Source organism: Cryptomeria japonica, chromosome 5 (assembly GCF_030272615.1).
Source record: "Cryptomeria japonica chromosome 5, Sugi_1.0, whole genome shotgun sequence".
NCBI lineage: Eukaryota > Viridiplantae > Streptophyta > Pinopsida > Cupressales > Cupressaceae > Cryptomeria > Cryptomeria japonica.
In genome coordinates this window covers 79490236-79634414 of record NC_081409.1, presented here as the reverse complement: position 1 = coordinate 79634414, position 144179 = coordinate 79490236, and the positions used below count along the sequence as shown (strand labels likewise).

The window sequence follows — 144179 nt, the reverse complement described above, 5'->3', positions numbered from 1 at the left end:
TAACTTTCAATATATTTGTGAGTCTTTGAGATAAAAAAATATTTGGGTTATAGTGGTTGATAGGAATTTTGGTACATAGAAAGAATCTTTGTGTTCCTAAGTGTGCTAACTCCCATCCCTAATTCATTTTCAGAAAAAGGGAAGTAACGGAACACTTTGTTTTTTCATGGACACTTTACTTCCTAAGTAAATTAGTTAATATTACTGTAGGTTTCAAGTTATTTAGAGCTTGGAAATCTATTCTTAAAAGAGAATTAGATATAACCGGTTCTAAAAGAAGAGGACTAAGTTGTTATTGTACCTTGGATTAGTGTAAAGTTAGCAGGTAGGAAAAATAGAAAGCAATTGTAGTAGAAAGGGGGAGCCTTCCCTTATAATTAGGAGGGGTTATATCTTCCCTTATAAGAGATATCGTCATGTGTGTTGTCATGAAACACACATTTTGTGAACCTTCACTAGTTTAAAAAAATTTCACCCAATGGTCATTTTTATCACTATGCCTACTTTAAAATATCAAATCATGGTAGATATATTATTTTTCTATAATATATTGATGACATGCTTGATGAAAACAATTAGGGAACCTTTATCCCATGAGATCAAGTGTCTAAAACCTCCTTGGTTCCCTGATTATTTTCTCATTTCAAATTCCATTTTTGGTCATGGTTTTTTTCTTGTAGTTCCTTAGTGTGTTGCATGTCCTAGGTAAAAAATTGATCGTTGTCTCCATAATTGGCCATGATTAAAACACTAGGATAGGGCTACAATACATGGGAGGAACTACATTGCCTAGCATGGACTCTAGTGTTAGAACAAGACTGCAATGTACAAGATTGGGACTCCAACACTAGACTTGTACACTTAATAACTCATGCTAATACCTTTTGTAGGGACTAGTGTCCTCTAGTGTTATGGTTCCATTTTTTTGTCATGTAGTTATGTCTTTTGATCATTTCTTAAGGAAACTTTGTATGCAAAACTTGTTCTTTTTGGCTTAGAGAGTCTTTCCATGATGTTTTGTCATCAACAAGTGTTATAAATTAAGTATTATAGCACCACTTTTATTTAGGATACACATTGTTTCTTGGATTTGAACCACAAGTTGGTGGAGGGTTTGTACTTCCTAATAAGGTAACCCCTTGTGAAGATTTTTCCTTGTTTTTAAATGTTGTTTAATGTTGTTGTTGAGTATATTAGAGGTGTTTGTAACCACATCCTACTCTTTATTTCAAAATTTTATGGTTGTATCATCTAGTGGAGGTGTCTTAGCTCTTGTCATTTCATCATCTATGTGAGTTTTCATGGGTGTTGTAAGGGTTCTTAAGTATGTATTGGGGTAGATTCAAGTTTGCTGATTACCTCCTCCTACCCTAGTGTTATGTTGTGATAAATTGTGATTGTAGGTTAGTATCCAATCATCGTTTGAGTGTCACATGCCCTCTTGTTGGTTCATCATAGTGGTTTCATCTTGCAATTGGTAAGTCTTTTGTTGATGTCACCTTTCTTGTAGAAATGGTGGTTTTTTGTGTTATTAGTTCCCTTTTGTCATGTTTAACATGACACTTGTGTGCACATTGTTATGCAAGTGTGAAACGTCACATCTGTGCCTTAGTTTTTGTAAGATGGTTATTTAATTAATTTTTTCCTAGATGTGATGTCATGGGGCATGACACTAATCATGGATTATAAAACATTTTCTTCATTAAAATGTATTTTTTAGTTTCCATACACAAACCTAGCTGCGTTGATGTTGTGTTCAATTGTCTATTCTCTCTTTGTTTTTTTAACTCTATTTCCCAATGAATTAGACATTGGTCTTTATTGGTTTGATGTTATACATTTAAATCTATGCAATATCCCTATTCTTGTTAATTATCATCTATGAGAGTTATCCAGAATTGCATAACATCAAAAAACTTGAATACATGCATGTTTGCACCTTATCATTGTGTAGGAGATGATAAACGAAAAGACCTTAGGGGATTTTAACTACTAATATTTATAGATACAATTAAAAGGTATGTGATTAGCTCTACAAGTATTAATACAATAATCTTGCTTGACCCAGTGACAAAAATTAAAAGTTGAATATACAACTCAGTTAAAGTATTTTTTGTTGTCTATTTTATTTTATTTCAATACCTACTAAGATATACCCCTATGAATACCTTTTTGAATCTAATCTAAGATCAAACCATAAGAGATACAACTCACTTTTGAAATTGACATCTAATTAACCTATTTATTGATTATTCTCAGTTTCCCTTCTTAATGATAAAACCTTGGCCTTTAAAATGTATAAAAGAGATCTAAGATTTGGGAGTTTTGTATTAGGACCAAGTGTAAAGCGGAAAAATCGAACCCTGGTCGTCCTCCCCTCCCCAACTCCGAGGAGAGAGAAGGGAGAGTCACTAGGGTTGATGGTTTTCACTTAGGAGAGACTTTACATTCAAAAGAGGGGTTGAAACCCACAAGATCCAATCCCACGCAATGCAAGATTGGATTCTATATGAGTTTCAAGGGTTAAGACATCAAGGATACCCTCTTTTGTAAAGAAATGTAGATAGAAAGATTGAACTAGGAATGCATGTAGAAGCAAGAAAGATTCACTTATAAATAGAGATAGGGATATGATATGAAGCTACAGACCTGGAATTAGCAGTAAAATGTTGAGACGGCGATGTCCTGCAAATTTGAGCAAAAGTTGACGGGACGATGGCGCCCGGCATGCACACGGTCCTCCGAAAAATCCGTGAAACGAAGGGGGATCTGTTCGTCTCTGCACAAGGGTTCCAGATCTTCAATTTCAGCCGCGTACCTGCAACCTACACACAAAAAAGCGAAGACGATTGGGGGGTTAGGGATTAGGGGTTTGCCCTTAGGTCAAACCCCGGTTTTGGAATTAACCAAGAAATGAGAAATGTTGTAAATGTAAATGACTGTAATGTAAAACAAGTACTAGTACCTTGTTGTAAGGATGTTTGTATCCTTATATGTGAAGGTATAGATGTTGTTGTTTGTTGTATGTTGTATGTTGTAGTATGTGATCTCCTCTTCAATGGTTGAATCCTTGTCTTGAATGCAACACCTAGCCTTGAATGGAGACTTAGAATGATCAATTGCTTGAAGGAATGCTTGAATGCTTGAATGTTTGAATATCGTTTCCACGTCTTGTACACATATCTCCTTCCTCCTCAAATGGGAGAGGAAATGTAGTTTATATACTTGCCAATTAGGGTTAAAAGACTGATTTTCCTGACCTTAGGCCGACCAGGAAATGTTATTTTCCAAATTGCAAACAAAAAGGCCTGAAGTCCCATAGGAGACCAGGCCCAAAATAGGGCCAGGGACCAGGGCGCTGGGCGCCATGGTCCTGGGGGACCAGGGCGCTGGGCGCCATGGTCCTGGGGGACCAGGGCGCTAGGCGCTCTGGTCCCACCTCCCGGGATAGCAGGGTGCAAGGAGAGATCAGGCAGGGTGCTGGAAAAATGCAGTTTTTGGTGTCATGAACAAGTTTCGGGGTCTCCATTCAGGTTTAGTGTTGCGTCGCCATCGTGAAGACCCAAATGCAGTCGAAATTGCAAGTGTCGCAATTTTAGGATGCTACACCAAGAAAAATGACACTATTACTAAGGAGAATCATGTTGTTGTAAGTTGGTGGGTTTCCAACTCCAAAGGAATCATTGGGTTTAGATTGATTGAAGGAATTTACTAACTTGGTAGAACCCAAAATTTATTATTGTTTTTCCTTCAAGGTCCATTTGGCTTCAAGGATTTCCTCATTGTAAGAGGTTGCAACTTATCATGTGTACAAGTATAAAGAACATTTTAATGAGCTTGTGAAAAAAAATGAAGAATATGAAAAAGTAATCAAGGGTTTAGAATCAAAGGATTGCATTGTTGTTACTAAAACCCAAGTTTCTTCACTTCCCAAAAGTCCTTTAGATCCCCATTTACAATTAAACTAACCTCTCCTACGTCAATTATAAGAGGAAAACAATGAAATGTGGGATATACAAATCGATGCCAAGGTTTAATGGGTATAATGTGCATGAGGGGGATGCATATGTCTCTAATTTTTTGAATTTTTGTGGACAAGTATCAATTTAGAGATGAGGGAATATGGATGAATTTTTTTGTTGGATACTTCTTGTGAGAAAGAGAGAGCCAAGGATTACCTCTTACGGTTTCTATTCCTCTTGTTGCAAATGATGAGAAAATATAGGGTTTGATTGATCGACAAGACTAGAAGCATAAATGAACTTGAAATTGCATAAACTTGTAGATCTTAAATTGAGATACTCAAAGCATGAAAGGGGGAGGATTCTAGATGTGAACTTGATGTTGCAAAATGAGGCAAAATGACCAGGACCAAGGTGCCACGCCACTACCCCTAAGAATCTGACAGAGAGTTGCAACTGAAAGGCTAAAATCTGAAGGTCCTAAGGTTGCAACCTATCAAAATTCACCTAAAAGTGGAGGGACCATGGTACCATGCCACTATCTTGGGTAGGACTAGGGTGCCATGCCCCTATCCTTAATAGTTTTCTACACTTTTGAGACATCTGGGTGGTGTTGATGTTTTTTCCTAATCCAAAACTACCTTCAGGTACCTGTTCCTGCACCTGCAACTGAAAAGGGAAGGTTTGGGCGGCTATATATGATTTTGCCTAAGTCAAACCCCTATTTTGGTGATTTCCACCTCCACAAATAGCTGATAATATACTGAAAATGTGTGTGCTAGAACCTTGTGTGTATGCAAGATCCTAAAATGAAAGAAACTAGAGCTACCCTACACATGAGAGTAAACCCTAAAAGTAAATGTGAATGTAATTGACAATGCTTCAAACCAAATATGCTAAATAATCTAAATCGTGAATGTAAATATGCAAATTGATGTAAAAAAGCTCATACAAAGACATGAAAATAACATGAAATCATACCAATACCCAAGGGAGAGATATTGTCACTAGATCTCCTATTACTCTTCAATGTCTTCAAGGCTCCTAATTGATGATGATTGCTTGATGAAATATTGTGGAATGTTGTTGAAGACTCCACATAGGCTTCTCTTTCACTACATAGAAGGCTCCTTGTGCTCCAAAAACCTTCTCTTAGATTATCAGATCCAATAGATAGAAATTTTTGTGTTCCCTTCAAATGAAGAAAGAGAGCTCATATGTATGAAACCTTGGATCTTAATTTTGACTTAATTTTGCCTTTACTCTGACCTAGGAATTGAATTTACCGCCAATATTTTGGGGTTAAATATTATAATATTATAGAATTGTGCTCCCAAAAGTTCGGGAAAAAAGTCGAGGACCATGTGCACTCCCGCCATGGTCCGACCAACTTTTCACCAAATTTTCAGGGTTGCTAGATATGATGATATTAGAGCGAATCCCAACGTTATAGCTAATTTCGAGGTGTTTTGATATGCTAAATTGGGCCTTAAAGGTCGAAATAGGACATAATTAGGGTTTATGATTAAATGATTTATTGGAGGAACAAAATAAAAAGGGGCACACTTAGGGTAAAGGGCCCAATTTTATGATGTATCAAGTGATGAAATAAGACTTTAGATTTAATTTAATTAATTAATTAAATGCTTAAAGGGAAATAATAATGCAAGATGCAAACACACTAAGATGGGTGCTAAACTAAGTGTGAAATTGTACAACCCTAGCAAGGGTGTACAATTTATGACACTACATTTAGCCCCCACTTTAGTGGTCATATGACACTATGTGCATATGAAAGCTAAAGTAAAGAAAAGTAAACATTCGTGAAAAAAGGATATATCCACAAGTTTTCAGATGAAGCCCCCAGTGGTATCTGTGGTACACAATTAGGATTCGCACCCTACAAAAACACATGTTAGATAAAATCACAAAATCACCTAAATGCTTACTAAGGAAGGTGATGAAAATTCGAGGGTAGCTATATGCCCCCACTGTTTCAGCTTGCTAATTCTAGTGAGTTGAAAAAGGGTATCATGTTTACCACATCGAATTGTGAAAGAAGATTGATGACAAATTCTCACAAGAAGATTTGATATAATATCAAAAATTAATGGAGAATCATTTGGTAAGAAAGAGAACTAAGCCTCAATTCAAACAAAACAAAGAGTGTGAGGATTTGAGATCTCTCTAACACAAGATGAAAGATTTAAATGGAAACAAATGAAAAGAAAAGGAAGAAGAGACAGAAAGCATGAATACACACTTTGGTGATCCATGAAAGAGAAAATGAACCATGGACATCTCGCCCCTAAAACTAGGTGATCCATGGAGAGAAGGACATGGAAAACTATCCCCCAGAGTATGTCTAGGTGATCCATGTAAGGGAGGAGAGTGAGAACACCGTTATTTCCACTCAACCTTGTGCATGTGTGTGTAAGGAGAACAAGGATACCTACCTTCGACACCAAGAAGATATCCATTATGCAACATTGTCATAAATCCAAGCAAGAGAGGGAATACTCTTCAAGCAAGGATAAGATAGTTCAAAAGAGATATCTTTCTATATAAGTGTAAAGGAGATCCTTGGAGGAGAAGAGATCTTTGTTCAAAAAAACATATACCTTCACGAGGAGTTGTCTTAGACAAATATAATATCTTCTATAATGAATGAATGCAAGAGTTTTGAAAAGAGCAGAGGATTGAGATGACATCAAAGAGATATTATTTATAACAACACTCTTATAAATGAAGGCAAGAGATCCTCATCAGGGATATGCACATGCATAAAATAGAAGGGTTTATTATAAAAGATACTACTCAATAAAGAAAATAAATTAATTAATGATGAAAAACTTCCAACACCAAGGAGGAGGTCCCAATTAAGGATATGTACTTAATATCCCCATTATGTATTCTTGTTCCAATATGAGAGAAGGAATTCAAATATGAATACACCTCTATGATCAATAAGAAGTCCTTATAGAAGACACTACTTCACAAAGGGGAAATTTAAATCTCAAGGAGGAGAGATATTTGAAATAACTCTTGCCCCCATATATATACGGAGAAGAGATGGCATAGAAATAGGCTATTATGTTTCTTCCAAAAGAATGATTTCACGTGAAATTGTACCATCATGAATGACAATGAGCCCCCAGTAAGTGAGCTACCAATATCACATAATGATGAGAAACATAATAGCCATTAATGTTATTTAAAGACATGATAGATTGAATGAGGTATTTGAATATGACATGTTAAATGCTCTATTATAAGTGAGATTAAAAACATGTATAAGATGATGAATGTTAAAAATTCTTTATAAAGAGAGAAGTTTATAGGAGAAGAATAGGCCACTAAGTCATACTTTTATTGCACACAAGAAACCTTGGGAGAGGGATAAGTGTAATTCATCAAAGCCTTATTCCTAGAAGAAGGGATTTTAGAATGAGTAGAAGATAAAATCTCATAAGTGGGATTAGAAATCCCTTGAGGAGATTCATAAAGAGATTTGTTCATCACCAAGATTTCCTTATGAGGGGGATGAATGTTGAAAGAAGTAGGAGATGATTTAGTTGAGGTGAGGTTATCATCACTACTAAATATAGCATTCACGTTGAGAGATGGTCTTTTAGATTCTTTGGTGCGCTTAGAAGGATTATATCCAAGTCCAAATGAAGCTTCATGTGTATTATGTTCTAAAGGAACTTTAATTCCTTGTTTATTTATGCCACAACCATTTCCATCATAGACACTCTTAGCTAAAATGTGAAAACCAGGACCATAAAGGGATGCCAAATCAGAAAGACGTGGTGATACCCCATAGGTCTCAGTGCTATATGAGTTAGAGGAAGGATCTAAAGAATTATTTGAATTAGAAGCAGCCACAAAGTTTTTACTTAGTTGCTTAGACAAGGTGGGTTTCTCTTTGGGTTTCTCTTTAGATTTCTCCTTCTCAGTCTTAGATTCTTTCCAAGATACTCTATACTCTCCTATAAAAGTAGGGGTAAAGTCTAGAGATCCCCAATCATCATCTGAGAGAACTCCTTCAGGATAAAATATATCCTTGGGAGAAGATTCCAATTGAGTAGAAGAATCAGGAGTACTACAAGGAACAACATCATTAAAGGAAATAGATGTATTTTAAGAAGTAGAAGGATTGGAAGAAGAATGTGAAGTAGTTAAACAAGAAGATCTAGATTTTAATGGTTCTTGAGGTTTGGCAGCTAACAAGGTGTATGTCGTATTGTTATAAATGAATTTGACTTGCCTATGCAAAGTTGAGGGGACAGCTTGCATGCTATGAATCCAAGGTCTCCCTAATAGAAGTTTATATTTCAAATTACCAGGCATAACATGAATAGGTGTAGGTAACACAACAGTACCTACCCTAACAGGCAAGGTTATGACACCTAGACATTGTTTAGCGATATTATCAAAGCCTCGAATAGAAAGAGAAGAAGGTTCGATGAGAGAATGATCCACATTAATCTTATCTAATAAGTCTACACCACAAACATTAAGTCCAAACCCATTGTCGACAAGGGTTTGTCTTATAGCATAATCATTGATAATAACCTTAATCATAAGAGGATCATATTTTGGATTTCACGAGAAGGTAACTCATCTTGTGTGAATACAATTTGAGCTTTGAGTGTGTTTGTAGTATCAATCAAAGAAGCCATGTTATTAGGTGTCACTATATGTGGGACATCTAAGTTTTTCAAAGCATCTTGTAACATCCCATGATAAGAAGGTGAAGTTTGAACCAAATCCCAAATAGAAATATTGACAGGAGTAACTTTAAGTTGTTCAATGAGATCATACTCCTTAATAAGGGTTGATATACGAGGTGCTTGAGGAAGAATAGGTTGAGGATCAGGAAGAGAAGTTGGGATAACTGAAGGAGGACTAGGTTGCCTATTGTTTCTTGTGGTGTAAGTATGAGCAACCGTATTATAACTCTCTCTAGTGATTTTCTTAGCATATTCATAAGGGCTCTTAGTAGGATAACCTCCTTGCACAGTAAGAATAGGTTTCTTAGGAGTACAAAAAGAATCATTAGCATAACCACCTTGAACCACTAAGATAGGCTTATGTTGAGAACTTTGAGAAGGACAAGCACCTTGAACTGTGAAGAGGGGTTTATTAGGTGTTTCATTCACATGTATCAAATTGATTGAGGATGGTTTAGGAATATAAAAGGTGTGAATAAAAATGAACAAGATTGTCGGAAGAATTGTTGATAGTCTCTCTGTGCACTAAGATATTATCACGGATAAGATCAATTTTAGGAGGGAGACTAGAAGTAGGCATTGATGTTTTAGGAAAGGTCATATCATCCTCTATCACCAAAGGATCTACATGGGGAATAAACTCTCTGGGAGAAGGATCAACATTACTCTTTAAAGTCTCACCTTTGAGAGGGAGATCTTTGAAAAAGATGTTAACCATCTTATCTTGAACTAGGGTATCCTTATGAGTAGAACCAAGTTAAGGAGAGGGAGATGATTTACCTTTAGGGAGAATGATTGAGATTCATGGAAGGTGAGATGCTATCAAGAGAGTTATCAATCATGATTGTATCGCCTTTGGATAGGGTTCTCTCATTAGGGAGAGAATAATCAACACCTTCTTCTAATGGTTCATCCCAAATTGTGAGGTCATTAGGAAAAGCATTAGAAATATCTTGCACAAAGACGTCCTTATTGCTATTGCCAATTTTTGAGAAGGGATAGCATTGTTCATTAATTCTTCATCCTTTGGAAGGAGAGAATCGCTACATGTATTTAAATGATCCTCTTTCCTCAAAATGTCTTCAATAGGATCTTTAGGGGAGAGGTCATTAAGGAAATTTATTATGATTTCATCTTCTTTCTCTAAGGAATCTTTAGGGGGAGGGCAAACTTTAGGAGAAGGGAAAGCATTTCTCATTAATGCATTATCTCTAGTGGGAATTTTGTTGGAATCAAAAGAGGAAATTCCCTCACTAGGAAAATTAGGGAGAATAGTATCTTCTTGCACAAAATGAACCTTATTAGGGGAGTATTATTTAGAAGGGATATGAACATCTTTCTCCAAAGATTCATGCTTAGGAAGGAGATCTTTGGAAGAAGTGCTCCTAACCTCTTGTTGTACTAACATTCCCCCATTGATAAGACCAAATTTAGGAGAAGATAAGCTAATGTCCATAAATACCTTTTCACTTAGAGAGGCATCATGTAGGGAAGGTAAGGTAACATTAAGAAAGGTTTTTATGATATCATCCTCTTCCTCTAGGATAGCTAGGCGGGAAGGGCACTTTTTAGGAGAATTGTCAAGATCACTCTTCAAATCTTCATCCTTAGAGCATGGGAGAGTTTTGAAGAGATTGGTAACAACTCTTTTAGGCACTAAAATTTTGTCATAGATAGGAGGAGGTTCTTTAAGAGATGGAAAAATTGAAATAAGGGAAGCTAACCCATTATCACATTTATGAAATGAATGCATCATGACAACAATTTTCCTCTTTCAAATGACAACATATGCAAAATAGAAGGAAATGTTCAATTTTAACCAATGCAAGCACTCTAAATGTTGATTTAGAAAATTAAATTTATGAGTTAAATGTGTTCCTAAATCAGATCTGAAATTAAAGATCCAAATTAATCTATTCACAAGTTCAATTTTAAATTGAAAAAATTAGAGTTTTAGCAAAATTAACCTCTATTTTTTTAAAATTTGCAAGAGATTGAAACTTGTAAATGTAAATTTGAATTGGAAATAGCAAGAACACTCAAATTTAAGAACATAAATCATAATTAAAAAAGGTTGGATTCATGTCGGGTTCACCAAAATGTGGAGGCGAGAAAAGCGAGACCGAGTGACTAGGACCTAATCCTACTTTTGCCAACACATTGGGAATACAAAAGAACCTAGGGAGATATCTCACTTTGGATACTTCTTGTGAGAAAGAGAGAGTCAAAGATTACCTCTTAGGGTTTCTATTTCTCTTTTTGCAAATGATGACAAAAACTAGGGTTTTATTGATCGACTAGACTAGAATCATAAATGAACTTGAAATTGCACAAACTTGTAGATCTAAAACTAAGCTGTGAAAAGAATAAAAGGGGGAGGATTATATATTTGTACTTGATTCTATAAACTAAGCCAAACTAGCCAAGACCAGGGTGCCACGCCACTATCCTTCAGAATCTGACAGAGAGCTGCAACTGAAAGGCTAAAATATGAAGGTCCTAAGGCTGCAACCTGTCAAAATTCACCTGAAAGTTGAGGGACCATGGTGCCATGCCACTGTCCTAGGTAGGACTAGAGTACCACACACCTGTCCTTGATATTTTTTTGCACTTTTGAGACTTCCGGGTGGTGTTGATGTTTTTTCCTGATCCAAAACTACCTTCAAGTACCTGTTGTTTCACCTGCAATTGAAAAGGGAAGGTTTGGGTGGATATATAATATTTTGCCTTAGTCAAACCCTCGTGTTGGTGATATCCACCTCCACAAATAGTCGATAATGTACTGAAAATGTGTGTGCTAGAACCTTGTGTGTATGCAAGATCCTAAAATGAAAGAAACTAGAACTACCCTACACATGAGAATAAACCCCGAATGTAAATGTGAATGTAAATGATAATGCTTCAAACCAAATATGCTAAATAATATAAATCATGAATTTAAATATACAAATTTATGTAAATTAGCTAATATAAAGACATGAAAATAACATGAAATCATACCAATCCTCAAGGGAGAGATATTGCCACTAGATCTCCTATTACTCTTTAATGCCTTCAAGGCTCCTAATTGATGATGAATGCTTGATAAAATGTTGTTGAATGTTGTTGAAGAATCCACATAGGCTTCTCTTTCACTACATAGAAGGCTCCTTGTGCTCCAAAAACCTTCTCTTAGATTCTCAGATCAGATAGATAGATAGTTCTTCATTCCCTTCAAATGAAGAAAGAGAGCTCTTATGTATGAAACCCTAGATCTTAATTTCGACTTAATTCCGCCTTTAGGCTGACCTAGGAATTGAATTTCCTATCAATATTTTGGGGTTAAGTATTATAATATCATATAATTATGCTCCCAAAATTTCAGGAAAAAAGTCGAGGACCATGTGCACTCCCACCACGGTCTGACCAACTTTTCACCAAATTTTCAAGGTCGTTAGATATGATGATATTAGAGTGAATCCCAATGTTATAGCTGATTTTGAGGTGTTTTGATGTGCAAAATCGGGCCTTAAAGGTTGAAATAGGACATAATTAGGGTTTATGATTAAATGATTTATTGGAGGAATGAAATAAAAAGGGGCACACTTAGGATAAAGCGCCCAATTTTATGATGTATTAAGTGATGAAATAGGACTTTAAATTTAATTTAATTAATTAATTAAATGCTTAAAGGGAAATAATAATGCAAGATGCAAACACACTAAGGCAAGTGCTAAAATAAGTGTGAAATTGTACAACCCTAGCAAGGGTGTACAATTTACGACATTGCAGTCACTAAAATAGAAAGGCACGTAAATGGTGTAATTATCTAAAGCATTACTTTGCCTCTTGAAATGATTTGTAGGTTGCATTTAAAGAAGAGTTTTCATTGATTATTGAGCCTATTCTTCTTGTTCAAGAAATGGAAAATATCGAGAGATAAGATGGAAAGTTAAGCATGGACCTCAAACACATATTTTCTTTTCCCTTTTCTAGATTCCAAAAGGTTTTAGATCTAACACAAAACTTGCATTGACATGTTCTTTTAATCCTATCAAGTTGGTTTGTGTTCAGCATGCGAAGATTTCAAATCCATGAATATGCAACTGTTGGCAATTGACACTCATCTGGTTTAGTTGTGTTGTCATTGATGGCAACACACATCATTTTGGGTTGGGCACTTAGCTGGTACTCACTGATATTCAAGATTCGGAAAGCATTCAAGTCATTTGGCAGATAAGAGAAATCGGCAAACTAGGAACTGGTATATAAGGTCGACATAGGAGATTGATCTGGCAAGTCTACATGGCAACAATCAGCAGCATCGGTCACAAAGTTTAATGTATTTATTTTTTTGTCTAAGTGACATGTAAATAAATTATAATTTCATTGTAAGCGGACATAAGGCATTCATGTTTATGTTTGGGAAGGGTATTTAAGTTAGTCCAATTAGGTTATTTTAGATATACATACAGAGAGAAGGAATATGTAGTGGTGTGATATTGTGCGAGCAATGATTGACTAAATGTGAATATAATATTATGTAGTTAGTCTTGGTTATTGGTTTAGAGGTTTGGGATGCGAAGTAAGTTACTAGTAAAGGAAGACGTGGTGAAAATTGGTACAGACAGTGCTTGAACCGGAACTCATCCAACATAGTAGATGCATTCTCTGAGTTCAGCATTTTGTTTTTAAAACAGTATTTGGTGTTTGTAGTCAATTAGGCTCCTTTTGTGTTGAGCACTGCACTCTAGGTTGTTGGCCTTCCTGCATGTGCAGGCCCCTATTGTAATATTTATTCATTTGGCCAGTGGATAGATATTGTGGGTCACCAATCCCACCGTGGTTTTTCCACATATAAATCTTTGTGTTATGGTGTATGTTCTTGTGGTTGCATCATTTCTACTTACTATTATATTCTTTTATGGTTACCGGTTACTAAAATACTTTATTAATAAGGTTAAAATTGACTTCACTAGTAGAACACTGATTCACCCCCCCCCTCAGTGTTCTTGGATTCCAACAATTGGTATCAGAGCCTAGTACCTTGGAGTAAGTCTAACAACTTAAGGAAGATCCTGAATCCGAAATCCATGGAGATGAGTATGGAGAAACAAATGGAAGTAGCACTTGAATATTATGATGTTGAAATGATGAAGAACTTGAAGTTGCAAGATGATTTGAACTCTGGAAAGGAAATCATTCTTATCCTATAGGAGAGATTGTCATATGCTCAAGCTATAAGTAATGAACTTTTACAAAATCAAGATGATGAAGAAAAGAATGCCCTTAAAGAACAATGTTAGAAGATGAGTCAGGAGAATACTATCATGAAGAATGAAATGCAAGCCCTAACTATGAGGATGTCCAAGGAGATTGAATACCGAAAGAAGAGTGCAGAAAATCTTGGCATATCTCTAAAAGACAGATCTGAGGAATGCATTAGGCTAGCACATGAGAGTGATATGTTGAGAACTGAGCTAGTGCAAACCCAGAATAATGAGCAGAAGTTTGAAAGATTGATAACAGTCCTAAGGGGAGATCTGGATACTGCAAATGAATACAAAGACAAGTTTAAGGATAGTTCTACAAAGCTTGATGAGCTATTGAAGGATCAAAGGCACAAGGGAGACACTAGAGGTTTTGGATTTGAGCATGGAGAAAGCTCTAGTACTACAAATGAAGTTGAAGCAACCGATCAGAAGGAGAACCCACCTGTCAACCGGAACCAAAAATCACTAGTAAGGCAACCCAATGCACATAAATTCAATGGTAGATGTTTTATTTGCAATAAATTTGGTCATACGGCAAGACATTGTAGAAATAGAGAAAAACGGGACAATAATGCAATTCATTATCAGTGTTTAAATTATAAGAAATATGGTCATAGGACAAAAGATTGTAGAATGAATGTGAACTGCCATGCATGTGGAAAGTTTAGACATATGGCTAATCAATGCAGATCAAGCAATGATCAAGGATACAGTAAAGCAATTCAGAAAAATAAGGTCACTTGCTATGCATGCAACAAAATAGGACATATTGCTAAATTTTGCAGAAGCAAGAACAATCCAGTGGGAAATGATGAGAAAGGAAAATAGAAGGTTGATGATATCCAGAAGGAGCATGAGAATAAATGGGTTAGGAAATATGAAGATCAACTGGTAGAGACAAACAACCCGGTTACTCAAACAGCAAAGCAGAATGTTCCTGCACCGGTAGGAAACTCATCCGATAACTAAGGCAGTAGCCTTAGGGGAGGCAAATTAATGATATATCTTGCATTACCCCCAATAGTGGTCTAAAAGCTTGTTTCAAATCATGGAGAAGTCAGACTAAAGTTTTTCCAGTACTGAGATTATGGATTTTGAATCCAATATGATAAGCCAGCACGCATTTATGTCAATGTGAAATTAGGGTTTTTGCAGAATAAGAGGGAAATGCTAGTTCATTTCTAATCACAAAGCATTCAAAGAAAATCAAAGCAAGTTTAATGTGATTCAAGGTGATCAAGAGCATTTTCAAAAGAATTTTCATGCATTTAGAGCAAATTTTCAAGAACTTTCACCGACAAATGATGTGAGGTATTTTATCAATTTCTATGCTATCTTTTGTTTGCAATGGCTTCTAGATCCACTCCCGCTCCGATAGATTTCGACAGTTATGATAATGGTTGATTATTTCTTTGCGTAGTCACATACCTAGTTACAGTTAGCCAGTCCTTTAGCCATTCATATGTAATATCCAACCTACACAACCGCAGCAATAGATCATTCCATTACAACGGTCAATAAGTCAGAACCAACAGTGGATAATTGGTCCACAAAAGTGGATAATCCAATTCGAATAGCAAATAATCCAAGGGGAGATGAATAGACAAATTGAAAGATGGATCTTGAGATGAATAGATAGATCTTGAGATGAATCTTTAGATGGATAGATGGATCTTGAGATGAATAGACGGATCATGATGGACGGGAAAGAGATCACAACCTCAGCAAGGGCGGGAATGAATACAAATCGAAGGAAGCAGCACACCAAAGGATCAATGGATGAAAAGATGAATACAGAGACAACCAACCAGCCAACGAAGCAAAGGAAGGATTGAGGGATGGAAGCAAAGCAATACCGATCGAAGGTTATGCAAGGAATGAAACAACGGGATCAGGAAGGAGTGAAAGCAACGATCGAACGAGTGAAGGATCGATAGGAAAGATTGAAGGACAAGGGACCCCTAGACACGACCCGCCCCCACACACCATAGGGCAGATTTGAAGGATCCAAGCTAGGAAAATAGAAAGGAGCCAAAAGATGGAAAGAAAAGTTTGGATGCCCCTATTTTTGTTGACATCAAGGATCATCCATGCCCAATTTTTAAGAAATGCTTTCAGATTGCGAAGGTTGATGATTCAGTCGATGTGTTTTCTAGGGTTCCAGATGAAGTTTTGCATATTGAAGATGTTCATGCATATATCCACTACACTCTGGGGGATTTAGGTTGTGTTTAAATCAAAACAATGTACATGAAAAATCTGCTGGACAGGAAGGGATTGATGAAACCGGAATTCCAAATTCTAAAGGATCAGGGTTTCATAAACATTTTGGAGATGTCAGAATTTGAAGATGAAATGATCTAATATGTGTTGAGACGTGTCCACGAGGAATTCTTGTGGCTAGATTGACCTTACAAAATCACCAAGGAGACTATTTGTGCAATCACCAGTTTACCCCAGACTGGTTAGACTCCCATAAAGAAGAAAATATCTAACAATGAGGTGGATAAGTTAACTGGTGCAACTTTCAACAATCGGTCAATGAGGATAAGCACTACTAGAGACAAAGTTGTTCAATTTGCAAGTATGATCATCGATTACAAGGTAACCCAATTAAACCGATTGAACTATGTTTCTAGTTCATGCATTTATTGTTCTCATAAGATGGTCAAAGAAAATGATAGGTATGATCTTTGTCAATGGATGTGTGAAGAGCTAATTTTAAACCTAGGGAAGATTAAGGGCAAGAAGAAAGGTGTTTTCCAGTATGGCAACCTTGTTGTTTTCTTGATGCTTTTCTTTCTGAATGAGTTACCGGGATCCGATAAAACACAATGCGCATTTGATATGCCAGTAGGGAAACAAATAAAAGATGCTATAAGAGGTTTGGGATAGGACAAGGAAAGAGACTCCATTTTATGGGGTTGTTTCAAATCTTTTCAAAAGACAATGAGGAAGAGAGAGAGAGTGTGCCTAAGCATATTGTTGATAAGTACTCTACAAAAATCTACTTTGTAGTGAAGAAGGATGAAACATTGATGGAGGCAGTGCAACCACGAAAGGTCTGGATCACTGAGATGGGCTATGAGGTTGATGCTGAGATCTTGGACTTATATGTGAAGACTCTTATTGATGCCCTAGTTGATGAAGTTGAGAAAACCTTTAGGACAGAAAAGCAAAAGGAATCTGAAGTTCCAATAGGTTTTAGCAATAAGAAGAGGGGAGGAAAAATCAAGAAGGTTGGGGAAGTTGTAGAGAAAATGTCCTCTGAAATCAAACAAATCATTGGACTAGCAGAAGGGTCATCTTCGGGAGGAGTTCAGACTCCACCGACAGCAATAGACGGCAAGGGTGTATTGAAGAGGAAGAAACTAGAAACTTATATTGCCCCTATTCAATATGGTTCTGATACTGATGTTGTGCCCTCAAAGATTCCCAAGACTTACATTAGGATACAAAGGAAGAAGCCTGAGGAAGGAAACAAACAGAAAGTGAAGGTCACTCCTCTGGCAGCCCCAAAGAAAATTTTGAAGGAGAGGAAACCCACAGAGAAGAGGAAACTGGTTAAAGAGTCTACTTCTACTCTCGGCAAGAAGAAGAAATCGGATATAGATATGGATCTCGGATCTGGTAAGAGTATTGAGGTCATTCCTCCTCTCTCAGTTGTTGAATTGATAGATCAAATAACTAAAGATGAAATTTTGAGTAATATCTAGAATTACTATGTACATATGTATGATAAGGAACAAATAGAGATTGAGGAAGCAGTTTTGTTGTACTTAGATATATATAAGAAGGCATCACTTGAGATTGAAAAACAAATATCGATAGATTTGTACAATAATCTAGATGCTAGGAGATTGTATGCAGTTGAAGAGGATAAATATATAAAGATTTAGGAGTTATTGATTGTTTGTGGTGCAATAACTGATGAGGAGTTGCAGCAATGTCTGGAATATGCAAATAAAACAATATTCTGGAGCAGACACCAGCATGTGAGTCTAATGGTAGGTAGATTAAATTAAATAATTAAGGAAACCCATGAGGCATGGGTAAAATTATTTATAGATAAACCCGATTTCTTTACTCCACTGATATTCCCTCCTAAGCGTGGTATTCAAGATATCTTAGTTGATGGTAAAGGGAAAGGTATATTAGGTTTGGATTCACCAGTTTTGGAACAAAAACTAATAGAGGATATTCATCTGGCAGTATCACTTGTACATAATGTAGAGAAATTGGTAGATAACACTGAAGTTGTGCATGATAAGAAGGATACACCAGAACAAAACATTCCAGATGTAGAGGTTATTGATGTGGATACAGATAATAAACAAGTTGAGGATATTGAACCTCCAACAACAAATACACATACATAAGAGGTTAAGGTTGAGCAGGTTACAGCACCAAGTGGTGAAGCCACCGGTGCCAATCAGCAAGTTGGAGAGTCTAGTAATTCATTGTTGGCACTTGGTTCATCCGGTCAAGATCATTTTGGACACTGGAATATTAAGCAACTAAGCAGTTTTGAATTGATGTATGTTGCAGCTCATAAGTTAAGGAAGGAACAGAAGACAAGCAAGTCATCGAGCAAACCATTCTGGTTCTGTAGCACCTAGTTCCAGGATACATTAGTCCGGTAGCTAGCCCCTCTAGTAAGCTTAAGAGTTTGACTGAACACATTGCAAAAGAGTTTCAAACTCTTCAACAGATATCAAACCCGCAGTTAATAGAGAGGTACAATGTAGCTAGGAAGGTCACTTGTGACAATATGATCATATCAAACAAGGTGAAGATGACAGAGAAACTAACAAAGACTAATGAGGCTCTTAATCAGTGAAATTGTATATATAGGTCTTGTACTAACACCGACAAACTTACAGTTGGCCTGGAAGTAAAAATAAAAGCGAAAAAGGCCCAGTTGGAACTTCTGGCTAACAATTTTGATGGTACTCAGTCATTGACCAGCACTATTGATGGTCAAATTTTGGTTACAGAATCTAAGATATCAGCCTTGGAGAAATATATGGACAAGTTAATGAGGCGAGCTAGGGAATTGAGAGGATTGGTAAGTCCCCAGTTGAACACTTTGTTACTTCATAAGCGGGAAAATTTAGAATTTATGAATAAACCCACACCGGCAGACCTAACTGAAGAAGAACGTCATGCATACATTCTTAATGGGTTTGTATCTATTTTGGGAACATTGGAAACTGGTTGGGATACTTACTTAGGATTTTTGAAGGTTGCTTACCCAGATATATTCAAGTACATCTAGATCCGGTAAACATATTTTGATTTAATTCTTTCATTCATTTGCCTCACCTTTGTCATTGATGTCAAAGGGGGAGTGGTTGTTGTTAAAAATGTTAAGGGACATAAGAAGTAATGTATAGCTTAGGGGGAGCAGGGTCAGTTTTGGGAGGAATCGGTACAGCACTTCAGCGATCCATTTTTTTCACATGACTGTTGCCATCAATGTCAAAGGGGGAGATTGTTGGCAATTGACACACATCCGGTTTAGTTGTGTTGTCATTGATGGCAACACACATTATTTTGGGTTGGACACTTAACGGGTACTCACTGGTATTCATGATTCGGCAACCGGCATTCAAGTCATCTGGTAGACAAGGGAAATCGGCAAACTAGGAACCGGTATATGAGGTCGGCATAGGAGATTGATCCGGCAGGTCTACATGGCAACAATCGGCGACATCGGTCATGAAGTTTAATGTATTTATTTTTGTCTAAAATGACATGTAAATAAACTATAATATCATTGTAAGCCGACATAAGGAATTCATGTTTATGTTTAGGAAGGGTATTTAAGTCAGTCCGGTTAAGTTGTTTTGGATATACATATAGAGAGAAGGAATATATTATAGTGGTGTGATATTGTGTGAGTAATGTTGATCGACTGAATGTGAATATAATATCCTATAGTGGGTCTTGGTTATTGATTTAGAGGTTTGGGATGCGAAGTAAGTTATTGGTAAAAGAGGACACAATGAAAACTGGTATAGACAGTGCTTGAACCGAAACCCATCCAACATAGCAAATGCATTCTTTGAGTTCAAAATTTTGTTTGTAAAACAGTATTTGGTGTTTGTAGTCAGTGAGGTTCCTTTTGTGTTGAGCAATGCGCTCTAGGTTGTTGGCCTTCTTGCATGTACAGGCCCCTATTGTAATATTTATTCATTTGGCTAGTGGATAGATATGTGGGTCACCAATCCCACCGTGGTTTTTCCTCTTTGAGGTTTTCCACGTATAAATCTTTGTGTTATGGTGTATGTTCTTGTGGTTGCATCATTTCTACTTAGTGTTATATTCTTTTATGGTTACCGGTTACCGAAATACTTTGTTAATAAGGTTAAAATTGACCACTCCCCCCCCCCCACCCCCCACTCTCAGTGTTCTTGGATTCCAATAGCAACAAGCTTACTTATGTATTGATTCCAAGGAAAAAACAAGGATAGATTACATTGTGAAATTGCTATCCTCAAATGCAAGTGTTGTTAGTAATGAACAAATGGTTATTCCTATTATCCGATCAAATAAAGCATCTAAGGAAAGTGTAGCATTAGATGTTGATTGTGTCCATGTGCAGATAGATTAAGGTGTTGGTGCGTGATGTGGCAATAGTACAAATGATAATGATAGTGTTTGCACCAACTTTTAGCTAGATCGGTCATCTACGAGAGATTGTAGTAGAGAAATAAATAATGAGTTTTAATTTGAAGCGAAATTATGAGCTTTTTGTTTATTGTAGCGATGTGGAAAAGGAAGAAGTTGGTGGTGTTCAATGTGAGGACTTTGCATTTGATGAATGTGAAGTTGATCATATGGAAGCATATGAGAACCTATTTTTGTGATGAAAAACTTGCAGCCTCCCTCATACTAAGTGAATTTCAAATGATTCATTAGATAATGTCGATATAGTGAATGTGGAGGAAGAAATGAGCCACGAGTTGAATTTTAGAACCATATTTAACACAGCAGATTGCCAAGATGTGTCTACAATGGTCAGGAAATTTGAGGAATGTTGTTCTTCACATGAGGTGTCTCATAGTTCTAAATTATATGCTGATGATAATGATAAAGAGTTGGCTCGGTTGTATGACCCATACATGAAATGCATTAGCATATTTGATAGTAAGGTATATTGGCCACCTACCATCGAATAGTTTGCTATGATTAATGTCGACTACAAAATTTTCCTTTATAATGAAGATGCAACTTCTTGTATTGTGTATGATAGTGTGCTTGAGTTTGAATGCTTCACTTGGGCATAGCTATGGTTTATATTAATGTTGAGCAGAAACAAAGATATTTATGTGAAGAATAGCTAATTTTAAGATGCCAAAGCTCCAAAAATTTAGTTTGATGTGCATGAATTTCCCTATGCAAGTCATCAAGATAATATGACATATTTCTCATTACGGTGTGAGTTACAAACATTTTCTTTTTACTTTAATTCAATAGAAGAGGTCAACATGTATGAAAATATTTTTAATTCCTTTTGGAGCTAACATAGTTTTTCAAGTTATACTATCGGCTGCTAGAAATATAAATGATGCAATACAAGCTACTTCACTGGACTCTTCTGTGTGATTCTCTTGCAATAGAAAAGTTGATGAAATATTATCCCAACTAAATATTATCCCAATTTTAGAAAATTTATTTCCAAAACTATTAATCACACACTGCAGGTAGGGATGGGACTTGATATGAAGAGTTTTGCAGAATGATATAATTGTTTCCTACAAAGGTTTCAGATTTCATGAAGGTTGCACATTTCATTAATAACCATATAATTTTGACAAGAATGAATAAGGCAAATAGAATTTATTTACTAGAGTTTGGAAAAATGTTCAATTTTAAAATTGCAAATACAAGATATAGACATAAATCTGACCTTTTTATGGTAGAATTAATCTTGCTCAAAACTGTCATCTAGCGGTAGAAATTCAGGGATACAGCAGAAGTAGACCAAGCAAATATGCTCAGCATTTATATAAGATCAGCAGTATTGCTATATCCACTTTCTAACTGTTCACGACATACCCACTATCAATCAAGGACAAAATCAACTCCCAACTCTCAGACAGTATGCTCAGAAAATTACATTGAAATGTAGAAAGTAATATGCAGAATCAGCAGAAACAATAGAATAAATGATGAAGATTGGCGACGTACAAGTATACATTCACCTCTGCATAATTCCACCCCATAGGAGCTCAAGTCGACTTCAAAACTACCCACGATTTGACTTTTTCTTTCCAGGAACACAACTAGGGTTAGAGGCCCATGATAAAGGTTGTTCTTCATGCCACACAAATCCTCAAAATGCAATTCGACCCTCACGCCACTCTTCTTCTTCAAATTCTATCGGCTTCATTCAATAATATTTAACGCAAATATATTCAATGATAATTGAGGTTCGATTTATTACGTTAAACCTTACATATTAAATCTAGAAAATGTAAGTCAATTTTGAGTTTTTAATACTTTTAAATCTAAAATATAAACTTAATGTGTGTAAAATAAACCATTCGTCTTACTTGAAACTGTAATCATAAATTTATAATTACTATCTCCCATTAAATCATAGAGTTCTCAGCCTCCCTTTCATACTTTCTTAAAATATGGTGTCTATAAATGAAAAGATAAACAAATAATTTTATTTGCCAAAAAATTGGGTTCCAGCATCACTTGAAAGCTTCTATAGAAATTAAGTCCTATAATTTGTATTAAATTGATCTTAGACAAAGTTCTACAATAACAAACAAATAAGTGTCACCACTTTCTTTATATTTGTTGTAGTTCTTAATTAATATAATTTTAATTATTGCTAAAATTATATTATTTTAATAAATTTTTATCTTTTTTTCTAAAAAAAATAAAAATTTATATTATTTTCATTATATTTATAAAATATTAATTATAGTTTTTTAATTTGATAAAATAATATTAATAATTATAATATAAACATTATAATAAATTTGGAATCTTCTTCACACATGTTCTTACATTGTGATTATGCTTATGAATGTTGCCAGTGGTTGTTTGAGAAGTTAAATACATCCTTTGTTATTGGTAAGGATCTCATCTCCCATTTTAGATCTTGGCCCTTTATGTTTGCCTCGTCTTTTTATGCATGCCTTTGGATCATATCTCCATCTATTGTGATTTGGAATGTTTGCTAGAGAGAAACAACAAGATATTTAAAAAAATGGGGTCTCCTGTGTCTGAGGTTCTATTAAAAATTGAGTCTTCAATCTATGAGGTTGCTTTGTCATTTATTTATAAGAATTTGGAAAATCTTACTTCTTTTTCGCACTGGGATAGTAGAGTTACTAGAGTTTGGAAGATGTTGTCAGTTTTACCCTCTCATGGTTCAATTTTTTAAAAAAATGATGCAATAGGTAAGAGATGCTCTGCTAGATGGAAACCTCCTCCGCAGGGGCACTTTAAACTGAATTTTGATGGGGCCTCTCATGGTAACCCTGGGTCGGTTGGGGTAGGCATGGTAATTTATGATCACAATGCAAATGTTATTTGAGCTAAGTGTCATGCTATTGGTTTTAAAACTAGCAATTATGCGGAATTTCATGCTTTGTCTTTTGGATTGGATATGGCAATCTCTTTGGGAATTAAGGACTTAATAATTGAAGGTGATTCTATGGTGATTATTCAATGTGTTATGAAAAAGAAATCGAATTGTTGGAATTTGCAGTATATACTTGATCCCATTTTACAAAAATTAGAATTGTTTGAATCTTTCTTGGTATCCCATTGTGACAGAGAAGTTAATAAGATTGTAGATTATTTGGCAAATTTAGCCATTGATAGCAATGCTAATCAGCGAGAGGTAGGTTTTGAGGAAATTCCTTCTAGGGTATGGGAAGGTTTGCAGCAATAGTTATATGATTTTCTTAAGTAATATTGATGTAAAATTTTATGATGATAATTATTCCCGCTTTCCCCTTTCATTTCAAGTAATCATGTTCGTTGTCTGGAGGCGAATTTGAGCTCATGGTATTTGATACAGTAGTGTTTTTCCAAAAGTTTTTTGATACTTTCTTTTTTGGCAGGAAGGTTTTTGGCTCATGGGATTTGGCACAGGGCTTTGGAAAATTTTGTCTTCTTCCATTGATAGCAATTGTGGAGTCTACATTTGAAAATTATTCGATGGATTTTTTTGGCAAATTGTCATATGGACTCTATGCAAAACTGATATTATATGTGTTGTGACCGCATTTTGTATGTGGTTTTGGGCAGGGTGCATAAACTGATCCGCTAGATACTATAGGTTTATTTTATGAGCTGTGATCGGAGGTTTTCTTCCCAGGGTTCTTTCCTCCGGTATGCTCTTTGAATCCTGTGTAAAAAATAAAAAAATATTAATAAAAAAGTTTAGTGGAATAATCCACTTTTATATATATATATATATATATATATATATAATTTTCTTAAAAACATAATCTTAATCAAATTAAAAAATTGATATAATTATAATTATACTAATAATATTGATTTAAACTTAATTATTAATTATTAGTTTAAGATTATATAATTATGAAATTGTATAATAAAAGTGAAAATATGCATTGTTAAATGATTAAATGAAAAACATTTAAATGTATGCGAATCTTGCAATGAATTCATCTGAAAATGAATTAAGTTTTCATCTAATTTTACATAATCCATTTGACTATTAGTGTATACATTTGGATTTGATTGTGTGAGATTTTTTGCATCAATGTTTTGGATCTCCAAAAAGTTGATGCAAAAACTCTCATGCAATCAAATCCAAAAGCATACACTAATAATATTTTAAAGAAATAATAAATCAAGCATAATCAAATCACTCCCTCAATCCTCATTTTATAACCTTTCCTAAAACTTTTGGAAAGAATTCATTTTAATAATAAAGTGAGCTATTATAAACCACCACTATATAAAGCCACTTATAAAAAATAGTTGAGGAAGTATTAAATGACCCTTTTAAATAATTAAAACTTGTTGTCTTATAATTTATTTAGTTTTTTAAAGACTTAATTTTAATCAATTAATTATTTTGAGGGTCAAACAGAAAGGAAACATTACAATTAATCGTCAAGTTTATTTGTGTGAAGAGAAGGACACATTTGTTGCAAAGTGTGTGATTGAAGTAATTTTATATTGAGGGAGACAAATTTCTTCAACTAGATGACATATATTAGAGGTAAACAAATGCATCAATTCATGCATGGCTTAGTGTCATGAATCTTCAAGCAAGATTCAACTTACAATTGTATTTCTAAGTTTACTTGCACCTTCAAAATTCTCATGTTTCCATGTCATTGGTTGCAAGTGGTTGTCATGTATAATTTGTCTTGTTGTCTATATATGTATTGTGTCTTGTATGTGTTGTGTCAATTCTTATGCCTTGTCTTTTGGCAACCATGTCTTTTGTATACCATAGTGAAGTGTAAGTCAGTCATGCTTGTCCCTTTTTAATCCTTTTTTTATCTGCTTAAAGATTGTTGGATTCTCGCCATGCTTGCAAGAAACAAAAGTCCCCAATAAAACATTACTATGACTCAATTTCACTATCAAAATTTTTCTTAAGTCCCCTCCCTTTTTGTGTGTGTTGACTATACTTGGCCACCATTTATAACCAATATGGGAAGTTTTCAATGGGTCTCCCTTAATTAAAATTGCTTATAGCATTCACTATTTTCCAATTTTCTTATATTGTGTTGCAAGTGCCAACTTTTCAAGAAATGTTTAAGTGTTTGTGTTGCAATCCGAAATGTTTTTTTCTATGCTAGGTGTCAAAGATGTCAAAGTTTACCTTCCGGGCATGCTTCTCCACTTCCCTTGCTTCCTCTCAATATGTGAAACTTTACTACCTTGTCATTCCTTTCTAATAAGACTCATTTCCCACCCTCAATCTTAAACATTCTTCGTTTCTCATCCTTTTTGAACTCCCCCATTCAAATTTTCCTCCTCCACCCCCAAATGGTATGAAGCATCTATCAACCCCAACCTCCAAAATGCAAAACTCTCATGCTTTTTTATACCAACTCCTACCTATCATATGAATGATCCAAAAAGCTATTGATTCAAATAGTAAGGCTCTACAATTGTCATAAGTGATTGATAAGTGTCCACGGGTCATTTTTTTTCAAAAGAGTGCAATTTAATGGGAACAAGAATGACACATACAACACCCTAATTTATTATTGTGACTAGAATTCCATGACCTAATTGTTGAACACTTTGGGATGCTAAGAGAGGGGATGAATCAACATATATTAAAATTTAACCATTCATTTATCATCCATTCCAATTATCGTATGTGCAAAAGTAAAAAACAAAAAACAAAAGATCAATCACACAAGGACACCAAGATTGTAAGTGGAAAACCCAGTATGGGAAAACCATGGTGAAAACTATCTCACTATATGAAAACGGATTACAAAGTTTTAGGCTCTAGGCCAAGGAAGCTCACTACTCTTGAGTTGGACTTGTAGGCTAAGGTGCACAACCTTAAGACAAGATACAATAGATCTTATTACAAAGAGTGATTATTGTTGAATTGAGTAGAAGTGCATCCTCTGAACTGTTGATTACAGTTCATTGTTCTAAACATTTGAAACTAACTTCATTGCTACTCATCTATAATTGGGCACCTTCATACTTACACCATACATCATATACAACTTCTCATACAACACATATGACTCACACAATCCTCCAAAAGATCTCATCCTTTATACATCATTCACAACAAAAAGATACATCAAGTAGGTCGGCCTAATTAGATGTAATGTGTAGAGTATAAACCATCAGCCCCACAAACTTTCTCCAAAGAAATGCGGAAGGAAAACAAGATGTGTGGAGTATCACACCATGTTGACACACCATCCTAACAATCCTAAATCATCACCTTCAACTACACACACAACCGCATGACCAAAAAACACTCAATTTGGCTCTAGAGGATATAATTGATGATGCAACTCAGTCAGACATACTCAAAATATGAACGAAATTGAGTTGAGACCAAGTGGTCTCCCAATCTTCTTTTGCAGAGGTTAAAATGTTGTACTAACTTTCAATCTTCAAAAGAATATCCTCTACCTCACTACAGTTATTTGGAACCTTAACTGCTTGATCCAACTTCTGAGAGTCTTTAAGAAGTCTCACCATGCTAGTGAGCTGCAAGTCTACAATGTCTCTCTGATGACCGAATTGTTTCTTAATTTTATCCTTTTGATCAATCAATACTACATGTACAAGTTTTAAATCTGAATCCTTCCATTACTATTCGCATCCTTCTTGAAGTCTATAGTATTGGATAATTATTCACATCCTTCTTGAAGTCTATAGTATTGGATAATTATACAATTTGTGATTCTATAATATCTATCCGTCCCTTAATATCCTTTGTAGATTCAACCCACCAGTGACAAAACTATATGTCATCAATACATCCTTTACACTCTTCTCAAAAAATTTAATAATTTCTTGTAGCCTGATATGTGGAACTGTACACCTATCCCCTAACCCTTCTAATCTCTTATTTTCCATCTTCTTCTCTACATCCTTCAAAACATTGGCTTCCAATTTGCAAGCATGTTCCTTAAAACCATTAAGCAACAACTGTAGCTACTCCTTACTAGATAGTCTCATCCAAAACTACTTCTAGAAGTCCTTCATGAAGGACTTTCATTGCACCATCAACTTTTTACTCATCAGTCTTCTTCTCTGAATCATCTCCAATACTGCTATCACTGGGAACACCAACTTTAGTCACCATCGCACTAGTACTAGTATTTGTCTTCTCTGCATGAGAAGATACATTCTTCTTCAGTTCTTTTTCTACCTCTTTTATTTGTCTGACCAACCTCTAGTAGTCATCTGGATCCTCACCCATGAGGAGTTTGACTCCCTTTTTCTAAACCTTGTGTTAAGATTTTGGATGATCTTCCCCCTGTTGTCTCGAGATAAGGGACTACATACCATATCTAATGTACAAGTTCGGATATTGGACTTCTTCCTTACAACATCCTTTCTTCTTTCAGTCGAGGCCTCCAACAACTCCACTAGTAGTTTATCATCAATGGGTGAACTCACAATAATGGTTCCCACTTTTTTGCCACTTTTGACACTGAGATGAATATTTTTAAAATAATCTTCAACTTCCGAGAACTATAACTTTTAAACTATTAAAAATTTGAAGATGATGTAAATTAGTGATTTGTAGCATTTTCTTTTTAGATTTTATATATATATATATATATATATATATATATATATATATATATATATATATATATATATATATATATATATATATATATATATATTTCAAATTTTTTTGAAGGATTTTTTAAAAAAATTTCCATCTCCCTCGAAAAGTATTTTTTTACAACAAACTACGTTTTTTAAGAGTGATGTGCCTCCCGAAATGCATAATTTTTTTTCTATAAATGCTAAAAACTCAATTCTTTCGAATTTTGGTTTGTGACATCAATATCCAGGGCTTGCAATTGGTTTGATAGTGATATGTTCAATATTTTTCATTTTATAAAGTTTTGAAGTCCGACTAGTAATAATTCAGACATAGGTTTAAGTTTGAACACATAACTTGTTCTATATATATCGAAATTCAATTTTATTTTTTTTGTTAGAAAGAAGACATCAATATTTGGGGCTTAGATATTTTTCAGATTTTTTTTGAATTATTTTCCTATTTTTCCCAATGCATTGAACAGAGAAGTTCATGTTCGGTGAAAAACCAACATTCCATAAAATTAAAAAAACAAGAACATAATAAATTCAAAATGTAATAAAATTATACTCGTTGGAAAGCTTGCTCCGACTACCATCTAATATTTTTGGGTTATCAAGATTATTTCATTTGTGCCTTGAACTAGAGGTCCGAAGTCAGAAATTCCTCAGAACTCTAAAAATATTTGGGAGAAACCTCTAACAAGAGGGTTCGAATGAACACGGGTTCGAGCGAAGGGGGGTCCATTCGAACCATAAGGGGTTCGAGTGGACCCCCCTTTGCTCGAACCCACATGCTAAATTTTGACACACACTTTTTCGTAACGGTCGGGTTCGAACCAACCCGACCTTTTCTAACTGTCGGCGTTTGTTCGAACCCTAGTCGACGCAATTTTTTTTTTGTACATTTAAGTAGAGTCGTATAAATATACATAATTTTTTTCATTTTTTAACACAAATGATTACAATAATTCGCATTTTTGGATGAAAGAAGACATTTGAAAATTATTTTGTGGGCAATAATTTGAAGATATTTGAAGGTTTTTTTAAAAGCATGGGGAACAAGAAGAGAAGGCAAAATAAGACTTCAAGGAATTATTCTCCCGAAATGGAACAAAGATATAGAGAACAAAGAAGACAAAGATATCATGATGCAACTATGTATTTTTATTTTTATTTTTATTTCTATTTAATTTTATATATATTACGTACCAAAAATAGTGTTTATTTGTTAGTATTAATTAGTTCAATATTTTTTATCTAATATTTTTAATGAAAATTAATTTAAAAAATATTAATTTAATTAATTTAATTTATATAATAATTCTATCTTAATTAATTATAAATGATTTTATTTTTATTAAATTAATTGGAAATAGTAGGATCAAAAATAATCTCGTTTTAATTGGAAAGCATAATTAATTTGAAATAATATGTGTATTTGCAAATTTCAAATTCCATTAACTTGCTTGTTATGTAATTGAGTTTTTCTCTTGTATAATTAAGTCCATTTATAATAGATAAGACCTATTAAGTCATAAAATTAATAAGACCTATTATGTCATAATTTAGGTTCTAACTTATATTGAATATTTAAGACATGTACTTAATTTCATGTGATAGGTCCTTTAATATCACATAATATATCTGTCTTAAGGGGATTCAAGTATATTAATGTGAATTTTTTTACATACGTGGTCATATTAATTAATAATAAGGCCTATTATGTGATAAATTAGGACTTATTACATTGATTATAGGTCTTCAACGTGACATAAATTTAGAACCTATTATGTCATATTTTAGGTTCTATTTATACGACTTCACGTATGCAAAAACATTTCACATTATACTCAAGAGTCCCCTTAAGATAGGTATATTATGCAAATCATATTAGGACAGGTATTACATGTGATATTAGGAGGTCTATTGTGCAATAATAGGTCTTAAATACACATTTGACATTATAGTCCACCTATTATGACATAATTTTTAAACATCTTACTAAATGTCTTGAAAATTTGGTTTCAAATTAAACTTGGAATTTCGTTGCATTAAAAATATTCTCTGTCATCTTAAATTATGTGCAGAACGGGCTCGAGAAGAAGGGAATTCTGAAGCGAGATTCGAGGCAAACGAACCTGTTGAAGAACACAATATAGTTGATGTATAGAGGGAGGAGCTTGTCCAAGTTGAGCCAATGGAGGTTGAAGGAGAGAAGTCGGGCTCCTTACCTCATACCACTGGTATGGATGAGCATATTGTGGATCTAGCTAAACAGGTGAGGAGAAATATTTCTTATAAAAATTTAGATCATTTACTTCAAATGGATGTGGATGAGTTGAAACGTCTCAGTGAAGAACCTAGACATACTAAAACGAGGTCAATGAATAAAAATGCAAAAGAAATAATGTCTCATTTCAACAATCTTGATACTACACTAGAAAAAGCTCAATTGATATCAATTGTAAAGACGTAAATCGAGCTAACTTCAAATAATAGCCGAAATACTCTTTATTCTTAAATAAACTTATAAATCACTTAATAAATCTATTTCATTCCATTTTTCCATCCATAGCTTTATTTGATCATTCCATTTAGATCGTAATACACACGAAATTTCTATAAAAGATAATATTCTTTATTCAATAAATTGATAAAAGTTGTATTTCAATCATACAATACTTAGGCATTTCAAGATGCCGTAAGTTCAATAACAAAATAATACAAAGTAAAGGGTGAGATGTGTCCATTGATCTGCAACCCAAGCTGTCACCAATGCAATCTTTAGCATGAAGACAAGAACAAGATTCAAGCACTTTTTCCGCCCGACCTTGAAGCTTACGCTTCCCCGAAATTCTTGGTCAATCAAGAATACACGACCCTGCATGAACTGCTTAGCAAACGTAATTCGAAGGGCAAGATGGAATCTGGTGTGTGCCTAGATGATACAAGCATTTTCATTTTTCTAATTCTTTTAAGAAACAAGCATCCATTATCAATCTAGGATATGGTAGAGAGGATAAAATAAAAGAATTCCATTATTTCAATGGTTAATTCAATTTGATTACTCGGTTGAGTATAATGCCATGCACAGCAAAAATAGATAGTTGCAAAAGCAACTATACTCTCTATAATCCACATTCGGGACCCATCCTAGAAGGTAACTTTCCACAAGCACAAGTCTATCTAGCTTTGTTCACATAAATTCATACAAAAGACAATATTTCGCCTTTTATTTCTAGCTTCCTATTTATTGCAAGATAAAAATACTATGCTAAGAAGACAATCTTTTGTTTGAATAGAAATAAATCTTTAATTTAAATCCAATCCTATCTGATAGGAAACAATCTTTTATGGATAATCAAATATACATCTAAAAGAAGACAATCTTTCCCTTCTATCTTTCAAGCAATTTAAAGACAAGATTAAAATTATTAAGAAGGTGTAACACATGTATGTATCTTACATATAAAATTGAATAAAATGAGTACACATTCTTTTATTCAATTATCAAAACATAGCATACTCATTAACATGCATTCCATTTCTTATGGTTTAAAATTCTAAGTTTATCTCATCTAAACTCTCTCTATCTTTCCAAGTGTCGTGGTTCATTTACCGCTTTTCTCAAAACCTCATATTTAGTTTAATACTAATATGTGACCTTTCATGATTTTAAACTTAACACACCGACTTCACTAATTTGCCATAACAACAATCTAATATGATACAAGTTCATAAAACGCCTATCTATAAGGCTTTTCAAATGAGGCACTTGATAACCATCTTTACTTTTCATGCAAAATTCCAAAGTGTAAGTCTTTCCTTGTGATATCAAAATAAATTCATTATTTAATAAGTCGTTATCCTATTATTTTTTCTTCTTTGTGGTTCAATCTCATAGTTTCTCTCTCTAACCTCTTACTTATTCTTAGAGGATTGGATAATCTCATTTATGAGAGTTTTACTAAGTTTATCTACAACCTTTGAGAAATTATTTCACCATTGTATCTCTATTTACATGAACGTAATTTTTGAACAATTAACAACGATTCCTTTTTCGACTCTAACTCTTCCATTAGTATATTGCATAGGTCTAAAACTAGATCATCCTTTAGAGAGTATGTAAAGCAACCTATATGCAATTCCTACTACTTTTTAACATCTTCCATACGTTTTCTTAGTTATTTTATCATATATACCTCATCATACATTTCTCCATAAGACTATTCAAAAGCGAGTTCAAATGATTTTGTTCTAATCATGGCTTGACTCAATCAAACTTCATTCTAATAAACATTATATAACTTCATGACTCACTTACTATCCTTGCATAATGACCAAAGAATTAAGGTAGATCCTACCTCCTTATGCTCTTGTTACTGGCTTGAGGTGATGGATTTGCTTCCTTCTTCACATTTGCCTTCTTTCTTTCAAGATGGTGCACAACCTCTTTGATGCTCTCCATCTGTTGATTCCTCCATTAACTCTATCCTTCCTTTCTATCTTTTATTTCTAAACTTTACTCTGAAATTTGACTCTAAATCTAAGATGATCATGATTGATCTTTTACGATTCGATAGAAAACTATTATAAATCTCACTACTTTTCTCTTCTTCATCCCATTCTCTAATCCTCGATTGCATCTTCTTCTTTTTCCCCTTCCATCTCCCTTCTATCAAACTATTCTTACTCTCTATCAATCTATTCTAACTCTCTATCGAGCTATTCTTACTCTCCCTTCAAGAAATTTGCTCTTCTAATCTCGTGTGAGAAAAGATTGTAAATGTGAGAGTGTGCCTACGTCTATTTATTCAAATTTGCTGCTAAGTTTTCTGCTATCCTTTGGGTTATAAACCGTTTTCTATCTACACGTGGAGTATCCTTTAATAGGACCAGGTCGTGGTTTGCAGCATAATGAAAAGGGAGGAGGAATGGTAATCGATGTGTATCCTTTTTAAAACAACTTACTTAATTTACCTCCCACCACATTCGACCTGCAACGTGGAGTTTGTTTTAGCATTTGCGAGGAGGGTTTTATGCAACGTGGAGATTGGTTTACACATTGCTTTATGTTTGATAGTGGAAGTGGTGGTAGGCGGTGGTCTCTCCTTAAACTACGCCTTCTAAACAACCTTGCCTCCACGTTAACCTGTGTTTAAAGCTCTGTTAGCAGCCACCAAGGATGGAGGAGACTACCATGCATGGAGGAAGACTACCTTGTGTTTAAAACTTTGCTAGCAATCACCGAGGGTGGAGGGGGTTCTACGTCCAATACGGTTATCATGGTTGAGGAGTCTACACTGACCAAGTCGGCCACCGTGGGTGGAGGGAGTTTGTTAAAACACCGACCAAGGCGGCTCTTGCATTTGTTTTAAATGGTCTACCTCCTTTATAACCCGCCACCTTTCATTAATATGTTTAATATATATTACAATACGGTATGTTTTATTAATATGTTTAATAAAGGAATATGTAATATGGTTTATTTTATAATTTATTTTATAATGACTCTTTTTTTTTTTATTAATATAAAACATTAGACGTTGTTTTTAATTAACCCTTTCTTTGATAAGGAAATATATATATATATCGGATTTTTAATTCCATAAATATGATACATTATTCAATTTTTACAAATAGATGAGATTATTATTATTTAGACAAATTTTGAATGAATCGACAAAAGAAATTTGATGAAGTCAAACTTCACGATAATAGGTTATTGATATATGTACATAATTGAATAAATTTCTTATATGTATATATTGGACTATTATTCATTTTTACAAGATTAAACTCGTAAGTACAATTTTCATACATTTATACTTATCTGAACAAGAAAGACCTAAAAACCTAGGGTCGATATTCTTTTTCGAATCATCTACACATTTATCTCTTTTAACCATAAAACATACTATTTCACAATTACTCAGACAACTTATGTTTATTTCAAACACTACTCACATCATGCAATTAATGCACCTATATAAACATTTAAATGAATCTACTATTCATTCAAATTTCATCATTTCAGTTTGAACAAACACTCAATAAGATCATTTAAATCATCCACACTTTCAAGATGCAAATTATAAATCCTAATGTGGTGTGTGAAAGATTCCATCTATCCTAACGAAATACAAGAGCTAAGGCAACTCTACTTGAACCATGTTCTCGCCTTCATCATTGTTCACCTGTTCTTGCATTCACTTTGCACTCAATCGCTCATTAGCAATGACGATCCCAATTTACAATAAAAATTATTACTGATCATTCAATTGTACATAAATCATATCAGTACATTCGATATCCTTTTTTATTTCATTATCAGTTCTATTTTCATTTCACATTATTTTCCTAATTAAATAATTATGGAAAAATAGGGTTCGTGACATCCTTCCCCTCTTAAAAGAGACATCGTCTCGATGTCTTATTATTCTATCACTAAGCACATACTTTCTCAATATTATAAACGTTAACCATTCATCATGATCTCAATCAAATATAGCAATAATAGTATCATCTATACTATCCAAATTTACAACATGCAAATCAAAATCAGAGTATTCAAGTATTCTATGCATCAAGCAAATACTACTCTTAGAAAACAAAAGATGAATATGTTAGTCAATCATCGCATCATCCTTCCAAATAGCACTATCATCAGAATATCAGTCCACTGGATCCAATACTGAGTGAAATCTCTGCTAAGTAGTCTTAACGCTACTTCGATCAAGAATTTGGATGTGCTCCACTAGCATCATTCCTGGATCCTGTATCCATAAGCAATTGGATTCATACTTCCGGTACATCGAAGGGTCCCACATATCTTGGTACCAACTTTGATGATTTCCTCAATAAAATAAAGCTCTTATGAGGCTTCTCTCTCAAAAGAATTTCTTCTTCAGTAACAATTATCTGAGAGTCTTGTTTCTATTATCATATCTTTTCTTGTCTGTCGACTATCTCTTCCAATATATTCTTGATCAATTTCATTTTCTCATTTGTTTCTTTTAAGCATATTAAAACCAATGATGATCCTATCTTTATTCTATCCCAACTGACAAATGTTTGTCATTTCTATCATAAACATCATAATGGGTACCATTTCTTAAAAGCATATGAAAAGATTTTGTTGTATGCCAACTCAGTTCAAAGGCAAATATTTCTTCCATTCGTATTTCTAATTCATGAGATACATCAAAATGGTTTTTCCACAACCTGATTAACTCTTTCTATTTTTTTATTTTTTTATTTTTTTATTTTTTTTTTTTCCATTCGGTCATCTACGTAAAGATGTCATGCCGATTTAATTTAGTTCCAAAGATATATTCAATATTGTCTAATTCCAAAATGTCATCCAAACATTCCTATTTGATATTTCTATTTTTGAAACTCTATGCAATTGATAAGTCGAATAAATAAATTTCTTCACAAGATTCAATGATTCATCTTTAGATATATCCAAGTACGAAATATGCAATTTCTGTCAATCCGTTGACACTATCCAACTATAATATCATGCTTGTTCTTACTCAAAAGCAATTCTTGAATAAATTTCATATTGATTTTCAACCACCTATACTTAGGTTTGATATAAAAGTCCTATTATACGATCTTGCTCAACTTTCGATTGCTAAACATTATGCCACATACTTAACTATCTTTTCCAAGTTCTTAGGTTCATCACATCTTTATCAACAATCTCTAGATTAACTAGATATTTCCAAATGTTCTAAATAAGATGCAATTTTTATTTCCTCAAGTTCTGCCTCTAAGTGAGTACATCCTTCATTGACGTTCTTAAATACCCTCAAGTTCTTTTCTCAATCTATCAAATCTATGATCCAAATTATCTACTTTCAAAACCTCAAAAAAAAATTTCTTCCAAGTGATTCTGCATCTATTGCTATCTCAAGTTTGACTTTATAGTAGACATGGTAGGTAAAATTTCCTTGATCTATGAGAACCCATCATTTGACTTCCTTTTATTTCCAACTATTCCAACCAACTCAATTGGCTTCATGCCTCGAACTTTTATCAATCCATAAGATTTTTGAATTACTATGTATGCTCTTAATCAACAAACAACAAGGTAACCATGATGGCAAAAAATTTCCTAACATCATAACATATGTTAGCACAACCTTATACTCATTAATCTCAAATGTGTTTTTATGCTAAAGGCCATATATTCTTGAATGTTTAAGACTCCCAAAACCTATTTTAGCAAAAAGCATCTTTCATGGTCACATGATCTCGAAGGTAAAAACTAAGTAAGATCTCATATAATTGATGAACTAATTTGAATTTGTCTATCTACTAAATATGTATATAAAATTTATTTTCCTTTGCAAGGTCTATTCTCTTATTCCACACGTTGAATTTACTCAAACAAACATTACACAACACATAGTATTATTGCCCTAACTGACATAATACCTATGTTTGGTACACTCTCTGCTCTTACTCTCTTGAACATACCATCAGGTTTTCACTATGATCATGATAAGGACGAAATGCAATATGCAACCTGTAGTCACATAAATTTGTCCACTTAATTAAATGAATATTTAGTATTTATTTGATTATTTAACCATCAATTAATGAATTAATTAAATTAATATTTAATTAATTCATCTTAACCCTCTTCTCCTATTAATTAAATAAATTATTCAATTTATTTGATTTAATTCACTTAACCAAATTCAGACCATTAATTAAATAAATAAATCATATTTGTTTAATTAAATCTTCTCTCACATTTAAATAAATTAATATTTATTTAAATCCCCCAAAATCCCACCTCTCACATTTAAATAAATTAACATTTATTTAAATCACCTTTATCCTCTACCCACTTGTATTTTCCTACAAATGCAAGTTGCACAATTATTTTAAATAAATAATTTATTTAAATCACCTTTATCCTCCACCCACTTGTATTTTCCTACAAAAGCAAGTTGCACAATTATTTTAAATAAATAATTTATTTAAATCACCTTTATCCTCCACCCACTTGTATTTTCCTACAAAAGCAAGTTGCACAACTATTTTAAATAAATTATTTATTTAAAATCCTATTTATCCTCACCCACTTAAAACCTTTAATGGTTTCCCTTAAAGTATTCAAACTTGATGGCTTTAAAGTCTTCAAACTTGATGGCTTCCTTCTATAGTCTTCTTAAGACTTTAATGGTTTTCCTTAAAGTCTTCAAGCCTTTAATGGTTTCCCTCAAAGTCTTCAAGCATTTTAATGCTTTATCTTCATTTTTCTCATTTAAATAAATTAATATTTATTTGAATATTTATCCAAATGCAAATTACACCATTTAATTGAAATAAATGATTTTATTTTAATTGAAAATACCAAAATTTCTCCCACTTGCATTTTCCTACAAAATCCACTTGCATGCCTAAACCCCTTCTAGAATTTTCTAATCACTTCTAAATAACCTAACCCCTTCTCTAAACTTTGTCACATTCCTAAGCAAAAGGGAAGTCACTTCTCAAACCCTCAAAGTCTTTGATAACCATTAAAGGCTTTCAACCTTCAACCACTAAATGGCTCAAAGTCTTTGATAACCATTGAAGGCTTTCAACCTTCAACCACTAAATGGCTCAAAGTCTTTGATAACCATTGAAGGCTTTCAACCTTCAACCACTTAATCCCCAAAGTCTCCAATAACAATTAATGGTTACCTCAAACCCTCCCACATGGTTAAAACATTTGTTTTGACTCAACCTCTACCCAACCCAAAGGTCTCATCAGGCCATTAATGCTTTGACCATGATTATCTCTTAAACATTTGCACAAAGGTTTATCCTTGGATTAACTCTTAATCCAGTGGGTAATCTTAATTTGGACTTGACCCTTAGCCTCTAGATAACCATGAGGTCTTCTCAGGCCTTTAATGCCTCCAATCTCTTCTCTCAACCCAATCCTATGTTGACACGTGTCACCATTTTATTGGTGCCAATTGTGCACATGGATCCCCAACTTTCAAACTTGGCCCTTGATTAAACCATTCAATCTTAACCCTTCATTTCCCTATTTCTTCTATAAATAGAACCCTTCTCCTCAAGCAAAAAAGAGAAGCATTAGAGTATTGTTGTTATACTTGCATTAGCATAGAGCTTTCTCATAGCATCACTATCTACACTTGCATAGCATTTGCTTATCATATTCAACTAACTTGAATCTCCATATGGCATCCATGGCTAGTGCTAAAAGCTGAGAGCTACACTCATTTGGGACTTGGAGAGGAGAGGAACAAGGGAGGAGCAACTATGAGCATCTTGATTAGCTATTTTATTCTATGTTTATATGCTTTCTATTTCATGCTTAATATCTCTCTTGATATGCCTGTTTAGGATAATCTTTTGTTGCTAACACTAATGTTTGTTTCTTGTGCTCTTGTGTGTGTTGCCATCAAACAGATTTTCTAATCCTTTTTGCAGAGCATCACAACCAAAAGACAATTAGTCCAAAAACCAATGATCAAATAATTCATCAATAACCCAATAAAGCATCAAACTGAATACATAACAAATGTACTGTGTATCTAGGACTAATCACATATGAAGGGGTGTTACAACCTCTTGGGGTATCTTTTCTAGACTGTGCAACATAGTACCTATAATTTCATGTTTGAAGACAAGGACACAAAACTAGAATACATAGTCCTAAGTAGATTTCATCATATCATCCATAATTCCTATCCATAAAGTACCTACCTCGTACACTATAGACATAGAATAATACCTTTCGCAAGAGATAAGTTAGAATTATTATCAGTCAAACATCTCAAGCATATAGGTTCTAATAACAACTATCATTTATCAATTAAATCTCAACCACAACTTACTATATAAGCACCCAACTCTTACTCAATAACTATCTTCCAACGAATGTGTCCATTAAGTATGTCATTCTAGGAGATACTCTTTCTCCATCTATCTGGACACCATGTTGATTTCGCAAAAAAAAACTTTACTTATCGATTGTTCATAAATCATATCTCCCAAACTTATATCTCTTCCCATGGAGTCAATGGGGTACATCCTTTCGATTCATCTGAACTAAATATAGTCGACTCGGTAGGGAGGTTTTCATATAGATATTCTTTGTCTATCTCCTCAGTAAAATAGTCCATGTATTCTTGTCTCCCAAGGAAATGGTAGATGAAATTCTCATCACCCTACTCAGCTTAGTTAACTATTTCTTCTTTCTTGATTTAGGAGTTGTTTCCTTTCTTCTTTCGTCCTAGAAGTAACAACTGCCTTCTTCGACCTTATAATTCTCATCTTGATTATTTTGAATACATTTCATAGTAGGAGGGAAAATTTTCTTCCTTAATCAACCATCCTCCTTCTCATAGGTTGTTGTCATCAATTAACCTTGAAAAGGCTCTATGCTCCTTTATTTGCAAATTTCATGTGTTAGATATCCAATAGCAAGTTTGTCAAGCACATGACTTCATTCACGAAGTGGACACATAGGCCCTAGAGTTATAAACCGCGCGCTCTGATACCAAAATGTAAAGACGTAAATCAAGCTAACTTCAAATAATAGCCGAAATACTCTTTATTCTTAAATAAACTTATAAATTAGTTAATAAATCTATTTCATTCCATTTTTCCATCCATAGCTTTATTTGATCATTCCATTTAGATCGTAATACACACGAAATTTCTATAAAAGATAATATTCTTTATTCAATAAATCGATAAAAGTTGTATTTCGATCATACAATACTTAGGCATTTCAAGTTGCCGTAAGTTCAATAACAAAATAATACAAAGTAAAGGGTGAGATGCGTCCGTTGATCTGCAACCCAAGCTGTCGCCAATGCAATCTTTAGCATGAAGACAAGAACAAGATTCAAGTGCTTTTTCCGCCCGACCTTGAAGCTTACGCTTCCCTGGAATTCTTGGTCGATCAAGAATACACGACCCTGCACGAATTGCTTAGCAAAAGTAATTCGAAAGGCAAGATGGAATTTGGGGTGTGCCTAAATGATACAAGCATTTTCATTTTTCTAATTCTTTTAACAAACAAGCATTCATTATCAATCTAGGATATGGTAGAGGGGATAAAATAAAAGAATTCCATTATTTCAATGGTTAATTCAATTTGATTACTCGGTCGAGTATAATGCCATGCACAGCAAAAATAGATAGTTGGAAAAGCAACTATACTCTCTATAATCCACATTCGGCACCCATCCTGGAAGGTAACTTTCCACAAGCACAAGTCTATCTAGTTTTGTTCACATAAATTCATACAGAAGACAATCTTTCGCCTTTTATTTCTAGCTTCCTATTTCTTGCAAGATAAAAATACTATGCTAAGAAGACAATCTTTTGTTTGAATAGAAATAAATCTTTAATTTAAATCCAATCCTATCTGACAGGAAACAATCTTTTATGGATAATCAAATATACATCTAAAAGAAGACAATCTTTCCCTTCTATCTTTCAAGCAATTTAAAGACAAGATTAAAATTATTAAGAAGGTGTAACACATGTATGTATCTTACATATAAAATTGAATAAAATGAGTACACATTCTTTTATTCAATTATCAAAACATAGCATACTCATTAACATGCATTCCATTTCTTATGGCTTAGAATTCTAAGTTTATCTCATCTAAACTCTCTCTATCTTTCCAAGTGTCGTGGTTCATTTACCGCTTTTCTCAAAACCTCATATTTAGTTTAATACTAATACGTGACCTTTCATGATTTTAAACTTAACACACCGACTTCACTAATTTTCCATAACGACAATCTAATATGATACAAGTTCATAAAACGCCTATCTATAAGGCTTTTCAAATGAGGCACTTGATAACCATCTTTACTTTTCATGCAAAATTCCAAAGTGTAAGTCTTTCCTTGTGATATCAAAATAACTTCATTATTTAATAGGTCATTATCCTATTATTTTATCTTCTTCGTGGTTCAACCTCATAGTTTCTCTCTCTAACCTCTTACTTATTCTTAGAGGATTGGATAATCTCATTTATGAGAGTTTTACTAAGTTTATCTACAACCTTTGAGAAATTATTTCACCATTGTATCTCTATTTACATGAACGTAATTTTTGAACAATTAACAACAATTCCTTTTTCGACTCTAACTCTTCCATTAGTATATTGCATAGGTCTAAAACTAGATCATCCTTTAGAGAGTATGTAAAGCAACCTATATGCAATTCCTACTACTTTTTAACATCTTCCATACGTGTTCTTAGTTATTTTATCATATATACCTCATCATACATTTCTCCATAAGACTATTCAAAAGCGAGTTCAAACGATTTTATTCTAATCATGGCTTGACTCAATCAAACTTCATTCTAAAAAACATTATATAACTTCACGACTCACTTACTATCCTTGCATAATGACCAAAGAATTAAGGTAGATCCTACCTCCTTATGCTCTTGTTACTGGCTTGAGGTGATGGATTTGCTTCCTTCTTCACATTTGCCTTCTTTCTTTCAAGATGGTGCACAACCTCTTTGATGCTCTCCATCTGTTGATTCCTCCATTAACTCTATCCTTCCTTTCTATCTTTTATTTCTAAACTTTACTCTAAAATTCGACTCTAAATCTGAGATGATCATGATTGATCTTTTACGATTTGATTGAAAACTATTCTAAATCTCACTACTTTTCTCTTCTTCATCCCATTCTCTAATCCTCGATTGCATCTTCTTCTTTTTCCCCTTCCATCTCCCTTCTATCAAACTATTCTTACTCTCTATCAATCTATTCTAACTCTCTATCGAGCTATTCCTACTCTCCCTTCAAGAAATTTGCTCTTCTAATCTCGTGTGAGAAAAGATTGTAAATGTGAGAGTGTGCCTACGTCTATTTATTCAAATTTGCCGCTAAGTTTTCTGCTATCCTTTGGGTTATAAACCGTTTTCTATCTGCACGTGGAGTATCCTTTAATAGGACCAGGTCGTGGTTTGCAGCATAATAAAAAGGGAGGAGGAATGGTAATCGACGTGTATCCTTTTTAAAACAACTTACTTAATTTACCTCTTACTTAATTTACCTCCCACCACATTCGACCTGCAACGTAGAGTTTGTTTTAGCATTTGCGAGGAGGGTTTTATGCAACGTGGAGATTGGTTTACACGTTGCTTTATGTTTGATAGTGGAAGTGGTGGTAGGTGGTGGTCTCTCCTTAAACTACGCCTTCTAAACAACCTTGCCTCCACGTTAACCTGTGTTTAAAGCTCTGTTAGCAGCCACCGAGGATGGAGGAGACTACCATGCATGGAGGAAGACTACCTTGCGTTTAAAACTTTGCTAGCAATCACCGAGGGTGGAGGGGGTTCTACGTCCAATACGGCTATCATGGTGGAGGAGTCTACACTAACCAAGTCGGCCACCGTGGGTGGAGGGAGTTTGTTAAAACACCGACCAAGGCAGCTCTTGCATTTGTTTTAAACGGTCGACCTCCTTTATAACCCGCCACCTTTCATTAATATGTTTAATATATATTACAATACGGTATGTTTTATTAACATGTTTAATAGAGGAATATGTAATATGGTTTATTTTATAATTTATTTTATAATGACTCTTTTTTTTTTTATTAATATAAAACACTAGACGTTGTTTTTAATTAACCCTTTCTTTGATAAGGAAATATATATATATATATATATATATATATATATATATCGGATTTTTAATTCCATAAATACGATACATTATTCAATTTTTACAAATAAATGAGATTATTATTATTTAGACAAATTTCGAATGAATCGACAAAAGAAATTTGACGAAGTCAAACTTCACGATAATAGGTTATTGATATATGTACATAATTGAATAAATTTCTCATATGTATATATTGGACTCTTATTCATTTTTACAATATTAAACTCGTAAGTACAATTTTCATACATTTATACTTATCTGAACAAGAAAGACCTAAAAACCTAGGGTCGATATTCTTTTTCGAATCATCTACACATTTATCTCTTTTAACCATAAAACATACTATTTCACAATTACTCAGACAACTTATGTTTATTTCAAACACTACTCACATCATGCAATTAATGCACCTATATAAACATTTAAATGAATCTACTATTCATTCAAATTTCATCATTTCAGTTTGAACAAACACTCAATAAGATCATTTAAATCATCCACACTTTCAAGATGCAAATTATAAATCCTAATGTGGTGTGTGAAAGATTCCATCTATCCTAATGAAATACAAGAGATAAGGCAACTCTACCTGAACCATGTTCTCGCCTTCATCATTGTTCACCTGTTCCTGCATTCACTTTGCACTCAATCGCTCATTAGCAATGACGATCCCAATTTACAATAAAAATTATTATTGATCATTCAATTGTACATAAATCATATCAGTACATTCGATATCCTTTTTTATTTCATTATCAGTTCTATTTTCATTTCACATTATTTTCCTAATTAAATAATTATGGAAAAATAGGGTTCGTGACATCAACTGTACTTACTCATGAAGACTTAATAGATCCACTGAAATTGTTGGGTATAGATACAACAAGTCAAAAGAGGAAAACTTCTCAGCTACAAAAATCTATTGTTGATAATGTTAAGAAACGTTTGGTGAACATTGGTAAAAAATCTCGAACAGTAGATAAGACCATTTCAAGAAGAGTGATGTTGACATCTTTAGTAAATAAAAGATTGCCTCAAAAAAGACAAATCTCTTCACTGTCATCTGATTTTGGTTTTAGTAGAAGGACAATATCAAAATATGTTAAAAGGAGAAAGAGTTTGGATGATACTACCTCAAAAGGGAATTGGGCAATTATGTGTAGATCTCCTCGTTCTAATAGAATTGAAGATGTTGTTAGGAACTTTGTGACAAGTTTTGGAATGATAATACTCATCCTTCATCAAACAGTAGAGATGTTATCAAGCCAAAGATTGGTCCTGATCGTTATGATCTCCATGTAAAACATTGGATATACACAAGAAAACATGAATTGTATGTGTTGTTTACTAAAACAAACCCTCATATAAAGATTGGACAAACCATGTTTTAACGGTTAAGACCATATTATGTGAAGTTAAACAAAGTTTTTGAAACTTGTTTTTTTCGTTATCACATCGAATTTGATCTGTACTATCAGGTGTTTCGAAAGATTAGAGAAGATAGTGATGGTTATGAAAATGCTCCTCCTAAATGAACAAGTCAATTCATAGCATCCATCTTATGTGATAAATCAGATGATAATGCAACCGGTCAAATAAATTGCATAAGAGGAATTTGTGGAACATGCGGGGACTTGGCTAAATTGCCTTTGAGAGATGAAGATACTGACATGAGAAAGATGGTAAATTGCAAAAGTTACAAGTACAAAAAATTAGAAACAAAATTTGGAAAGGAATCTACAAGGTTAGATTATGTAGAAGAGGAAATACCTATTGGAACATTTATGGAAAATTTTCGTAAGTTGATAAAATCGTACATATGCCATGGTTTTTTTGCCAAGTGGCATGCAGAACAATTTAAAAGATTAAGAGACACTTTCCCACTCGGAACTATTCTATCCGTAGTGGACTTCGCAGAAAATTACTCTTTTGCACATCAAAAAGAGATTCAATCAGAGTATTACTTTTCAAAGCAAATCACTATTTTGGTGCATGTGTGTTATCAACATGCACAGATGAATTTGGATGGTGTTGATAGTACATTTGAAAATCATGTCATTAAGAAAGAGTACCACTTCTATATCAGTGATGATAAGGAGCATGACACACTTTTTGTACAACATTGCTTTAAGAATTTTTTTGAATATTTGAAAGAGAGGCATAACAATAGTTATAAACATTTTGTTTGGTCTGATGGATGTGCGGCATAATTCAAATCTTCGAGGCCATTTTATGCACTATGTAGATATCATCAAAATGACAAAATACCACATGTTTGGATTTTTTTTTAGAGTGGTCATGGAAAGGGTGAACATGATGGTGCAGGAGCTTGTATCAAACGTGCTCTAAGAAAGCATCAAATAAATTACACAGGAGATCTATAGACGATGCACATGATGTTGTTGAATGGTGTAAGAAACACTTTGAGCAACCTAATTATCCTGGTGAATCATCATCGAGAACATACAAACCCATTCCATATAGAGTGGTTTGGGAGATAACCGGTACGTGTTCTCTTTTAGTGTTTTATTTTAATTTTTTTAATTTTTTTAAAAATGTTCCTAGTTCAAATGTTTCAATTTATCAACTTGATCTACATGTACATGTTCGTGCACACATGTACATTTTGCAAATGTGGATATAAGATCAATGCATGGATGCAAGAGCGTGGAGAGGATGAGATCTTTGCATTGTGTCATGAGTACAGATAATCGCCCATGGACATTATACACTAGGGATTATTCATGTTTTTGTTTTGATTGCATTTTGGAAAACTATGTTGATTGCAAGAACCAAGAGCTTGGATATGTTAGTGAATGGAAATTGGTGCCACTAGCTGTTTCTGACACATACGAGGATTCAAATGAGGACGAAAAATTTGAAGACATTCCTTTGATTTCTGGTGATTATGATCATATTTCGGGATTGATTAAAAAAGGTACATATGACGTATATATATATATATATATATATATATATATATATATATATATATATATATATATATATATATATATATATATATATATATATATATATATATATATATATATATATATATTTCCTTAAAAAATGTTGCGTACATGTAAATATTTCCTTTAAGATGACATGTTTAGAATTTATTTAACTTGTTTCAAATTGCAGGAGATATTTTTGTAGTCATAGCAGAAGATGGAAATATAGAAGGTGTTAGTTATTATTTATTGTGTTGCACAGAAGAGAGAAAGATGTTATCAAAATCTGAAATGAGTGATGGAATGTCATTTCCCACAGGTTTGAACTGATTTGAATATGTATGTACAAATCGCTTACGTGCAATTTTTTAATTTCTCATGTTTCTTATATACATGTACATGTAGGCTCAGTTGTAGTGCAAGGGACATATTTCAAACAAGTTAAAATTGTTCAACATGGGATTCATTTCACTGAATACCAAATTGACAACAAGGTATACCAGTATAGTAACTTGGTCATTGTTGTTGGCTTAATTATTCAAGCAATTCCACGTCGCAAGCGGTCTCAAAAGTGGAGACTAGATAGTGAAGATCATGACAAAATATTAAGTGTTATTGAAGAGCGTTCTGAAGCACTTGATGTGGTATGAACTATATATATTTAGTAATCCAAAGTACATGTGGTTCAACCCATGAATTGAATTAATACTTGATAAATTAGAACTTAACTTGTTTTGAAACTTGGATAAATATTTTCAGATCTATAATATATATATGGCTTACATGTGGACCATATATTTTTTAAGTTTAAATACATGAAATTTTCAATTATATCAAATTAGGATGTATGAAGTTAATTTGTATGTATGTTAAAAATAATATTTGCGTGCATGTATGTAAAGTAAATTCCAGGACATGTGGATGAGTTGAAAATGTGTTAAAAGGCAGGCGATGTATGTAGTTAATTAGGATGTGTATAGTAGATATCTAATTCTAAATTCATGTATATAGTACTGTATCTAATTCTAAATGCATGTAATTTATAAGTTTTTTAAATAATTTAATTAAAAATGTATATTTAAATTAGAATGTATGTACATGTGTAAAATTGATATATGGAATTAGGACATACATGTGTAATATAATTGAAGAGCCCGGTCTAAATCACTAAGTGATGTGTTGTGAACTATTTAACTTGTATACATACCTAGAAGTACATACCATCTGAACTATTTAGTACATGGTATTAAGTTTAGTTTGTTCATTTGATATTAATTAACAAGTGTGATTTTTATATTGTTCATGGCTTGCACAGTGGAGTAAAATTAATGCATATCTACTGTATAGTTTGAACATGTTCTTTTAAATTAATGCATATCTACTATATACATACATTACATGTAGTAAAATTTAAAAATTATAAACATATCAATCTATTTTTAATCTATCTACATGTACACATGTAAATTCAGTCACATATATATAAATTTGAAACTTTTAGAGAACATGTGCATTCTTGATCATATATATTTAAAGTGTACATAAGTATTTCTAACATGCACGTGCATTCAATCATATATATAATTATCTGAATACAAATGATGCGATATATTTAATCCAGGATCAAATGCACAAACTATACATGTATATATAAAGTATAATCTAACCATATATGCACATGATATATATAATCCAGTCCATCGAACATAAAGTACATATAATCTAACGTGTACATGTGCATGAAATATATAATCTAACATGTACATGTGCATGAAATATATAATCTGATCAAACACAAATTGTATAAAGTATAATCTAGTCTAAACTTCATACGTGCATGAAATATATAATCTAATCAAACACAAACTAGGTATAAAGTATAATCTAGTCTAAACTTCATATATGCATGAAATATATAATCTAATCAAACACAAACCAGGTATAAAGTATAATCTAGTCTAAACTTCATACATGCATGAAATATATGTAATCTGATCAAACACAAACCAGGTATAAAGTATAATCTAGTCTAAACTTCATACATGCATGAAATATATAATCTGATCAAACACAAACCAGGTATAAAGTATAATCTAGTCTAAACTTCATGTACATGCATGAATATATATAATATGAAAGTCTATAAAAAAGATAAACAAATGAGCTATAAAGTCCAGCCAATCAACATGGATCATGTCAACCACGAATAGAGCGACCATCTGAGAGAGAGTCCTGGTGAGAGTCTAGATGTCCAATAGACCCTTGCAAAAGTAGAATTTATTTAAATATTAAATATAGATCTCTCTAGACACATGTACATCAAATCCGAGTAGAGTTAAATAAAAATTTAAATATAAATTGTAATGCATGTATACATACATGTACATATATACAAAAAACCATAACTAACATGTCCACTAACAGCATCGAAAGAATCTCTCTTATGCACACGCTCAGAGCTCAAGGTAGGAGTGACATGAGCTAACTGTTATACATGTGTGTGTGTGTGTGTGTGTGTGTGTGTGTGTGTGTGTGTGTGTGTGTGTGTGTGTGTGTGTGTGTGTGTGTGTGTGTGTGTTTGTTTAAGGATTAGTCTAGGATCAATTTAAATGATACAAATTAACTTAGAACTAAATTATTTATTAAATGATCTATATATAGATTTATCCTACATTACAACATGTATACATATCTTCTAAAAATTTAAACGCACATGTATGTACATACCTATGTATCAGGAGTAGGCTATATAGTCTGATCATGTCCTATGATCATATCAACCACATCACTCGTGCCTGCGTATCTCTCTCTGGTTGTACATATGACTGAGGAGTGTAAGGGGATAACTAGATGACTAGGCATCGTGGATGAAGTGTCTGACTGTAGTAGCATATCCATAAACCCAGTATGGCTCAAACCTCACAGTTGCTCCTCAAATGAATCCAAGCCCTCATCTATGATATGGACCTGATCAGCTCGTATCTCCTCCTCAAATGAATCCAAGCCCTCATCTGTGATATGGACCTGATCAGCTCATATCTCCTCCTCAAATGAATCCAATTCCTCATCTGTGATATGGACCTGATCAGCTCGTATCTCCTCCTCTGCAGCAACAGAGTCGTTTGTAGGTGGGGCAGTGCCTGGAGCATGCGTAGAGTGATGAGAATGCTATTACTGCCTCGGGGTATGCATCGATGCAGCGGTAGCCTGCCCATCTCTGAGAATATCCTCTCTAACATTGGCCAATGGTATCCCAAGTCGAGATGAAATAAAACAGTAAGAATGTAGTAGGTCCTCGGCTAAATACTGCGACATCTGTACATGTCTACTACCTCCGACTATAGCTGCTACCTCATCTGGGGAGGGGATTCCAACAGTAATATACTAATCATCTAAATCTGAAGTCACCCCGTGACTAGAAGATGCATGATCTATGGATGATCTCGAATGTGGTCGGCTCATCATATATCTGCCCATCCTGTCAGATGATATGGTGGCTGCTACTGATGCAATTTGTCCAATCCTATCAATTGCTTCTCTCTGCGAAGCAATCACAACGTGGTCTGCTATGGGGGGCCAAGGCTGGGACTACTGCAGGAAATCTCTGGCCAACAAGGTCCCTGTGTCTAAGCGGAGCTCTATCACGCCTATGATATGCATCTCTATCAGCAATCCTGCCCCTCCCCTGTCCATAATATGTTGGAATATCAAGGTAGTTTGGTTTCATCTGACAATGAACCTCAGCAAATACCTGTTGTGCAAAGTATAATGGTATTTGGTCGTTATTAGGATAACGACCATGGGCAGCTAAGAAGCGTGAGAAAATCAATGATGCAACCCGTGGGTCAATACATCTCATGACCTAATATCCTCTCACCTTACTCTTCTCCTGATACTGTGGAAAGCATCTCTCCTTGATGGTCTCCTTCGAGACTACCCTCATCACATCAGCAAAAGAATCAGGACCCCTCACCTCACTCCTCAACTGTCTAAAAATATCCTCTATAACCTCAGGTGAGAATGAGGTGTGAGAAACTAAGCGGTCCCTCAATGTCTGCAAACTATCAAAAATGGATGTGCATGTACTCTTGTATGCGCCATCAGTACGGGGGTCATCTAATATGACCCTCAACCTATGCAACTCACGATCACTGTACTGGAAAATAGTAGCAATTTCGAGCAAGGGGGGATCCTCATGTGGAGGATCAACATCATCAATGTGTGGCTCCTGATCAGGAGCCTGTGCAGGTGGATCCTGATCATGAGCCTGTGAAGGTATATCCTGGGACACCATCTATCTAGGTATATGTCATAAAGTTAAAATAAATACGTAAGCACACACACACATGAAGTGCATTCAATTTAAAACATTAAAAATTAAAATCAGTTAAATTGCAGAGAGAGAGAGAGAGAGAGATCATTTTCATGAGAGAGAGAGAGAGAGAGAGAGAACATATATTTCAGATATATATATATATATATATATATATATATATATATATATATATAATCAAAAATTTAAATCTTCAAGAATACATCAAAAATTTAAATATTTCAGAGAGAGAGAGAGATAACATATATTTCACAGAGAGATAACATATATTTCAGAGAGATAGAGAGATAACAAATATTTAAATCTTGAATACATAAAAAATTCAAGAACATGATATATATATATATAAAAATTATAAGGACCAATAACAAAAAAAATTAGACCTATATTTTATTGTAACATATAAATAATTGTAGAGAGAGAGAGAGATCATTTTCATAACAGAGAGAGAGAGAGATAACATATATTTCAGAGAGAGATAACATATATATAATTTTTATAAGTCAATAACAAAAAAAAAATAGTTCTATATTTTATTGTAATGTATAAATATTTGTGTGCATATCAAAATTAATTTTTTTGTTTGAAACTAAAACATGGGCATTGATCTACAAAATGGAATGCAACTTCTCTAAAAATTTTGACAAATTGTTTGTTATTGAACTCCATATCTCAAAAAAATAGAGGTCATTGTATTTTTGTATTGGGCATATGATTATAAAATTATTAAATCTGTAATATGTTATCCTAAGGGGAATGTCATATGTACAATAGGATGTTATAAGGGCTCATATGTGGTCCAAAGGGGTCACGCAGGTGTTAACGCATGCGTGACCCCTTAGGACCACATATGACCCCTTAGAACACTATGTGATGGACTAAGGGGTATGTCGTTCATACTAGGATTTTATAAGGGGTCATATGCGGTTCTAAGGGGTCACACATGTGTTAGTTCTAAGGGGTCACGCATGTGTTATAACACGTGTGACCCCTTACGACCACATATGACCCCTTAGGAAACTATGTGATCCGAAAGGGAATGTCATATGTACACTAGGATGTTATAAGGGGTCATATGTGGTCATAAGGGGTCACGCATGTGTTAACGCATGTGTGACCCCTTAGGACCACATATGACCCCTTAGGACACTATGAGATGGACCAAGGGGTCATATGCGATTCTAAGGAGTCACGTGCATGTGTTAGAACACATGCATGACCCCTTAGGACCACATATATGTGATCCTAAGGGGAATGTCGTATGTACAATAGGATGTTATAAGGGGTCATATGTGGTCCTAAGGGGTCACGCATGTGTTCCTTAGGACACTATGAGATGGACTAAGGGGTCATATGCAGTTCTAAGGGGTCACGTGCATGTGTTAGAACACATGCACATGACCCCTTAGGACCACATATATGTGATCCTAAGGGGAATGTCGTATGTACAATAGGATGTTATAAGGGGTCATATGTGGTCCTAAGGGGTCACGCATGTGTGACCCCTTAGGACCACATATGACCCCTTAGGATACTATGTGATGGACTAATGGCTATGTTGTTCACACTAGGATTTTATAAGGGGTTATATGTGGTTCTAAGGGGTCACACGTGTGACCCTTAGGACCACATATGACCCCTTAGGACACTATGTGATCCTAAGGGGAATGTCATATGTACACTAGGATGTCCTAAGGGGTCATATGTGGTCCTAAGGGGTCACGCATGTGTTAACACATGCGTGACCCCTTAGGACCACATATGACCCCTTAGGACACTATGTGATGGACTAAGGGGTCATATGCGGTTCTAAGGGGTCACGCATGTGTGTTAGAACACATGTGTGACCCCTTAGGACCACATATATGTGATCCTAAGGGGAATGTCGTATGTTCACTAGGATGTTATAAGGAGTCATATGTGGTCCTAAGGGGTCATGCATGTGTTAATGCATGTGTGACCCCTTAGGACCACATATGACCCCTTAGAACACTATGTGATGGACTAAGGGGTCATATGCGGTCCTAAGGGATCACACATGTGTGTTAGAACACATGTGTGACCCCTTAGGATCACATAAGGGGAATGTTGTATGTTCACTAGGATGTGATAAGGGGTCATATGTGGTCTTAAGGGGTCATGCATGTGTTAACGCATGCGTGACCACTTAGGACCACATATGACCCCTTAGGACACTATGTGATGGACTAAGGGGTATGTCGTTCACACTAGGATTTTATAAGGGGTCATATGCGGTTCTAAGGGGTCACGCATGTGTTAGAACACATGTGTGACCCATAGGACTACATATGACCCCTTAGGACACTATGTGATCCTAAAGGGAAGGTCGTATGTACACTATGATGTTATAAGGGGTCATATGTGGTCCTAAGGGGTCACACATGTGCGTGACCCCTTAGGACCACATATGACCTCTTAGGACACTATGTAATGGACTAAGGGGTATGTCGTACACACTAGCCTTTTATAAGGGGTCACATGCAGTCCTAAGGACACATGTGTGACCATGCGTGACCCCTTAGGGTCCACTATGTGATCCTCTATGGTCCTAAGGGAACATATAGTGTCATTAGGGGCATATGTGGTATTAAGGGGTCGTAAGGGGTCAAGTTGTATGTGTAATAGGATGTGAAAATGGGTCACATTGTAGAGAATTTATTTTGTCTAATTTGTTTAAATTTGTTATCTAAATTTTCTAATGTTTTTTTAAATTAAAATTTATTAATTTTTCTAACATTTAATTTATTATATTTAGATTTGTGACATTTTTCTAATTTTCTTTTTTTGCTAATGTTTTTCTAAGTTCTAATTTACTACGTTAGTTTTCTAAGTTTTTCATAACAATTTTTTAAAATGTTGAAAAAAAATACATATACAATTATGTAATTTTAAAAACAAATTGACAAATTTCAATCAAAACATTAAATTATCAAACATTTTTCTAAAATAATGAAAAATAATAAATTATCAAACATTTTTCTAAAATGCTGAAAAACAATAAATATACAATTATTTAATTTTAAAAAAAATTAACAAACAAATTATTTATTAATTATTGAATAAATTTAATAAAAAAATACATTATTAAACAAGAAAAAAGGTTATTTTGTGCACCTGAAATAATGTAGGTCAAAAGTTGAAATGTGAGACATGCTAGCTATTGCAGATAGAGCACGGTGACGTGATGCTGACAACGGGTTCGATCTAACCCCCACTGGACAGAAAAAGACAAGTTGGAAAATGACAGTTTAACTGTCGTAGTCTTATGCAAGTTTGAAAAAACCAATTACAAATTGGGTTCGAGCGAAGGGGGGGTTCGATCGAACCCCTTAAAATATTAATTTTTAAAGGGTTCGAACGAACCCAAAATCCACTTGTGGTTTGAGCGAACCCACATCCGATGGCGGGTTCACTCGAACCCTGAGGGGAGCTCACTCAAACCACCCTACTTCGTTCGAACCCCCCCAAAAATAATTTCCCAACTTTCGCCAATTTCCTTCGTTGACGAAAATGGGAACCATTAATGTGGGATTACCCCAATATCAATAACGTTCTTGTTGAAAGTGATCAAGTATCACACAATGGCCTTCTCTATTGTCACCTTATTTGTCGAAGGGGAATCCTTATACAATCCTATAGACACCTTCAAAGAATCATGCTAGCAGATAGCATTCACTAAACCTGTTAAGATCAAGAGGTTGATAATCAATATCAATCAGAGGGGTATCAAACTTCTTCTTCTTTCCCTTTTCTATTTTCTTTTGTTTCTTCTTTTCAACTACTATCTCCTTCTTAGCAAAGGTCTTAGCCATGGAGACCAATATTTTTTTTCTCTAGATGAGAGGGACATCATCCTCTACATCCACATCATTCTACTTATGCATTCATTTACCTTATTTCCAAACTTATTGCAAGCATAGTATTGTCAATTAAATGATTGAGATCTGGTTTAAATTCTACATTCACTGCCTCTATGACCAAATTAGTTGTATGTAAAACATTTACCATTGAATGATGGAGAGTACCTAGTTTGAGCAGGAGGAGGCTTCTTGAATTTCTTCTTGTTTCGAACTTGAGTGAAACCCTTTTGATCTTCATTAGTCTTCTTGGATTCATCCTTGACCTTTTCCTTCCCTTGTCATCTTTGTTAGGAGTTTTAGAACATTCTCCTTTGTCAAAACCAAGACCTCCTTTGTACTTAGATGGTTTTTGGGCACTTAGCATCTCATTAAGCAAATCACTACCACCTTTGAGCTTCATGTTCTCATCAATTTTTTATTTTGCCTCTTTCAATTCTTTCCTCAACATGACCACTTCTTCAAGCTTAGTGCACTCTTTAGATATGATATGTAGCTTTGTTTCAAGATCATCAATGGTCTTCTTTCCTTCATCAATTTGTCTTTTTAAATGGACAACATGTTCTTCTTTCTTGAACTTTTTCTAATAATCCTAAAATAGAGCTAGTCTTAAGTCTCCTTCAAGATCTACAACTGCATCAATATCACAATCATGTGATTCCATAGCATCCAAATCTTCATATTCAAACATTGTGTTCAAATCTCGGATCTACCTTAATTGTTAGACTATCTCTTCAGGAACCTTCCTCTGATACCAATTGTTGAAACACTTTTGGATGCTAAGAGAGGGGGGGTGAATTGGCATATATTAAAACTTTAACATTCATTCATCATTCATTCCAATTATCATATGTGTAGAAGTAAATAACAACAACAAAAGATCAATCACACAAAACATCAAAACCTGTTTTTACCTTAATCAAAAACAACAACAAAAGATCAATCACACAAGGACACCAAGATTTTCTATGGAAAGTCCAATATAAGAAAAACCACGGTGAGAACTATCTCATTATATGAAAACAGATTACAAAGTTTTAGGCTCTAGGCCAAGGAAGATCAGTACTCTAAGTTGGACTTGCAAGCTAATGCACACAACCTTAGCGCAAGCTACAATGGACTTGCAAAACATTGAAGATCACTTCTTCAGGGCAAGAAACAATAGATTTGATTACAAAGAGTAATTATTGTTGTACTGAGTACAAGCTTGTCCTCTGAAATGTTGATTACAGTTCACTATTCTAAACATTTGAAACTGATTTCATTCTTGCTAGTTTGTAATTGCCCACCTTCGCACTTATACCATACACCATATACGACTTCCCATACAACTCACACAATCCTCCAGAAGATCTCACCCCTTACATATCATTCGCAACAAAAAGATATATCAATTCGGTCAGCCTAATTAGATGTAACATGCAGAGTTTAAACTGTCAGCCCCAAAAGCTTTCTCCAAAGAAATGCGGAAGGAAAACAAGATGTGTGAAGCATCACACCATATCAGCACACCTTCCTAACAATCCTAAATCATCACCTTCAACTCCGCACACAACCGTACAAACCAAAAAGCACTCAAGTCGACTCCAGAGGATAGAATCGACGATGCAACCCAATCAAACATACTCAAAATATGATGCGAACCTCCACAACACTTGCGAATGCATCACATAGCATCACCTATGTCAGCACACCTTCCTAACAATCCTGAATCATCACCTTCAACTCCGCACACAACTGTACAAACCAAAAAACACTCAAATCGACTCCAAAGGATAGAATCGATGATGCAACCCAATCAAACATACTCAAAATATGATGTGAACCTCCACAACACTAGTGAATGCATCACATACCATCACCTAACACTGACAATACTACATTAGAAAACCACAACACCAGAAACATTAGAAGGTGAAGGAATGCAAAGCATTTCTGCAAACAAGTACACCGACACTACAGATTCGGCAATCAGACTGACACCAAATCAGTTGTGGATCAATGAGAACATGAAACCTTGGATATAACATTCTTTTGCATTCACCAACATGCTACTACAACCACAATCAAATGTGAATAAATGCAACACAATTTCAACCAGAAAACTAAACCCAATCTGACAGACTATTCACTGAAATAGTCACACTTAACCAAAGTTTGTTGTGGACATCCAAATACATCTTCAATGCTCCGAAATGGACATAAGACAACCATGTGACCACCATCAACCACCATACACCAATATGAACACATAAGCAAACACCTAACACAGGACCACTAATCACATACTTCAGGATCAACTTCCAAACCATGGTTGACATCAATGACAAGAAGTTTGACGTCATGACAAAACAAAATCATATTTGCAACACTAGTGTCTACAAGCAATTAGTTAGTGTCGTTAGTGGATTTTGTGGACTTAGATGGACTATATCACTTAAGATCATAAGGCGCCATCAATGTAATGTGCTTTTGCAAATCTATTACATGTTTCTCCTTGTTTCCTACAACATTTTCAAATATTTTCCAACGATTTTCATGTGATTTTATTCACAAATCGCAACTCGTGGATGGCTATGTAGAGGATTATAGTTTAGCCATTTTTATGATTTCAAGGCTGCCTTGTGTGAATTGTAAGCTTCAACAACAAATATTTATATGCTAATGGGTTCAACAATCAAAGGGTTGCTCACGGAACCAATTTTGGCTCCAATTTTGTCTATAGGTTTCTTGAAGGTTTTAAATGTTGAATTGTTCTAACTATAAACGAAAAGCTAGGCTGTGTAACAGTGTAGAGATGTCCCATTATATAGAATTTGGGGTCAAGTATGCAATTGGGTTTAGATTTTATTATGTTTTGTTGTTCATTTTGTTTGATTTCAATATTAATGAGGTATACTACTAGGAATACCCTCCCGAGTCTAAGCTGAACTCAAAACATGAAAGAGAACCCACTCTCGGAGTTGACCTCTAGCTGTCCAAGTCTGTTGATAATCCTCTTTTTCTCTTCTTGATGACAAAACCACCCTTGAAGATGCATAAAAGATCTAAGATTTAGGGGTGTTGTTTCTGGATCCAACAGCATATTAGCAAGGGGCTGGTCAAAGATGGCAACAAAAAGATTTATATTCTTTTAAAGAGTACTTTCAATGTACTTTTGCCACTCCTCAGGCCTTCCTAAGAGAACTAATCGGTTTCAATAATTTGAGCACATATAGATTACTATTAACCTTAGCTGCTAACTCAACCAACAGAAGATCTTTTCTTAAATATCTACCAACGAAGGCAAGATTACACCAATATCAAGAGATAATAAGAACCAGTACCAGTAGATTATGGGTTCATATTAACAAATCCCAACCATTTCTGCATTCAAACATCATAGATAGTTTGGAATATAATTATATAAATACACTAAAATAAAAGATGGACTTCTGGCTCCAAAGGACCAAACATAAAGTTCAATGGGGATGAAATTCTCCACTATACTGAATTGGTTTCCTCTGCCATATATATGCCTAAACTATATTGATTAGAAAATCATATTACTGTTGAATTTTCAGGCATTATTGTCAGTATGATCAAATTCCACGCTAGAAATATAATTGGCTATCTCAAAAAGGATGAATTTGAGCTCATATAAATTAATGAATTATGATGGTTGGTGTGCTGCACCATCAAGAGTCATAACATTTACAAATTCCAGCATAGCTGGGCTACTTCCTAATGCCACAAGATTGGCAAAGAAACAAACCTCACACCTCTTGGAATTTACAAAGGTGTTATACTTGAGACTGAAAGCAGCTGTTTTGTAGTAATATTGACATCATTTATAAGTCACTGATTTCGATTGATTGGGTTTTAGTCTTAACTACTATAGAGCCATATCCAAAGGTAGGCAAATAAAAGAATAGACAAGCTACCATGCAGTTTAACAATTCACATTTATGGGCGGTAGATTCTGCCTTTGTCTAATGGTTAGTCCTTGTCCTTGAAAAGAACCTGCTGAACCCACTTCCATGCTTTTCTGATGAGGAAACTGAAGATGATGGTTTTCCCTCATCTGCAGTCAAAGACTTGGATATTCCTGTTGAAGAACGAGGAATCTTAATTTTTCGATGAGTAGGCTTCACAACTACAAGGGCCATACTTGAGGAACTTGGTTCAGTATCCGAAGAGCTAGGCAATGTTGGGTGGCCTTCTATACAATCTTCATGGATTGGTGCAATGGATTCGTTATTTTTCAACAAGTCATGAGCAGGGCTACCAGATGATATGCTGGTGTATTGGCCAGTCTTTTGCTTGTTATTTCCTGATACTGGAATATTAGGTTCACATACCCCTGAGGCATGGTTGGTATATGAACTCCAGGAAGCACCCTGTTCAATTCTTCCATTCCTTTCAGTTTCCTGACTAGTGGAATTGGATAGATCCTCTATATTATGTCTGGAACGTTTTGTGTCATGTGATTCCTTCTGGGATGCTCGAACAGATGATGTACTGATGAACAGCCCATTTTCTTTGTCAGAAGACCAGTCTACAGAATGATTTGGAGAAGATAGGGCATTCAACTGTCTCCCTACATTAAGTATTGTTTTCTGGCACTCAGCAATCTTCTCTGCAGCGGCTTCTATTTCTCGTTTCTGCATTAAAAAAGGACTGTTAATAACTAATATTGACTCTTTCTTATTTTTAAGACAATCTTCTAAAACTCTAAACAGTATGAAACAAGAAAGTAGTGTTTTTTATCGTAGCTGCTGGTTGGTAATTAAGAATAACTTGTCTATTGGAAATCAAATATAATCCTCATCAAGTTTGGAAAACAATTGATCCAATACATTAATAGTCTATACCTGTCTCATTGTGGAATCATTATCTGCAATTGAGGACTGCAAACTTGCCAACTCTTCCTCTTTCCTGAGATTCAACAACACAATAAATGTATAGAATTAGCACAAATTTCCAATACCACATAGCTTAAAGTTAAAATCCATAATTTCAGAGCAAAATGGAAATTTCTACGTCATATCCATTCTCGCAAGCAAAAATGCTAAGAAATTTCTCCTTAAGGTGAAAAGTGCTTGACACATTTGTGACTCATTCTTCAATTTTTCCATGTTGCACAAAACAATAAACCTAACTAATATAGATTACATGTTTGTAACTTTCACTAACCTTTGCAACGATTCCTGTAGCTCTTGACACTTTGCCTCAGCATCCACATAGTGTTTGTGTTCCTCTTTAAGTTCAGACTCTAGAGCCTCCACTTTTTCATGCAAATGCTTGATATCCACTTCTGCTGCCTTCAACTGGGACTCCAAATCTGCTTTGGATGATGTCATGGTTTCCAACTCATTCTCTGCTATTTTCTTTGACTCCAAAGCAGAAGTAAGTTGTTCTTGCAAGTTTACCAGTGTGTGCTCTGCCTCAGTGAGTTGAGCATTTGTTTGGGTTAGCTTCTCTTTGGATGCCAATAACTCAGTGTCTAACTCAGCTTTCTCTGCCTTTGCCTGTGTGAGCTCCTCTTGTAGAACTGCATATCTAGCCATTCCAGCCTTCACCTCCGACTCCAAAGCTGCTTTTTCCTCTTGAATCACACTGAGCTCAGTATTTGCATTTGGACTACTAGTATATGATGGCATAGAAGGGGAGCTAGAAGCCGTATCCTCTCTCAATGAACTAGGATCAAGATTCCCATTTTCAAAGTCATTAGACTTACCTACTCCGGATTTTATACTGTCCGCCATATTTAATTCATTGTGAGCATCACATTTACCAAAAGCAGGAGCACTCATTTCAGAAAGCTGGACCAGGACTGATGATAGCTCAGAAACAAACTCTATGATATCTGGTTTACCATATAAAATTTGATTTATGGATTTTGTAAACATCTCAATGCTGACATCTAGATCATGCAGTTTGGAGGCTGGGAAATTATGTGAACTTCTAGCTTCATTGGCAATAGACTCTACAAGAGTAACAACTCTACACACAGTACTTTCAAGCTTAGGATCAGTAACATCAATATCAACTGTAGTATCAGAGGGAGAAATCGCCCCCTCCTCTGTCAAACTTTTGGTGAACTGAAAAGCATTTACTTGATTATCAAAGTCATGTGAAGGTACAGGCTGTTTTGGGAGCTTCCTATCACAAGCATGAGAAGTAGAAAGTGCTTCAACTTCTTCTGCCATAGCACACTGAACATCCTGCAAAACCTTTTGCACATCCCCACCTTCAGCTTGTGCCTCAAATATCATATCTAATCTTGCCTGAAGATTGATTAAAGTATTCTCATTGGCAAGATTTTTAGATTGCAATTCAGTCAACTCTTCTTGTACAGAAGCTAGCTTTTTGGACAGATCTAGGCATTGCTGATTGGCAGATTGAAGCTCTGAATCCCTTTTTGCAAGAGTTTCTTCCAAGAAAATCTTCTCTTCGGTTCCCACCACACCCTTTTCACTTCGGTCATCTAATTTACCAATTGTCTGGTCCATTTTTGGTGAAGGGAGGGAGGCCAACTTCTCCATCTCTGTGAAATCATCCATTAGATCCATATTGCATGAGTCCAAAGCCTTAGTAGTAGTTACTGAGCTCTTTTCTTTCTGAATGTGAGATAGCTCTGATATCAGTGCAGAGGCCCATGACTCTGCACAGCTTATCTCATCATCATTCCCATCTTCAGACACTGAGGTTAAGCTTGGTGGGTTGCTTGTAGTTTGACCTCGCGGTTGTTCTACATGCATGTCAAGGGCAGGTTTTCTTCGTTTCTGACCATTGTTTATAACTTCTAATTGTTTCTCTACACTAGAAAGTTTACTAGCTGTTCTGGCACACATCATTCTTGAAGCTTGAAGCTCACTATTACGCTTTGACAAAGCCTCTTTTAGCATTTTTGTTTCCTCTTCCATGGTGAAAAGGCGTTCAGTTAGAAACTCAGACTCCTTTTGACCTTGTTCATGAGAATCATCATAGCTAGAATCATATGAAGTTGAAAGATATAAACCAGAAGCTTTCACAGGTGACCTCCTTTTCCTTCCTTCTCCTGACTCCTTTCCCCAGTTCTCAACTTCCATCTTCATTTGAGCAAGTGCAGCAGGCCCTGGCAATTTTTTCCGTAGCAAACCACGGAGTCTTTGACACTCAGCTTCTAATTTTGCAATCTTTTTAACAGTTTCCAACTGTTGCTTGTTAGCTGCATCTGCACTTTTCATGCTCATATTTCTTTCTTCATTCCGGATCTCAAGTTCCTTGCTAAGCACATTAAGTTCATATTTGAGAGAAGAATTCTCATTTTGATATGACTCGATATTAACTTGGAGCACTTTAACTTCAGCTTCAGCTTGAGATCTAAGTTGATTTAATTCTGCCAATGATCTTGAACGTTCCTGCAATGACCTGGATAGTGCAGTATTCTCTGCACTTGCTTGAAGAAGTTGCTGTTCCAAATTCACTAATTTGGCCTCAAATTCAAATTTGATTTTATCACATTCTCTGGTCTTGCTGATAACAACCTCATGAATTTTATGCTCTTGCTCTTCTCTTACATGCCGGAGTTGCTTCATGCACTCTTTTAGAGCACCATCCAAATGGGTTACTCGTTCTTCAAGAACAGCCTTTTGCTGTGTTAGAGACTCGACCTGTTGTTTTGAAGCTAGTGCTTCATTTTGGGCCTTCTCCCAACCTGCCAAGAAAACAAGACACTCAACCAAATTTCAGAGCATGACGATAAATGATATAGGGAAACAGAATGTTGTGTATGACATTTTTCCAAGAAAAATGGCACGCCTACATGAAACGAAAATGTAATTTGCTAATTAGTCAAACAACACTGCCTGCTAACAAAATTATAAACATAAAAATTGTCGAAGTAGATATTTGAAAGAGACGTTCAAATTAGTTTCTCTATTTCATGAACCCTATCACCAATTTCTTCCGAATCCCTAATGTCAGGAGAGAGTATTGCTTGATTTAATTTTCAGTTAACAAGAACTGTTTGGCTTGCTTCATTTTTGTGCTTCTTTTAGTATGTCACTGGTTAATATTATTTTCCCTGCAATTATGTCTCACTTTATTGGAGATTCACTAGGGACTCCCTCATATATGTGCTTTTCTTCAAGCCCAACAGCCACTTGTCACCACTGAAATCTAAATTAATTTATATGAAATTAACACACAAATGGTAAAAGAGAACAGTAAAGAATCCTACCTGACACAGCGTCTTCTGCAACTTTGGCATGCTGTTTCACCAGACTTTCCTTAGTACCAATCTCTGACATTGCAGCAGAAAGCTTTTCATTTAAATACTTTACTTTCTCCTCTGACTCATGAACTTGAATCATTGCCTCTTCTGACATCCGAACATGATCTGCAAGAGTCTTGATGGTATCCTGCCCAACCAAATAAAATAATTATTCTAGCACAAGAGAGCTATGTACTTTTGAAATTCATGTAGATGCATCAAACAAGGGAACAGAAAGGAGAATATTTTATAATATCATCATGAATCTATAAAAAATGCTACCATCCTAATTGACTTCAACAAGAAACAAAGCTAATGATTTGATACTCTCTAGGTTTATTCAGGAACACATTTCCTCTTATCTTTGTTCTCGCTGACATTTCCAGTACACAAGCACAGCAGGAATCATCCCTTGTCTATCAATATTGGGGCACGCATCCACAAAACATCTCCCAACAATGCTCGACATCCTTGCAGTGTTTTTAAACTTTTTTTGAGACTCAGATTTTTTTAAATTGGGGAAAAAAAAAGGGCTATTAGATATCATATAATGTTAGAACTTAAAACTGCTAGGCATTTATTGCTTATAATAATAATGTAAGAACACACATTAGTTATGTCTAATAAGGTAACTAAAGAGTTAGCACTTGTAACAATTATGTGATCAATCGCTCACTGCCAAATAAATTTTAATCACTATGTCTGAAATTGGGACCTTTTTTCTCATTGTCAAAAGATCTTGGGCCATTTTTTTGCTGATTTTTTTTGTATGTTGGTCCATTCTTCTTTATAAAGAAAAATAACCAACATGGGTTCTTCGAGTGATGAATATGAGAGGAAAGAAATGGATGTCAATGAAGTATTATGGATTATTGTTGCAAGAAGCCTCTTGAATAACCTTCAGCCATTGTCAAAGCTCATGCAAAAAGGTTATTCAAACCCACAAAACCCTTATTGCAATATGTAACTATTTTAGACAAAACCAAGTCCAAATTCAAGCAGGAGCAATCACTGGTTGTACCATTTATGCAAAACAGATTTCCATGGAGTTACAGTAGGTTAGTCATATTTACTAGTGTGGCTAGCCATCATATTAGGGTTTGTGAAAATGACCTTAGACGAAAGCATTGAATAGGTTTGTCAAGGATGGAAAGGCAAAAGTGAGCGGTGTACCTCTGCAATATATGATAGAATTGATAGATCATTCGAATTTGTTATTTATAAATGGATGGTTTGAGTGAAGAGTATCATAGAAGAAGGAAGAGAAAGGCTACAGCTGATGGCTGAAATACAGTTTCAAGCTTGTTGATATTGTAGCCAAATTCTTTTATCCACATGCCATTCCATTTCAAGTAGCACATTCTCCATACTTCTGAAAACGGGCAAAGACAACTGGATCCTCATATTGCCCCTTCGGAGAACTTATATTACATACCACCATCCTTGACAAACAAGATTTAAGGGTCAACTACTTGATGGAGAACATGAGACAAACCTATATAGGAGAGGGCTACTTATTATCATGCAATGGTGGACTAATAGTAGACACTACTGACTAATATTACTGCTAAATGTTCTGCTCTATCATATTTTATTAAAGTTGTTCAGGAAGCATAGGAATGCAGAATTCCAATTTCAACTTTTGAAGTTGGCCATAGAGGAGGTTGGAGGTTCAAAGATTGTGGAAGTTGTAACCAATCTAGCTCAAGTTTGCAAGTTCGATTGATGGTGGAGAGTTCTTACATTGGCCAACACATTGAAAATCAATGGGAAGATAGCTTGGGTGAAAACAATGGTGGCCAAACCTAAAGACATGCAGATGTTAGCAAGCAACCATCACACATCACATGCATTCTTCAAGTTTTTTTCAAAGAAAAAATTCCTCAAACCAGTAGTGACTAGATATGCTTGCTATTTTATTTCGTTGGAGTGGGTGTTGGAATTGCAATAGGCTATACAATCCATTTTCATTTGTGGTGATGGAAAATGTGGGCTGAGGCAAAGTCAAAATAAGAGAAGAAGGTGAAGCAAAAGGTCCTCAAGAAACTTGGTGGTTGTGTATGAGGTAACAAATTAAAAATGTTGATAATCTTTTTGATTTTCAATTTTATGTTTTAAGTTTTTATTTTTGTAATTCTATTTTACCTTATATTTTAATTTTGAAAAACTTTCACACTCACTTTTAATCTATTCTTTACTTTGCTTGCAAATATAATTGCTCTATCATCTCATTTGCTGTGAAGGTAATTAGATATGTTAATATAGACTCTACTAGCATCAAAGAGATTCATGACACTTGATAGCATGTTTGATCCAATGACACAAGCAAATTGTAGTAAGTCTAGTTGGAATTTTATGAGAGCATTAATTAAGCCTATCATGACATGGAGATGGAACACAAATTGTAGTAAGTCTTTGTTGGAATAATAAGGTTCTTTACTTAATTAATTAAATCATATTGATTTATTAATTCACCTTTTACTTTAATTTCACTTAAGCTAAATTTAGGAAGCTAAACTTAGGCCCGTCAATAATTATTTCATTATTAATTATTAATTGCTTTTAGGGTTTATGTTTTTAGGTTTTGATCTCCTTTTATAAGGATTGATCCCTTTTGTAATTCTCGATTTGATTATTATTATTGCACATTTTTGCTCTAGGGTTTCAAAGCAACTTTTGTGTTGTGTGTGAATCTTCCATTGTTGTGACAGGTTATTTTGAATACAGGTGTTCACTAGGTTCTGTGAGGTTGTATTTCACAACTTTAACATGGTATCAGAGCTTCAAACCTGAGGCTTTTTTGTTCGTTTGATTGGGAGATTCTACCTGTAGCAAGTTTTCCATGCAATTTGGGTTGATTTGGACCTCAACATTGAATCCGGCACGTACAAAATAGTCAAGATTGACCTCTTGTTTGTCACTTTTTGATTCACGCTGCCAGATCTGTGAGGGTTTGAACATTCAACTTTTTTTCTAATCTAGGGGGGCACCTATTTTTCGAAGCAATTGGGGCAAAAAAGGACTTCACGGTTGGATTCAGGAGGCCAATTCCATGAATTTTGATATATAATTTGACCAATTTGGGCATCAGAGACCTTTGAGGCATAAAAAATTTGCTTGTACGACCATACGACCGCCCGCACTTCGAGAAAAAAAATTCTGGTATTTTTTTTTTTTTGGTTTTGTTAAATTTTTTTACTAAAAAATTTTATTTTTTTTAAAAACAAATCAAAAAAACTTTATGTAAAAGAGTTTTTTTTTAAAAACATCTAAGGGGGGGCATACCCCTGCTATAGTCCGTACGGACTGCAGCAGGTCTGCGGCTTTTTGCCCCCCTGTTGTGACGTATTCACACATCGCCCCATTGCAAATGGGGACCCCTGCATTTTGCTTTCTGGGGTTTGTCTTCTAGGTCTTTTAGGGTTTAGTCTGTTAGCTTTTGCATGGTGAGTGTTGTCAGGAGGATCACTGGATAGCAGGCTCTGCTTGAGCTATGGTGAGTCAGTTGATGCTCCAAGTTAAGGGCGTTTTTCAAGGTCTTCCTTAGGCTTGGTTTTGCTGGTGGTGTCCCATTTAAGTTCGAGGAAGTCAGTGAGTGGTTGAGCAAATTTGGCTAAGGAATGGAAGGAATGAATCAAAGATATGGCCTAAGACAAAGTCAAGCCAGTTTGAAGGTGAATTGAGCCTAGAAAGGTGAATTTCGCTCCTGACCCTTCCAAAGGGTCCAGAGCGAAATTCATGTAAAACCCTATTTTCCACAAAAACTGGAGCTATATGTCAACCTACAGGAGAAATTTGCATGATCATGAGGAAAGGAGGCCTAATGAAGTTTGTCCAAGGTGTGAGGAGGAGAAAATATGTGAGAAATTGGCTCAAAAGGTGAATTTCACTCCTGACCCTTCCAAAGGGTCCAGACCGAAATTCATATTTCCTCTATTGTGCTTCTTAGCTTTGACCAAGTTAGGAGCTTCTAAGGCATGATTTGGTAGGTTTTGGTGCATATTTGCCTTGAAGAGGAATTTTTGGATCTCAAGATGATGAAAGCTAGCCTCAAATGAGAATTTCGCTCCTGACCCTTCCAAAGGATCCAGAGCGAAATCTCCCTTTCTTGCCTCCCTTTGGCCCTGAAAACCCAGTTGGACCTTGCCTAGACCAAATTGGATGGAGATTTGTCTTGGTTGTGAAGCGAGGAAGTTGATTTGATCAAATTTGGAGGAAAATGAAATGAACCAAGGTGAGGAACTAGCCAAGAATATGATTTTCGCTCCTGACCCTTCCAAAGGGTCCAGAGCGAAAATCCCCTTTAGCATCAAATTTTCACTTGTCAAGGCCAGGATTATAGCTTCCTTAGGCATAGTAAAGACAAATTGATATGTTCTAGCCCTAGGAAGTGATTGATGATGGGTAAGATGAAAGATTTTAGTCAAGAAGAAAATTTCGCTCCTGACCCTTCCAAAGGGTCCAAAGCGAAATTCTTGAAAACACTCATTTTTCCTTTAGCCAAAGTCAGGATCTTGATGGGGATGCGTGAAGAAGGGTCTTTGTTTGCCTCTCAAAGAAAATTGGAGTTCAAAAGGTCAAGAATCAAGCTCAAATCTTGATTTTCGCTCCTGACCCTTCCAAAGTGTCCAAAGCGAAAATCTTGGTAGTCCACATTTCCTTCCCAATTTTGGCTAAGTGTTGCTTCCTAAGGCATGTTTGAGGATGAGGTGGTATGTTCTTGCCTTGAGATGGAGTTGATTGATCTTGAAGAACAAGATTTTGGCCTAAAGGAGAATTTCGCTCTTGACCCTTCCAAAGGGTCCAGAGCGAAATTCATCATAAACCTTATTTGTTGCCTTGAATGGACTAGAAAACTTGTTCCTAATGTGGAAAATGATCTAATTTTGCCTTATGAGGTGGTTTGAAGTTTGAAAAGTGAGCAATCTAGCCTGGAATGAGATTTTCGCTCCTAACCCTTCCAAAGGGTCCAGAACGAAAATCTTCTTAAAGCTCATTTCCTCCTAAGTTTGACTAAATTTTGATTTGCAGGGTACCTTGGAAGGAAGGTTGGACATTCTTGTTGCCTTTGAAATGTTTGAAAGCATTGAAAAATGAAGGATTTTGGACCAAAAAGGGAAATTTCGCTCCTGACCCTTCCAAAGGGTCCAAAGCGAAATTCCTAAAAACTCTTATTTTTGCATTGAAGAATATCAAGTTCTTGGTCTTTTATGAATTGAATGGAAGGGAGATAGCTTGTCTTTGCCTCTTGAAGATGTTTTTAATTGAAAAAATGAAGAATCTAGCCCAAGTCAAGATTTTCGCTCCTAACCCTTCCAAAGGGTCCAGAGCGAAAATCTCTCTAAGAGGCATTTCTTTCCTTGTTTGGCCAAATCTTGATGACCAAGGCATGTTGAAGGAGAGAATTGACATGTTGGAATCCTTGGGGATGCTTGGAAGTTATGAAAATGAAGGATTTTAGCCAAGAAAGGAAATTTCGCTCCTGACCCTCCCAAAGGGTCCAGAGCGAAATTCCTTATAAGCCTACTTTTTGACCTTTATTGGACATGAAACCTTGTTCCTAGGGCAATGAAAGATAAAATTCTACCTTGCAAAGAAGTTTCAAGTCGAAAAAATGATGATTTTTGGTCAAGGATGAGAATTTCGCACCTGACCCTTCCAAAGGGTCCAGAGCGAATTCTCTCAAAACTTCTCTTTGCTATCAATTTTTTGCTTAGATCAAGTGTGGGATAAGATAAAATCAAGGAGAAGTTGCCCCTAAGAGTGACTTTAAGTTGCTAGAAACCACGAAAGATGAAGGAATTGAGCCTAAAAGTGATTTTCGCTCCTGACCCTTCCATAGGGTCCAGAGCGAAAATCCTAAAAACCATCTTTTCTTCCAAAATTTGAGTAAAGTCAAACTTGGACAAGGGTGAGAGAAGTCATTTGGATTGCCTTAGAAGGACTCTTGATCACCAAGAATGCAAATTTTGAGCCAAATCAGGAATTTCGCTCCTGACCCTCCCAAAGGGTCCAGGGCGAAAATCCTTCAATCACCTATTTTGCCTTGCAAAATCAAGTTAAACTTAGGTTGGATGAAAAAAGTGAAGTGTTTCCTTGCCTTGTAAGGTGGATTGAAGTTGAAATGATGAAGAAGTGAACTACAAGCAAGAAATTCCCTCCAGACCCTTCCAAAGGGTCCAGAGCGAAAAACACTAAAACCATCCTTTTCTCCAAATTTTGTGCTAAGTCGGGCCTATACTAGGGTGAAAGAAGCTACTTAGAATGCCTTGGAAAGATGTTTCACCTTCAAAAATGTGAATTTTGAGCTAAAATTGGAATTTCGCTCTTGACCCTTCCAAAGGGTCCAAAGTGAAATTCTTCAAATCAACTATTTTTCCCTTGTGTGAGGCCAAGACTTTGATTCTTAGGGCATGGTTGAGGATGGAAGGATGTTATTTAGCCTTACAAGATGAATTGAAGTGAAGGAGATGAGGAATTAAGACCTAAAGCTTGAATTTCGCTCCTGACCCTTCCAAAGGGTCCAGAGCAAAATTCTTAAAACCTCCATTTTTGCCTCAAATTTACATCAAGCTTGGTGTTGGTTGAGAATGAGGACGTCCTTGGGCATGTATCTAAGCAAGTATGATCACGAGGTGAGAAGAATTTGAGCCAGGAATGCAAAATTCGCTCCTGACCCTTCCCAAGGGTCCAGGGCGAAATTCTTATGGAGCCTGTCCTTGGAAAGAATCTTAAGCAAACTTCATTTTGATATCTTCTTGTTGATGATTTAAGGTAGGAAATGCTATGTTGAAATAAATTCATTATGTGTCCTTAATCATCTCTTGATTTGTTTTGCAGATAAAAGAAGAGCAGGCATCATCAAGGACGACCTCCTCCAGCCCAGCATCGACAGGGAGGACCTTTTCTAGTCCAGCATTTGAAGGAAAGGTACACTATCCATCCTGCACATCAAAGACAAAGGAGGTCAAAGCAAGGGTCCGTTGGAGAAGTAGATAGTTTCAGAAGAGTTAACTAAAGTTAGCTTCTCAGCATCAACCAAGTGTCAGACAAGGTGGCATCCCAGTCATCACTCCTCCAGTCGGGTTGGTCCACTTCAGCATGTCTAGATTCAATGTACCTGACTCATCAAAAGATGGCACTAACTTTGATGTACCTACCCCGGCTATCCATTGGTCGAATATTCCAGAGAAGACGTGTCCAAATAATGCAATTATTTCATTGGTCAGAATTAAGTTTGTTGTAACAAACCCTAATTAGGGTTTTCGTTGTAAAATCTGGGCCATTGATCTCAAATTGATCTAAGCCATTGAATTGTATTGTGGGCACTATATAAGCCCCGGCTCTTCATTTTGTAAAAGCTAATAGTTAGTCAATGATAGCTAATAGTTAATAGTTAGTAAATAGAGGCCAAAATAGTAGAATAGCAATTAGAGTAGATTAAGAAGATAAGGCAAGACATTGTTGCCTTAATTGTAAAGACTTCTTTTCATTGAAGATATGGTGGAATATGTTGTTTCTTTGCAATGTGCATGGTCTCTTGTTGAATCTTCATTTTAGATGATAGATAATTAAATTGAATGAAAGAAGTTGTTGAATGCACCTATGTGGAATCCGTCTAATCCATACCACTAGCCTCTTACTAATTGTAAGTGCACCCTGCGTGGTCAACTGGCATAAAATGAGCTTAATCTCAAGTCGTTACACGTCTATTGTTCATGCATTAACTTGAATGATGATCAATATCTGATGGTGTCCGATTTGAATATATTTGAAGCATCCCCCAGAAGATCACACTGAGTTGGTGTTGAATTGTTCAACTTGATGGTGAGACCCAGCCCAGTAGGACTCCACCTAGTCATTCATCCATCTTCTTGCATTCTAGGTAGTAGAGTAGACTTCCTGAACCCTGCATCTTTTGTCATTTGTTTGTCTTCCAGTTAGTTAATAGGACCTGTGATTCCAGCAAATCAGACGTTTAGGTCGTCAAGTGTAAGTCCCCTTGTGATTCCAGCAAAATCACATCATACCAAAGAGAGCTTATCCACACGTAGAGATCCTACATAACAGAACCTTGGAGTTACCCCGACTGATCCTTCAGCGAGATCTTCAGCAGTCAGGAACTTTGTTCAAGAGAGGATAAGATACTTCGGTATTTTATTTGTGTTTGCATGTGCATAAAAAACACATCAACACCCCCCCATTGCCAAATCTTTGTGGCCCCCGCCCTCTGCCTTTCCGGCCACCATCTGCCCTTTTTCAGGCCCCCCACCTATTTTTCCAAGCCCGTGGTTTTTTGCCAGTCGCCGCCAAATTTTTCCCGGCGATTTTTCTGACAGGGAATTTTTTTCAGGCAGATGGGGAATATTTGCAGAATATTCTACAGAAGTCAGCATGTCATGCTGACATCAGCGGTACGGTTAGTTATGCATGGCCCTTTGTGCCCTAAGGAGGTTTTTTTGTTTTGGTCATAACTTGGGCATGCGATATCGTTTTTTGGCAAACGAGATATCGTCAGAAAGCTGGTTTCGTCAACTTTCCAGATATGTGCGTCTCATCACCTGATTTGGTTGTTGGTGCATTCTACAGCCGTTTGAAGTCAGAGGTGTTGTTTTCAGTCCTGAGCTCATAACTTTTCGCCAATTTCTTCGTTTTTTGCGATTCCAGCAGTGTTGGGACGATGTTTTAGAGCTCTTCACAGCCATCCATGCACTTTTCCAGATTTTATTCCAAGTACACTTTATTCAGTTTTTTGTGTTTTCACACTCTGGTGAATTACTTGCACATATGAGCTCGTGGAAACTTCTCGATTGTGTGGGATGACTCGTTTTTGGCTATTCTTCATGTATTTCCAGTCTTGTGTCTTTTTTTGACACTTTGAGCTTTCATTGTAAGCACTTATGAATTTGTAAATGCATTGAGATAAAGTTCCTCTGTATTGCACATGTATTATGGAATCTTGTACATCATTTTTGTGCCTTATTGTACTCACACTATGATATAAAGTACCATGGGGGTTTGATGTTTGCCTTTGGTTTGCCTTCATACCTTTCTCATGCATGTGTGCCTTGGTTTGCACACCCTTTGTATTTGCTTGTACTTTCATGTTTGCACGTTCAAATGTTCTTGGTTCTTTTTCATGCACTACATTATGGCTTTCAAGTTCAGTGTACCTGTCATACCTCTCCCTTATCAGCATTATGGGGGGGTTTCTACTGTTGGTGCTAATGCTTCCTTGGTTTCGCGTTGGTTTCGCGTTGGCGTGAGCTATGTATTCAACATTTGTTCCTCTGTACTAGGTGGATGCAGCAGCTGGTTACCCATGCATTTCCATGAGATGGAGCACTTACCATATGGACACTCTTGCATTCTTATTTTTGGAGGTGACCTTCCATTTTTCACTTGATCGGTTCTTTAAACTATTGGTACTTGTGCCATTTGTATCTTCGGGTTCCAGATGTTTTGCCTGAGTTTGCCATCTGATTCGAATTCGAATAGTGTCATTGAGAGCACTCATGCAGATTCATGTCTTCTTGATCTTGATCATCTTTTTTTCAGAGGAGGTTCGTATTTCAGAATCATAGCAGTCATTCTACGGCAGTGTTTGCACCTTCTTCATGCTTCAGTGATTCTTCATGCTCGTCTTTTGTTCCTATCTTTTGGAACATTCTTGTTTGGAGGCTTCTTAGTCCTACACTTGTGTTTCTCTTCTTGGAGAGGAGTTTTGTTACCACAGGGTTTTCTCCTTTTCTCCACTTTACAGAGATTTCATTGTACTTGGGTACCTCTTCAGGCCTTGTTGTCGGGACCCCCATTTTTTGCTTTTATGCATCTAGTCCTTAGTTTTTTTAGCTTCATCTTAAGGGGGGGTGTTGGAGTAATAAGGTTCTTTACTTAATTAATTAAATCATATTGTTTTATTAATTAAGTCAACTTTTACTTTTTTTTCACTTGAAGCTAAACTTAGGCCCATTAATAATTAATTCATTATTAACTATTAATTACTTTTAGGGTTTATGTTTTTAGGTTTTGATCTCCTTTTATAAGGATTGATCCCTTTTGTAATTCTCGATTTGATTATTATTATTACATATTTTTTCTCTAGGGTTTCAAAGCAACTTTTGTGTTTTGTGTGAATCTTCCATTGTTGTGACAAGTTATTTTGACTACAGGAGTTCAATGGGTTCTGTGAGGTTGTATTTCACAACTTTAACAGTCTTAACCTCAAGTGGAATGCACCCAAGGCTAGCAAAATTCCTCATAATATGATAAGATGAAGGAAGAGTTTATGAAGGCCCATAGGAAGATGCCTATCACTAAGGATGCATCTAGGCTTTGGGACCAATGGATAGCATTTATCAATCTTTAAGGTCTGACATTTAGAAAACTAGATATTAGGATAGACAGGGCTACTCTTGCTCAAAACAACCCCATTGGTTGGCAGATATGTCATGACAAAGATACAACAGATTTGAGATGCTCACCACTTGCCTACTCTCACATTGTTACCCAACTTAGACTCAGCACATACTCAACAACCTGATTTTGGACTCAGATTCGTACTTAGCACAAACCCTAGCACAGATTCGACAATTTGAAAACAAAAACATGATATATAGAAAAAAAATTTAAGAGGACATGATTTTCTATGTACTCCTCTATATCAACTTAAAGATGTAAAAAAACTAATCAATTACAAGCTATTTTCCTCACACACAAGTACACATCAAATAAATGAATACAAAAGTAGATTTGAGCTTATGGAAACCAAATGATTAAATATTATTACTATTCATAAGTCTTTTTCATGTACAAGACTGAGCACATACTCAACAACCTGATTTTGGACTCAGATTTCGGACTTAGCACCAACCCTAGCACAGATTCGACAATTTGAAAACAAAAACATGATATATAGAAAAAAAAAATAAGAGGACATGATTTTCTATGTACTCTTCTCTAAATCAACTTTAAAGATGTAAAAAAACTAATCAATTACAAGCTATTTTCCTCACACACAAGTACACATCAAATAAATGAATACAAAAGTAGATTTGAGCTTATGGAAACCAAATGTTTAAATATTATTACTATTCATAAGTGTTTTTCATGTACAAGACTCATAGGTTAGGACACTCATAGCATCAATAACAAAAAGCACAACATAGAGTCATGAACTAGGTTTAACAAAAAAGTTGTTTTCTGGTTGTCTTTTGCTATGTCTTCTTGTTTATGCTTTGTATGATCAATGATGTCCTTTATTTTTTATTTTTCTTTATATGATGTCTTTTGTTTTTGCTTTTGCTTGTAAGTCATATCTTTTTCCTTTTATTCAAATTTTGGTTATAGGTTTTTGCTGTAAAAAAATATATTTACTTAGCAGGCTTTTCTGGACCTCAAGTCCACATAGCAAGAGTCACGAATCCTGTGCAAATGGATGAGTCTAACTAAATCAATGAATCTACCAAAAACTCACCAAGTCCTCCTTTTGGGTCAGCATGCCTCATTTGGGCCTGCCTCTTTTGAGACATGGGAGACTCATCAAGTAATTGGCAAGTCTAATAACAATACTCACAAATAGTTAGTTCCATTGCTACAAAGAGTTGTTCTGCATAAAACTTCATCCACTTGGTTAAGAGGAATAGGCTTTTCTCTAAGCAAGTGGAGCAGTTAGTTACAATCATAGTGCCTTCAACCTTGCATCTTAAGAATTGACAAACTTATAAGTATTGATTGGACTCGAGCCACATGTTGCAATGTTGAACTTAGCGATGCTAAAGAGGTTGATGAGGAGGTGCAGTAGGGATTGGTTCGGATCCCATTGGATTAGTCACAATTGAACAAAAGAAGTGACTCGATGCAAGATTCTGATTTATGATTATATCTATAATATTGGTGCTATACCTATCGGTGGACATTATATGGCCTTTGGGCCTTTCCTTGTCATATACCTCAATTTGTAATGAAACCAATGAAATTTTTATTGCTTCTATACTTGAATCAGTGACCATCAAACATTACATCTCGAGTATGATGCATAATGTGGATGTCTAAAGTCAAATCATGATCTCATGTACAAATAAACTTGTTACATTTCCCTATATATGTATGTATGTATGTATAATTTTTATACAGATGTCCCTTGCCATCACCATAAAATGGCTTCTTAAACTAATGTCCCTTAAAACAAAACATGGCATCCCAATCTTGGAAATGCCATCAAAATCTTCTTGAAGATGCAACACATTTCAAGCAAGAAGGATGCAATGAGAAAGACACTTGCTAAACATTCCTTCCATTATCAATAATAATTTAGTTTGGACTCCAATGCCAAGAAATCAAGTTGGACTGTGGTCATCATGTTGTTTTTCTAGAAAGGCCCTTGCCATTGAAAGGTATTTCAATGGATTCCATGAAACATTTAATATTAGGAAACAAAACCAATGAGTTTGACTCAGTTGTTATGTTCCCACTAAATTTCTTTAAAAATCATGTGTGTGACTTCACCCTTATGGACATGGTAGTACTGGCCTGATTTGTATTCATTTCCACTCCAGTAGTTCTTAAAATAGTGGAAGATGCGATGGGCATTTATGGTTCAATATCCAGAAATCTTATTACCTTGCATTTGGATAATGCTAAACAACATTAAATACCTTGTTTAGATCACTTTGGGGTTGGTTACAACATGGAAATACTTACATTGAGAGTGCTAGTTTTCATGATCGGATTATCCACAATAAACAGAAAACTAAAGTTGCACAGTAAAGCATACAAATAGAGAATCACACAACACAAGACTACCCTGGGAAAACCTCCCTCTAGGAGGAAAAACCGAGCAACAACAGATCCTCAGATCTGATTATGTTATATTGAATTGTAAGTACAATAACAACCCAGCTAGGGCACAATCATCAGCTGAAATCAAACTTATCTCATAACCGCCGATTTGAGTGTGATTCAAGGGCTTCAGCTTGTTTGCTATATTTGCAGCAGACTGAAGTATTTCGCATCACCAACATAAGTGTTTTGCAGCACCTTCCTTGCTGACCTTTGGAGGAAGAATTCGCACCTCTCAAATCAGACTAATTCGCATGAAAATGTGAATGTATGTTTAGGCCTTGCAAGTGGCTGGTATATATATGGGGTTCATCTTTTTACTTATCTCTAAGTCGGCCCATTTAACCTTGGGCGCTAAAACCATTTTACATATTACAATGATGTGGATAGGTCCACACGTTTGGAGTGTATAATGCCGTTAACTTCGTACATTCCAATATAGGGTCGGCCCTATAATGTTTCTTTTATGTTTGGCGTGTAGGAGATAAAGGGGCCAGCCCTATGCGCATAGAGATAGGGCCCAGCCATAGTTACAAGCTTCCTTAATGAAGCAGGGCCCAGCCCTATACGGATTCGGACAACATTGGAATAGGGCCCAGCCCTATTTGTTTTACACATAATTACAATAGATAGGGCCCTGCCCTATAAGGATTCAGATGATGCCTTAAGGCAATCCGAATCCTATTTATTTTCCTAACCTAGTTACAAAATCAACAGAGAGCCATTCACCTTTCTAAGAAAATCATCTGAAGTGCATTCCTCACTTACAATGCAATACAAACAAACTTGGTTCATATAAACAATAATCAGCATTTCTGCGACACGTATAGTCAGAATTAGAAGGTTTATTATTGCTTCACACTGGGCATGACCTCAAAGAGACATAGGCAGCTCTAAGCTTGCTCCATATGACAAATAGGGAAGGATTGTGACACATTTCTTATTTTTTATTCCATAATGTCATATATATTCTATTAATAATGCAGATTAAATCCTCCCCTTAATTGGATAAGAGTGAAGAGGTAAATAGAAATATAGGTAGCTGTCCTCCCTTCCCACTAATCTGTTCAAAATGAACTTTGACAAATCATTTAAGGGCAATCTGGGAATGGTTGGGGTGACGGCTATCTCATTAGAGATCACAAGGCTGCCTTTGTTAAAGGTACTCTCGTCCTGATTCCTAGGGGCACCAATAACAAGCAAAAAGTACTGGTCTTGTGCAGGGGTTTAAGATGGTTCTTGCACTAGGGAAATAGGTATTTATGGTCAAGGGGAAATCAGATTGTATTATCAGTGCTATTAGGAAAGGTTCTCCCTCTAACAGGAAACTGAAAGCAATTTAAAAGAAACTAGAGACCTTCACCCATAGCTTATAGGATCTATTTTCAACATTGTTATAGAGATGCCAATAAGACAGTGGATTATTTAGCTAAAGGTGGTGTTTCTCAAGACCCAAGTAGCTTATTTTTTGACACTAAGGTTGAGGATTGGAGGGAATGAAGTTATCCCATGGCTCTAGAGAAACCCAAGTAAACCCCTTTAAAAAATTGTAAATGCCTTGAGATGGCAATGATTACAATTGATAGAGCTAGAAGATTTCAGTGGCAGATAATTTGAATACATGTTTTAGGTGAAAACTACTAATTCCCTTTAGGAAAAATGTCTCATCATTGTAAAGAGAGCATGCCTATGCAAGGAGGATCCTTATATACAAATCCCAAGTGCTTTCTCCCCAAACTCTTTTACAATCTTTATTCTTTCTTTGCAGATAAATGGTGCATCCAATTCTGCTGCTATTGCTTCTTTCTATGTTGAGACCGAGGACACTCCCTTTACAATTAGAGGTGTTCTTGGACAAGGGACTTGGATGTTTTGGCAGGGTTGAAGTCAAAAAACTTGTCAGTGGCAGATGATTTTATCTGTGAAATTTCAAGGTCACAGAAAATGAGGAGATGCATGAATGGGTGTTGTTCCATTTGCAACAAAGGGAAGAAATCCTCTGAAGAGAGTTGTCAAAGAGGTTGAAGAATAAGTCCCCTAATGAGGAGATGCATATCACATTTCTAGGGAAGAAGAAATTCCTGTTCATCACAATCTATCAATTGCTTCTAAGACCATTTTGAGGCCCTACAAAAGCATTATTGGGAGCTGACTGATTGCATCAAGCCTTTAAGGGATTGAAGGTTATCATGGATGGAAATGCCCTTGTTTTTATCAGCAACAACCCACTACCAGTTTTCTGTTGGATCACAGAGACTTCAGTGAGAAGCGGAGAGATTTGCTAGGGGATGAAGCAGAAACTAGACCGGCCAGTTGGGAGACCAGGGAAAATTCATCTGGAAATTGAGGACAAATAGACTGTGAGGAAGAAGCCATAGACCTTGGTGCCAACATGAATGGACCTACCAGCTCCAATGAAGAGCTGCAAGAGAGCTTCAATTCTCTAAAATCACCCTGAACAAAATTATGGATATTTTTTAAAAGTGGGTTGAATGAGTGGAGTTGCATAAGAGCCATGGACTAGCCTTTGGAGGGGTAGATGTCACCAACACGGTTCAAGGTGATAATCTAGAGCAGAATATACATGTAAGTCCTCTGTGCAGCAAGTAGAATGCCATGGGCCAAGGCTATGGTGATGGATGTGTCAAAAAAAGGTTGTATTCATCATTGGCAGAGGAGGATCTTCTGCATGCCCATGTTCGATGATTTCATTTGTATTTTTTGGTCAGTTTCATTTTAGTAGTATGAGATTGGTTGCCCCATTTTGGTTTCACAATGCATTTCTTTGTCTAGAATTAGATAACTGTCTGGTATTTTTGGCTTTGGACTTTCCAGCTTTGGTTTTCAAGCCACATTTTGTTGTAAGCTTGTAATGAAGAACCCTTTCACAGATCTCACTCTTGATATGCTTACATGCATTATGTCCAAATAGTGCAAAGTTGTTTTCTGAAGAGTGACCCACAAAAAAGATACCATAGGCTAGACCATTTATGAACAGGTTAAGATTTTACTAAGTAGAATTGGTCGTGCAGAAGACTGAAATTAGTAAGAACACGAACTTCACATACATCCATGCATTCTCATATATGAATTGTCTATTAGTTCAACAGTCATTAGAAAGATAACGAATTTGGAGTCCAAGCCAATTGGGATTTAATAACTCCAGAATAATTTTGCAAGGGAATAAAGAAATAAGTTATATTAATGTCCATATATTACCAATGCAGGTTAATGGGACTCAATAGTATAGCCACTTACAATAGAGGAAAACTGGGGTAAGAAAACTTCATACTATGAAAGTGACTAAACATTAAAACAAAAGAAACCGTGGCCCCTGATCCATAACATCTCAATTAACAAAAAGAGGAATGCACAATTTTTTTAATAGATGTGCAATTATTAGAGAATCTAAGTAGCCAAAATTCTGTTTGAGTACAACCAGCTCCTCCCTTTCCTACATAGTTTGGAGATGTCACCATAAGTGACATGAGGCTAGTTGATGGAATGTCCTCTAAATGAAATATTGCATTAGAATTGAAATGTTTGATTTGGCAGATTACAAAAGAACATTTCCCTTAAGATACTATGTTTTAACTGACTCTTTATGAGAATGAAGGAGATAGCAAAGACATGGGGTTAGACATCAGCTAGTTCCTTAGGCATTGAACCGGGTAGAACTCAAATCATATTCCCATGTTGGTACCAACATTTGCATTTTAAAGGTATATTCTCATAGTCAAGTGGTTGTTCCAAACCTTTCCAACCACTAACAATTCAATCATGTTTGGTGAAGGCACTTCAAGATCAACATCATCATAAATGCAAGCATTTGTTCAGTATATAATATTGGAGGGTGAGATCCTCTGCAACCACTACTGACCAATTGCATTACCAATTCCTAGAACAGCATAAAGTGAAAAAGAGAAAAAATAATGCATAGTAGTAAAAATAGGATCCCAATGTTTCATGGACAAACCTGCAAGGTTCGTGAACCAGGGGCCTCCTTGAAAGATAATCTTCATCATATTTAGAAGGAAATAATGCTGCGAAACAACCACACATCTTAATCCTAACTTCAAAACAGGCAATAAAGTTTCTAGTTGAAGGTAATCCAGTCCTTCAAAGTTTTGGAATTGAGATAATGACCCATAAAACAACGAATTAATGTTGATTTTTAACTAGGAAGAAAAATATATTATCGGATTCCAATTGCCATTAAGGCAACATTGGAAGCCGATGTAAGGCTGGGCCCCTTGTTCACCCTACACGTTAAAAGGAAACGTGTGCTCCTTACTCAATAGGGCCGACCCTATTTACATTCATCTAGCGTGGAAAAGCTAAAAGGAAATTGGCCCCAATATAAAATAAAGCCGACTCAAATAAGGTTAAGGTGACATATAAGTAAAGGACCTTTTGAAGCATTCAAATTACTCTCATTCACTTACAAATCATTTCATTCGAATTGTATATCTGCTTAATGCGAAATCTGGAAGATTGAAGAAGGAATATATGCGAATCGTATCTGCCATTGAAGGTGCTAACATCAAGTGCAATACCATCATAAAGGAGTGCGAATTGCTCTAGATTCAAGGTGCTAAAGGAGTGCGAATTGCTCTAGATTCAAGGTGCTAAGGTTGCAGACCTGTTTCAAGCAAAAGTGCAGACTTAAGATGCACTAAAAGTGCAGATCTAGTGCAAACAAGAGTACGGACCTGATTGCTGGTTGGTGTGCTAAAGGGGCAGACCTAATGCTTATGAAAGTGCAGACTTGTTTGAAGATTTCATCAGCCCTAAGAGTGAACATCTCAGACCTCTTCAAGTACTTGAGATAAGTGTTGTAATCAGAATATTGAATATAATCCATAATCAGATCTGAGGATCCTTTCTGGCTGGGTTTTTCCTCCTAGGAGTTTTCCCAGGGTAATTGTGTTTTGTTCTTAGTTTGTTCATTTCTATGTTATGCCTAGATCTAGAAATCTCTAAATTTTACAGCAAACAATCTAGTTAGAAACTAAACTCTGATTTCTGAGTTTTATATTAATCTGAAAGTATAAAACTTAAAAATTAACACCTTTTCCTTAAAATCGAACCTGTACTTCACATCCTTCAGAAGGAATTCAATACCTGCTTTTGTTTGATTCTTACAATAACCATAATTAGATAAAGTTGGAGTAAATGAGGTTTTATCATTAAAGTAGGCTTAAGTTTACTTAGACATCCAACATCACATTATTAGTTATTTAGTTCATTTAATTTTTAATCTTGCTAGTAGTTGGATGTCGGTTATCTCTACCGGCTGCCTCCTTGCCTTTACAAGCAAGATATATGTACATATTTTGAATCTCATTTTCTCAAATCATCTATCTCAATGGTGAAATAGCCTCATGCTTCTCTCGCTTGTGAAAGTTATATTGCAGGTTGTGTTCATGGTTCATAGGTTGCTCCAATATGGTATCATAGCCTTCAATCTACATCCCCTTTCATGCTAAGAGTTTTCGTCACTAAGCTTTTTTGAGATCTCATTATCTTGTCTACAGATTGAGGTCAGTTATCTCTACCGGCTGTCTCCTTGCCTTTACAAGCAAGGTATATGTACATATTTTGAATCTCATTTTCTCAAATCATCTATCTCATTGGTGAAATAGCCTCATGCTTCTCTGGCTTGTGAAAGTTATATTGCAGGTTGTGTTCATGGTTCATAGGTTGCTCCAATATGGTATCATAGCCTTCAATCTACATCCTCTTTCATGCTAAGAGTTTTCGTCACTAAGCTGTTTTGAGATCTCATTATCTTGTCTACAGATTGGTGTTCGATTTCTTTGCTTCATGAGTGCCATTTCATTGGCACACAAATCACCAATTATATCTCTCTATGGGTGATTATCTGTATCTGTGCATTATGTACCTTGCCTAGCATTTATGCTAGATCAGTATTTCTCTTGTACCCAACGGTTTATGGATGCCCTCTCTTATTGCTTGACATTTCTATTGTCATTGGGTTGGCATATTCATTGTATGCAGGTAGTTTCGTTACGAACAAGCAGGTTCTTTTTCTTCTTGACTGGCTCATTGGCCTATGTGAAGAGTACCCATTTTTGAAAGCACGTATCCGTTGCTTTGATTGGGTGTTGTTAATCTGCATTGTACTGTTGTCTTTCTTGGATTGAGGATTTAATCATTTGCAAGGCCAAGATTCAAAACCCATAGGTGCTGCAAAAAAGAAGAAATGGTTTAATTGAAGACCCAAGATTCAAAACCCATAGGTCCATTTCTCCTGATCTGCGATATCATGTGCAATCTTGTACACATCCCAATGATATTTGGACTACCCTAGAGAGTCTCTTTTGGTAAGCCGGATAAGATGAGGAAATTCGTCTTGATCCTAGACATTTTGACAATATCCAGGACTTATTCACAAAGCTCAATTACCTTAAATTGTAGTTGAAGGCATGTGGGGTTACTAAAGAAAATGAATAGTTGATTCGATATATACTCTCTAAGCTAGGTCCTGATTATTCTATGTTTGTTTCTGCATTTTATGCTACTAAGGATGCTATAGGTAGTGCACACAAAATGACTTCTCTTGATGGTTTTGCAGTTCAGCTCACAAGGGAACAAGCAAAGTTGGCACAGATGTGCACATTGATGCTTCTAAGGTCCCAAGCTTGGCAAGAGCAAGAAACGTAATATGGATAAGCCTAATGAGAGAGTTAAGGATTCTCCTTCACAGCCTACTCTTGAGTCCAAGACCTCTTCTAAAGAGGAACCATCACAAAAGAAAAACATGCAAGAGATCCGCACATGATGAGCATAGGTGTTATACTAAGAAGATTGATGAACTTACATGTCATATCCCTCAATTTTCTGGAAAAATATTAATATGTATTTTAGATGAAATAATATCCAATAATTATTAATCGATGCATATGTTATATATTATACTAACAATGTTACCTTTTTATTAATATGCATAATATGTTTTCATTAATCTATAAGTTAATATGCTTATCGATCATAATATATTTGATAAGCAATAATATACTTGTTTATCAATCATAAATAATGTAATGGCATTGAGAGAGGTAATGACTCTCCAAGAAAGTTGCCGCCACTGAAGTGGTACCTCTGTTGGGTGTGGCTCTCCACGAATACAAGGTAAGAAGAAACGGAGAAAATAGAGGCAGTCAATTCTGTGCTTCAGCAAACACACCTAAACACCCGTCTTTATTTCTGGTATGGTCTTCTGTACACTTATCCTCTCAGCACTTATTTTCCTGATTAATGACGTCTCATATGCTGCAAACACTATATCGTTCTTTATGTATTTGATCTGCATATGTGTGTACTCTACAATCATTTGGGATACAGTTTGAATTAGCCAGCAGTAACTATATTAATTCTGAGAATAAGTAACCAGTTCATTTGCAATTCATTACTGTACAAATTTAATCTATTAATAATAATATTAACTTCTGCATACAAATAAACAGCAAACCTGCAACTGGTAAATAAGGGTAATAAACTGGAAATCTACAGTGAATTAAATTATGACAAATATTTGAATAATTTGGTATTTGACAGTAATTGATATGAATAAATATGCTGGAAATTAACTGATAAATAATCAGAATGATAATAAGACATGTCTTCGGACATGTAGTGTCGCGGTTAAAACACTTCGTTGGTGAAGCGGCCACCAAGGTTCAAACCCCTGCTGGGCCATTGTGCTCACAGGCCTTGTGTCTTCGCTGGGTCGTTGTGCTCGCAGGTTTGAACAAGTGAAGTGTGGTGATGAGGTCCCCCGATTGTGGCCTCACCGGTTCATAGCTCCGGGTCAAAAGCGTTTCACGTGGAGCCGGAGGGTGTGTCATGCCAGCGTCACCGGTCATGTTAAAAAGTTTACCAGGCATTATGTAAAAATAAATAAAATAATAAGACATAAATGTGATAATAATATATTTCCTATGACAGTATGAACTAAATCCATCCCTAAGAAGTAGGGAGAACTGCTAAAGGGCACCCTACCTGATAACATGGGTATGGAGAACTTCTATAGGGCACCCTACAGGAAACGTTAAGTAGGGAGAACTGCTATAAGGCACCCTACATGACAATATTGGGTAGGGAAAACTGCTATAGGGCACCCTCCATGATAAAATTGAATGGGGGAACTGTTGAATAAGACACCCTACAACTATATATTTCCACTATCCCAATCTATATTTTTACTTTTGATATTGCTGCATGAATGTTTCTGTATAGTTAATTCTGAATATGATTATTTATATATGATCATTCCTTAATGTAATTTGTAGTATCTTCTAACTTTGTTTTGCAGCTTCAGATCAGCAAAGGCTAAGGTACTTACTTTTAACCCCTCTACTACAAACTAAGGTCCAATTGTGACCTTTTCACACATTGCCCCATTGCAAACGAGGACCCCCTCTTTTCCTACTTTCTACATTGGTTAGTTTAGGGTTTTGGCAACATAGTGGGCAATTTTGAGTTTCCAGTGCCAGAGTCTCAGAATTTTTGATCATGCCTAATTGTCGTTTAGGGTTTTTGAAGTTATAGGGTCAAGCATGTAAAGTTGAGATTTTAAATGATCCTATTTTTGTCCAAGTGTAGACCTTTTGAGCATTAACGTGTTTTTAAACATCCTTGTCGGTGATTTTTAAGTGCTAAGGTGTTTCAAGACCTTTTGGGGTTGTTTTCTCACTCCTACAAAGTCAAGTTGATTTTGCAATTTATCTCAATAGGTTTCCTTATGTTTCGCTCAAATTTTTTATGAATTTGCCTGAGTCCAGATGAGTTTTAGAGTTTTGAAGTTTCCTAGTGATTTTGGGTGGAAAAAGTTATCATTTTCTAGATGAAAATCCATATTTTAAGGGTTAAAAGGTCAAAATTTCACACCAGAGGTGCTTTTCCCCTCATATTACTAATTACCCATGGTATTCCCCACTCAAAATCCAAATTGGACATGAATTTCCCCTAGAATCTAAACATGCCCTATTTTTCCACCATTCAAAATCCATACTAGGGGCGATTTTCCACCAAATGACTAAAAATTTGTTTACGTGTTGGAGATTTTCCTGACAGCTCACATTTTTCCACTAGGAGTGTGGATGAGGTTGCAGATGACTTTTATGATGATTCCTGACATAGATCGATTTTCCACCACGACTTCTGTGACGAAATTTTGAGGATTTTCATGCGGATAGTCATTCCAGACCCTAGGCAAATTTCCATTGGAGATGTTTTGATGATTTTTGTGTCCGGATAACTGTCCAGACAGGGGTCGATTTTCCCCTAGGATGATTTTTTGTGCTAAGTGATGAATTATTTAGTTGGGATTTTTATCCCAATAGGGGTCGATTTTCCCCTGGACCCAATTGTGCAAAGTTGATGAAGAATTTTGTTGGGATTTTTATCCCTACATGGTTCGATTTTCCCTTGAAGGGGTATTTAATGATTTTTAAGGATTTTTATCCCAAGTAAAATCGATTTTCCCCCAAGTGGCCATTTTGATTCAAATTTTGAAGTATTTTAAATGAATGGGCCCCAAATTTAATTGTTTTACAAAGTGCAACGATTATTTAAAAAATAAAAACAATTAATAAATGATTTGCAATGAGCATTTAATAATTTTCACCTTCTAGAAGCAAATCGACTAGTATAAGTACAAGTGTTTTATCCCACATTGCTTGTGTGGTGAAAGTAAAAGGCAAAATCAAGTTTAAAGGGAGGAGGCCAGCATTATTATATTATTATATTTGCCAGGTGTATTTCAGACTTGGGCGATTTTCCTCCAGCTGGCGATTTTTTTTAAAGTGTCAAGTTGACACATTGGGCTGAAAGTTGGTTTTGTTATTTATTTTTTCCTCATTCCCAGCCTTGGGCGATTTTATTTGGCTGCCATTGGAGAGCATTTGTTGCAGATTTTTCAGACTCTGGCGTTTTTACCAAGGTGAAGTCATTTGTGGGAGAAGACGATTTTGTTTTGGAGAGGTTTTTACCTCCATTTTTGATGATTTTCTCCTTGGGTGGTGACGTCTTGGCTGGGAGGTTGCTGATTGACATTTTCAGACCCGTTATTTGCCTCCATTGCTGAGATTCTAGACCTCCATTGCTGGATGTGCATGACATTTTCAGACATATACTTCATTGACAGCCCATTTGTGCCTAAGGCGATTTTGTCTGAAGGCTGATTGGAGTTGTTTTCAGTCAATTTTCAGAGCTTTTTAGAGTTGTTACAGGTCTGAAACTTCATTGTAGGGGGGCTGTCATCAGAAAACCATCATTTCCAGCCACCTACCTAGCTTGGCGATTTCATTTGGGAAGCATTTTTGCTTCGTTCTAGGGCCATTTTCTGAGTTTATCATCATTCCTAAGGGTGCTAGTAAGTCTGAAACTCCATTTTCAGACTTGACTTCAGACTAAGTTTTTATTTCCAGCCCTACATACATACTCAGATTTTCTCATGTTTGCCTTGGAAAATCGATTTTCATCAAATTTGTGCACATTCGAGTAATTGCAACATGTTTTTTAGAGATTAATTTGTGAAGTTGCAGGTTGTCTTCAGACTTGTTGGCAGCCATTGTTGACCTCGGAAGGTGTCTTCAAACATAGTTTTGCGTGAAAACATAACCTTTCACATCTTTCAGTAGTCATTGTTTGATCCGGTATACTCCTTTGCACTCTATTTTGGTAAAATTTCTAAGTATAAGGAGGTGTCTTCGGACTTTGGTCTGAAAATTATTGATTTTAATGAATTTCATGAGGGTTTTATACCCTAGCCTTGTCACATTTTGCATTCTATTGTTAAAGTCTATTGAGAATGTGGATTATTTTTCCTGATTTCCATACCCAAACTTGTCTAAATCATTAAGAAAACAGATTTTTTGTCAGGAATATTTTCCAAGGTTCTAACTTCTAGCTTCGTACAGGTACTATGTCAAAGTTCGGACTCAAGGAAAGGAGAGAACAACAGAAGACAATTGAGACTGGATTCTATCCAGAATCCAAGATGTCATCCAAATGAAAGGAGGTTACAGACACAAACATTCATTTCTTGAACATGAGCCAGATACGACAACGGATGTTCGGAATTGGAAGTCAGATTCCTTCCCCAGCTTATGTGAACATTATGAAGAGTGGCATTTATCAGGCCGCTGGATTTTTGCAATCCATACAGTGCAGTGAGCTTATCCTAGAGTGTGCAAGAGGTTATGATCCTCGCTCCCGAATGATCAAGACTCTTAAGGGTGCCATCATTGCCTACCTTGCTAAGGATGCGATTGCTGAGGTGTTTGGAATTCCACGAGGAGCAGACATGAAAGATGTAACTAAGGATCAATATGAAGATAGATATAAGAAGAAGATGGATGCGTGCAAGACCGTAGTAAACAAGGAATGGATGATTGATCCTAGGACTCATCATTCCAAGGCTCCCAAGACACTCATGTGCACAGACTTCAAATATGAATACATTGATTTAGTATTTCTGCTTAACCGAGTGATGGAGATGCCGCAGGGTGCAATATATGATGGATGGATGTTCTATTTCATCTAGATTGTCTGAAAGGAACGTTGATAAATTGGTCTAGAATCATAAGTGACAATCTGGATTTTCAGCTGAGGAATGTGGAGCGGTCCAGATCATTCGCCATGACTTCCTATTTGGTGTACCTGCTTGCACAATTTGTTACATACAAGGGATTGATATGCAGAGGTGAAGTCAGGAATGGACAAGGACAATTCAGGAGTTATGAGTGTTATCCCCAATTGAACATGTATCGATGTATTCACAATGTACATAACGCGAATGTTGCAAGGTGGAGTCCAAAGGAGGTTGTCCAAGGAGGCAACGAAGCTGATAGAGATATATGGATCGTGGTATATACAGTTTCCCACTTTCACATACCTAAGGATTCATGGATTTCAATCCGAACCCTACAAGCTTCCTAGGTATCCTTCTGACAAAGTGATCTTGTTGGACGTGGTGAGACAGCTTCTGGAGTTTGATTCTATCCAAAAGGGAAAGCACAGAACGGGCATGTCATTTCCTATTTTAGTGGGGAAGACATTGGAGGTTTGCCAATCCGCCTTAGCAGCTAGCACAGCAAGTGAGGAGCTTGTATTCTATCGATTTGCAACATACAAGAGAAGAGAAAGGTTTGATCCAGATAAGAAAGTTGGAAGGATCAAGGGAGAAAAATTCATCCACAAGGTAGACATAGAAGATTATTGGGCTGACTTGATTGATAAGCAGGCAGTAAAGAGAAGAATGTGGTCCAGAATGTCAGTGGATTTCATGAGGAAGTGTGGACTTTTCCTCATTCTTGATCAAGTGTTAGATGATAAGGATCATACGCATCCACAATATGAAAATGAAATGGAGGCAATTTTATTGCCTAATTGGTTGGAACCAGAAGAAAAAGATTTGAATATATTGATGAGAGAGGTCTTGAGTTTCTCCCGAGCATTGGTGGATATTCAGATGAACAAATTAGTTGATATGGGTGTTGCCTTCACTTATGAAAAGATGAAGTCGAAGGAATCCTCTTTCGAAGATGATCAAAGGACTATCAGTAATTTTAGGATTCATGCGGATGAGGAAAGTCAAGCTCCCAAGAGAAGGAAGAACACACTAGGAGAAGTCAAGGCTAGAGGGAAGAAGATTGAGGAGGTTAAGAAGAAGAAGCAAAAGACTATCATTCCTTCACCAATCATTCTTTCACTCCCTCTCGGTGTCTCATCAATCAAGGAAGTTGAAGTGCCAGAACAGAACAGAGAGTTTGAGCAATGTTCCAACACAGTGATACTACCAGAGAATATTCAAGATTTACATGCCACAGCGACATCTGCTCCACCAAATGAGGATGATGATCAACCGGGATCCCCTGCTGCCCTTTTGGAGGTTAGATTGGGAAAGAATGTATACGATTTGACTAGGGATAATCTTGATGATAATGATGTTATCTCGGCATTGGGAGGGCTTGATCGAGAGATGTGTCTAGTTGATGGTATGGAGATGGCCACTATTCCCGATTGGTTGATGAAGAGTATGGAGAAAAGTAAGAAAATGATAGAGGCACAACCTATTGATGACATTGATGACTACTTAGCTAGAAGCAATAAGGAGATAGAACCTAAGAGAGCTGAGATTTTGTCACACATAGCTAGCGATGAGACAAGAATGCAAATTGCGTAGGTGGTTGTTCCTATTGGAGGTGTGATGGCGGACATTGCTACTCCCATGGATTTCCAGATTACTTCAATTGCCTTTGGTTGTACAACAAAAGAGCAGGATTTTCAGGAGGTTGGTGATACCCTCAAGGCAATTAGTGCAAGATTGGATGGAGAAATAGAGAAAAGAGAGAAGTACGAAGCAGAGAATATCAAACTTAGAGAGTATATTGCAGGGATAAGGCGTGAGAGTCCCACCCTTATTTCCCCTATTGCAATTGATCGTGGACTATTGCAGGGATAAGGCGTGAGAATCCCACCCTAATGAGTTGTGCAGAGATGGAAGGATCTATTCATGATATTTAGTTGAAGATCCTTGCCTCAATTGAGGAGTTATTGAGAGTTGATGTCAGTGAAGCTAGTGGTTTACACTTAGCAGAATAAAGAGACAAAATGAAATTCATGTATTTCAATCAGTTGGACTCTTTGAAAAAGAGCCAGATAGATCATTTGGTCTCTTTGTTGATTCATGTTCATAATTTGCAGAAGATCATGCCAGATTGGGAGAACACTTTGGATGCTTGCTCGGATGCTTTGGACGTGATTGATTTACAGCAAGATATCTTACCCAGCATTTCCATGGAGTTAGATTCTGTATTGGCTAGATTCTTGGAGTATGCTAGGGGAGAGAGAGATGCAAGACAGAATCTTCTAGAAGATTCCCTATTTGATGACTAGGTATCTTTCTATTGGGCCATATGTTGGTGGCACCATTTTTTATGTAAACCCTAATTAGGGCAACTCTAGGGTTTTGTTGGCATGATCTGGGCCCTTGATTTAGTTTTAATCTTGGCCATCCATTTTGTATGAGACTATATATACCTCATTGCCTCTCATTTGTGAGAGAGAGTTTTTGTAGAATTGTTGTTATATGCTATAGTTTTTGAATATAAGTCATTGTTCAATTTGCTGGTGATTTTTTCAAGTGTTGTTTTGCATTCAAGGTTCTCAATTCCTCCAAGTTAGATTAGAATTTTAGATCTAGAATTTGCTTTCAATGTTTGTTAGATTGAATGAAAGAATTGTTGAGTATATTTGTCTGGAATCTATTAATCCATACCACTAGCCTCTTGCTTATTGTAAGTGTGCCTTGCGTGGTGAACTAGAAATTTATACAAACTTAACTTCAATTATTACATATCCATTGTTATGCATCAACTTGGGTGGTTTCAATGCTTGATGGTGATAATTTGAAAATCTATGAAGTATACCTTAGATGATTGCACTAAGCTCGTGTCAAGATCTGTTTGATTTAATGGTGAGACCTTGCCCAGTTTGATTCCACTAAATTTGTTCATCATTTCCTACATTACTAGGCTTAGAATAGATTTCCTAAACCCTATTCCCTTTTGTCCTTTTTAGTAAGTCTTGTTAGAATTAAGTCCAGAACTACATTGCCAAATCCTAAGTTATCAACACATGAATACCCATTCCATATCATGATAAATGAAGTTAATTCGAACAATTGTGTAAGTCCCCAAATGAAAACAGCAATTCACATCGACCATTGAGGTACCCACTCGTCAAGACCTGATTGTAGAAACCTGTTGATGTGTCTTTTGTACACGACCAAACACAGAATAAAATACCCAGAGGTATCTTATCCTCTCTTGAACAAAGTTTCCCGACTGTTGAAGATCTCGTTGAAGGATCAGTCGGAGTAACTCCAAGGTTATGATATGTAGGTTCTCTACGTGTGGATAAGCTCTTTGCAGTACGATGTGATTTTGCTGGAATCACAAGGGGACTTACTTTCGACGACCTGAATGTTTGATTTGCTTTGGATATTACTGGAACGTGGAATTTCACTGGCCCTTGATTTTGAAAAAAAAAAAAGGATAAGGATTGGAACGGGATCTATTTCTAACGCTAAGAACGTAAGAGTAATGAATGACCTTTGATGAAATTCTAACTAAGTCTTGTTTTGACATCCTAGGATCATCTCCACAAGATTAGTGCGATCTTCTGAGGAAAGCTTTATGATGTTTAGATCACCGCTACAAGCATGGACATCGTAAGGTTGATGCATATCAATGAAGAAGCAATAATTGAAGTTAAGCTTAAGCTGAATGATTCCAGTTGACTACACAAGGCAAGTCTGCAATCAACAAACCACTAGTAGTATGGATATACGAATTTCACCGTTGGTCATACAAATTTCTTCCATTCACCTAATAACATGAAATCAAATTTGAGAAGTATAGAGACCATGCAAATTATTGAATCGACCCATAGAATTCACCATTTCTTTAATGAAGTTTACAAGTCTTTTGCAACAATATCTTGGCAACAATCTTTGCCTTCTCTTTCTACTCTACTCTAACTATTTCCTACTCTCTGACTATTCACTATTAGCTAACTATTCACCCCCTATTAACTATTACAAATGAGGAGCCACGGCTTTATATAGAGAGCCATTTACAAATTGACGGCTCTGATTGACTTAGAATCAATGGCTAGGATTGCAAGATAGAAACCCTAATTAGGGTTTGTTACAACAAACTTCCTTAGCCAATTAGAAAATTGCATTCCAAGGGCGAGGACCAATAAGAAGCAAGGGTAGGTACATCGAAGTTTGTGCCGCCTCCAATAAATTAGGTACATTGAATCTGTCATGCCGAGGTGGACCAATCTGACTGGAAGAATGATGACTGGGATGCCACCTTGTCTAACGCTTGTGACTTGGGAGATCTCCTTTCTGTCTCAATTTGATGAATGATGTACCTCTTTTACTCCCAAGTGCTTGACGAGGCTTTCTTATCGTCAAGTCTTCCTTCTTCGATAGCATACCTTGCCTTGAAGTGCTGGCGAAGCCTTTCTTTGTCATCTTGTGGTAGAATGAGGTCTTGAGGCTAACTTGAACTCCTTGAACACCCCTAGTCTTCCAACGCTTCAAAACACCTTGAATCCTCCCTTTTTGCATGTGGAACGTCCTTGATGATGATGGACTGGAAGAGGTTGTCCTTGTCCTGGCCTAGTCTTCTTTCATCTGCAAAACAAACCATAAGATGATTAAGGACACATAATAAATTCATTCTAACATAGCATTTCTACCTTAAATCATCAACAAGAAGACATCAAAATGAAGTTTGCTCAAGATTCTCCCCAAGGACAAGCCCTATAAGAATTTTGCTTTGGACCCTTTGGAAGGGTCAGGAGCGAAATTTGTATTCCTGGCCAATTTAGACCTCATTTCATCATTTCATAATCCTAGGCCTAGCCTTCAAACCTCTTCTCATCATAATCTCACAACTAGCCCTTTGCCTAGTTCAAACAAGGTGAAAAATAGGAGTTTCAAAGGATTTCGCCCTTGACCCTCTAGAAGGGTCAGGAGCGAAATTTGCATTTTAAGACAAAATCTTCACAACTTGTGACCACAACTTGCTCAAATGCATGTCTAAGGATCCTTTTAATCTCAACCAACATCAAGCTTGATGCAAAATTGGAGAAAAATGGAGTTTTTGAGGATTTCACTCTGGACCCTTTGGAAGGGTCAGGAGCGAAATTCATTCTTTAGCTCAAAATCCTTACCTCTTGGACTCATAACCTATTCAAACACATGCCTATGGCCATCTTTAAGTCCAATTCACCTTGATCATCGTCCTGGCCTGGTACAAACTTGAAGGAAAAATGATATTTTGAGAATTTCGCTCTGGACCCTTTGGAAGGGTCAGGAGCGAAATTCAAGTTTTAAGCTTGATCCTTCATTTCCTTTTCTTCAATTCATCTTGCAAGGCAAGAATACATCACTTTTCTTCCAATCATGCCATAGGAATCAAAGTTTTGGCTTCAATCAAGGGAAAAATAGGTGGTTTGAAGAATTTCGCCCTGGACCCTCTGGAAGGGTCAGGAGCGAAATTCATTTCTTGCTTGTTTTCCCTCATTCAACTCCATTCCTCTCACTTTGTTCTTACTTGATTCTCACCTTTGGATCTATCTCTCAACATAACAACACTTGCTTGACCTCAAAATGGCTAAAAAGGAGAATTTCGCTAAAAACCATGGCCAAGGACAGGACCTATAAGGGATTTCGCCCTGGACCCTTTGGAAGGGTCAAGAGCAAAATCCTTGTCCAAGCTTAGAATCTTCATTTTTGGAGGCAACAATCCATTCAAGGGCAATCTAGGGGCATCCCTCACCTTGGTCTAGGCCTAGCTTGGCACAAATTTTGGAGGATAGGATGGGTTTTAGGATTTTTGCTCTGGACCCTTTGGAAGGGTCAGGAGCGAAATCCATGTTCTAGGACAAATTCTACCATGCTTCTCACTTCAACTCACCTCCAAGGTCAAGGAAACTTGGCTTCATTCTTCCCTAAGCCATAAAAACCAAAAGCTTGACTTGATTTGCAAGGAAAATAGGTGATCTTAGGAATTTCGCTCTAGACCCTTTGAAAGGGTCAGGAGCGAAATTCAAGTTTTTGCTCAATTCCTTCAAATTTATTGATCACTAGCAACTCAAAGTTATCCCTAAGGACATATCCAATCCTATCTCACCCTGACCCACACTTGACTTGGCACAAAACTGGGAGAAAAGAGTGGTTTTATGGAATTTCGCTCTGGACCCTTTGGAAGGGTCAGGAGCGAAATTCAAGTTTTAAGCTAAAATTCTTCATCTCCTCCACCTTCAGTCACTCCCTAAGGCAAAAAACATGTCCAACACTTCCCAACATGCCTTGGAAACTAAGAATTTGGTCTGAACAAGGGAGAAATTGAGGTTTATGGGGATTTTCGCTTTGGACCCTTTGGAAGGGTCAGGAGTGAAAATCATGTTCTAGGCTTGATTCTTCATTTCTCTAACTCCAAACCACCTCAAAAAGCAAACACATGTTATCCTACTTCCATCTACGCCATAGAAACCAAAGACTTGACCTCCCCTAAGGGAAAAATAGGTGTTTGCAAGAATTTCGCCCTAGACCCTTTGGAAGGGTCAGGAGCGAAATTCTTGATCTTGGACAAAATCTTCACATTTTGATGCTTCCATTCACTTCCTAAGACAAGAACATATCAATCGACCCCCACCACGTCCAAGGAAAAAGGATGTTATCCCAAACAAGGGAGAAAATAGTGTCTAGGGAGAATTTCACTCTGGACCCTTTGGAAGGGTCAGGAGCGAAATTCACATTTAGGCTCAAATCTTGACTTCATTTCTCATATTTCTTCATCTAAACAAGTGCTTTGCCCTCAATAATGCCTGGGAATGAGTTAGTTCTAAGTTTGGGTCAAAGTAGAATGTCTTATGGAGAATTTCGCTCTGGACCCTTTGGAAGGGTCAAGAGCGAAATTTGACATTTTGGTCTCTCCATCAGGATTCATGTATGGAATATAACATTTAAGTATAAGTCTTATACTTTAAGTTATATTCCATATATACTATCAGGATGTTTGAGAGTGGTTTCGGACCTCCAGGAGTTATAATGCAAAATCTAGTTTTTGGAGGATTCTTCAATTTTCCAAAATTAGTCAAATTTCAGGATCAGGATGACATTCCAGACAGCTAAATTTCAGGACATTTGAAGATCAGGATGATATTCTAGACTTCATCACTCACCAATTTGACCTAACTCAGACCTTCAAAGAGGATATTCACTCACCAAGCTTCATTGACCTCCTGAAACCCAAACAAGACACTATTAGCGACAAGAGAAAAACTAGGCCTAAGGAAGACTTTTAAAGATGATCCTAACCCTGAGCATCCACTGACTCACCCTAGCTAAAACAAAGCTTGCCATCCTAGTGATCTCCCTGGCGACATTCAAAATGCAAAGGCTAACTAAAAACTTAGAAAGAAAAAAAAAGTAGGGGTCCCCATTTGCAATGGGGCAATGTGTGAATACGTCACAACAAAACCTTGGAATCATTTTAGTTGATCTTACCCTTAGCATCTGAGGTGATTTTGTTCAAGAGAGAGTAAAGTACTTTCGTATTTTATTTTGAATGTTATGTGCATAAAACACACATCAACAGGTCCATAATCAGGGCATTCTAAGTCATTTCTTTGGGGGACATTACAAGTGGTATCAGAGCATGTTCCTGCCAGCCTAAGGGAATTCGTTGATGCAATTGAATCAGCGAACCTTAAGGGCCCTAGAAAGAGAAAGGAAGAAAACCACAAAAGCCATGGAACACGAGTTTAAGGCATTCATGGAGCAAACTACCCAAGCCTTGCAAAACATAACAGCAACCATAGGTAATCTCAGGCCTAACCAAAGGACTAAAAGGGAAAGATCCTCCAGCCAATCAGAAAATGATGATAGGTCAACCCAAGAATCTACCCATGGAGCAAATATACCCCCCTTCATAATTAGGGAAGAACCAACCAGGGGGTATAAGGGAACTTGCCGCAGAATATGCAAGATTAGATCTCAAGATTAAAAGAAGTATCCTCTTCTCTAAGTTTTGTGAAGCCAACTCGAGAAGAAACTATAGAAAAAGGAAGGCACAACCTAACAGGGAAGTACCCATTCCCAACTTCAATGGGTCTGGAAAAATATCAGCCCATTCATGGATTCAAAAACTAGAAACTTACCTACCTTGTGTCACATTATAGAAAAGGATGTTATCACTTTTGCCATATTGCACTTAGAAGGAACTGCACATGAATGGTGGCATCATGGCCTAGTTACACAAGACCATAAAAATGTGAAGACCTATAATGCCTTCAAGGAGAAACTCATTGAAAGGTTTGATCACACCCACCCTCAAAAACACTTCAAAAAGCTTACAAGGATAAGACAGAAAGGGACTCTTGAGGACTATATTTCAGAATTACAAAGGCTAGCTACTATGGTCCCCAATATATCTGAGGAAAGACTTATCTACCTATTCATAGAGGGGTTAAATGATACAACCCAAGGGCTAGTAAGTGCTTTTGAGCCTCCTACTCTCCAAAAAGCAATCCTCAAAGCTACTCAACTAGAAGCAGCCCAAACCAAAGGGCGAGATCATTCTAAGAAGGCAACATCAAAAGACAAACACTTCCATGACAACGATAGCAGCAAGAAGACCTTCATCTCACGAGAAGAGCGAGAAGAGCTAAAGAGGAAATATACCCAAGTTATTTCGCCAATGGGAGAGGGGACACAATTGTGAAAAAACCAAGTTATGTTACAAAAGTAACGAAGAATGGAGTCCAAAACATGATTGCAAAAAAGAAAACCCAAGGAAAAATAAAAAATGCTTCAAATGCGGGGAGAATTGGGAGCTTGGTCATAATTGTGTAAGGGCGGGCCAAACTCATCACATTAAGTCCGTAAGTGATGAAGATGAGGAGACCCCTTGCAAAAAGGTAAAATACAATGATGAAGATAAGGAGGAAGGAACGTTACCTTTCATCTCAAGGGCAACAAAACACCGCCCTTTCAAGATCCGAGGAATAATTAAAGGGAGGAAGGTGACAGCCTTGATAGAACAACATTTCACTACCCTCAACAATGTCTTCTTCTTCAGCTTTGAGATCGGCAACATCTTCATCAACACAATTAGGGAACACGGGATTTGTAAATGGGATGAAAGGTAAAGCAATCTTGGCTTCCACTATTCCTTGTGTACCCTCCTTGACAACTCATCTCCTTTCAATTTATCAAATTACCCATGGTGCACAAGATAGTTGAGTTCACTCCTGATTATGTATACATTAGAGATAGCATTGCTACATATGTGGTGGATAATGCATCTCAATTGTATTCCTTTTCTCATTTTGTTCCTAACGATGATATTCCTTTCGCTGATGTCCATACCCTTCCACCAAGGGTAAATCATGTTTGTGGGGATAAGTTTGGTAACTTGAATCTTGGTGTTCTTGAGACTAGTGTTGAGCTTCCTATTCCTCCACCTCCTGCTTCTTCAAATTTGAGTTCTACTCTTGAGTATGTTGATCATAGTGTTCCAGATTTTGCTTTGTTGGATGAGTATTTGGCAGGTATTTCAGACTTGTTTGAGGAATCTCATCTTGCAGTTTTGGGACACATATTTGAGGAGATTTCACTCCTCTTTCATGATAATCTCAGCATGACTGTTGATACATCTTCATTGTCTTTGGAGATTGACATTGATGAGTTTTCTCCTTCACTTGATTTGTCACCTTTCTTGGTTGAGTTTGATCATGATTATGTGATGGCCTATTCGAGCTTGGAGACTCCTCAGTTTTCAAAGACTTCTATTTGGAGAATTCCCTCCTCCTTTCAGTTGGACTTGGAGTGACTTCTTCATCATTCGGTGGACTTGTTTCTTCCTAAGGGGAGATGTGTTGTTTGTAGACTTGTTTCTTCCTAAGGGGAGATGTGTTGTTTGTAGGCATTGGTGATTGGATCATCATTTGTTTTCATCCATACTTCATCAACATTGGAGCTTCGTCATTATGGGAGAGATATCATGTCTCTCTTTTTCCTTCCTATGGGGGGATTCTTGGTTGTATATACATGATGTATGTGCTATGTTGTCCTTGGGGGGTATTAATGAGTCCTCCATGCATCATCTTGTCTGTTTTGTTTCTCTCGTTTGGAGAGGAGCTTTGTCCCGTTGGGTTTTCTCCTTTTCTCCAATTTGTGAGAGATTCCATATCATTGCATTGCATCTGCATTGTGCATGGGTACCTAACATCTTGTCTCTGTTGTTTCTCTCTTTTGGAGAGGAGTTTTATCCCATTTGGTTTTCTCCTTTTCTCCAGTTAGTGAGAGATTCCATTTCATTGCATTGCATTTACATTGTACATGGATACCTAACATGGCCTTGTTGTCGGAACCCATAGGGTGTTGGAGTAAATGAGGTTTTATCATTTACATAGGCTTAAGTTTACTTAGGCAGCCAACATTACATTATTAGTTATTAGTTATTTAGTGCATTTAGTTTTTATTGTTGCTCATAGTTGGATGTTGGTTATCTCTACCGGCTCTCTCCTTGCCTTTATAAGCAAGGCATATGTACATATTTTGAATCTCATTTTCTCAGTTCATATATCTCATTGGTGAAATAGCCATGTGCTTCTCTCACTTGTAAAGGTTATATTGCAAGTTGTGTTCCCGGTTCGTAAGTTGCTCGAATAGATAAAAGCTCATTGTATTAACTAAAATGGTAAAATATACCTCGTTCATATTGAAAATATATTAACATTGAACTTGTTTAAGATTTAAATATTTATAGATTGTACCAAATCATGATTATCCATCAGCAATATCAATTACAGCACATCAGTTCCTAGTCTTAGAGAATAACAACAAAGTATTGTCTAATGAAATCTATCTAAAAGAACTACCAGATCCATTAGAAAGATCTGAATTTGCATTACTCTGCTTGTAGTTGTAGCATAAGCCTATCATGTAAGAGTTTCTTCAGACTCCATGCCTACCAAATTTCGATCTGCTCCTTCTGGCCCTTCAATTTCTTCCCTTGATAGGAATGTTTTAATGGCTCCGTATGTGAGTTTTCTTCTTTTGTTCCATGAGATTTTGGCAGCAAAATGAAGGTTTCGGATTTTTGTTGGGTCCAGTTCTTTCCTTCGGTGGCCCTAGATTTTGTGAATTGATATAGAAGAGACTTCTAATGATGTGAAAAAAACCTGATCTGTTGAGGGTTTTTGAAAAATTACCTCATTATTTATCTTCCTCCAATGCTTGTGTTGAAGGTGGACTTCAAGTGTCTTCTTTAAGTCCCTTTGTCTGGTCTATGAAGATGTCTTCAACCCCCTTATCCTATTGTAAAGCCAGGGCTTGAAAAAGATGTCATTTTTGCCTGCCTGCTTTATTTCTGTTTCATCAATCTCAAGATGGTTGAATGCCTCAAAGGGATTTGAAGTTCTCATTTGTTTGACTGGCTAAGTTGTTACCTTTGATAAATTTTATAGCTTTTTGGAGCTTGCCTTGTCCAAGCCTCTCTGGTAGTTGGGTGACTTTTTCCCTGGATCAATTCTTGAATTCCTTGGCTGTACTTGAATTCCTTGGCTGTCCCCTTGTACCATGCTGTTCTCTCCTTGTGTATAACAATAATGTACATAATCCTAGTAGTAGTAGGATAATATTATATATTTCTTAGCTGCACTAGAATATGAACTGAACAGTCATTTTCATATTGTTAATTATGTACATTTTGATTGAATGAAAAGAGCTTTCATTGAATTTTTCTAGTTGTCCAAGTCAATTATTTCTTGCATAAATCCTCTCAGGCCTGGCATTGGCATTAGAACAAGATGAAGCTTTCATTGAAGGAGAAGAATGAAGAAAGTACAAGTGTCAAGAAAGAAAGGCACTAGAATAGTTGCCAACAAAAAAAAACAATCATGTTACTTGCCCTCATGTAGTCCCACTATAATCTAGACCTCACAAAGAACTCTACTACTGACTAGGACTCTTCCACCTTTCTACCGTTGCTTTTCACATGGTCGATTTTTCACTTCTTCTTGAAGTGTGGCTTCTTTGCTGCTCAAACTATAAGTTTTATTCTTCAAACCTTTTGGGATTTAGGTTTTGAGTCAAGAATTTCATTTTTTGGGAGAGTATTTTAAATAGTAAGGATGTTTTTTAAAATTGTCATCATGACCCATTCTAGAATAGTGTGAATAGGTGGGGAAATTTTGAGGATTGTCAAATACATGAAGCAATAAGTTATTTTTGTTGAAATCGAAAGTTCAAAAGCCAAAATATTTTTTTTCCAAAACCATAAAACAATCACATTTGGTATTCAAGGTACCTCTAGTTCATATTTATGGGTCAAGTCATCACAAAAGCTACTACAGCCAATGCATAATATAGCTGCAACAACAGAGTTTGTGGCCTTGTCACTATAAGTCGTCGAGGACAAATACATTTTCATTTTGATCCCCTCCATTACCTGACTGAAAGAAATTTTGATTTCTTTCTAGGCAGGTGTCATTATAGATCAAATCCTTTTCAAGCGCTACCTATGTGCTACGTGTTTCTCTACTCTCATGTGCTTTAACATCACTTTCATGTACCAATGCATATATCAAAAGGATGGGCTTCTTCCAAATATCGATGGGCATATCAAAAGAGTAAGCATATTAAGAGGTTTAGTATATCAATCTAGCAGTGTATACAAAAGGCATCCTCTTGGACTAATAAGGCACCAATATATTTCCACTTGACCATAAAAACCATAAGGTGTTGCGAGTTGTATTTTTTTCAAGCATTATGAATGGAACTCAACTTGGAAGAGTGAAATCTTTGTAATTATGTCCACATTATACACCAATGGCATGTTATCTTTGCAAATTAATGTCAGCAACAAACAAGATGCAGAGATAATATCAATACAAGACTTTGTTTATGCAATTTTGCAATCAATACAAGATGTTGCGACAAGAAATAATTAGGTTGCAAGATCAACTACAAGAACAGGTACGCAATGCCTCAACAAAGATGAAAGTTGCTGTCAACAATGATGCTCCTTCTTCAAGCAGTTCAACTCAAAAGACTACTAAAGACGAAAATTCCTTGAATAAGAATGTTAAGCCTCCTCATGTGTCATAGAAAAATGTTCATGTTCCTTCAAGCAATATTGAGCCCCCTTATATGCCACAAGACAATGTTGGGTCTAAAAATGTGTACCGTCAAAACCCATCATGGATGTAATACCTATTAATCCTCCCATTGTTGAATCTCCACCTATCGTGCATGTCTTGGAGGCAATAGAACCAAACAAACATCATATTAGTCAAGGGTATTCAAGTGTTCTGAATTTCATGTACCAAAATATTCCAAACCTATCAAATTTGTGTCTAGAGGTATTCAGAATAATAATCAAACCTTCACTTATTGGTCAAACTCGTGAAATTGACAGGTTGTCATGTTAATCAAAATCAACTTGTACTAATACCCATCAAGTCAAAATATGTTGTAATTGTGGACATTGAGGACATCTCATTATTGCTTTGATCTATATCTTTGTCTATCATGTAGTCAATATACACATTCAACAAAGCAATGTTATATCAAGGGTCCACCAACAAAATTAATTAAGCATATGCATTTTGAATGGATAGATCATTCCATATGGCAAACTAAGAGTCACCTTTGTTAAAATCCTACAAGCAACTTCAATCCACCATTTCAAATGATGACTCGTCTACTCTTGATGTAGATGTTGCTGTCAATCTAGTCGATAATAAACTCGGCATTACAAATATAGTTGAGCAATGGTACAAAAGCCTATTGAACTTGTCTACTCTTGATGCAAATGCTACTTTTGATCCAATTGATGATGAGCTAAGCATTGTAAATAGTAATACTAATACTATTGAGCAACAACCTACTAAGAAAACTGTAGAGTTGCACTCAATTCTCATAGAGCATAATTATGCTCTTAGTCTCTCTAGTGTTGAGAGGAGTAGTGATTTTTCGTATCTATAGTTTCCCATTGGGATATTTATAATGAGCACACTGAGACTGCAAAATATGCAGCTCAATACGAATAATTCGAGGCTAAGGAAAGTGCATCTTCTTGCTCATACTTTTGCACTTGAGTTGGAAGTTTAACAAAAAGGACACCTTAACAAAATCTTCCCATTAAGTTGAAAACCTGAAAGGGCGGTTTAATGGAAACTCATGATGAAAACTTAAGAATGCATCATCGGTTCGACTTCATGCATCTCTATACAAGTTCATGTTCTCTTTCTAAGGAAGCCTTTGTAGTAGCTCTCCAATCTCATTTTATTGGGGAACATCAAAATTTAAATTTTGAGTTCTTCAAGCATGGTACTTGAAGGAACATCAAGATTTCAAGTTCTTTGAGAATGGTACTAAAAGACTTCCTCAAATTATCCATTTAGATTTGTCATTGCTGTTGTAGATTTTGTCATTGATGTCAAGTTGTTTTTTGGATAAGTTTTTGTTAAGCAGCTTGAGCTGCTTGTTTGTTTTCTTGAGCTGTCTGGTTGTTTGCTCCAACTGCTTGCTTGGTTGGTTGAGGTGCTTGGTTGAGCTGGTTGGTTGCGTGCTCCAGCTGCTTGCTTGCTTGCTTCAGCTGCTTGGTTGCCTACTTGAGCTGCCTGTGTGTCTGGTTGAGCTGGTTGGTTACTTGGTTGAGCTCCTTGCTTGTCTAGTTGAGCTTCTTGGCTGTCTACTTCAGCTGGTTATGTGTCTACTTAAGCTTACTTGTCAATTTGTCACCTGTTTTATCAGAATTATTTGCCAAGTCAGTATCATGTGCCATGTCATCAGTTGTATTTTCTACAGATGTTGAATATATTCAAGGCAATAATATTAGAAGAAGACGACGATTCCAGACTATGTCAGATTGATGACTTTTTTCCTTATTCATGGGCTGCGTTGGATATGGCGGCTATTGTTTTTGTGCGTCAGAAATTATAATGATTCTTTTATAAGGAAGTGGGGCTGTTTCGAATTTGTAACGTCTCTATGTATTTATGAATCGAACTTCTTTTTTTGGAGATGTTTTTTTATCGGTTCAAAAGGAGTCGTGGGTCAAAGAAGTAACGCTGTCATGGTGTGGTCGTGCTTTGTGAGGTGTTTCCAGAAAAAGTTAATGCGTTCCCTTTAGGGTTCTTTTTGTAATGATATCGTTCATTGTGGTGTGGATTGTATAGCTGCCCGTAGCATAAAAGATCCAAGGACAACGCTTTTTTTGATAATGGTATCGTTGCCGTAATAGAAACGGAAGCTGTTTTAAGTGTGGTGTGAAGCGCTGCGAAGGGATTAAATTTTTTTTTTACAAGCATCGTGTTTTGATTATCTGTAAGTGTGTGTGCGGAGAATGAAGGAGCGAGCTTGGGAGCTGTGTTTAAAAACAGCGTTGTTTTAAAAGGAAAAAAAAAAGGTTACGTTTTCTGTGAGTGCGTAAGGGGGTGTTTGAAATCTGAAAATGATGTTGTGAATAAATTTATACTTTTGGAACACGGATTTGAAGGTGCTTGTAACAGAATATCACAAGTGGCTTATTTTTCTTTTTCTCAGCATTTAAGGTAAAAAGAAAAAAAAAATATTCTGCGCATAGCTGTGTCGAGGAGTTGCAGTCCTTAATGCTGGAGTTGTGAAATCTGGATGGTATTGACAACTACAGACGAGTGTGAAGTTTCTCTATTGGTAGATCATATCAGCAGCAGCTATAATTGCTTCAAACAGTGTCATCTTGTAAGGTTTTGAATCTGATGGATAAAAGGATAAAAATCTGATATTAGTTACGGTATAGTGAATAATTTTTTATCTTTCTTAGTTGTGCTTCTGAATATCTTTTATATGGGAGATTCTGTATATTTCGTGCTCATGATTGAAGTATGTTCTCAGTAAAGTTTATTGAATCTTGCATTTGAATTCTTTCACAATCTGGAGTTGGTGCTTCAGTAGAACAGAGGGTTCGTGCTCTCCTTTGTATTTCGGGTTGGTGCCCATTCTTGTTAATGAAAGCTTTGTATGCCGTGGTTTTTTAACCGAAAGGGTTTTTCACGAGAAATTCTTGTGTTCGTGTCTTAATGACTGTTCGCTTTATGCTTAAATGGTTTTGTGCATTTATAGATTCAAAAAGTTCTAAAATATTGATTCACCCTTCCCCCCGCCCTTCTCAGTATTTTCTGAGTGTTTCTCAATTGCAACATATTGTCATAACATCTTAGAAAGTAATGCTCAAATCAGCAATTGAAAACCTAAGATCTCACACTTTATTTTTGTTTTTGATGATGATGCATAGAGCAAGATCATCATATACCTTAATTTTCAGCAAAAAAAATTCTTGCCACAGAAGTAGTTTTTTATGTATAACTATTGTGGAAGACAAGTCCACATTTTCAGCTTGACAAAAAGTTAGGTCATTTGATGCATGTTTCAACAAACTTTCAGGTTACTAATGGGCAAAATCAGCTTGGATTATCTAGTCTTTAGGTCACACGGTGTAGCTGGTACACTTTTGGACCACTCATGGGCACCATCAACCTGGGTTCTCCAATTTTCACCTATTGAAGTGACAAAGGCAACAGTTGAACAATTTTCTTTTGCACATTTCATCACTCAAGAAAATAGTGATGAAAATTTTCACAACAAACGGGTGTAGTATTCTTTTAAAATGGGATATAGCACCATGGAAAGTTGACTTGACCCGAGGAAATAAACTCAAGTCTGACTACCAAGTCTATATCTTGGTTCTTGAAAAGCAGCGGAAGAGTATCGCTGAGACAAAACCTTTTGCAAAACATTGGAGCTCCGTATCAAAAAAAAAGACGACATAAACAAGTTGCCCAGTGTGCAACACAAATAAGGGATCTACCACTACCCCTATGAATTTAGGGATGGGGTGCATGTAACAGTAATATACATGACCATAGGAATGGTAGGATAATATTTTATATTTTATATTTCCTAGTTGCACTATAAGCTAAATAATCATCTAGAAGATGAATTAAATAGTAGTTTTCATATTGTTCAATATGTAAATTTTGATTGAACCAAAAGAGCTTTCATTGAATATTTTTCTGGTTGTCCAAGTCCCATTCATTTGTCAATCTTTTCTTGTATTACATTCTTGGGACTGACATTCTTTAGGTTGTTTTTCTCTTGATATATTGGTTTCATCTATTCTTGATCTTGCATGGTGGGGCAAATCCAAGCCAAATGTCTGTCGATTACAAATCTCAAATCTGAAGGGAATATTTGCATAATCTATTGGTTGTTCCCAATCAATTCCTCCCATTTCAAAAAATATTTTATCTACCTATTGCTTCTCCAAATCAATTCATAATTGAGATCTCATAAACACTCAATGAAGTCAAATGCTATGGTATACCCCAATACACTAAATGATTTCTAGACAGTGCTGCCTCAAAAAATTCAATTGGGGAAAGTGGAACTCTTATCCAAATTATAACCATAATTGGGAAATCTTTACTTGTGTCATTGATGCAATGGACCACGATTTCGTAAAAAGAAGTTAAAAGTTTGACCCCGTGGCCTTGCAAGTTCAGGTCCGATCTAGCATAGATACATATCAAAGTTCAGTTCGGTGGGGGATTTGAAAAGGGTTCCTCAACAAGCAAACCCATACCAAATTACACCTCCTTTTGCTCTGCCACTACAAACCTGTTGTTCTTTTGTGACTTTTTTGTTTTTCTGATTGGGCATTTAATTCATCATTCATTCCTGTTGTTTTTAGGCTTATTTGTAGCTAACAAGAAACATAGGTATCCTCATGAGGATTGACACTATTTTATCAAATACAAGGCACAAGTGTCTAAACCAATCAGTTCACTTTTGCCAACATTTGCCAACATAAAAACCTTGGATCATGGTATGGGCATCTATCAAAGCGTAATGGAAAGGGGTTTTTAAATCAAATATTGTAGTTGGAAATGACAGGTAGATATGTATGCAAAGTGTGAAAATATACACAAGGCATATGTAACATTTGACAAAATGACTCAAAAATATGTGTTATCATGGAATATGATGATCACAAGATATACATAAGATGGTGCTCTTCATGAAGCTTCAAGACTTTTAAAGAAATGCAGCAGATGTGGAAAATATATGGATAAAATGCAAATTTCACTCAAAAAAAAATGATTTTTTGCTTAATTAAAAACTATGAAAATAGCATGCATTATGGCAATCTATGTGATTTTGAAAGCCTTCGTTTGGGCTCGATGGTAGGGATTCTAGCCCTCAACCCCAACCTATACTACAACAGAGAATGCACCAAGGGCACTACCCCTTGAACCCACTTTCTAGAAGCATTGCTCCCAAACGGCATGAAGGGCATTGCCCCTCAACCCTAACAAGGCCACTACGTTTTATATATGTTGTAATCGTATTTTGCATAAAAAATTATATTTTTTAGGAATTTTAAATGCTTTTTTGAGTTTTCAAGTCTAATTCAAGCCCAAGTTGCGAACTACGGGATGGATATCCATCAAAGCAAAATTGATGGTGGATTTTTATCAAGTATTAGAGCTTGCCAATACCTTCATAGTTATCTATGCCAAGTGCAGAAGAATACACAAGGAACATAAATTGTTTGACAATATGCCTCAATAACATGTTATCTCTTGGAATGCAATGCTTGCAAGATACACACACATAAAGAATTTGTTGAAAAGGCCTTCAAAAACAGTTTAAGCAAATGTAATTGGCAGTTTGAGCCAAACATCTCATTTTGTAAATTTTTACTATCATTAATTTATTATCGTAATATCAAAAAATTATATATTAACTTTATTAATATTATATAAAGCTTATATATATTCTTGTACGTTAAAATAATTAGATGCCTCTAATATTTCTGATTTTAGGCTGCATATATTTATATCTTTATATCTTATTGATTTTTATATGTTTTTTGCAATGAACCACAGGGACGCATCCCCCCCCCCCCAAAAAAAAAACCTTGCATTTTCGGGATAGAGAAGTCTCCAGGACATGAGGAGGGGAGGGGACGTCCCCCCGCTGCCCCTCCCTCATTGTCAAGACGTCGGAGACTTGTTGGGGACGTTGGGGACATCCAAACATCTCCAGGACGTCCCAGAGGCGCCCAAGAGTCCCCTGGCCATCTCATGGACGCCTAAGAGTCTCCCATAGCCCTAGCTCAAAAACTCGGTCCCTAAGCAAAAAATGGTGAAAATTTTGTGAAAATGGAATCCTTGTCTTAAAGTCAGTCTCATTCTCTTCATTAGAATATATACATGAAATATAACATTTAAGTCTTTTTCCTTTCTTATACTTTAAGTTATATTTCCTGTATATATTGAAATATCCCCTCCAGTTGATAGACTGAATATGCAAGGAATATTGACAAACAGTCGGCTGTCAATCTGTGTGTTATGCGGATTCTATAGCTTGCGTGTTATGCTGTATGACTGTCACAGAGTTTCAGACTTGTTTTGAAGGCATCAACCACAAGTTTTCATCAAAGTATGACTTACAAACAACTACTCAATGATAGCATAACCCCCTAGGATTATTGTGCAGCTAGTTTTCAATGTAATTACACAAATTTGGATACAAAATCACACATCTATAGCTGACTGTAATTTCATCAAACAGATGCCATGAAACCATAGGACAATGAGCAAATGATATGAAAACTTATTACTCCTTATTTATGAGTCAAATGAGCTCTTTACAATGACCATACCAATGCCCAAACACTTAGGAATTATCAAAGATTTACTCAGAAAATCTGAAGATACATGACAGCCATGGACACATGCATATAAATGATTAACAAAAGGAAATATGATGCCAAAGGAACCTGATATGAATCGTCTAGCCTTTAGATTGAAGAAGCAATCAATATCCTTGTTTTGGAGCCCTCACAATGCCAAATCGTCTTGTCTTCAAAATCGCCCCTGCTACAAGTATGAAGGTCTGATAATAATTATTTATCAGCTCCTAAGTCTTCCATCAACCCCTGAAATTTTCGCTGTCCTCCTCCAATCACAGCGCTGTAACCAATTGTTAAGTTTGATGCTAAGCTAGGTAGATAGGAGCAAAAATCGTAGGAAATAGAAGTCTGGTTCGACTTGTCCTCAGATCTGATTTGACCTCTGAAATCTTCTTGTTTCTTCTCCCAAATGCTCCTAAGTGAATCGCCTTATTTCCCCAATGCTAGCGCTGTCCTCCAATGAAGGTCTTGATGCTTCAACAAGGAAATAATAGCAAAGTCGTGGGAATGAAGGGAAGAGCTCGATTTGTTTCAGACCTGCTACACAACCAGCTATCCTCCAAATTCACCTTCAATTGGTCTTCTAGGAAAATCGCTTATCCTTTCTAATAGGAATTGATGCACAAATATGAGGAATATGGATAAACTGAAAATACCACAAAATGTCTACAAGAAAACTCATTAAGCACAATGTGAAGGACTAAAGTTATCCTCCACTCTCAGCTGCAACCCCTCAGAGGATCTCTCACCACCTCAGTTATGCAAATCATAGGGAGGTTTCGTTCCCAATGATTGAATCTGCAGAAACCCTTGGCTCCACAAGTCTACACAAGAGAAGATATCCAAACAACCAATGATGAACAATGAACCAACCCCCTCTATTTATTCTTTTCTCCTCCAATCGATTGGTTCCTTCTAGAAGATTCTTCTCTAACAAACTCATTCTCTTATTAGACTTTATTATTTTGTTACACATTAATTAATTTAATTGCACTTTAAAATATTATTACATTATAATTAAAGTGCACATGTGGCATCATACGTGTAATCCTCTTATCTCACCATAGATTCTAGAATCATGTAGACACAAAATATGAAGCCACCAATATCTGCCAAATCGACCCCCTAATCAATCTCTTTGGCCTACGAGGGTCAAAGATAGGCCAACCTCGTGAATATCTGTGAACTAAGGAGAAGGGGACATTACATTTCAGATCTCTAGGAGTTATAATGCAGATTTTAAGTTTTAGAAGATTTATAAATTTTCAGACAATCAAATTTCAATAATCGGCAAGCTTCTATCAGCATTCTCTCACTCTTTATCTAAACTGAACTCTAGACCTATCTCTCTCCCTATCACTCTTCCTCTATCACCTCTCTCTATCTCACTCTCTTCTCTCTCCCCCTAGATCTAGACCTATCTCTCTACATCTCTCTCTCTTAGCCCTTGACCTCTAGACCTATCTCTCTCCCTATCACTCTTCCTCTATCACCTCTCTCTATCTCACTCTCTTCTCTCTCCCCCTAGATCTAGACCTATCTCTCTACATCTCTCTCTCTTAGCCCTTGACCTCCGCAAGGGGTGCTACCCTCAACATCATTTTGGTGTTGCACCCAAACCCCCATGAAACTATAAATCTAAGAAAGTAATAGGCCAATGATGAATCACAATCATAAAAAATCTACATAATGCATATCCCTTGGTTGCAAATCTCTACATGTTCATAGTCAAAGCCATAATCAAGACCCTCGCAAGGGACACTAACCCTTGACCCTAAACCTCCACCCGCCATTCTTATTGTTTATTCAATCATTTCCACATTGTTTATGTTTTTAACTTTTTTAATTATTAGTCTAAACTTTAAACTTCACTTAGTATGCCAAAGTTTCATTTGCAATTCTTAATACTTATTCTTGGTTTGCACTTTGCTCCCAAAGTTCCAAAACTCTGTCCCTCCGTCCCCATCCCTGCATCTCCCCATCAGGAAACTCCATGTAACACTGGTTTTTTGTCATGTCCCCTTTTGGAAATAGTGCCACAAAGAAGACCTCTAGCCTATTTCCACTTCTCATAAGCTAGAGGGTAAAGCAAGGGGAAAAAGTTTAATATTATTTTGTGTTGGGCACAACAGTTTTTTAATTTAAGAGGCAACTTAAATTATTTATTAAAAACAAAAGAAATGAAAAGGTGTTTTCAAAGTTCAAACACATAGTAAAATATAAGTATTTTTTAATACTAAAACTAAAATAAAAATTAATTTTACTTCATGAAAATAAAACAAAAATTATTTCTAAATACAAATTGGAGGGAAATTTAATCAAGGGTCCAAATTGTTAAAAGTACAAAAAGGGGGCACCTAGCCTCATTTGGTATCTTGATTTCTATTTGGCATTTTTCAGTGTAAGCTTTTTACATTTGAAATTTGGCATCCAGGAATAAAAACCTTTGGTTTGTTTGGGTTTGAAAGGACAAACACCCTCGTTTTCCACATTGAGTGATTCCATCTGGTGATCAAAATGTGCTGATTTGTTGAAAATGAAAAAAAAAATTAAATTTGCATGTTGCTGCTATAGTTTCCCTACAGTGTTGTCATCATATTTGAGGGTTTCTACATTGGTTTTCCAGACTTTGGGAGTTATTGTGCATCAAAGGTGTTGGATCTCAATTGTTTATGACATTTCCAATCAACCTTAGCTGAGTACGACCTTTGGAGGAGTAAAATCAATAAATCCCAGTCCTGAGATCAGTTATACACTTGTTGGTTTACATCACTCTCAGCCGTTGTTCCAATCATCAGAAGGTTATATCAGTCATATAGGGTGTTGTTCCAGCATTTTGAAAGGTTAAATCAGTCATATAAAGTGTTAGTAGGGAGTTCGATGTTGTGCCTCTAGGGTGGCCACTGAATAGAGAAATTCATCAAGAGATAGAAAAAGGATATGTTGGAGGTATCTTTCCCATCAAGTAATTAATTGGCACCATTGTAATGTCCCTTTTTTGAAATGGATAGATAATAAAAAATAAATATTTAATATAATTATAAAATATAAAATTAAAATTTAATGAATGCTCAAAAGGCATGAAATAAATAATTACAACTATTGAAGGATTAAAAGGTATAAAGGAGAGATCATTCTATGAGAAGAGGACATGAAGGAATCAATCAATCCATTTGGAAATAAATGATTATTCTCAAAAGGCAGCGATGAAAGTGGCAACTAATTTCTTGTGAAAGGTTGTCACTTATTACTTGTGAAGGGTGGTGACTCATTTCTTATGAAGGGTGGTGACTCCTTCAAGAAATGGATATAAAGAGCAAATCATTTCATTAAGAAAATCATTCAATAAATAATCAATTCATAAAGGAAACAAGGAATCAATCAATTGGGAATAGAACATTATGTAACTCTGCAAGTGAATTAAATTATGTTTTCAAGAGTAATGATGGTGTGAGAAAGGGTGTGACTCTTCCATAAGGAAGATATATATACAGAGATCATTCAAACATGATTAAAACATCAATTCATTCAAACATCAATTCATTCAAGCATCAATTCGTCCAAGAAACTCAATCAACTCGGAAATTCATTTTTCAAGTATCAAGTGAGAAACTCATTCAGCAATAAATAAAGCCAGCATTTTATTCAAGTGACAACTCATAAAAAGCATTAAATCAGCAAATGCCTACAAAATACATCAAGTTATCAGTTTTGAATTCAAGGTAGTGTCTTGCAAATAGGAAGGATGAAATCTCTTCCAAATCCACAAGAATTGGAAGGACAAAAACCCTTTCACGCTCTTACAGAGGTTGGACAAAAACCCAAATCTTGGTCGAGGAGGATGAAAACCCTTTCACGTTTTTGGCAATCTAAGGACGAAAACCATTGGTTTTGTTGTTGAGTCAGGGACAAAAACCTCTAATTCAGCAGATTTGTAAGCACTTCCAGAGAATTCACGATTTGATTAATTTTGAGTATTGTGATATGATTTATTCATCTGAATATTATCATAAATTCTTAATCTTTGATAAAACCATTATCATATATGAGTAAATAGTAGTATTTTAAGGCAAGAATCAGGAACATCCCAAAAGGGGACATTACAACCACTAAGGGATATCAAGGGGATGCTCATAAATTTGGTGTAAGGGCTTCAAACTTAGATATGTCTGCAAAGCATGGCAAAGGGAGCATAATGGAAAAAAAATAGTGATGGCAAATTGCAAATATGTTGTAAATAAGACATAATGAAGTCCACTGTCATCATAAATCTCAGCTTGGGGATTGCAACCCTCATCATTTCTAGCCACTATACTCCACCATTTGCGAAAATGCAGGTGTATTAAGTCAGAGGATTAAGTAATTTTCAGTTTGTTGCCACTGATGGAGTATTTTCAGTCATTATATGGTTGTTTCTAGATTTTGTGTTGCTGATTTTGCAAGTATTTTTCAGTATGACAAATGCTGCACAATTTCTGTTCTACTGATCCTTAGGATTACCGACTTCGGACCACTGTTATCAATCATGAACAACTGCAAGTTTTTTTTATTTTATGGAGGTTTCATCACTCGATGATGTTGGTGGAAGGTTCCAGTGGAAGGGGACAATCATTTCAGCCACCATAGTTCTGATTTGGATAAAAGATACCAAGTGATTTGTGGCTATTGTAACTTTTTCCCAGCCCACACACAATTTGATTTACACCATAGTTCGTAAGGTACAGCTTGTTGCATCATTGAAGTATCCCATTGGAACTCAAGGGTTGGGTTATGAAGCTCTAATAAGCGTTTTGGATTCTTCGTCATATAAAAGGAGCCAAATGGGGTAACAAAATCACAGTGGTGAGTACATGTGGCAACCTTTGGTCTTGTGGGAGTTTATGGATATTTTCATGCAACGTCAAATTGTAGAGTATCATCTTGAAAGTGGGTTGCATTCTTTGTCTTATACTATTTGGGACTCTTCAAGATCTCATCATGGCATTTTCAGAGTTTTTTATTGTGGATCATGCACACTTGTTGGCCAAATTGTCTCCTAAGTTGCAAAGGTTGCATATTTTTGTTGTAGATTGTGAAATTGGGAAATGTTGTACTTGTTGACCCAAGTTACTTTGCTTGACTAGTAGGGGATCCAAACTATACGAGCACTACATCATGATCCATAGCTTTGGCTGTAATGTCCCCACTTTGAAATAGAATTTAATAATAATAAAATTTAAATATTAAAAATTAAATTAAAATATAAAAGAATATAATTAAAATTAATTAAAATTTAATTAAGTTAATGAATGGTCAAAAGACATGGAAGGAAAAGTCGTGACTCCCTCAACAATGAGATATAAAAGGAGAAGAGAACCTCATTTGAGAGGGGGATAATTTGGAAATGAGAAGTGCACATCTGATTTAAATAAGAAGTGCAGACCTGATTATGAAAGGTTATGTCCCTTTCAAAGGGCAGAAATAATAAAGAATGGCAACTAACCTACAATCTGGTTTTATCTAACAAATATAATACTAATGGTAATTAATACATAAAAAAGAATTTTATCACTCAATCTAATTCATTAGTATATGTTTCAGTTTATAAGTATTACTTCATATGTGTTCTCTAATTTTGTGTTGCAAGAAAACAATATACAAAGCTACTCCCATAAACTTAATTACCTATTTTAGATTTGGGAAAATTTAGGTTAATTTAAAGTATAATTAATTAGAAGACATTACATTGGTAAGGTGTTCTCTAATCATTTCAAGCCATAATTCCTTGAGGGCAAGCAATTCCAGGTAGGGCAGACTGTCATGTCCCCTTCTTGGGAATAGTGCCACAGAGAAGACCTCTAGCCTATTTCTATTTCCATTTCATTATGAGCTTTGGCATTTGAGTTTTGGCATCCAAGAACAAAAACCCTTGTTTCCCATATTGGGTGTTTCCATCCAAAGATCACAAATGTGCTGATTTGTTGAACATTTCAAGACATTTTTAAGTTTGCACATTGCTGCTATAGTAGATAAAAAGCCCTGACTTGTTCATTGACCATATTCCACCTCAAAAGGACTGATCTTTCTCTTGTTTCAAGTAGATGACGCCCATAAAATGCAATCTGTGCATCATGTGACTGTTCACAAAACCAATGGTTTCCAGTACTCTCATATCCACAAACAAAGTGTTTTGTGTCTGGAGAAAGCTCCCATGAATTGGCATTATAGTGTCTTGTCTATTTCCCATGTAGCAACCATTTTGGGGTTTGGCATGAAAATTTCAATGAATTATGGTTCTATGTGCATGGTGGTGAATAAGCCAGCACGTGTCTTCTATGCAAATTCTTTTTTTTCTCATGAGAAACCAGACTGAAACCAAAGCCTAACCAGACTGAAACCAAAGCCTGATTGGGAAGGAAATTGGTATTGTGAAGAGCCACCATCTCCCCTCCCTAAGAGAGTTGTTTTTAGATCAATCAGTCTTTGGCTGTTTGGGGAATGACCTTGCTACTTAGGTTTGTCTTGGAAGTCTCATTGACGTTGGGGAGGACATGCATAGAGAGGTAATAGATTTTTTTTAATTCAAATATTATGTAAATATTTCATGCTCTGCAATAACAATGGTTTGAGATCTTGAAATAAGGTATTGAGTGCAATACTGTCCTTCAAACAAGCTGCTGCAAAAACTATAACAGGTCTTCTCTGGAAGGCTTAACACATTTTGATACATAAACTACGGCAGCTCAAACTACAGCAGCTCTCAGTCATTAGCAAACAGATTTATAAGAAGCTCAAAATTACCTCAACATGCACCAATACAACCTATAATGGATGCCAATCTCCAAAACAAGCATATCAAGGAAAACATAGAGAACAACTCAAACATGCATAAAATAGACAACTTTACAATCACACACACTTGCAAAAACAAGGTTAACTCTGTAGAAATCATCAAATGGGAACAAAATTCTAGGAAAAGTGAGCAACTCACCTCATGACACTAATCCACAGTAGTACGTGTATGCAATGCCTCTTGGGCTTTACAAAAGCTCTACTACTCATAATCAAGCTCCAATGCACCCATATACCATCTTGGAGATGACATCGGCCTCCAGTAACTCTATTATAGTGATAATGAATTACTTCAACCTCCATAGAAAAGAGAGATGGACTCCTACCATCAACTCTATGAAGGATATGCTACTTCACAGTTGTAGTAGACTAAAACCAGTTCCATTAACACCACTAATTTAGTATGCAACCTGTTGAAAGTGACTTATTACCACTACCAAAAGAGAACAATAGTGGCCTGTCAACTATATCCCCAAAGGATACTGGTTCACCACACTTGCAGCAGCATACTTCCTCCTTAAAACATTTTCAACTAATTGGCCTCAACAAACCAGTCAACCTACTTGGCTTCAGCAAACATTGCTAACCAACCCCCAAAACAATAGCTTCCCACACCATAAAAGGAGGCTTCTCTTCAACAATTCACCTTCCATGATGTCCCTTCAATATCCATACTACTCAAAATAGAAATGGATGCTACCCAATGGGAAAAACAGGGTTGGTGTACCATTCACCTTGCATGTCCTAAGGTCTAACTTATTGTTGGAAGATCGATAATTATGTATATCCAAGAATCATGGAGTGAGCAAAATAGAATGATGTGAGGATGGGGACATGTTATTATTTTCTTATTCTCTGGAGATTTGGAAATTGTTGTAATAAAGCATTGATGACGGGGTTATATAGTGGACTTGTAAGAGCATCTTCATTATTTAGTGGGCATGAAGTATAATTAGGGCTTCATGTAGGAGTGCTTGGGAGTTACATTTGCCAACTTGAGTGGTAAAAGTCAACGATGCTTGTGTAAAAAATTAAAATTGTTTTTAATTCCGATATGACTCCACATGTGAAGGTTGTGAGAATTTTTACTATTGTATTTGGGACCTTGTTTGGGCCCATGGTGTAGTTTTGGTGGTTTTTCCTTAGGTTAAAAATATGGCCACTAAAAAATGTGCCTATAGACTGAATAATTAACACTCAACTGCCAAAGCATGCTCTAATAACACTTATATGCTGAAAATGTGCCCTGAAATTCAACTATAGACTGAAAAATGCAACTGTATACATAAAAGCATGCTCTAAAAATGCCTGTATATTGAAAAACGTGCCCCAAAGACAATTTTAGACCAAAGATATGATTGTGGCTAGAAAATTTCCATTTTTTATCTAATTTTTTTTTTAAGTTGTCAAGTTTTGTCGTTTTATCCCAAGATTTCACAGGGTTTTAAAACTTGGGATTTACCAAGTCCAAGCCAAGTCTGAGTTTGCAAACTAGTTGAAAGCAATAAAATCACCACAATCAAAGCAATTCAAATTGTTGGGTGTTCTAACAGACTAAACTGGAGCAACAGCAGTGCTCGAAAATAGTCAACTGATTGTTGAAGTGAAGCATATCACTCTCAATGTTGCTAAAAGTGAACTTGTTGCAGACTGAAATGCTTGTGGCTCTTTCTGCAAGTGCACTTGCAGCACTACAAATCACTGGCAAATGTATACAGGTGAACTTGCAGCATCACCACAGGTGTCCATGCAACTTGTTGCAGCTGACTTGCAGCTTGACCCCACTGGTCCACCTAAAATAATCCATTTTTTGGATCGCATTTAGCTAAAATAATGGCCCTATAGAAATTGGGATGGCCATCAGAAGAGGTATGCCCACTTCTCATGATAGGAACACTAAAAAAAGCAACACCTTTCTGACATGTTGTGACAACAAACTGCCACAAAAACTAAAAATGTCTTCTCTAGAAGGATGGGCAAATTGAGCCAAACTAATTTCTCTACTGAAATAAGGATTTTCACAAGAAAAGGCATGCTTCCTTCCCATAATAGGAAGATTAAAACAAGCCAATTTAAGCGGACATACAGATAGCCCAAGACTGTAGGGAGAATCGAAAAGATGCCTTTGACCTCTCTGACATCTTGTGACATCTGACAACCATTTGTGACTTCTCTACATATGCCACAGCCTCCTGAAGAAAAGTAATAAAACAAAAGTCTTTCTAAAGCTCTAAGACTTCAAAAGGACTCCAGCCCACAATATTTAAAACATAAACAAGTAACAAATGTGCAACAAAGAGGAAATCATTCGTGTAGGTTTTCCTCCAAAATCAACAAGGTGGGAAAAAACTGTCCTTCAATCATTTTGCATCCTAATTTCTAACTAAACTGTCTGCAGATTCTGGCCATAAATTTTGATAGAATATTAATAATTATTCATTTTAATTTGTGAAACTTAACTGATTGTAATATGATTGTTTATTGGTTTTTCAATTGCATACGTGTCCTTATTTACGCAATAATTTACTCATTAATTTACTCATTTAGTAGTATGCACATTTCCATTGTCAGAAGCCCAAGGTAATAATACCCTAGGATGCACTTTCACGTGGGCTAGATGTTTGGAGGGGATTGATTGTGACAAAGATCCATGTTGAATATACAAATAGAGTTACTAGAAAACAGTACAAAACACAAATATCAAGTAGAGGATGAAATTTATTGTCTTTTACTTGCTATATAGTCATATCAGACCCATTATACATTTCTGCAATTATTACCCAGCAGACAAAGTCTTAACAATACAATAAAAAATATCATGCAGAATTCACTTAAACTCGACACACACAGAAAAATCTTGTACACAAGTAGATAAATATTAATATGTTCTACAGACCAATTTGGCTCTCAAAATGTTACACTCATGTGATCTCATATACATTAAGGCAAACTGAAGTGTCCCTGGATTTTATCAATGGTGTACCTGTCCCTATGTAATTTGGTAATCAAGCTTAATACAAACAGGGAGTTCAGGCAATAAAGGAGAAAACAATATGAGAGAACTTATGAAAACATTAAAGAATAATTTAACACATTTTATTAATTGGGTATCATGACAAGTGAAGCTAATGGTAATTCATGGAATTACAATTGAGCAGCCATTCTTGTTCCTTAGTTTCTGTTATTATTTTCTCTATTTGTAAAATGCTTTGGGTGTCATCAGATGGTTTGCACAAATGCTCAATTGCATGTGAGAATGATTAGGAAAGATCTATAATAAGGAGAAAGAAATGGGAGATTGTTAAGAATCGAAAACTGGAAATTCAGGACTACTTTTATTTCAGACACATTTCCAGATAGGAGGGGAAGTAGGAAGTAAATTCAATAAACCTGTTCCTCATTATGGGATGCTGACCGAGCAACTGATGGCTCTACAGGATCTGATGCTGCCACATTTTTCTCAGAGCTTTTTTTCTTCCGCGACCAACCCCAGCGGTCCATTTTTTACTACCTGTAAATACAAACAACAGGTCCAATTGCTTAGGTTTCTAAAAAGTTCAATAAACTTAACAAATCGGAAAGACAAATGGCAATATCCATTGATCTACAAGCTGTATGACTGGTCAAAATAGATTTAAAATAATGAAAAAGAAAATGACAGAGTAGCACAAAAGTTAACTCTAGATTCTCACAAAGCAACCTATGGGATCTATGTAATGGATATTCCAACAGAGAAAACACATTTAATTCCGCATGCCCTAACATACATTTTTAAGCATTACATGAGAATACATCTCGTGGGTAGAAATAACAGGATCAATACAGCCAAGATGTATTGAGCTTGGTCAAACTTAACTTGAAGGTTTGTTGCTCTCATCTTATGATGTCAACAATTGTAGAGGTGACATTGATTGGAGCTAAGTTCCTTAAAGTATCTGAAAAGAAATTCATCATCGAACACTAGAAGAACTTTTATGCCATAGTATGATAAATCCCAAATAAGTATCCCTGAAGACTTAAAAATTTACTAATTAAATTTGATCTAAAAACTAAAATTTAAAAGCAGTTTTTCCTCTATGACTTAACACTTTGCAGACACTAAAATGATCTGCAAAAACATTAGTTTTCAAGAAGCGGTTGTCATTCAATTTGGTCTCGTTTGAGTCCTTAAGTCAACTTGAATTTTGGCTATAAAATTTAGATCCTAGAACTCATCTGTGTGATGATAAAGTTGAAGCATTGTGACATGCTTACAGTTTCCTTGTGCAGATAACTTTCCAGCTAACCTTGTGATTTCACAGAAAATCTGCATTAACGTCATCTCTTCAGATACAGATTCTGTAGATCACAAGTTTCAGTGCAACCCTGCCAGTGTCCTGATTTTTTAACCAGATACAAAATAAGTCCACATATATATTTCAAATAGCCTACCTGAATCTAATCATACAAAGGAAAATCTTGTGTCAATTAAATGCTTTGATATGTTTGTCAGTAATAATGAGGCACAATTTAGAACGAAAATTTTAGTAATCTGGTTACCAGCTTCACAAGCTTCACTACTGAGAAGAGCTTCAGTGAAGGAATGCACAATTTTAAAAAAGTTTTCTTGGTCAGGAAGATAAAGATTTGATTTCATAGAGACTTCTTAAATCTCGCAAAATGTCAAATTAATAATTTGGTCTGATTCACACGTTAGAGATCAGTATATAAATTACCTGAAAATGCCATATATTAATTATTATTTGAGCACCCCATGTATATTTTTCAAGGACAACAATCACTCCTGACTATTTTCCGAGTTTTTTGCTTTTGTGTTAAAGAAACATTTCCAGATTAGTTTTTAAATTTTTGAAATGAATGACTAAAAGACTAAAGCTTAAGCCTACAATTGTCATGAACGAGACAAGTGAAGTAGAAGAACATTTAAATACGACATTACAATACAGGAAAGAAAACACAACGATATAGAGGTCTATGAAACTGCTCCTGAAATTCAACATGGACTACATGAAAGACATTTAGCAGAACTTGACTCCTCACAAGCTCAATATGGAGGATAGCAAGAAACAAAATAAGCAGCAACCAACAGATGGCACTCATAGTTGCAATTTAAAATGTGTGCAGAAAGAGTGGCCAAACAGGATCGAATTTGTCTTACAATTCAAGAAAATTTCAGCTGTGCACGGCACAAATGACTAGGCTAGATCTTGTATCATGTTAAAATAAAAACAACTGAGCTAAAATGAATAGAGAGCTCTTATTTGAGTTGCACATTATGACCATATCTAACGTGACTTCCACCAGCAAATAAAGAACTCGTAATGCAGTTGTAAATTGCCTTTTGAATATGTACTACGATTTACTCCCGGAAGTGAACGTTTTCAACACGAAAAGCATATTTATCTGACATGTATTAATACCTACTAAATGCACATCAACAATTGGATGCTTGATTTGCCACTTCTGTGCTTGATTTGCCACTTCTGCACATGATTTGAAGTGAAAAGGCTAATATTGACCAGGCATTCTTGTTAGGTCAATAAATAACAGTGCTCCACTGTGCATCTAGAGGATAAATAAAGGGAAAATGCTTGCTTTTACCAGAATGATAAAATTGCAATCCCAATGAAAATAAATTGAGACTACTGGATGGTCTTGCCAAAAGACGAGAATCATTACGATGATTCCAAGAGCCGTGATCTCAGAATATTGCCGAAGCAACCCAAATCACCCTACTTTAAAGGAAAAGCATGGCGAGGCCTATAGAATCGAGCTTCTTTTTCAATATTATTTAACGAATCCATTCCTGATATCAGAATAAGAAGTCAGAAAGATGTCTGTTTTCCCTTGACTGCATACTGTAATCAATAAAAAATATAAAAGACAAATACAGAGTTCCGATAATAATTCAGGATTCCTCCTCTTTTGCAACACACGCCTGCTTACATTGACCATTGGGCTAGATGCAGAAATCTTCACAATGAATAACAGCTTGTAAGACACACAGGGAAACCCAATAAACCCAAAATGAATGACATCTAAATTCCTACAACAAAAGAAGACAATTGCAGGTATACCCAAAATCCAAAACTGATATCGCACATATAAAACAGCAAAAACAGCCAGCTAAACCTGTAACCCACATTGCAGACCATGCTGAGATATTATGATTTTGACATATAGAGAATGCAAACTCCTACAGTCCCAAATGAAAACAAAATAAAATTCTATATCAAACCAAGTCAGCATACTGAGCCAGCAAACACACTCTATCGCACACAGCACCAATGCAGATTGATTCCATAAGATGTATAAGCACACATTGCAAATCAAAAACCACAATCCTATCAAGAAGAAAATAACCAATCTACCTGAAATCCCAGGAGGAGTATCCCCAGGCACAAACAATCTTGTTCTGTGTCTGAACACCTAAAAAAACCATATGATATGCATACATATATTATATATACTCAATGTATATATTCCTGGACTTTGCTAATCAGCTTTGTGTAGTACAGATGAAGCAAACCGGGGGTGGATCTCAATAAAATTCTTGTGTCTCTGTGTTTTTCCAACTAGATATCTTCCTGTTGCAGCTTGTTCCCACTAGCAACCATTTTTTTAATTTTAAGAAAAAAATATAATATACTTCCTTGGAAATTCACTATGTGGGTATTGATTGAATCAGTCCAGATGTAATTTTTTTAGGCTACTGTAAGTTCACATTATAGGTATTGATTGAATGAATCCAGATGTAAAAATTTGGGCTAACGTAGGGACATTAGTGAAGTGGGTATCCTTCCTTTAATTATCAGGAATACTTTTGCTTTCCCTTAACTTCAGTTAGTTTTAGGGGGTGTCTGTGTCATTGTAATTGTTCCTTCCCACCTAGGTTTTGTTCCATTTTGTGTGTCCTCTGGCCTTTCCAGACGTGGCCAATCATAGTTGTAAGCGTGTGGGACCCAGATTTGAAAATGGAATGTGGGCTCCCTCTTTTTGCATGAGCTTCAATGCGCTGGGTCCCACAACAGACCTGTAGGGTTTTTGTCTTTAGTAGGGTCCCCCAGGGGCGTTAGATTGCTTTCACTGAACGTGAATGGCATCCTAGGCCCTAATTATGCTTTTTTTTTTAATTAATTACCCAATAATCTCACATTTTTCAACCTATTTCAACTTTTCAATTTTTTTTATTTTTTTTGGAAATGAAACTTTGTGGGGAATTTTAGGTGCAAGGTTTGGGATGAAATTGTCGGTAGGTGTTTAGATTTATATAAAATCTAATTTGAATCATTTAAGTGAGATCCTTTCAATGGTAGTTGGTATCCCTCCAATGATAATAAAAATCAAGTCTTGACGATGAGATGCCACCTTTATTAATTTTAACGTAAAGGCGGAAACGTTTTTTCAGGTTGCACTCAAGCCAAAGGTTAATTTTGTCGCCCCACCCTAGTATTTTTTTACGTTATGTCTTTGAAAGTGAAGTGAACCTTTCAATCTACCGACAAAACAATAAAATTTTGTTAGTTAGACTTTAGATAATCGGATGTCATTATAGGTTAGTGTTGAATAAGATTCAGGTTTGGTGTATAATTTTATAAATATTTATAATTTAAATAAAAATAATTAGATAATATGATTAAATTTTAGATATATAAAAAAATTTAATGGAAGAGTTAAGATTGTTTAGTCTTTTTGTTAAATTAGAGTTGTCAATGTGGCAGATGTAGTTGTGTGATGTGTGATTTTTCTTTTATTGAATCAAAGCAAAATTACAAATAATAACAGCTACAAGAAGTTTTTGTAATGGAAGAGGATAATGTGGCTCAATACAAAATATAAGTCTCAAGCTAGAATTAGTTACAAAGACCCAACAATTGACATTTTAAGGCAACATCATGACAAAATACCTTTATTGTGATGTATGATTATTAGATCTTTATTGTAGACTTGTCTCAAACCTACCTTTGACATCCACCATATATTAAGGTCTAATTGTGCATGATTTAGCATGAAAGAAAATGTGATTTTATCTATAAGATTACAAACTTATATAATCTATGTACCTATGAAGATATTTTTTCTAAAAATAGTCTAGCAATTATAAGCACCTCTAAGATTTTGCTATAAAAAGGTTGAAGCATGAAACTACCTTCACTCAGAATGAGGTACTTTTCTAGCTATTTACACTTTGAGGACCTATTCACACCTTGTTGCTTAAGTTTATTTAGGTCATTTTCTGTTTGTTTCAATTTGTATTAGTATCTGTGTTGACTTGAATCTCATCCTCAGAATGCTACCTGCAACAAGTTAGTCTCACAAAATACAAAGGAAATGCTACAGGAAATCCAAACTCAACCAATGAAACTACATGAAATACATGTGAAATAAAAATATTATTATTACCTTCATGATTTATGTCTCATTGTGTCCTAACTCCACTATTCCTGGATGCAGATGGTGTGCTCTCAGACAAGCACTGATAGCTTCCAAGATGGCATATGAAGAATGGACTAATAACTAATAGTTAACTAATGCTATGATATGCAATGCTAAATGACTATGCTAAAATGAGAAATGATAATTGCTATTTGCTTCAAGATTAAAACTCACTGATGCATAAGTTTTACAAATGAATAGCTTTGAAAAGCAACTTGAAGACTAACTCTCTCTCAACTGAAGCTCTTGATTTTATAGACCTTGAGAGGACAAGATGATGTGGCCCAGATCAACTGTCATGATCAGATCTACAGATTTGGATGGTTGTGAGCAAAGGTGAAGGTTAAGAGAAAGGGGGAAGGAGAGGACAAGTGTCACTCATCTCACCTTGACTGGGTTGCTGACTGGGGGAATCTAGGGATGGTTGGAGAAAATTTAGGCATGAGAGGACAAGTGGACTCAAGTCCTTGGGTGAACTCACAATAATGGTTCCCACTTTTTTGTCACTTTTGACACTAAGATGAACATTTTTAAAATAATCTTCAACTTCCGAGAACTATAACTTTTAAACTATTAAAAATTTGAAGATGATGCAAATTAGTGATTTGGAGCATTTTGTTTGTAGATTCTATATACTTTTTTTTCAAAAAAATTTGAAGGATTTTTTTTAAAATTTTCCATCTCCCTTGAAAAGTAGTTTTTTACAACAAACTACATTTTTTAAGAGTGATGTGCCTCCTGAAATGCATTAGTTTTTTTCTCTAAATGATAAAAACTCAATTCTTTCGAATTTTGGTTTGTAACATCAATATCCAGGGCTTGCAATTGGTTTGATAGTGATATGTTCAATATTTTTCATTTTATAAAGTTTTGAAGTCCGACTAGTCATAATGCAAACATAGGTTTAAGTTTGAACACATAACTTGTTATATATATATATATATATATATATATATATATATATATATATATATATATATATATATATATATATATATATATATATATATATATATATATATATATATATATATATATATATATATATATCGAAATTCAATTTATTATTTTTGTTACAAAGAAGACATCAATACCTGGGGCTTAGATATTTTTCAGAATTTTTTTGAATTTGTTTCCTATTTTTTCCAATGCGTTGAACAAAGAAGTTCATGTTCGGTGAAAAACCAATATTCCATAAAATTAAAAAAACAAGAACATAATAAATTCAAAATATAATAAAATTATACTCGTTGGAAAGCTTCCTCCAAGTACTACCATTTAATATTTTTGGGTTATCAAGATTATTTCATTCGTGCCTTGAACCAGAGCTCCGAAGTCCTAAATTCCTCATAACTCTGAAAAAATTTGGGAGAAATCTCTAACAGCACGGTTCGAATGAACAGGGTTTCGAGCGAATGGGGTTCGCTCGAACCATAAAGGGTTCAAGCGAATCCCCCTCCACTCAAACCCTCACGCTAAATTTTGGCCCGTACTTTTTCGTAACGACCAAGTTCGAATGAACCCGACCTTTTTTAACTGTCGGCATTCGTTCGAACCCTGGCCGACGCAATTTTTGTTTTATTTTTTTTTAAGTGGAGTCGTATAAATGTCCATAATTTTTTTCATTTTTTATCACACATGATTAAAATAATTCGCATTTTTGGATGAGAGAAAACATTTGAAAATTATTTTGAGGGCAATAATTTGAAGTTCTTTTTAAAAGCATGGGGAACAAGAAGAGAAGGCAAAATAAGACTTCAAGGAATTATCCTCCTGAAACGGAAGAAAGATATCGAGAACAAAGAAGACAAAAATATCATGATGCAAGTATGTATTTTTATTTTTATTTCTATTTAATTTTATATGTATTACGTACCAAAAATAGTGTTTATTTGTTAGTAGTAATTAGTTTAATATTTTTTATCTAATATTTTTAATGAAAATTAATTTAAAAAATCTTAATTAAATTAATTGGAAATAGTAGGATTAAAAATAATCTCGTTTTAATTGGAAAGCATAATTAATTTGAAATAATATGTGCATTTGCAAATTTCAAATTCCATTAACTTGCTTGTTGTGTAATTGCATTTTTCTCCTATATAATTAAGTCCATTTATAATAGATAAGACCTATTAAGTCATAAAATTAATAAGACTTATTATGTCATAATTTAGGTTCTAACTTATATTGAATATTTAAGACATGTACTTAATTTCATGTGTGATAGGTCCTTTAATATCACATAATATATATGTCTTAAGGGGAGTCAAGTATATTAATGTGAAATGTTTTTGCATACATGGTCATATTAATTTTAATAATAAGGCATATTATGTGATAAATTAGGACTTATTACATTGATTATAGGTCTTAAATGTGACATAAATTTAGAACCTATTATGTCATAATTTAGGTTCTATTTATATGACTTCACGTATGCAAAAACATTTCAGATTAGGAGGTCTATTATGCAATAATAGGTCTTAAATACACATGTGACAAATTATATTCCACCTGTTATGACATAACAAATTAATATGACCACCTTTATCGTATGCATGCATCAAAATATTTGTACTTTTAATTTTGAAAATTGGAATTTATAATTTAAATATCAAAATTTCATTTTATGTGTTATTAGTGAGAGATTGAGGTTTTCAAAATAAGTCATCAATATTTATTTCCACTTTATATGTTTATGTTTATTTGTTATTAACGCAAAACAAAATTTAACCTTAGTTAACACTATACGCAAGGAATAACATAAATTAAACGATAATAATAAACGAATTATAATTCTTCATGTGTAAATCTAGAATTAAACATCAGAAAAAAATTATTAAAATAATTATCATCTTCTTGAAATATTAATTACTGAACAAAATTTAACTCTAACTCTAAACCTACTTGCATGTCACTAAATAAATTTGAGCCTAATTAGAGTTATAACACTAACCCTGAAAGTAATCAAATTTAATAAACCAAATTGAACCCTAATTTTAACACAAAGCTTTAAGCCAAATTCACCCCTAATCTTAAACCCAATTTTGAATATGTTGGCAAATGCACACTCCAATGAGAAATTGTAGGTGATTGAAGGTATTGTCATTGATGGCAACCTTACAATCATATGATACCGGCACACTCTACACCGGCACACAGAACACCGAAAGCGAAAAGGAAGAATACCGACACCCTGGCCGACACGAATTTTGTATTTTGTAATTAATTGTAAAATCTTTTGTAAGTCGACATGGTAGATTGTAAAATGACTCATATATGTATGAGATCATTGTAGATCATTTTGTAGAGTAGTGATGAGATAAGATGCGAAATTATGCAGACCTAATATGCAAATTATTGGTTAAGGGTTTATGTATGTAGCAGAGCTTAAACCGGTACTGAATCTGGCATAACAAATGTTGATCTGAAGCAATACAAGACATTGGATTAGTATAATCCATTTTTTGTAAGTCAGTGTGACTTCTTTTGTAATTGAGCAATGAGCTCTAGGCACTTGGCCTTCCTGCATGTGCAAGCCCCTATTGTAAGAGTAATATTCCCTTTTTGGCCACTAAGCGAATATTGTGGGTCACAAATCCCACCGAGGTTTTTCCCACACCGGGTTTCCTCATTAAAATACTGTGTTATGGTGTGCTTCTCATGTTGTTGTTATTGTTCTTATTTGCTGCATTATTTCTAGTTTACCAGTACATAGTTCTAATATGCTTTTCATGTTTTAAGGAATCCTAACAATTGGGTATCAGAGCCTGGTCCTCTATTTTCAAAAGCCTAACAGCTTGAGGAAGATCTTGACACCGGTAGAGATGGAAAACTTGAGAAAACAATTGGAAACAGCTCTTTCAGACTATGATGCAGAAAAAGTGAAGAATATCAAACTTGAAGATGATCTAAAGGCTGCTCAGGATATTATTCAAGCACTTCAAGAAAATCTTACTATTGCAAGGAACAAGAGAAGAGAACTTTGTGAAAAGATGTAGAATGAGAATAATGAAAAGGAAACTCTTAATGATCTGGTAAATAAGCTAAGACAAGAAAGCAGTACAACAAAGAATGAGATGCAGGATATGACTATGAGATTTTGTAAAGAAATTGAAGATAGAAAGAAAAATGAAGATGACTTGACTAGAAGACTGAATGATGTTGCTAATGAAAATATCAGACTTAGTCATGTGAATGATATGCTAAAGACAGATCTAATTCACCTAGAACATGATAAAACTAAACTCATGAGACAGAAGGACTTCCTGGAAAACGAATTGGCTACTGCAAATCAACACAAGGAGAATTTAAGAAAAATTCAGAGGAACTTGATGACATGCTGAAAAATCAGAAACCTAATGGTGATACAAATGGTGTTGGCTTTGAAATTGGTGAAAGCTCTGGTACTGCAAACAATCATGATCATAGCAAACTGGTAAGGCAACCTACTACCTACAAATTTAATGGAAAATGCTTTAACAGTAACAAGTATGGTCATAGAGTAAATCAATGTAGATCTAGAAATTATCAGAACACTAATACACCCACCGGTCAATGTTCTAAATGCAACAAAATGGATCATAATTCAGAAAATTGCAGAATGAATGTAAGATGTTATGTTTGTGGAAGATTTGGACACTTATCTAATCAATGCAGAATACATACTGGCATAGGATATGGGAAAGCTATTCAGAAGAACAATGTGACTTGTTATGCCTGTAACAAGATTGGACATATTGCTAAATTTTGTAGAAGTAAGGCATCACCGGCAAATAACAAAGGTCCTAGTTTGAAAGGTAAAGAAAAGGTTGAAGAGGTAAAGCAAGAATTCTCAAAACAATGGATCAGAAAGTCAGATCAGAATATTGATGGGAATACTCCTCGACCAGCAGAACAGAGTGACACTCCACCGGCAGGAGACTCTTCATCTAACTGAAGAAAATTATTTTTGGGGTTTAGCAACAAAATGAAAAACATGCTATTATTCCCTCAGTTGATGGTGAGAAGTTGAAATTACTTCTATACCAGCAGATGAGTTAAGTTGTGACTTAACCGGCAAGCATGAAATGTGGTAGTTGGAGAAAATAACATTATAAAGCAAGTGTTTTGGCTCCTTTTTCATTCACCACGCATTCAAATCTTTGAGAGTGCGAAAATTCCCGAGCGAAGGCATTCCAAGCTAAGAAGTGAAGCAATCCATCAAATCATTCATCCTTAAGGCAGATTGAGGTATTTATAGCTATGGCATCTTCATCCACTCCTGAATTTATTGCAAACCCTAATGTTGTTGAAGTTGTTAAGCACCCTCTCCTACACCAAAAAGAACAAGACAAAAACAACAAGCAGTAAGGCCTCCGACAAAGAAAATGACTCCTAAGAAGAAAAAGATAAAACAAGATATTGCCCCAATAGACAAACTTTTCAGTGAAATTACAGAGGATGGTAAGCTGAAGAACATCAACAAAATATACAACACACTATCTACAGATGACAAGGAAAGCATAGAGAACAGTGTAATTTTACACTTAGATATATACAAAAAATTCTTGTTGGAAGTTGTTGATGAAATTCCAAATGATCTGTATAGGAGACTTGAGGCTAGAAGGTTAGCCATTGTTGAACTAGACAAGAAAATTAAGATTGAAAAATTACTTGCAGTACATCCAGTCAACTCAACTGATGAAATAGACAAACTAATCAGTGAAGCAACCAGACAGTATTCTCCACTGCTCATCAGCATGTAGCACTGATGGTAGGTAGAGTAAAGGAAGTCTCTGAGGAAACAACAGATGCATGGGATATATTCTTTGTGGAAAAAGAAAAACAAGAAGAATTACTTAGGCCAAAGACTATTAAAGTATATCAAAAGGACAAAGATAAGGGGAAAGGTAAGGTAGGTGGACCTCCAAGCCTGAAAATAACTGATAATGTGCCCCCACCTCTTTCAGATACTCCATCGGTAGACACCACTGACAATCAACCGGCCACAGAGAGTATGGAGACTCCGGTAGAGGATACAAATCCTAAGTCTGAAATTTTGTATATGGTAAATGTAGACACACAGGATGTAAATGTTGTGGTTGACAGAGAAACCACTGAGGATAAGGAGAAAAATGTGACTACTGAGTCACCGTCTGCAGAGGTTGAGATAAACATAGAAAAACCTACACATGTAGAGCAACCTGCAAAGGATACCACTGAGAAACCGACAGATACAACAGAAAAACCATCTAAAGAACCGGCAAAGGAAAGTTCAGAAGTAAAAACTGAGACTACATCTGAGAAACCGGCAGTTGAAAGCTCAGAGAAACCTTCTGAGACAAAAATGGAGAAAACAGAACAAGTGCAGGTTGAGGCTCAAGTTCAGACAAAAACAGTGCCACCGACACAAACTGAAAAGCCCAAACCCCTACTTGTAGAAATGCAAGCATAGACTGACCTACCAGAGGTCAAATCAAGCAAGGTAATTACCACAACTGATAGCATGGCTATTGTGAGGACTGTTGGACAAACATTTGGTACTTCTATGACAAAATTCAGACCTAAAAATGTAACAGAGGTCTTGTTAGATTCAATAAAGAAGATCACGTAATGTAATGCACAAGCCTATAAGGCTATTGATGATACAATTCTAATTCTTAAATTGATATCACCAAAATGCATTGTTGATAATAAGGATTCTTTAGGTCAACTAGACACATTATCTAAGTTCATCACTGGCAACATATTGACTGTTGATCAAATAAATGAGGATACATTTAAGGAAAGAATGATAAAAGAAAAAGAGAAATTCTTTAAGGATATTGTGAAGAAGAACAAGGAGAAAATGGATACCCTATTACCAGAACTTGGAGAAATAATTTTTGACTTCAAGAAACTGTACAAGGACACTTGTAAAACAAATGTCTTAACAGAGGATCTTGACAAGGAAATCAGCAAAGCACAAGATAAGATAAACAATATTGTTGACAATCTGATAGGTGCATCGGATTCATTTTCAGAGATAGAGAAGAAGATTGCAGAGCAAGAAGAGAAAATCAAGAAATTAGATAATGACAAACAGGGAATAAAGGATAAAGCAAAGGACTTGAAATGCAGACTTAGTCCAAGACTAGAATACCTTATTTCTTTGAGAAAAGAAATATCCGAGGCTCTGGTTCCCTGACTAAAGACATTGGAAGAGCAAATGCACATACTCACCGATACAGTGTAGAGAACACAAGAGGCAATAAAAGACTACAAAACATTCAGTAATGGTATAAATTTGATTTTGATAGATATCTTTCAGATTGTAACCCACTGGTTACAAGAATCTAGGCAGGACTCCAGTAATAGCGAATGACAACCTTTGTCATTGATGTCAAAGGGGGAGTAGTGTAATGAGAAAAATGGTTAGAAGGAAGTAGAGATTATCTGCTCAGGGGGAGCATACATTTTTGACATACATTTTTGGCAAAGATTTTTTTTGACTTCAAATTTTTGGATACATTCTTGGATTTTTCTCATGAGTGTTGCCATCAATGCCAAAGGGGGAGATTGTTGGAAAATTCACACTCCAATGAGAAATTGTAGGTGATTGAAGGTATTGTCATTGATGGCAACCTTACAATCATATGATACCGGCAGGCACCGACACCGGCAGACTCTACACCGACAGCGAAAAGGAAGAATACCGACACCCTGGCCGACAGGAATTTTGTATTTTGTAATTAATTGTAAAATATTTTGTAAGCCGACATGGTGGATTGTTAAATGGCTCATATATGTATGAGATCATTGTAGATCATTTTGTAGAGTAGTGATGAGATAGGATGCGAAATTATGCAGACCCAATATGTGAATTATTGGTTAAGGGTTTATGTATGTGGCAGAGCTTAAACCGATACTGAATCTGGCATAGCAGATGCTGATCTAAAGTAGTACAAGACATTGGATTAGTATAATCCATTTTTTGTAAGTCAGTGTGACTTCTTTTGTAATTGAGCAGTGAGCTCTAGGCACTTGGCCTTCCTGCATGTGCAGGCCCCTATTGTAAGAGTAATATTCCCTTATTGGCCAGTAAGCGAATATTGTGGGTCACAAATCCCACCAAGGTTTTTCCCACACCGGGTTTCCTCATTAAAATACTATGTTATGGTGTGCTTCTCATGTTGTTGTTATTGTTCTTATTTGCTGCATTATTTTTGGTTTACCGATACACAGTTTTAATATGCTTTTCATGTTTTAAGTCAAGTAATTTTATATACCAGTTAGATACTGATTCACCCCCCCCCCACTCTCAGTATCTTTGGGAATCCTAACATAATAATCTATCAATTTGAACCTTACATGAACTCTTAAATTATGTGCAGAACAGGCTTGAGAAGGAGGGAGTTCTGAAGCGGGAGTCGAGGCCAACGAACCTGTTGAAGAACACAATATAGTTGATGAACATAGGGAGGAGATTGTCCAAGTTGAACCAATGGAGTTTGAAGGAGAGGGGCCAGGCTCCTTACCTCCTACCACTGGTATGGATGAGCATATTGTGGATTTAGCTAAACAGGTGAAGATAAATATTTCTTATAAAAATTTAGATCATTTACTTGAAGAACCTAGACATACTAAAAGGAGGTCAATGAATAAAAGTGCAAAAGAAATAATGTCTTATTTCAACAATCTTGATACTACACTAGAAAAAGCTCAATTGTTATCAATTGTACTTACTTGTAAAGACTTAATAGATCGATTGAAATTGTTGGGTATAGATACAACAAGTCAAAAGAGGAAAAATTCTCAGCTACAAAAATCTATTGTTGATAATGTTAAGAAAGGTTTGGTGAACATTGGTAAAAAATCTCGAACAATAGATAAGACCATTTCAAGAAGAGTGATGTTGACATCTTTAGTAAATGAAAGATTGCCTCAAAAAAGACAAATCTCTTCACTATCATCTGAGTTTGGTTTTAGTAGAAGGACAATATCTAAATATGTTAAAAGGAGAAAGAGTTTGGATGATGCTGCCTCGGAAGGGAATTGGGCAATTATGTGTAGAGCTCCTCGTTCTGATAGAATTGAAGATGTTGTTAGGAACTTTGTGACAAGTTTTTGGAATGATAATACTCATCCTTCATCAAACAGTAGAGATGTTATCAAGCAAAGGATTGGTCCTGATCGTTATGATCTCCATGTAAAACATTGGATAGACACAACAAAACATGAATTGTATGTGTTGTTTACTAAAACAAACCCTCATATAAAGATTGGACAAACCATATTTGAACGGTTAAGACCATATTATGTGAAGTTAAACAAAGTTTTTGAAACTTGTTGTTGTCATTATCACATTGAATTTGACTTGTACTATCAGGTGTTTCGAAATATTAGAGAAGATAGTGATGGTTATGAAAATGCTCCTCCTAAATGAACAAGTCAATTCATAGCATCCATCTTATGTGATAAATCAGATGATAATGCAACCGGTCAAATAAATTGCATAAGAGGAATTTGTGGAACATGCAGGGACTTTGCTAAATTGCAATTGAGAGATGAAGATGCTGACATGAGGAAGATGGTAAATTGCAAGAGTTACAAGTACAAAAAATTTGAAACAAAATTTGGAAAGGAATCTACAAGGTTAGATTATGTAGAAGAGGAAATACCTATTGGAACATTTATGGAAAATTTTCGTAAGTTGATAAAACCATACATATGCCATGGTTTTTTTGCCAAGTGGCAAGCAGAACAATTTAAAAGATTAAGAGATACTTTCCCACTTGGAAATATTCTATCTGTAGTGGACTTCGCAGATAATTACTCTTTTGTACATCAAAAAGAGATTCAATTAGAGTATTACTTTTCAAAGCAAATCACTATTTTGGTGCATGTGTGTTATCGACATGCACAGATGAATTTGGATGGTGTTGATAGTACATTTAAAAATCATGTCATTAAGAAAGAGTACCACTTCTATATCAGTGATGATAAGGAGCATGACACACTTTTTGTACAACATTGCTTTAAGAAGTTTTTTGAATATTTGAAAGAGAGAGGCATAACAATAGTTAAACATTTTGTTTGTTCTAATGGATGTGCGGCACAATTCAAATCTTCGAGGCCATTTTATGCACTATGTAGATATCATCGAAATGACAAAATACCACATGTTTGGAGTTTTTTTTAGAGTGGTCATGGAAAGGGTGAACATGATGGTGCAGGAGCTTGTATCAAACGTGCTCTAAGAAAGCATCAAATAAATTACACAGGAGATTGTATAGAAGATGCACATGATGTTGTTGAATGGTGTAAGAAACACTTTGAGCAACCTAATTATCCTAGGGAATCATCGTCGAGAACATACAGACCCATTCCATATAGAGTATTTTGGGAGATAACCGGTACGTGTTCTCTTTAAGTGTTATTTAAATTTTTTAAATTTTTTTAAAAATGTTCCTAGTTCAAATGTTTCAATTTAACAACTTGATCTACATGTACATGTTCGTGTACACATGTACATTTTGCAGATGTGGATAGAAGATCAATGCATGGAAGCAAGAGCATGGAGAGGACAAGATCTTTGCATTGTGTCATGAGTACAGATAATCGCCCATGGACATTATACACTAGGGATTATTCATGTTTTTGTTCTGATTGCATTTTGGAAAACTATGTTGATTGCAAGAACCAAGAGCTTGGATATGTTAGTGAATGGAAATTGGTGCCACTAGATGTTTCTGACACATACGAGGATTCAAATGAGGACAAAAACTTTGAAGGCATTCCTTTGATTTCTGGTGATTATGATCATATTTCAAGATTGATTAAAAAAGGTACATATGACGTACACATATATATTTAAAGTGTGTATATATATATATATATATATATATATATATTTCCTTAAAAAATGTTCCGTCAAATTGCAGGAGATATTTTTGCAGTCATAGCAGAAGATGGAAATATAGAAGGTGTTAGTTATTATTTATTGTGTTGCACAGAAGAGAGAAAGAAGTTATCAAAATCTGAAATGAGTGATGGAATGTCATTTCCCACAGGTTTGAACTGATTTGAATATGTATGTACAAATCGCTTACGTGCAAATTTTTAATTTCTCACGTTTCTTATATAGATGTACATGCAGGCTCAGTTGTAGTGCAAGGGACATATTTCAAACAAGTTAAAAATGTTCAACATGGGATTCATTTCATTGAATACCAAATTGACAACAAGGTATATCAGTATAGTCACTTGGTCATTGTTGTTGGTCTAATTCTTCAAACAGTTCCACGTTGAGGGCGGTCTCAAAAGTGGAGACTAGATAGTAAAGATCATTACAAAATATTAAGTGTTATTAAAGAGCATTCTGAACAACTTGATGTGGTATGAACTATATATATTTAGTAATCCAAAGTACACATGTGGTTCAACCCACATGAATTGAATTAATACTTGATAAATTCTAGAACTTAACTTGTTTTGAAACTTGGATAAATATTTTTTAAGTTTAAATACATGAAATTTTCAATTATATCAAATTAGGATGTATGAAGTTAATTTGTATGTACATGTTCAAATGCATGTTTAATTTGTATGTATATAGTACTGTATCTAATTATAAATGCATGTAATTTGTAACATGACCACTAGTTAAAATAATTTAACTAAAAATGCATATTTAAATTAGAATGTAATATGTACACGTGTAAAATTGATATATGGAATTAGGACATGTGTAATTTGGACATGTACATGTTGTGAACTATTTAACTTGTATACATACCTAGAAGCACATACCATGTGAACTATTTAGTACATGGTATTAAGTTTAGTTTGTTCATTTGATATTAATTAGTTCAAGTGTGATTTTTATATTTAGTTTGTTCATTTGATATTAATTAGTTCAAGTGTGCATTCTTGATCATATATATTTAAAGTGTACATGTATATATAAAGTATTTAATCTAACCATAAATGCACATGATATATATATATATATATATATATATATATATATATATATATATATATATATATATATATATATATATATATAATTCAGTTCATCGAACATAAAGTACATATATAATCTAACATGTATGTACATGTGCACATGGAATATATATAATCTAACATGTACATGTGCATGAAATATATAATCTAGTCTAAACTTCATACATGATGCATGAAATATATATAATCTGATCAAACACAACCAGGTATAAAGTATAATCTAGTCTAAACTTAATACATGCATGAAATATACAATCTGATCAAACATGTAAACGAGGTGTAAAGAATATAATCTAGTCTAAACTTCATACATGATGCATGAAATATATATAATATGATCAAACACAAACCATGTATAAAGTATAATCTAGTCTAAACTGCATGTACATGCATGAAATATATATAATCTAATCAAACACAAACAAGGTATAAAGTATAATCTAGTCTAAACTCCATACATGCATGAAATATATATAATCTGATCAAACACAAACTAGGTATAAAGTATAATCTAGTCTAAACTGCATACATGCATGAAATATATATAATCTGATCAAACACAAACAAGGTATAAAGTATAATCTAGTCTAAACTCCATACATGCATGGAATATATATAATCTGATCAAACACAAACCAGGTATAAAGTACAATCTAGTCTAAACTTCATGTACATGCATGAATATATATAATATGAAAGTCTATAAAAAGATAAATGTAAATGAGCTATAAAGTTTGGAGCAAATCAACATGGATCATGTCGGCCACGAACTGAGCGACCATCTGAGGGAGAGTCCTGGTGAGAGTCTAGATCTCCAATAGACCCCTGCAAAAGTAGAATTTATTTAAATATTAAATATAATATATCTATCTCTCTAGACACATGTACATCAAATCCAAGTAGAGTTAAATAAAAAATTAAATATAAATTGTAACGCATGTGTATACATACATGTACATATATGTACAAAAAACCATAACTAACCTATCCACTAACAGCATCGAAAGAATCTCTCCTACGCACACGCTCAGAGCTCAAGGAAGGAGTGACATAAGCTAACTGTTATACATACACATGTATAAGGAAGGAGTGACATGTATGTATTTAAGGATTAGTCCATGATCAATTTAAATGATTCAAATTAAAACTTAGAACTAGATTATTTATTAAACATGATCTATATATAGATTTATCCTACATTACAACATGTATACATATCTTCTAAAAATTTAAACGCACATGTACATGTACATACCTGTGTATCAGGAGTAGGCTGTATAGTCTGATCCTTTCCTGTGATCATATCAACAACATCACTCGTGCCTGCATATCTCTCTCTAGTTGTGTGTATCACTGAGGAGTGCAAGGGACTAACTAGATGATTGGGCAATGTGGATGAAGTGTCTGACTGTAGTAGCATGTCCATAAACCCAGTATGGCTCAAATCTTGCAGCTGCTCCTCAAATGAGTCCAAGTCCTCATCTGTGATATGGACCTAATCAACTCGTATCTCCTCCTCAAATGAATCCAAGCCCTCATCTGTGATATGGACCTGATCAACTCGTATCTCCTCCTCTGCAGTAACAGAGTGATCTGTAGGTGGGTCAGTGTCTGGAGCATGCATAGAGTGATGAGAATGTTGTGACTGCCTTGGGGTATGCATCGATGCAGCAGTAGCCTACCCATCTCTGAGAATCTCCTCTCTAACATCAGCCAATGGTATCCCAAGTCGAGATGAAATAAAATGGTGAGCATGTAGTAGGTCCTCAGCTAAATACTGTGACATCTGTACATGTATACTACCTCCTACTATAGCTGCTACCTCATATGGGGAGAGGATGCCAACAGTAATATATCGATCATCTAAATCTGAAGCCCTTCGTGACAAGAAGATGCATCATTTGTGGATGATCGCGAACATGGTGGACTCATCATATATCTGCCTAGCCTGTTAGATGATATGGTGGCTGCTGCTGATGCAATCTGTCCAACCCTATCAATTGCTTCTCTTTGAGAAGTAATCACAACGTGATCTACTATGGGGGCCATGGTTAGGACTACTGCAGGAAATCTCTGGCCAACAAGGTCCCTGTGTCTAGGTGGAGCTCTATCACGCCTACGATATGCATCTCTATCAACAATCCTGCCCCTCCCCTGTCCATAATTAGTTGGAATATCAAGGTAGTTTGGTTCATCTGACAATGAACCTTAGCAAATACTTGTTGTGCAAAGTATAATGGTATCTGGTCGTTATTAGGATAACAACCATGGGTAGCCAAGAAGCGTGGGTAAATCAATGATACAACCTGTGGGTCAATACATCTCGTGACCTGATATCCTCTCACCTTACTCTTCTCCTGATACTGTGGAAAGCATCTCTCCTTGATGGTCTCCTTCAAGACCACCTTCACCACATCGGCAAAAGAATCAGGACCCCTCGCCTCACTCCTCAACTATCTATAAATATCCTCTATAACCTCAAGTGAGAATGAAGTGTGAGAAACTAAGCGGTCCCTCAATGTCCGCAAACTATCAAAAATGGATGTGCATGTACTCTTGTACACGCCATCAGTACGGGGGTCATCTAATATGACCCTCAACCTATGCAGCTCACGATCACTGTATTGGAAAATAGTAGCAATGTCAGGCAAGGGGGGATCCTGGTGTGGAGGATCAACATCATCAATGTGTGGCTCCTGATTAGGAGCTTGTGCAAGTGGATCCTGATCAGGAGCCTGCGAAGGTATATCCTGGGATGCCATCTATCTAGGTACATGTCATAAAGTTAAAATAAATATGTAAGCACACACACTCATGAAGTGTATTCAATTTAAAACATTAAAAATTAAAACAAGTTAAATTGCAGACAGAGAGAGATCATTTTCATGAGAGAGAGAGAGATTATACATATAAATCTTCATGAGAGAGAGAGAGAGAGAGATCATTTTCATTTTCAAAAATTTAAATCTTCAAGAATACATTAAAAAATTCAAATATTTCAAAGAGAGAGATAACATATATTTTAGATCTAGAGATAACATATATTTCAGAGAGATAGAGAGATCTAACATGTGTATATTTAAATCTTTGAAATACATAAAAAAATCAAGAACATGATATATAACATGGAATGCAACAAGTCTCTAAATTTGTTGACAATTTTTTTGTTAAATTGAACTCCATATCTCAAAAAAATAGAGGTCATTGTATTTTTGTAATGGGCCCATATGATTATAAAATTATTAAATCTGTAATATGTGATCTTAAGGGGAATGTCATATGTACACTAGGATGTTATAAGGGGTCATATGTGACCTCCTAAGGGGTCACACATGTGTTAACACATGTGTGACCCCTTAGGACCACATGCAATCCCTTAGGACTCTATGTGATGGACTAAGGGGTATGTCGTTCACACTAGGATTTTATAAGGGGTCATATGCGGTTCTAAGGGGTCACACATGTGTTATAACACGTGTGACCCCTTAGGACCACATATGACCTGTTAGGACACTATGTGATTCTAAGGGGAATGCCATATGTACAGTAGGATGTTATAAGGGGTCATATGTACACGAGGATGTTATAAGGGGTCATTGTATTTTTGTAATGGGCCCATATGATTATAAAATTATTAAATCTGTAATATGTGATCTTAAAGGGAATGTCATATGTACACTAGGATGTTATAAGGGGTCATATGTGACTTCCTAAAGGGTCACGCATGTGTTAACGCAAGCGTGACCCCTTAGGACCACGTACGATCCCTTAGGACTCTATGTGATGGACTAAGGGGTATGTCGTTCACACTAGGATTTTATAAGGGGTCACACATGTGTTATAACACGTGTGACCCCTTAGGACCACATATGACCCCTTAGGACCACATATGACCCCTTAGGACACTATGTGATCCTAAGGGGAATGTCATATGTACACTAGGATGTTATAAGGGGTCATATGTACACTAGGATGTTATAAGGGGTCATTGTATTTTTGTAATGGGCCCATATGATTATAAAATTATTAAATCTGTAATATGTGATCTTAAGGGGAATGCCATATGTACACTAGGATGTTATAAGGGGTCACGCATGTGTTAATGCATGCGTGACCCCTTAGGACCATATACAATCCCTTAGGACTCTATGTGAAGGACTAAGGGGTATGTTGTTCACACTAGGATTTTATAAGGGGTCATATGCAGTTCTAAGGGTCACGCATGTGTTATAACACATGTGTGACCCCTTAGGACCACATATGACCCCTTAGGACACTATGTGATCCTAAGGGGAATGTCATATGTAAACTAGGATGTTATAAGGCGTCATATGTACACTGGGATGTTATAAGGGGTCGTTGTATTTTTGTAATGGGCCCATATGATTATAAAATTATTAAATCTATAATATGTGATCTTAAGGGGAATGTCATATGTACACTAGGATGTTATAAGGGGTTACACATGTGTGACCCCTTAGGACCACATGCAATCCCTTAGGAGTCTATGTGACGGACTAAGGGGTATGTCGTTCACACTAGGATTTTATAAGGGGTCATATACAGTTCTAAGGGGTCACACATGTGTTATAACACATGTGTGACCCCTTAGGACCATATATGACCCCTTAGGACACTATGTGATCCTAAGGGGAATGCCATATGTACACTAGGATGTTATAAGGGGTCATTGTATTTTTGTAATGGGCCCATATGATTATAAAATTATTAAATCTATAATATGTGATCTTAAGGGGAATGTCATATGTACACTAGGTGTTAGGCCCAATATGGAAAGCTAATGTACTGAGAGGGGAGGGGTGAATCAGTACTTCAAAACTTTTCTTCAACAATAACTTTACTATTAAGCATAAACTGAATATTGCTGTAACATAATATAATGCTAAAAAAAATAAATAACAATCATACATGATTCACTCCATAACACATATATTTTGGTTACGCAGAAACTCTTGGTTAGAGAGAAAAACTGCGGTGGGGATGGCACCCACAACTTCACTACTGCAATAATAAAGGTTGCTCGGTTAGAGCTACATGTTTAGCTATTTCTGATAGCTTACCCTGTTAGGAGTATCAAGATCTGTTAGATCTACCTTGCTAAAGGATTTTACAATACTTATTCTAAATGTTGCACCTGGTTACAGGCTTTACAATTTATAGACTTAGTTAGAGTCTTTTACCCTGTTAGAGGTTTCTCTTACAACTCAAAATATTACAATCAAAATCTTTACAAAATATCTGTAACTTTACATCTGGAATGTTATAGCAGATTCTATGTGATCAAAATGAGATTATCTTGCTTATAGCATACCTCAGTAATCCATAGATTAACTCGACAAACCCTTCTGTTTACTCTGTTCTTTGACTGTTCTCTGAAATCCTTCTCGATGACCTCCGTGTTTCTCTGTCAACTGTAACAGTCATAGCACTCTGTGATTTCTCATGATTTTCCTTTTTCGTACAAGCCTTGCTTCATACACACATGCACTCACACATTTTAATTCTTAACTCATGCTGTATAAATAGATCTCTTATGTCGGTGATCTGGTTCATGCTTCGATCTTACAAACATGATTTATCGAATGAATAACCATGCAAAATATTTCATTGGTTAGATGACCTCAAAATCATACACAATCTTTAAGTGCAATTTCCAATGTGATAATGGTTACTTATTCCTCGATCTTTGTAACACATTTCCCATATATGTCCAGGTTTAGTGAATCTGGTAACACGTTTCACTCGGTGTGTGTTCACTCGGTATATCATTCTTGTTGCTCAGTAGACATAGAGTGTTACTCGATAGACAGCTCGGTGTACACTAGGCTCTGAGACTAGTTTCTTCTATAACCGACTGCTCTGTGCTTACCGACTGAATGATTCGGTAGCAGTAACCGACTAGATTAACTTTGAACATAAGACTAATGGCAACTTAGTAAGTAGTAACAATCTCCCCTTTTGACATTAGTTGAGATGTTTGACAAAAACTACTTTCAAAGTTATAACTCAAAAATCTATATACTTGCAAAATTTGACTAAACTGACAATATATACATTTGTCAATGAAATAGTATATTCAGATATACTCCCCTTATCAATATACTGTACATAACTCTGATTTTGCATACTCGGTGATCAATGTTCCATGTGCTGCTCTTGTTCTTTTCTCTTTGATTACTGCTCAGTGATTACTGCTCTGTTCACTGCTCGGTTTACTGCTCCCCCTGACAAATTCAACTGTGCATTGGATACTCTGCTCGGTATACTACACTCCCCCTGTATACTTTGATACTATACTCCCCCTTTTTTGACAAACATCAAAATTTAGTTACCATTTGGTGGAGGCAACTGGTCAAAAATGGATTTATACTTTGTCCTTGCATCGGTGAGAGCGACAGAAAGGGCATCCTTTACACTGTCCATTAAAGAATTTTGCACTTGAATATCAGCTAATAGGGAAATTAAACCATCTAATGTGCTTCCCTCTTGTGTAGTAGATAGGTGGGGGGCTCGGCTGATCTATTCTTGGACAAAGGACATGTGTGGAATGAATAAGGTTTGAAGAGTCATAATGTCCGTCCTTATTTTGTGCTCTTCATTCCTGAGTTTCAATTGTTGAGCCATGAGCTTTTGTAACTTTGTATAAAAATTCTGAACAGAATTTGGCTTTGTGGTCAACTTATTTGAGAGATTGGTGATCTCTTTCTCAATTGCTTCTGTTTTATTTTTTATATCTTTAATGAATAAAGAGAATGTACATAGTTTCTGAAATAAATAATGTGCTTGAGTTGAGGAGACAACTCAACAATAAATTTGACAAGTTTAACTTTGCCAATAGCAATAGCTTTCTGTACCTCTTCAATCATTTTTGCAGTGAGCTCTTTGTCCTTTAACTTGCTCAAATATTCAGATGCATCTACTCTAGATGTCTCTATTTGATTGAGGAGTTCATCCAGTTGAATATGGATGGCTGCATCTGTTGACACTATAGCTACAGGTAGCATATCTTTTAATAGTGTCTTCACCTTCTGAAGTACTTTGTTTTTCTTTTGTATGGCCATTTATTTTTCTTGTTCGGCTTTTGCTTTGCATAGTTCACCGAATTCAATGAGTGCTTGCCCTTTTAATTTAGATATGTCTACATTTGGCAACACTATTGGTTTCGATAAATCTACCTTGAAACTATGCTTTTTCATTTTCTTTTCTTTAGATTTTGCCAGTTGAACCAATACAATAGCTTGGGAGGCTTGTGGATCCTCAGTAGGTTGCTCAGTGGAGGCAACACTTTTGTCAGTTTCTTTAGCCTCTATTGAGTCCTTCGGTGGTTCAGTGCTCTGGGTCTCAGTTATAACATTTTCAGTGTTAGAAGGAGCTTGAGAGGTCTGTTCCTTGGTGGCCTGAGGAGTAGCTTCTCCTTCTGTAGGCTTGTGAACCTCTGAACCTTGTTCAGTATCTTGAGGGGCCTCAGTTACAATAGACTGAGTGACCGGAGGATAGGGCTAAACTTGTTCCAAAACAAACTCACTAGATACCAGTTTTGCATATGCATTCCCTTCGATCATTTCCTGTTCAGGTGCCTTGGTGTCCATGATATCTTCATCAATTTGTATAGTGTCAGCAAGGTCTTGCTCAGTGATATCAGGATCTTGCTTGATGACATCAACTATTTCAACTTCACCTTGCTCACCTGCAATCTTGATTCAAAAGATTTCCTACCACTTTTCTTTTGTCTCATTCTCCACTTCAATATACAGACCATTCATCAATTTTAAGGCTCTTTGTTTGACGAGGAAATTTGTGTGGTAGGTTTTCATATTTTCATTTATTTCAACTATCAACATGTCTGGAAAGAGATGTACCAGACTTCTTTCTCTAATCTATTTTTCCGAGTCCATGGCATATTTCCACCTGTTATCAATATGCGAATATAATTCTTCTGGAAGAGAGTTAGATACTTCCAATGGGACCAATCAAAATTTCAGAAGTGTGCAGATGACAACTTCTTCTATTTTTCTCTTTTCATCATCAGATCTGGATTCATACTTGACAAATCTGAATGATCCAAATCCACCATATTGCTTTAGATTTGCACAAAAAAATTCAACACTATGTACATCTACCTTTTTGCTCTTGACAATCTGAAATTTACCTGCTTCTTCAGATTCGGTGTCACTGGAATCTTTAGTCAAAATGAGTCTCCGAGTAGATTTCTTATAAGTTTTTGTTACCTTTGGAGCAACAACAGTCTTTGGTTTCTTACTCGGTGACACTGTAGATGATCTTGTGTTTGGGCGCTTCACTGAGGGAGTCGGTGATGCCTTTGATGTGTCTTGTTTCTTCCTCTTCAGAACTTTCCCTTTAAGCAACTCGGTGCTTAATGTAATGGTAGCCTCTTAGGCTTCAGATTCCTCCTCGGTGATGACTAGAGTGCCTTTGACAGGTGTGGAGGAAGAACCTTCTCCAAATTTCTCTGATAATGCCTTGATCATTTTTGTTGCTTTTCTTGTAGCTTTTGGTACTACAATGCTCATCTTTACTTTCTCTTTCACTTCTTCGTATGTTCCATATCTCAGCTCAGTAGCATGCCTTGGTAATGTAAGAAAGGCATCTATCTACTATTGTGTGATGTCAAAATCAATCTCATAACCCATAGGTGGCAAAGATTGAGTTCTTAGTTCCACAGCATTCACATAGCAGTAGTCGGTGTCTACTTCAAAGCATATGTCATCCTTGTATTTCTCCACTAGCTAAGGTGGAATTCTATACCTGTTATGCATCTTCTCTTGAAACTTGCTGAAATAATCATCCATAATATCATTGAAGTTGTCACCTAGACGTTTGATGAAGTCATTGATTTGATGGGTGATTGGTCGGTGTAGCTCCCAAACTACTTTACTGATTAATGGAAAGAATTTTTCAAAATAGAAAAACATGCATACTAATAGTGATCCAAACTTCAGTGTATTGGCCGAGTTGTTCTTCTTCGACTTCCTTATGGTGTTCAGATTCTCAAACAGGTTTTTCAGCAATACTTCACAAAGATCAATTTTCATTCCTTTTTTGACAATTTTGTATGCTAAGTCGACTGTTGCACAGGGTACACTGTTTTCCCTTGCCAATTGGAAGAAACAATAACCTATTACTCTAATAGAAAACTTTAGCTTTACATCAGTTACATTGGTTAGTTTCAATCCTCTGCAATCGGATTCCACTCCGGTTAAGGTGATCAATTCCTTTTGTGATATCATCTTCTGAGCTCGGGCATGATCAAAAATAGGGTAACCGGTGATCAAATGAATGATTTCCTTGGTGATTTTGAATGGTTGCTCCTCTAACCACATGAAATCATCATGAACTCTGCTCAGAACAAACTTGACCCACTAGGGTTTGAAGACACGGGGATAGGTTAGGGCTTCAGTCAATCCCTTGATCTTAATGTGCTCATACTTGCTATCCAATTTCCCATTGCTACACATTTCATCATAGGTGTCTTTGATTTCAACATGACCTAGTTCTTCAACTCGACATTTGGTGAAGAATCTGACATCCTCAACAAGTAAAACTCTATCCAGAATGAGTGAAAATGCAGTTTTGTCATCCAGTTCTAATGCTACTTTGGGAGTTAGAGAATATTTCAGTGAGGGCTTTTCAACATTCTTAACAACAACGGGCTCTTGGATCTTAGGTGCCATTTGTAGATTTTAGATAAAAATTAACAAAAGATCCTTAGGGTTTGAAGACTTTCAAATGATAGACGCTTTTCCTCTTAGCAAATATGAAACAAAAATTCTCAACTGATATGATCAGTAAACTAGCTTGATAATGCATTGAGATTGATGTAAATACCTTGAATTTCGCTTCGAAGGAGGTTTGATCGCCTTTGAATCGCTTTGCTTTGCTCTCTTGAAAACCTGGTAAGTGTAAAATGACCACGTAAATGCTTTAAGTACACAATATACCTTATGGGGCTTTGTGCAGGTTAGGTCAAACACATTAAATGCACTCGGTTCCACTAAACCGATTTACTTTCCTTTTTGTGCTTTAACCGAGTAGCCAGACTTCCTTCATTTACCGAATTGACAGGTTTCCTGTAGTTACCGACTTGACAGGTTTCTTGTATAGTGCTCCAAAAGACTTTGATAGAATTTCAAACTTACTAATACATCTTAACTATGCAGATTTTGAATTAAGTTCATAATAAAATAGGAACTGTTAAGATTTAACCTTGAGAGAATGTAGTCCCTTCATACCTTTACCAATTAATTTGGAATAGATGCACCTAACTCGGTAGGTAAGGTGCTTTCTTCATTTGACACAATTTCCTTCTTTTTCCAAATCATCTGTAATTTGTCCTTTATTTCTTCAGTGTC

At 35.7% G+C, this 144179-nt stretch overlaps 1 protein-coding gene across 3 annotated transcripts; it reads right to left on the bottom strand.

The window, feature by feature from the left end:
• Positions 1-57712: 57712 nt before the first annotated feature.
• LOC131032760 (filament-like plant protein 4) lies at positions 57713-120192 on the bottom strand. Of its 3 annotated transcripts, none has more exons than XM_057963811.2 (6): positions 119736-120192; positions 116755-116875; positions 62300-62480; positions 59269-61774; positions 58947-59010; positions 57713-58736 (listed from the first exon to the last, which is right to left on the bottom strand). In XM_057963811.2, exons 2-6 carry the CDS (start codon positions 116863-116865, stop codon positions 58065-58067), a joined length of 3534 nt encoding a protein of 1177 aa, XP_057819794.1. In that variant the 5' UTR covers positions 116866-116875; positions 119736-120192; the 3' UTR covers positions 57713-58064. The 3 variants fall into 3 exon arrangements, with proteins under 3 accessions (XP_057819794.1, XP_057819795.1, XP_057819796.1); XM_057963812.1 differs by lacking the exon at positions 119736-120192 and adding an exon at positions 118785-119377; XM_057963813.2 differs by lacking the exon at positions 119736-120192 and adding an exon at positions 117619-117730.
• Positions 120193-144179: the final 23987 nt, after the last annotated feature.

Coding starts and splice junctions, on each gene's coding strand:
- LOC131032760 (XM_057963811.2), bottom strand. CDS start 116,865: ATGGACCGCTGGGGTTGGTCGCGGAAGAAAAAAAGCTCTGAGAAAAAT. Junction 61,775..62,299: donor TGCAGAAGACGCTGTGTCAG/GTAGGATTCTTT, acceptor TTTTCTTGGCAG/GTTGGGAGAAGGCCCAAAAT. Junction 59,011..59,268: donor CTACAGGAATCGTTGCAAAG/GTTAGTGAAAGT, acceptor GTTGAATCTCAG/GAAAGAGGAAGAGTTGGCAA.